The sequence below is a fragment of the Cornus florida genome, unplaced genomic scaffold, assembly GCF_030987335.1.
Source record: "Cornus florida cultivar Cherokee Brave unplaced genomic scaffold, ASM3098733v1 CherokeeBrave_3.0.0_Hap2_Chr04, whole genome shotgun sequence".
Classification (NCBI taxonomy): domain Eukaryota; kingdom Viridiplantae; phylum Streptophyta; class Magnoliopsida; order Cornales; family Cornaceae; genus Cornus; species Cornus florida.
The window spans coordinates 34191203-34335381 of NW_026775574.1; the positions used below are offsets into that span (position 1 = coordinate 34191203).

General features: G+C 37.8%; 2 protein-coding genes and 2 non-coding genes across 7 annotated transcripts; 1 reads left to right on the forward strand and 3 right to left on the reverse strand.

The window, feature by feature from the left end:
* Positions 1–4688: 4688 nt before the first annotated feature.
* On the reverse strand, positions 4689–87933 carry LOC132303133 (anaphase-promoting complex subunit 5). Of its 4 annotated transcripts, none has more exons than XM_059800253.1 (21): positions 87478–87910; positions 85079–85285; positions 84491–84650; positions 84215–84336; positions 68277–68526; positions 60577–60754; positions 60396–60474; positions 60202–60287; positions 53949–54081; positions 53779–53811; positions 51706–51954; positions 50530–50607; positions 50163–50425; positions 37898–37957; positions 37682–37749; positions 28466–28571; positions 28211–28352; positions 25759–25857; positions 25041–25305; positions 24043–24110; positions 4689–5054 (listed from the first exon to the last, which is right to left on the reverse strand). In XM_059800253.1, the coding sequence occupies exons 2-21, from the start codon at positions 85247–85249 to the stop codon at positions 4893–4895; spliced, it is 2772 nt and encodes a 923-aa protein (XP_059656236.1). In that variant the 5' UTR covers positions 85250–85285; positions 87478–87910; the 3' UTR covers positions 4689–4892. The 4 variants fall into 4 exon arrangements, with proteins under 4 accessions (XP_059656236.1, XP_059656233.1, XP_059656235.1 ...); XM_059800250.1 differs by lacking the exon at positions 4689–5054 and adding an exon at positions 13682–14010 and having other exon boundaries at positions 87478–87933; XM_059800252.1 differs by lacking the exon at positions 4689–5054 and adding an exon at positions 13682–14010 and having other exon boundaries at positions 85079–85295; positions 87478–87933.
* LOC132303135 (uncharacterized) lies at positions 32568–34312 on the forward strand. Its single transcript, XM_059800254.1, has 3 exons — positions 32568–33326; positions 33446–33564; positions 33671–34312. The coding sequence occupies exons 1-3, from the start codon at positions 32585–32587 to the stop codon at positions 34124–34126; spliced, it is 1317 nt and encodes a 438-aa protein (XP_059656237.1). The 5' UTR covers positions 32568–32584; the 3' UTR covers positions 34127–34312.
* Positions 87934–102362: 14429 nt separating the features above from the next.
* Positions 102363–102468, reverse strand: LOC132305867 (small nucleolar RNA R71). The gene has a single exon (XR_009481724.1). It is a non-coding gene; the product is annotated as a small nucleolar RNA R71 (small nucleolar RNA).
* Positions 102469–141846: 39378 nt separating this feature from the next.
* On the reverse strand, positions 141847–141953 carry LOC132305905 (small nucleolar RNA R71). Its single transcript, XR_009481742.1, has one exon. It is a non-coding gene; the product is annotated as a small nucleolar RNA R71 (small nucleolar RNA).
* Positions 141954–144179: the final 2226 nt, after the last annotated feature.

Below are 144179 nucleotides of genomic sequence, written 5' to 3' on the forward strand. Positions count from 1 at the left end.
TGATACATGCAATACCGGGGGTGAGATGCCTCTTCTAGGTTAGGCTGTCGTGCTACCTCGGGTAACTTAATATCCCCATGCTGGATCCACTTTCTAAGAATGACCTCCCCTTCCTTCACTGTGCATGGAAAAGGAGGAGGCACCTTGTCTGGATTTTTTTCACTCAAGGAGTACAGGCCGTCCCCATCCTCCTCTTGTTAGGGGGTGCGTCAGCGGCTGAAAACTGGGGCCTGCGCCTGCCTCTATTCTCCTCCTGCATGGCACCATGCATGCAGATGGCGAGATTGCTTGCCAGATTGCGAGATGCTTCTATCAAGTCTGCAAATGTGAGGAGCTTCAGATTAATAAGGTGAATCCGGTAGGATCCCTGTATTCCTTGTATACAAATCTTAGCGAGCGCCTCCTCTTCATGTGTCTCATAACATTCCATTGCCCGGTCATGAAATATATGAACATATGTGAGTAAGTCTTCACCAGGTTCTTGAACTTTTTTAGTTAAAGACAGAGTAGTCACTTTTTCTTCTGCTTAGAAGAACTTAGTATGAAACAACATAGCTAACTGATTCCATGTGGTAAGTGATCCGGACGCAGATTGGCGTACCACTTGTAAGCTTGGTCTGTGAGAGTTTTAGAGAACTCCCTAAGCCGCACAGTATGGTCATTCCCAAAGGTTCCCAAGGCCTCTATTAATCGTACCACATGTTCACGCGGGTTGCCCTTTCTCCCGTCGAACTTGCTAAATTTGGGGGCCACATACCCTGGGGGATAAGGGAGAAACGCAATGAACTGTGCGTAAGGTGGCTCAGGGGCAATTTCCTGGGTCAGCATACTCCTCTCATTCCATAGTAGCGTTTGTAGATCTGCCATGGTCACATAGGGCTACTGCCGAGTCAAGTCTTGTTGGTGTCCGAATTCCTCCAAGCTCCTATCCCTGCGACATGTCTCCCTCTGGCTGGTACTCGGCATGCCCAATCTCGCTAGTGCTGTGAGTGGGGTGTAAAGAAAGTTCGGCGAGCACGCGGTGGTGTGTCTTGTGGCCGTTTGCGTTGACTAATGGAACGTCTTTCTTCGACCGATGATGGGGGCGCATGCCGCATAGAACTGTCCGGGGTCACCTGCCTCCCAGTGCGTTCGTCAAAGAAATCACCGCTCGAACCTGTACCTCGTCGAGGTATTTCTCTGATAACAATCTCCCGAAGCAAGGTCACCACCTATTTCTGAGTGTCCTCAAGTTGCTCCATTCTGTATGACAATGCATTATAGGCCTCGACCAAGGTGTCAGGATAGATGATTCTTGTTCCGGGGAAGTACGACCCCGGCATACCCATAGATCATAGCCTTCACCAAGGGCGGGGCTAGTCTAGTAGGGTGGACTGATCTCTCGCACATTTGACATTTGTAAAGCGCTCCTCCCCAACAGAGTCGCCAAAATGTTGATAGTGGTTCGTGAGTAGGAAGAGGAGATCGTTCTATGTAAGCCAAGAAATCTGATATCAGTATCCAAGTGGAGATCCAAGCGATACAAGGGACTCTTTGCACAATAAAGATAAAGAAAAGGAAGGTCGACCTCGGTACCCAATAAACTCGAGCTCGACAATGTCTGGTGGTTAGGGTTCCTGTTCTCCCCTAAAGAGGCTGATTAATGTGCCTATTTATAGTGTTCATTCCCTCGGTCAATGTCTCTCAGTCCTTTGGTGAGCCCACTCTTACCCAAGGGTTCGAGGGTCTCCCCTCCAGACAGATGGGACATTGATGGATGGACTGCGGCGTTTTGCCGCCCGGTCCAAAGAGGTAACGACGCTCCTTAATTAATACAGGTCTTGTCAAATGTCTTTTGTAAATAATGCACTTTTTATCACTCATAGCTAGAGCTTAGATACCGAATGTCCTTTCCCCCTTGCATCGGCCTCGGACTGAGGCGGTACCTTGGATCTCAACTACCTGTCCATATGCCCTTAGATTCCCGAACCCAGCATAGGAATGAGCCTACTCCGAGGTTCTACCTTCTTGACCTCGCGAGGCCACATCCCGAGTCTATATTTCGAGGTCCCTTTATCCAAAAAGAGGGGAGCTCACAAAGCAAAAAGCTCGAGGTCGCTCTAGCAGGAAGCGACCTCAAAAAAGCAGGAAAGATGGTTGCTTCGGACAAGTCGAGTGAGTGTTAGCATGAGCGAGCGAGTGCGAGGTGTGATCACAAGGGAGTGTGAGGTGCTAGCGCGAAGGAATGTAAGGTGCTAGCGCGAGGGAGTGTGAGGTGCTAGCGAGAGCTCGAGGATACTTGGTCCTTTCAGGAGCACGTCAGATAAGTACTGGCCAGGTGTGATTATTTTCAGAGGTGGTGCCACTTGGACAGGTAGCGTGGTGCGATTATCAACATTTTGCCCCCCTGCTCGAGGTCGCGAGGAAGGAGCTTGAGCAAAAGACTGAGGGGAGCTCAATAGAAAAGTCAGCTTCATAAATGTGAGCTAACCTAGCTCCGCGTCTCGAGGTCCTTACGGTTAAAGAGAGCTCGAGAGAAAAAAAGCCCGAGGTTATGCCTGCAGGAAGTAACCTCGGAAAAGAGTGGAGGAGGGGCCCATCCGACTAGAGTGGGGCGCGTCCACAGGAGAGGAAGGGTAGTGACCCCTTTCTCGACCAGTGAGTTCAGTTATAGGACGAGTAGCTCGAGGATACTTGGTCTTTTCAGGAGCACACCAGATAAGTACTGGCCAGGTGTGCTTATTTTCAGAGATGGCGCCACTTGAACAGCTAGCGTGGCGCGATTATCAACATATATATACATATATGTATATGAACTCACTGTAATGATTGTTGGATCTATGGGCACGTTAAATGGCGGTCAGATAGTTGCTGGAGTCGACGACGAGGCGAGTGAGATCCATCACTGGTGCCAACGGCCACCAAATTCAGAAACCCAATTTTTCCCTCTAACCCACTCCCTCTTTACGATCTAATTCGACGACTGTCGATGTAGCGGTGATTGGGGTGGTTGTCTGTAATGGTGGTGGAATGAGGTAACACGGGTTTGGCAGTGGCGTTGGTGGCGAAGAGAGAGAGAGAGCAAGAGGAAGAGGGAAAAAAAAAAGTAGTGATGGGCTTTGTTGCTTTGGGTTATATACATGTGTATATATGTATACATACATGCATGGCCAGTGATGGTGGCCAGAGCGTTCTTCATCACCGATTACTTTTGTTTTGTCTATGGCCAATCTGATCTCGCGGCGTGATGATCATCGAACGGCTAGGAGATTTGGATCTGTCGATCGAGAATCGAACGGATGATGATGTCGACGAGAATCCATGGAGGTTCAATCTCGTGCCACCACGTGATGGGGAGTCCACCGGACCGACTTTGTGCCGTTGTCGTGCTTGGGGGTGATGGTGATCTGGTGGTTGTGCTGATTTTAGAATCGGGGATGAAGGAGAGGGTGGATTAATGGGTCAAAGGTCATTTTATAATTAAAAATTAATTGTTGACACTAATTAAAGGGCATTTAAGTCTTTTTATGGTCGGGAAAGGGTGTGCATGCAAGATTTTAAAACCTATCAATGTAAATAAGTAGGTTGATCGTTCGTTGAGTGGCGTTAACTGAAAGCTCAAGGGTGTAAATATAATTTACCCATTTATTTAAAAGTCACCCATCTTGCTTTTTGAGATGAGAAGTAATTAATTAAAATATTGTATTCAAGTTTTGTGCTCCCATTTGAAGTTGTTCCTGTTCTGTGCATGGAGTTGGATTGAATCATGGTGAGAATCTAGCTAGAAACACCATTATGAATTTTTTGTGCTCCCATTTGCAGGAGTTCTATACCAGTCATACTGTGGGCTCCAATAATAATATATTATATTTTACTTTACAGTGGACCCTACACTGCTGGTGGGGTGATCTTTTCTGTCCCTTGTGTACTGGATGCTGCACTTTAGTGAAAGCTTGTAGTTAGGTTATCGTTTGTCTTTAAAAGTTGTATTTAATCAAGGTGGTAAATCTATAAAACGCACATACTGTTGTTGAAGATAAATTAAAAGATATAATAATAGAAAAAAAAAATGAAGATATGGAGTTTTCTATAATTTGATACCAGAAGAACCAAATTTCTTTGAGTTGCAGGACAAGGAAAAGTAGAAATCAATGATAATAATAAATATAAATTTAAAAATAATGAAATAAATTTACGACAATACGATGATTTAAATGATGATAAATTATTACAGCTATTTGAAAAAGAAAGTGACGGAGAGAAACAAGTAAAATAGCAAAATAGTTGGGAAAAATAGGAGTTAAAAGTAAACAACAAAAAGGAAAATATAGTTATGAAAGATGAAGGAAGTAATACTCCTCATGGAGAAGGGAAACAAATAGATGATGAGAGTGAAAAGAGAGAAGAAAAAACGGCAAATATGAAGATGGTGCAAAACGAACTGGTAAAAGTAACAAATATGAATCACGTAACCATGACCGCAAGCCCGAATATGATTCAGGTATAAAATTGAATCTAGAGAGAGAGAGAGAGAGAGAGAGAGAGAGAAATCAAAAGACAAATAGGAGGAACTACTTTCATAATCGCCAGCCTACTAGTGAGGATTCTCCTTTTTGGGAAGCAAGGATCAAGTTGCAAAAAATTAGTCTGCTCAATATTGAGAATCAACCACTATAAGTGCAATGTGAAAAGTATGACAAGAGAAGGCAGACAATAAACCACTTTCTTATGCTAGACAGCTTATTTATAAACCTTAAGAACAATAAAGTCCTGTTTTCAAATTTTACAGACGATCGCAATAGTTTAACCATATTCTTCTAAATTCTTGATTATTCCAAGAATTTGATCCGTGTCTGAGTAAAGACAGCCTATTAGAATGACATTGTTTACATGAAAGTACATCTGCAGTTTCTTTACAACAAAGTGACTAAGGGATCTTCCTTTTCTTGAGGATTTTCAGTTGCTGTCACGTGCTGCTTGAACGAAGCTGCAGCTTCTTCCCTTTCCTCAAACCGCCCCAGCTTGTCAAATACAATGGCCATCAAGTAGAAAGCTTCAGCCACCATTTCATGATACTGTGCATCACAAGCATTGTCCTCTCACCAGGGATAAAAATGAAAATCGAAAGCAACAAACAAATATAAAACTGTAGCAATCATGTATTGACAAAATGTTTTTATAGAGAGATCAAGTTACTTCCACAGACTGCATAGACCATTTGTACAACTATTGACCAGTATCTACTAAAGGATATATCAATGAAGATGGAGAAACCATTTACCTCTGTGACGGGCATTAAACTATATTGTGGTTAGGTTCATTTTATTGAGTTTCAAAAATACCAACATCATTGTATTTCCATAAGAAAAGAGAAACAGAAAAAAAAGCCAGATATGTGGAAAAATACGAGTTAGTCTCCTCGATTAGTGGTAGGTTAGCACTAGAATTGTGTAAATATTTGTTTCTTAGAGTTTAGGGATTTGTGTAAATATTTGTTTCCTAGAGTTTAGGGATTTGATTGATAGACACTCAGGGATTCTTGATTATAGGGTTTTCAAAATTTAGTTGATTGATAGAGAATCAGGGAAACCTGATTATAGGGTTTTTAAAATTTAGTTAGTTACTGATTTTTCTCTCTTTAATTTCTTATATATAGCCCAACAGAGGCTCTTGTAAAAATATTAACAGATTCAATATAATTGAACTCATTTCACCACATGGTATCAGAGCCGTAAGGCTTGGATTTCCTGAAATTTTATTTTATTTTTTCTGTTCAGGCCTTCATAGCCAATTTTCTCTGTGACTTGCCTTTATCGCAGTCATTCTTTGGCAATTTCTTTTGCCAATTTTCGCATAACCCTTTTGTCCCGCCTTCACAGCCGATTGAGAATGTCAGAAACTACTGTTCAACCTTCCCAATCACACGAGGAAGAGCAGGTTCAACGCTCCACAAGTGAACTACAGAATATTCAACTGGCATACCAACTTAATGGAAGAAACTACTTGAAATGGTCTCAATTGGTTCGAACTTTTCTGAAAAGGAAAAGGGAAATTAAGTCACTTGCTGGGAACGGGACCAAAGAAAGGTGATGCAGGTTTCGAAGCGTGGGATGAGGAGGACTCAATGGTCATGTCCTGGTTGTGGAATTCCATGACACCCGAAATCATCGATACATGCATGTTCCTGCCAACTGTGAAGGCCATCTGGGACGCTCTCAACCAGACTTACTCCAAGCTTCGTGATGCGGCGCAAGTATACGAGATCAAGACAAAGACAGCGTCTACAAAATAGGGGAACAAGTCCGTGACTGAGTATGCCAATTTTCTGCAAAACTAGTGGCAAGAACTGGATTACTACCGGGTGATTGATTTGAAGTGCAGCGAATGCGTTGTAATTATCAAAAATTTCATTGAAAAAGATCGAGTTTATGATTTTCTCGCTGGCCTAAACTTTGAATTTGATTAAGTCAGAATTCAAATTTTGGGCAAGGAGGAGGTACCATCTCTTAATGAGGTGATTTCATTGATTCAATCTGAAGAGAGTCAGAGAGGAATCATGCTTGAACCTCAGTTGATTGACAGCTCAACAATCGTAGTCTCTGGTGACAACAAGCGGGGTTTCACTCTACCGCAAAATGCTGAACATGGAAAGGCGGAATTATCAAAGGGGGCAAACCGAGATAATCCCTGGTGTACATACTGTAAAAAGTCGTGACATACCAAGGATCGTTGCTAGAAATTACACGGGAAACCACCCACATCCAGCTGAGAATGGGGGAACAAAGGAGGACAGCAGCAACGATAACAAGGACAAGCCTATATGACCTCATAGGTGGGTCAGGACCAGGCAAAAGAATATAAAGGATTCGACGGTGAAGAAATAGAGAAGTTAAGAAACCTGCTGGGAACCTTGAGAAACCATCTTCTGGTGCTTGTTCTTTAGCCCTCTCAGGTGAGTCTTTATTCTCCCTTGGATTAAATATTTCTGATAAATTGTTTGTGGATTCATGGATCATAGACTCGGGAGCCATAGACCACATGACACATGCCTCAAACCAGTTCAGCACTTATACCTCATGTCCTAGCAATAGGAAAATCACTGTTGTTGATGGAACCACAACCACGGTTGCTGGTGTAGGAGATATCCATATCACCCCTAGTCTTGTTCTTAAAAATGTTCTACATGTTCCTGAATTGTCCGCTAACCTTGTGTCCATTCAAAAGCTTACTAGAGACTTACATTGTCATGTTACGTTTTATCCCTCTTACTGTGAATTTCAAGACAAGGATTCGGGGAGGAGGATTGGACGTGCTAAGGAAAAGGAAGGACTCTACTACCTTGAGACACCGAGCCTTCCAATTATGATCAGGACAAATTTATCCTCTTCGTTTCTCTCTTCTTCCAATAAAGATGTCATATGGTTGCATCATTTTCGTCTCGGACATCCTTCTTTTGCAATTTTAAAAATCATGTTTCCTTCTTTGTATAAGGGATTAAATATTGGGACATTTCATTGTGATATTTGTGAGTATGCAAAACACACTCGTGTAGCTTTTCCCATTAGCAATAAAAGAAGTTCCTCCCCTTTCTATTTAATTCACAGTGATATATGGGGACCCTCCACAGTCCCAAATGTTTCTGTTTCACGGTGGTTTGTGTACTTTATCGATGATTGCACTAGAGTCTCTTGGATATTTTTACTTAAAAACAAATCAGATGTGAGTAATATCTTTCTCAATTTCCATACAATGATCCGCAATCAGTTTGGTACCAAAATAAAGAGGTTTAAGTCTGATAATGCGAGGGATTACTTCAATCAAGTCTTGTCACCCTTCTTTCAAAAGGAAGGAATTATTCATGAGTCATCTTGCATTAATACTCCACAACAAAACGTAGCCGCCGAAAGGAAAAACGGTCATCTCCTAAACACTACTACAGCACTCTTGTTTCATCAAAATGTACCAAAACACTATTGGGGGAAGCAGTACTTACATCTGCCTACATCATAAACAGACTTCCTTCACGGGTTTTAGGGTCAAGAAGTTCAATGGAAGCCCTTTCTAAATTCTACCCCGACCTTAGTGCCACAAACAACCTTACCCCTAGGATATTTGGGTGCACTTCATTTGTTCATGTCCATAGCAACAATCGGGGTAAATTAGATACTAGAGCCATTAAGTCTGTGTTTGTAGGATACTCATCCACACAAAAAGGTTACAAATGTTTTCATCCTCCTACCAGGAAACTTTATATCTCAGCTGATGTCACATTTGCGGAAGGGAAACCGTATTTTATTAAACCTTATCTTTAGGGGGAGTCGTCTATCATGGAAGATAAGGATTTTTTCCAGCTCGCTTTACCGTCTTCGCTTTGTTCACCATCTCTCTTACCTGTATCAAACACTCAATCCAACTCAGTACCTAAGCCTGAATCTCCTGTTTTGTCACCTATGTCTCCTGTTGTGTCTCCTGTGAAGGATAATATGACTCTTGATCACGTACGATATGAGAAAGGGAAGGTGTACTCGAGGAAGCAAGGTCCAGCTCCTGATACGGTGCAGCCCAAACCTCTAACCCGACTCCTTAGAATGAGGTAACGGTATCTGAACCTACTCCACTTATAGAACACCAGTTCCCTGGACCTCAAATAACTGACCAAGATTTGCCCATAGCCGTGAGGAAAGGAAGTCGAGAGTGTACCAAACGACCATTATACCCTTTATCTCATTATGCATCCTTAAAGAAATTCTCACCAACCCATAGGAGTTTTCTCACGAGTCTAAATGAAATCTCTATTCCAAACACTTTATCTGAGGCATTATCCAATGAAGAATGGAGGAAAGCAATGAGAGTTGAGATGGACGCATTGGAAAAAAATGGGACGTGGTAAGTGGTTGATCTACCAAAAGAAAAGAAGGCAGTAGGGTGTAAGTGGGTTTTTACCTTGAAATATAAGGTTGATGGATCGTTAGAGCGCTACAAAGCAAGGCTAGTTGCTAAGGGGTACACTTAGACATATGGAGTTGATTACCAAGAGACCTTCGCTCCAGTTGGAAAAATAAACACTGTGAGGATCTAGTTGTCATTAGCAGCCAATTTTAATTGGGAATTACAGCAGTACGATATGAAGAACGCCTTTCTACATGGTGACCTGGAAGAAGAAATCGATATGAGCATCCTGCCAGGATTTGGAGGAGTTGAAGGGAACATGGTATGCAAGTTAAGGAAGGCCTTATACGGTTTAAAACAATCGCCCCGCCCCGTGCCTCGTTTAGGAGATTTACTAAGGTGCTGTTAGCTACAGGATATAAGCAGAGTTAGGGGGATCACACTCTTTTCATCAAACACTCAGTTTCAGGGAAAGTCGCGGCCTTGATAGTCTATGTGGACTACATAATTATGACTAGAAATGATGAGAAGGAGAAGCAAGCCTTGAAACAATGTTTGATCAAAAAATTTGAGATAAAAGATTTGGGGAGATTGAAGTATTTTCTAGGGATAGAAGTGGCTCATTCTAGACAAGGTATCTTCATCTCGCAGCAAAAGTATGTCATCGATCTTCTTAAGGAAACAGGAATGCTCGCAAGCAAACCAACTGCAACACCTATAGAGCCGAACCATAGACTTGGAGAGGCTATTGGAGATCAAGCAGTAGATAAAGAGATGTACCAGAGATTAGTTGGAAAACTCATTTATCTTGCCCACACCCGGCCGGACATAGCATATTTTGTTAGCGTCATCAGCCAATTCATGCATGACCCCAAGGAGATTCATTTTCAAGCTGCCTACCGTGTGCTTCATTACTTGAAAGCTAATCCTGGGAAGGGGATAATGTTCAAGAGAAACTCTGAGCTTGTCCTTGAAGCCTACACCGATGCAGATTACACAAGGTCCCCTATGCATCGGAGGTCTACTTCAGGTTATTGTACATTCCTTGGAGGCAATTTGGGAACATGGCGAAGCAAGAAGCAAAATGTTGTAGCCCGGTCAAGTGCAGAAGCCGAGTTTAGAGCAATGGCACAAGGTGTCTGTGAGTTGTTATGGCTGAAGATTATATTGGAAGACTTGAAGATTAAATGGAGTGGGCCAATGAGACTCTACTATGACAATAAATCAGCAATCAACATTGCACATAATCCAGTGCAACATGACCGAACTAAGCACATCGAGATAGACAGGCATTTTATCAAGGAAAAACTAGAAAGCGGATTAATTTGCACACTATACGTTCCCACGGGAGGTCAAATGGAAGATGTTCTTACAAAGGGGCTCAACCGTGTTATCTTCCAAGAAATTATTTCCGAGTTGGGAATGGTTGACACCTATTCACCAGCTTGAGGGGTAGTGTCGAAAAACACGAGTTAGTCTCCTTGATTAGTGGTAGGTTAACACTAGAATTCTGTAAATATTTGTTTCCTAGAGTTTAGGGATTTGTGTAAATATTTGTTTCCTATAGTTTAAGGGATTTGATTGATAGAGAATCAGGGATTCCTGATTATAGGGTTTTCAAAATTTAGTTAGTTGCTGATTTTTCTCTCTGTAATTTCATATATATAGCCCAACAGAGGTTCTTGTAAAAATATTAACAGATTCAATATAATTGAATTCATTTCACCACAAGATACTATCGACTTTTCTGCCCCTAATATATAACAAAAAACGATTGTTGCACTTTCCATGGATAAAGTATTTTATTCACTTAGAATCAAACTATAAAAGGAGATCTTTGGAGTTGATGCTTGTTTGGCATGGTTCAAAGTTCCTCAAACAATGGTACTTGGAATGTGCCACATTTTGGTTTGCAGATACAAACAAGCATGTAGTACGTGACATATCTAAGACATGGTTGGAAAGGAATGGAATTATAAAGATCGAACCAGGAACCTCTAAGTTATCATAAGTGAATTTTTTCTCTCTTTGGCACATTGGTTTATGTTAAGAGAGAGAGAGAGAGGGAGAATATATGAACATATGTTGAGTGAGTAATACAATAATACAATGGTGTTTATATAGGAGAAGCTACGGGAGTAGGTAAGTGGAGAACAAGTAAACCTTATACATGGTAATTCTATATATGGTAATAAGGGGGTAGGTGACAACTCATACAATACTAACTGTACACGTGTGTCAACTCATACAATGTTGTACAACGACAACTCATACAATACTGTACAACACTCCCCTTCAAGTTGGAGAGTAAATGTCAGTAACGCCCAGCTTGCTACATATGGAATCAATAGAGTTCTTGGAAAGCGCCTCAGTGAAGATGTCTATCAGTTGTTTACCAGAAGGAACAAAAGGTGCAACAATCTCATTCGAGTCAACTTTAGATCGAATGAAATGGAAATCGACTTCAATGTGTTTAGTCCTCTCATGGTATACTGGATTACTAGCAACATGAATAGCTGCTTGACTGTCATAATGGAGACGAATTAGGTACTGGACTGAAATCTCAAGTTCCTGTAAAAGAGTTTTCAACCAAATAAGTTCAAAGGCAATCTGTGCCATGGCACGATACTCTGCTTCAGCACTAGAATGAGCCACAACTGAATGTTTCTTACTCCTCCAAGTTACTAGATTTCCTCCTATGAAGGTGCAGTAACCCGTGGTGGACCGTCGATCAGAAGGAGAACCGGCCCAATCTGCATCTATGTATCCCTCAATCCGAAGATGTCCAGAAGATCGATAAAGCAGACCACGTCCCGGAGCACCCTTGAGATACTTCAAGATGCGTATAACTGCCTCCATGTGAGGTACCCGAGGACTAGTCATGAATTGGCTCACAACACTGACTGCATAGGAGATGTCTGGACGAATGATTGTGAGGTAAATAAGTTTACCTACAAGTCTCCGATACATCTCTGGATCATCGAGTGGGTCACCATCATCCATCTTAAGTTTTACATTAGTCTCTATGGGTGTAGCTACAGGTTTCGAACCAAGATATCCAGTATCCTGTAAGAGATCAAAATTATACTTCCGCTGAGAAAGACTAATGTCTTGCTTTGACCGAGCCACCTCAATTCCTAAAAAATTCCTAAGTTTGCCCAAATCCTTAGTAAGGAAGCTAGAACTCAAGTGATGGATTAGAACTTGTATCCCATCTTTGTCACTGCCGGTGATAACGATATCCTCTACATACACCACAAGAATCACAATACCACGTTTCATTTTTTTTTAAAAAAAAAGAGAATGGTCAGCTTGGCTTATGGTCATACCATAAGCTACCACTGCTTTACTGAACTTATCAAACGATGCATGAGGGGACTGTATGAGGCCATAGATAGACTTCTTGAGATGACACACACACTCCCCCTTATACTCAAACCCAGGTGGTTGAGTTATATAGACTGTCTCAGTAAGGTCATCATGTAAAAAAGCATTTTTAACATCAAGTTGATGAAGTGGCCAGTCTAGATTAGATGCAAAAGAGATTATCACACCAACACAATTCAGTTTGGCCACAGGAGATAATGTCTCAGTATAATCAAGGCCATAAGTCTAAGTGTAGCCTTTAGCAACAAGTCGAGCTTTGAGATGGTCAACGGTACCATCACGCTTTTGTTTAAAAGTAAAAACCTAACGATAACCAACAACCTGAGTATTAGCAGGCTTAAAAACAAGGTCCAAGTATGATTCAATTTTTAAGCATTTATTTCTTCTTCCATAGCTTTCCTTCACCTTGGATGAGAAAGTGCCTCCCCGTAGGATTTAGGAAGAGCAATAGAGGATAATGACAAAAAAAAAAAAAAAAAACGAAGCTTGAAAGGATGAGGACAATTTATTATACGATACAAAATTGGAGATAGGGTGATTGGTATAAGACCGTTTACCTTTCTGAACAGCAATAGGTTGATTAAGATCAGAGTTCGCAAAGATGGAAGAATCTCCAAGCGTTGAAGCGACTGGTGGAAGTGGCAAGGCTGGGTTTAGTACTTCAGTCATTGGAACATGATTAACTACTCTTTTTCGGCAACGAGCATTGACACGAAGAGCTGGTGGGATATCAGAATCAAAGACTGGAGTTGGAAGAACAGACTTTTGAAGAACAGAGTCCTCCAGACGACTGCCTTCTTGGGAATAATAAGGAACATCCTCAAAGAAAGTTACATCTGCACACAAAAATTGTTTACGAAGAGTTGGACTATAACATTTATATACCTTTTGAGTGCGAGAATAACCTAAGAAAATACATTTGTGAGTACGAGGATCAAGTTTGTCTCGTCCCGGACTTAGATTATGAACATAACAGACACACCCAAACACCTTTGGAGGAATGGAAAAAAAGGTTTTTGTCAGAAAACATCATTTGGAAGGGTGATTTTCCTTGAAGGACCCTAGAAGGCATGCGGTTTAAAAGATAAGCAGCAACCAGAACTGCATTGCCCAAAAATGTTTTGGAACATGCATTGGAATTATTAAGGCACGAGCAATAGCTAGGAGTGGGCCATTCTTCCGTTCAGCAACTCCATTTTGTTGCGGGGTATCAACACAAGATGTTTGATGGATAATGCCCCTCGACTCAAGAAACTTTTGAAAAACGTTTAAGTTTATATTCAAGGGCATTGTCAGTTCTAAGAACAAGTAATTTTGCATCAAGCTGATTTTGAATTTCAGCATAAAAGGATTGAAAAACAGATAATACTTGAGATCTATCATTAAGAATATAAACCTAAGTTAAACGTGAATAATCATCAATAAATAACACAAAATAACAAGCACCAAATAAACCAGTAGTACGAGCTGGTCCCCAAACATCCGAATGTACTAACTCAAAAGGTTTTAAACTTTTATTATCAAAGGACACTTAAAAATAGCCCAACGATGTTTACTAAGTTCGCAAGTAGTACAATTAAACTTAGAAGGGACCAAGGCTCGAAGACTAATTGAAGAGGGATATCCAAGGCGGCAATGCCACTGGTAAGCTAAAGAGGAGGTGGAATGTAGAGCTGTCAAAGCAGTAGTTGGCTGGAAGTAGTAAAGACCATCATTCCCAAACTCCCCACCAATCGTCTTCTTCGTGCTGAGATCCTGAAAGACACAACGGGAAGGAGAAAAAGTAACTAAGCAATTTAAATCTGATATGACTTTGCAAACTGACAATAAATTGAATGAAAATTAAGGGATATATAAAACTGATTAAAAAGTGAGACCTGAAGTACAGAAGGTACCAATTCCATGAACAGGTGATTTCGCACCATTCACTATAGTAACAACCGATGGTGAGAAAACATGAGAAATATCATACAGAAGAGATGGGTCACCTATCATGTGATCGGATGCCCTTGAATCAATGATCCAAGGTGTAGAAAATGAAGCATAAAGACGCGTATTACCTGAAGTAATGATAGTAGCGGTGGATGAGGGTTGATTTGCACGCTCACGCTTTACTAGAGAACCATATTCGGCTTTGGAGAGAACGACTTGTTCGTTCGCAGGAGTGGGAGTAGTTTCCTCCAAAATCGAAGCTTGATTAGCCCAAGCTAGCTTGCAATGAATAATAGCCCAGCAGAAGTCAACAGAGTGATTGTTTCGGCCACAATAAGTACACTTCTTGCTGTCGCGACCCCCTCTACCGCCACGTGTACCACGACCTGGGTTGGAAGGACCTCTGCCCTTTAGTCCTCCACGGAGAGTATTATGTCGCTTAGTAGGAACAACAAGAGCAGAGTGGTTGTCCTTCTCAATCACAGAGGCATGAATAGATGCTCTTCAAACTCGAGCAAAAGTCTCACTTGCTGTGGGTATCTCTTTGCCAGACAAAATTTGCGAGCTGATCGGAGCGAGTTCGGGTTTAAGTCCAGACAAAAATTTTGCCACCTGAAACTTATCCCCGTGCCGTTTTTGTTGTTCTATGTTTGTAGTCAATGGTTGGTAGACATTCAATTCTTCCCACATGCCCTTCAGTTCTAAGTAATAATCTTCAACAGAACGATCTCCCTACTGGAGATTAAAAATATCCCGATACAACTGATAAATAAGAGAAATCTTCTTCTCTGAAGAATACATGTCCCTGAGATTTTTCCAGATATCTTTGGCAGATTCTAAGAATGACACGTTGTTGAAGATCTTAGGCTCCAAGCTGTTCCATAACCAAGTCATAATTTGAGCATCTTCTTTCTCCCAAGCCTCAAAAATCTTTTCATCACTGGTAAGTTTGGTTGATTAAGATAGGATAGTTTTCCTCGAGCCCGTAAGAACACCTCTACGACTCGAGACCACTGAAGGTAGTTCGAGCCTTTTAGTTTGGTGCTGGTGATTGACCCAAGAAGATGGGATTCCTTAGTATTCATCACAAGAGCTGCCGAACAAATGAGATATAGTAGCGAGTAGGAGCCGAGATAAGAGAACCAAGATCTAGCCGAGATGAACCCGAGAGAAATTATCGAGGAGAGAGCCAAGGATCCGAGAGAGATTGCCGAGACGAGAACTGAGATCACTGAGGAGAGATTGCCGAGAAGAGATTGCTGAGAGAAAGCCAAGATAAAATAAAGATCGGAGAGTCTGAAAAAGACTAAAAAAAAAATTAAGAGCAATCGATTTTTGCTCTAATACCATGTTAAGAGAGAGAGAGAGAGAGAAAAAAAAAATATATGAAAACTTATATGTTATTTGAGTGAGTAATACAATAATACAATGGTGTTTATATAGGAGAAACTACAGAAGTAGGTGAGTGGAGAACAAGTAAACCCTAAACATGGTAATTCTATATATGGTAATGCGGGGTAGGTGACAACTCATACAATACTAACTGTACACGTGTGACAACTCATACAATACTAACTGTACACATTTGACAACTCATACAACATTCTACAACGACAACTCATACAATAATGTACAACAATTTTCTTTTCTCAAATCCATAGCTTAGATCATTCATTTAAGAACCAAAATCAAAACAACATTGTTTAGCCGGGCAAAACTCTCACTTCCTTCTCCACTCAACTTATTTCCAGAGTCTTGTGTTGTTTTTAAAGAGAAAGACGATTAGCTCGTTGGCCTCCACTTGCAGCCTCCGTGACTATTTCTTCTCTTTAAATCTTTTTACGTACTAGTTTCATCAATTGGAATTAACATAAGCAGGGAAAACAAAGAGAAACAAGGAAGACCTCCATGGTGTGGATATCTAAAATTTACAGAAATTTTCTCAGGAAGACGGACGGGATTCTCATGTCCGTGCAGTCCTCTCATCAACATCCCCAAAAAATAACACACAAACATGTTGTGTATACTATATACTAATAATTCATTCAGATTGATAAAAATATACTGATCGTGAAAAGTTTCCTATATAGCCCAATTTTTAATCCATATAATTTCAATTTAGTAAATTTCCTCCATTTAGTTTCTTAAAAAGGAAGTGCAAAAGAACTTTTAACAGAACTATGCCAATCAAAGCCCATAAGCCAGTACAATCCTCTGAACGACACTACAACAACAGACATCATTGAAAATTGCAACTCATATACAACACCAACTTCATCTTTTTCATCGATGTCGTAGTCATCTGAGATCATGAAGAAAACGTTTCAGTATGCAGTGGCGATTCTTCCAATGTTACAAGCCCCATCGCCAGCTAGCAGATTCCATATAAAATATGGATTAGGTGGGAGTGCGAAAAGGGAAGTCCAAGACAATGTTGTTTTAGGCTCTCTTTTAAGGAGTGACATGACGTTGCCATTAATTTGACAAAAAGGACACGTCAACTTAAAAAAAATTCAACTTACAATAACTTAAAGAATCTTAATCCATACAGATTACATTGTTGGAATAGTTGACATATTTTGAAATGTAAGAATGATTAGGTTTTGAAAATAAGATTTATGAAACACAAAATTGATAAAATGCACAGAATCTCTATTTACTTCTTAAAATTTCTTATATTTAGGTTTGACAGTTACTCATGTTAAGAGCATAGAACTAATTTCATATTAGTCAAAGTTGTTAATGTGTCAAGGCCCTTACCTCGTCTTCTCCCATCCATTAGTAGTTCCTATTTTTCAATGTGTCAAAGCGTCATGACTCATTCTTCTAAAACCATAGAAGACAACGAAGTTCTAACTCAGCGAAGAACATGCCACAAATCTCTCAAGGCTCAATCACATATCTAGGTGAACATAAGTTGAGACCATAAACACAAATTATGACCTAGGTATGATCTTTGGAAGGCTCAAAATAATGTTATAATCCTGTTTATCAAAATTGGGAGCTTTGATAAAGATGTTTTTAAAATGATTTTCAAAACAGCAAGCATCGATCAAATGGTCGATTGATCAAGATTTGAAATTCATAATCTCTCGATCGATGAGTCAATCGAGCGAAGCTTATCTAGCGGTCTCCATCGATCTAACCCTACAGGCACACTTTTAAGAAAAGCCTCGCTAATCAGAATTCTATAAGGATTTTTTACTCATCACACTATATGGGTCTCCTATATTGGCCATAAATTTGGGGTTATAGTCAGTCCAGGGTATCTCTCACAAGAGTTTTCAACTCCTTAAATACAATTGAGAGATTTTATATATATATATATATTCTTAGAGAGAGCTTTGAGAATCAATTTAGGGTTCTTCATAGGTTACCATATATGTGATTGAGAGAATCAAAGCAAGGAGCTGAATTGGATCAATCAGAACGTCAATCAAGTGGTTAGCAAAGAACAAATTGAACAAAAGTCACTAGTCATTGGACATAAGAAGTCCATGAACAAGCAGATTGCATGAGCGAATTTGTTGATGGATCAACAGCTGGAAGGATCAACGTTGAGTAGAGAGGGACTAGGTGATTAGACATAACATCTTTTTCACATAGTAGATTTCAATCTGCCTAGACCAGGTCCTGTGGTCGTTTTTCCCTTTTTAGGGTTCCGCACAAAAAATGTTGTCTCTGTTATATTTTGTATATTGCTTTATGACTTTATGTGATCACAATTGAGACACATAATCAACCAATTAACTGAATTATAAAGAAGGACTAACGGTAATTCAAAGATGCGCATTCCAACCTATTAGAGCCTTAAGTGATGGTCCCTATAGTTAACAATTGGTGTCAGAGTAGGTTGCTGAACATAGCGAGTTGATCTTAGGGAGCATTTTGGATATTAAAAATCTAAACTGATGATTATGTTTTCTTTGATAATTTATTGTATGATAGTAATTCTAGCTTATCTAATAGTTTTCATAGTGACTGTGAAAGGGAGATAAATTTGTTTAAAGATGATTATCTTATTTTTTATGCCTCTGATAATGAGTAGACTGATTCAAAATCTTGTTATAATTTTGATTATTATGAAGATGATATTTTTAGGCGTACTTTTATTGAGCTGCATAATGATTTTCTCAACCTAAAATGAAAAATTATGAATTGTTTGATAAATTAAAAGCAATGGAAGTTGAATCTCAAATATATATTTTAAAAATAGCTAATTCCAAATTCTAGTTGCTAAACTTAAGGAAGAGAAAAACATGTTACTTAGAAAATTAAAAACTTCAGAAAAAGAGGCTGCAAAGTTGAAGGAGCTTAATGAAATCTTAAAATTGAAAAACTAGAAAGTGATTTCACGAGAACAAATAATGTTGTAGGGACTAAACTAAATTTCACAGAATTCATTGAATAACCTTATAGAGATAGAATTGTTGATAAGGAATCTAGTGAAGCTAAAAAGTTAGATCCCCTAAAGCATATTTTGACTTGTTCAGAGTTGTTCCGCAAAAGGTCATATAAAATATAGGTGCTCAAACAGAAGAAAAGACCATAAAAAAGTAAAAGCATTAAAATTTCTGTCAAATGTGAAACTTGTTTAATAAAATGTCATAGATTTAGCAAAATATCACACTGATAATTGATTAGTGGATATATCAGATTATATTTTTAACTATGTATATTTATATATTTTGTATTTTCAACATCCTAGTCATTCTTGGTGATGAAGTCAGAAATGATTTAAGTTTATTCCAGTACCTGATGCTCTTGGAGAAAGTGCTGTTGGTGCTATAAATATCACTAATGCTTGTGTGGATGAGATTGGGGACTAAGGCAGATGATGGCCCCAAGGTTTCATTCCCTGAGGTGCCTAGCATCACAACGGACTATCACTGTGGTTGCTATGATTGAAGGAAGTGTTCCCCAAGTTTCTTATGGCGTTGGTCCAGAAAATGCTGCTCAATTGGATGATATCACTGAGAATGCTGTTTTATTGGATGGATCTCAGGCCTTCAAAGGGGCAGAGGAAAATGTTCCAATTTCTCAACCTCCTACTGCTATGGCAATTGAAGAAAGTGGTGATGTAATGAAAGTTGTAAAGCAATATTCTCCAGGTAAGAAAGCCAAAAAAAATATATATATGTTGTGGTCACTTCAGATAGGGTGACAAGGGGGAAAGTAGCTGTGCTAGTGGGGCTATCCCACTTTATTCCTCAGATAATAGGTTCTTGAAATGTGAGAGGTCTCAATAGTGCTTGAATGCAGGAGGTCATCCAGACTTGGACAAATTCTTCTAATCAGTCTCTTGTATATCTCATGAAACTAGAGTGAAATAGGTGAACTTTGTGAAACTTTCAAATAAAATTAAAGCCAGATGAAAGTGGATTGCTAATTTCCAATCTGATGGTGGGGGTAGAATTTGGTTGGGATGGAACTCCAATGTGTTAAATGTTACTGTTATCAAGGAAAATGCACAAAGGATGTTGCTGAAGGTAACATTTTTTGCTGCTAATCTGGTAGTGTTCCTTACCCGTGTCTATCCTGCTACAACAGTGGGTGATAGAAGGAACTTATGGCCAATTTAACTGACCATGGTCCTAATCCTAGGTCCTTGGTTAGCAATAAGAGATAGGAATGTTGTGAAGTTCTACCATGAAAAAGAAAGGGGGTTTGAGGATATCACAACTTGTTCTAGATGAATTTAATATGGTGCTTAACGCTGTTGGTCTTTGTGATCTCCCTGTTGGAAATGTTGATTGGGTTTGGTTAATAAACAGTTCATCAGGAGAAGGATACATCACAGACTAGACGGGTCTGATTAATGCTCCGTGGTTGACCATGTTTTCTGATTCCAAAGTTTTTTCTGACAGCAGCTTCTTTGTCTGACCATTATGGAATGATTATACATACTTTATTGGACTATGTGGAAGTCCCTAAACCATTTAGATTTCTTAAAATTTGATGTCTGCAGGCTGAAAAAGAAGGTGCTGTTGAGAGAACTTGGAGTGAGCATATCACTGGTAACCCAATTCCTTGTGTAATGAAAAAATTAAGGAAGAAATCAAGAAGTGGAACGCTCAAAAGGTTACCGTGATGTCACAGGCAGTTAGCTAGACAGCAGCTATGCTCTGTTTAGTTGCAGCTTCTTCATTATCCCTTAAATCTAGATTTAATTCAGTCTGAATTGGCGGCTAACTGTTTTTTTGAAGGTTGTCTTAAACAAGAGGAGATCCTTTGGGCTCAGAAGTCAAGGCTTAGTTTGTTAGAGGATAAGGATAGATGTTTCACATTTTTCCATAAGAAAGTGAAGCAAAGAAGAGGTTTCAATTCAATCAATGTTCTAGAAAATGCGAATAGTCTTAGTCTGCAGATGAGAAAACTGTGAGAGGATGGTTGGTGGACTGTTCTCACAAAGTGTAGAACCATGATACTCAATTGCACCCTCAGTTACTGGCCCCTAGATGTACTCTTGATGTTGGTAACTGTTAACAGAGATATGCTAGCCTAGAATCATGGGATTTGACTTACCATGTTAGCCGAGAATCAAAGGTAGATTGGAAGCACCGGTTAAAGTAGAGGAAACCAAGAGTGTTGTTATGTCCTTGAGCCCAGGTAAGGGTCCAGGGCCAGATGGTACCTGCAAAGTTCTACCAGAAGTATTGGAGGATAATTGGACCACATGTGATAACTGCAGTTCCATTTTTCTTGGAGAATCATGTCATGCCTTTGGGTCTAAATAGCACCTTCACAACTTTAGTCTTAAAGAGAGATTGAAGATAACTGATTACATACCAATTTCATTATCCAACACTTTGTAAGTGATTACTAAGATTATGGCCAACAGACTTGGGGCCTATTTGATAACGTTGTTCAGCGCTTAACACATAACACGGTAAGCGATTTATGAAAATAAGTGTGTTTGTCTACGATTTAGGCTACCACTTAAACTATTCCACACGGCTTAAAACAAGCCAAAATTTTAAGTGTCATGGAGGCCGCTAATCGCTTATCACATAACACGGTAAGTGATTTTAGGTTTTAAATATTTATTAATGTCAATTTTACCCCCAAATAATTTTGCATCTTCAGAGCTAGTCATGTTTAGTTTACTCCAATGTCTCAAAAGTTTCAACTAACATTGCTTATTTCTTCTCAAATAATGTGAATTCAAATAATTTAAACAAATATAAATAAAATAAACACTATATGGTTCACTTGAGTTTATAATCAACGCTCATGCAATGCAACCCCTCGCACCATTGTTATGATGTAAAACTACTATAAATAAAAATGTAACGATTTGGGCATGAATTCTAACCTCATTTTCATAAATATTTCATTTTCATAATTCATTCATTTCATATTATTTTATTTCAACTTATTACCAATTTTATTTACAAAATTTTATATTTGTGCTTGATTTACCTCTCAGTGGAGATTTACATAAAAGATTTTACATGTAATAGTTGGACGAGAACGCATTAGGTTTTGATCATCTCTTATACAAACAAACGTGGCAATATATCAATTATAGATTAAGCAGCTCAAATTAAAATAGTCGAGTGAAAATTGAATTGATATTGGCTTCCATCAAGATAACATAATTATTTCATGAATAGAATTATTTTCTACGTACCATCTTTACACGCATTTTATGTTTTGATTTTGATATTTTTATGATCTGACATTAATATTCATTGTCAAATTGATATATTACTTATTGGTGAAATACATAATTATATATATATATATAGTATCTTGTATAACAATATTATGTGTAGAAGATAATTGAGGGCAAAAATGTAACATGTACAACATTCAGATTTCAGCTCTTGCATTTAACAAACAATCTTAATGAATTCAGTACTTAAAAATTAGACAAAATCAAACAGGTTTTCAAATTAATACATTCAGCACTTAAAATTTCAGCACTTAAAATTCAGTACTTAACATTTTCAGTGCTTAATTTTCAGTTTTATCAAACAGCAACTTAGTGAGGTGCTTCATATTCTTGTTTTTCATGAGCAATCAGCATTCAGCAGAGGAAGGAAAATTCAGGACAACATGATTTAATCAAAAGCTTCAACCAAAAGAGAGGTAACTCCATCATGCTAAAGGTCGATCTAAAAGAGATCATGTAACTTGGGGATTTTTTTATTTTTATTTAACATTCTTCAATCTTATGGCTTTGGAGATCACTAGATTAGTTGGGTGAGGCAGTGTATCACACCAGTCAGATTCTCTGTGCTTGGTAACGGAGTTCTTTAGGGTTTCTTTACCAAAAGTTTGAATCACTAATCCAATTTTTTAGCTAAACTACTAAAATATATAAATGGTCAAGTTTCTTGAACCAAACTATAACCCTTTCTTACATGTGAATCTGTTAAAATTAAGAAAGCCATTTTTGGGCTTTTTACATGTGATACCTCCTTTGTTCAATGAATTATATAAGATATTTTCTTTTAGGACTTCTTAATTTTAGGTCAAGCTTGTCATTTAGATGGAAATACATTTTTTGTCATCTCAACATTCATATGGAGTAATGATCATTTAGTCCAGATGACCAATTTTGTGGCTGAAATTAAGGAAGAGATATTCAAGCTGAGAGAAGCAGCTTCGGCTTCCTCCTATTACGGATATATGCTTTCAGTTCCGTGTTTTTGTTGCATCCCTATTAGTCAGTGAGAAGGATTTGTTTATTGGGTTTTTGGATGGATAAGCAAAACTATGAATTTTTTAATTGAGAAGTTATTTAGGGGACTTCTGAATATTTTACCAAAACAGAAATTTTATGGATCCCTATTTTGAGGTTCTAGAATAGAAATTTACCATGTTATTGAATGTGCTCTACAACACACTAGGGTATTAGTGTTTTCTATCAATATATTTTTAAATAACTAAAGTAAGATAATTTTAATATATAAGTATTGGATATTGAACATATGCAAAAAACTTTAAAGTAAGCATGTCAGAAACGATTTATTGACTAAGGAAAGAAATTTTGATAAATTAATTTGAGAAGCGCATAACACTCGGACATCAATTTGAATCTTATTATGACCAGTAATTGTTTTCATGATATGGAACTTCTAGTTTTTAAAAAGAGAAGATATACAATCCCCTTAATGTCCAGTTCAATAATATGTTTGCAGTCATGGAATAGTACAAGATGTTCAGTCCTTATTTATGTCACTTTTGGAGTCATCCGTTCAAATTACAGCACCTAAATGGAGAAAGAAAGCATTAACAGAGGGCTACCAGCAGGTTGAGAATCCAAGAGAAGAAACTGACTGACTATAATGAGATTCGTCTTATAGAATGAGATTTGGGTCATGAGTTGGTAGGGATTTTGAAGAAATATGAGCTTCAAGTGAGCTATCAACAAGACTACAACAATCGTAAAGTTAATTAAGAGGAATGCTGGTCTTCATCAAATTACATCGATTGGTTCCACTGATATAACTGAAGCATAGTACGCAGAACTTTATTGTACTTGTCATTGCAGATTTTAAATACTAATTCAGAAATATTAGCTCTGATGATTCTCATACTCATGTATCGTGTGACAACATTCCTGAATTTGTTTGCATCAAAGAACAGGGAGGCAAGTCATTCCCTATCTACAGTATAACACCTCAATTTTAGCTAACAAAATAGTAGACATTCATACATTTAAAGTCACAGAAATATTAGCTCTGATAATTTTGGTATTGATAATATTCGTGCATCTTGCAACTACAGTCCCATATTTGTTTGGATTGGAGAAAATGGAGACAAGTCATTCCCCATACACAACCCAACACCCCATTTTCAGCTAACAAATCAGTAGACTACATTTAAAGTCAGAGATCAACTGACCTCAAGAACTTGAAGCTCTTCAGAAGCTTGCCTTAAAGGAGCCAGCACAATCTCAGGATCTGCAGGAACTGGATAGAAAATATCAAATATATTAGAAACTTAAATAAGGAGTGAATACAAGACTATAGTACTAATTGCTCATCATTTTGAGGCAGTCTGGGCTTTGGGAGGTGGTGGGGTTCAAGAGTCTATTCAAAATCATCTTGGGATTTACTACAAAAACACTTTTGAGAATGAACCAATCACAAGTTATATTAACTCTGGATGATCAAAAACTTATCAAGGAAAAACCAGCAAAAATCATATAGCAATCTTCAGATCATATTGCCTTTTGGATCTAGTCAACAACCAGCAAAAGGTTTGAAACTGGTATTGCATTGGTAATTATTAGAAGATTAAACTGTCAGCCTCTCATAAGTGGTTTCCTTGCCTCCTTATCTAAGGTGGCATTTGGTTCAAGATTCACAACATGCTGGCTATTATAGTTTCTCTCTAAAAACGATTGTGCATTAGTTTTTTTTTCTTAGTTGGTACTCACACACACATGCCTCCACTGAGGCTTGAACCCCGACCTCCCTTTGGGACGTAAGGGCCTAATACCACTAGGCTACTGGCCCATTGGTGATTGTGCATTACGTAACATGCTACAACTTATAAACAACATAAAGTCATAAATATATCAATTTAAAACAATACTAAGTGTGCAGAAATACTGATATAGCTAGGTTTATGAAAGTCTAATCACATCTGCAAATGTCAGCAATTAAACAGATATCCGGACTGGACATTTGAGGACCTAATGCAACAATATATATATACATACATATATATATATATAGTGTGATAGTACCGCAACAGTGTATAAGATCACAAAAGCCTGACATGTTCCACTTACACTTGGCATATTATTTATCATTATCAATGTACAATATTGCAACATCCATATTCATTCTGAGACGTGTGCTCAATGGAGGAAAAAAAAAAATTTATTAGATCACCTGAAAAGCTTGGGTCAGATAGGTAACATTTTGCTTCTGCAATGTAGGCCCGAGCACGAAGCTCCAAACCTCCATGACTAAGAATCATTGGGAAAGCACCATGTACAAGGGTTAAAGCCCGTTTTGCATGGTTTGATCCAAGTGAGAGCCACAACTCAGAAAGTGTTAGCATAGCCGAGGCTTTGAGAAGATCCAAGTTAAACGACTGGCAATATGAAAGGCTTGCTAATGCATAGGGAATTCCTAAAACAGCATTGCCCGACTTCTGATAACAACAAATAAGAGAAGTTTTAGCTTTGCAACATTTCAATTAAAAACCAAAAAGAAAAAAAGATAAACAAACAATCAGAAACAAATGTAGAGATACTGGCCAATAGCTTCATAATGTGAAGCATGGTGCATATGTTATTTAAGGGTCAAATGTTCTATTTGTTTCACAAACAGATTATGCAACAATTTAATCTACAAATACTTTATAGTAATTCAAACTATTAACTGGAGATCACATTTCATGAACACATATATATAATATATATTCTCATGTTGCTTTCAAGATTCACCCCTAGATTTTTCATTTTAGTTCATTGAGTATAATTTTCTGTAACAATATTAGATTCCACCTGCAATTGCAACCTACAGCAACACTACAGGTTGCCCACTGAGGAAACTAGCTGAAACACTCTAGCACAACATCCAATTCGATCTCTAATTATTTTACCTTGTGGATCTCAGCAAGTAAGAGAAGAACAGTAGCATTCTGAACCTGCAGATTGAATTTGTAGCACACGCAGAAGAGGGAGTGTGCGACAGCTGCTGCCTGCAAAGAACATCATGCATCAGAATGGCTAGAAAAACTTATACAACATAAAGAAACAAATCGTTTCTAATACCTCCCAACCAGAAATTATCACTTTAGAGAGCATTACTAATATAATCTCATCCATTATAATGCCAAACAGTTGAATTCTATCAAACAAAGCTACGGTTTTTATTTGCTAGTTATATAGAGACATACATATATATCATACAAATTGGATATATTGGTGTAAGAAGCCAAAGAAGACGGATAGCCCAAGGATTGTAAAGTACTCCCCAGTGAAAGTCTCACAAACAAACAGACTACTAGTCTTAGACTTATTAATTAATGGATTTAAATATAAGAAAACAATGAAAGGTCATCAAATATAAAGTGGAAAGAACTAAAAACTAATATATATATATATATATATATTATTTAGAGAGAGAAAAAAAAAAAAAAAAAGCAATGAAATTTTAATGATGACATAAATAAAGTATGGGAGGAAATGACAAATTATATTAGAATGTGGCAAAGGAAATTTTGGGGGAAACCAAAGGAAATAAATTTATAAAAAATGAAACATGGTGGTGGAGTGATGAACAACAAATATTACAATAAAATAGATAGAGTTTCAAAGATTGGCAAAAAAGTACGCAACAAGAAGATCTAGAAAAGTATTAAACATTAAAAACTGAAGCTAAGAAAATATAAGTAAAGCTAAAAAAAAAAAAAAAAAATTAAGTGCGACACCTATTAGATAAAAGTTTAGAGAGAGTAGGCTTAGGTGGTATGGACACATACATAGAAAACATATAGATGCACCGGTGAGAAGAGGAAGGTTAATTTGTATAGAGGGTAGGGTGCGGAGAGGGTGCCCGAAATTAACATGGGATGAAATCATTAGATATGATTTTTTTTTTTTTTTTTGATAAGTAATAATGAATTAAAAAAGGTGTTCAAAAGGGGAACACATCCCTTAAACAGTAGTGGAACTGGGGGCGAAGGCCCCAAAGAATCCAAAATAGTAATTAAATCATCAAAAGAGGAGCAAGAACTCCTCTTCACATAACTAAAGAGAGAACAAAAAATAAAAAGTTTCAGCGTCGCCGTAGATGACTCCTTCCCTTCGAACAGTCTACTGTTTCTCTCCTTCCAGATACACCACCAAACGCAATGTGGGACAATTCTCCAGTAATCGCGTACACCCCTACTCACACGACATCCTCTCCAAGCATAAATCAAATCCTTAGAAGAACGTGGCATTACCCAACACATGCCAAACAACCCAAGAATAAGATTCCAACAGTTGTGCGCCACGGGGCAATGCATTAGGAGATGATCAACTGACTCCCCGTCTTGCTTGCATAGGCAGCACCAATTAACAAAACAATTTCCCCTCTTCCTCAAATTATCAATCGTCAGTATCTTACCCTAATTTTAAAGAGTAAATTATTAAAGGATAGATGGCAAGTAATAGAATAGAATGGAAAAATAGAATTCATGTGGCCGACCCCATTCATATGGGATTAAGGCATGGATGATGACAATGATTCTTGTAATGAGTAATTAGCAGAAAATTATCACGTGGGAAATAGGTTATTATTATTATTACTGTAAATCTTACTTAATATACATATAATATATGGGTGTATAATTTATGAAAAAAAATTTATGGGTGTATAGTTATTAGAACATTTACAACCCTTCTTTACATCCGTTGTCATCCATTATCTCTCTTCTTTCTTCAAACTCTAATCATCCGAAACCTAAAAACACAATGAATTTTGAATTTCAACTATTCTGTGCCACATCAATTAAGAACTGCCCTCCTTAAGTTTGAGAAATATTTCTGTGATGTGTACTCACTCATAACCACTCTAGTGACCATGGTCTTTTACAAATTTGGACATAAACATGGCTGCCACTAACTGTAATATAGTTGATGAAGATAAAAGACAGCAAGAGTCACAAGGGCAATCAATTCAATAGCCGACAATGCCTAAATTCACGTATCCATGTCTCAACTAATGAACTCCATCTTGAAGAGGTTGCTTCCAGGTTTAAGTCGATACATAAAATCTCTTTCTAAACATATCAGTATATAACCTGTTATACAATCTAACACTTTATTCCCAATTGAAATAAATTCCTCAGTAATCTTTACAGGAAATTTATGCTACATTCATCAGCAGCAACACAAACAAAAGCAACATAAATGCACTTAAAAGTAACATGGGATACAGCATAACAAATAGCACTATTGGAGACTCACGCCTTTCAGAGTACGGTTGAGGATTGCTACTTTATCTTCATCAAGATGAAACAAGCAAGTTATATTTATGAAAAGAAAGGTAAATTGAAAATATTTGACCTGGCTAAACTGGTTTGCGGCAAGCAATGTCCGAGCATGGCGAAGGCTTGATTCTGTCTTCAGCTCCATGTCCACACCAGTTACAGGAGACGCCAAAACTCCAAGCTCATCACATAATTGTTGAGCTAGTTTCAGGTGCCCCCTGCAACATACTCAACATCATAGGAACGTGAAAGAAAGATGGTATGAACCAGTAAATATCAAGATTTCAACATGTACTCAAATAGACATCAAACATTGCAGGTAATAAGTTACCTATGCAAAGCACGTTCATGAAGCAACTGAAGTTTTAGTAGCAGGATTCGTGACTTTGAAATGGATAAGAACTTTTCTTCTGCCATTTTAAGAGCAGCAAAGGCTTCTAGAGAAAAAATAATACGAAATAAGGTCATCCAAAGTAAGTATGAATATGAATATGAGCTACTGTGGGATTTAGTGGGAAGAATTGTATTTTAAAGCTAAGGAACTCAAGAGGAAACATTGTGACAACAAAGCAACATAAATATGACGATATTTCTTACCATTGAGTTTAGCAGGAACAAGCAAAGAATGTTGAAGTTGAGAGTTTCTTTTGGTGTAAGTAGCTGATCAACATTTAATGGAAGAGAAACTAAAATCTGGGTTCATTTTGCTGGCCTTTTTCAAATTCTGGAAAATATAACTCTAAAATGGGTAATAGAAAAAGAACTTGTTATAACTTCTATTATTATAGGAAAAGTGAGCATGTAAACAAACAAGTACCATTCTTTTCCTTCTCCTTTCTTTTCTTCTTGGTTTGTAGGCTGAAAACAGAATATTTTCTGTTTACATCATAATTATACAGGAGTAAGTTTCTCATTATACCAATGCCTCTTTATTATTAATTTATAGATCATCATCATCATCACCATCATCCTTGCCTTTATCCTGTACAAACGAGGTCAGCCACATGGATTTTCTGTCTCCACTCTTTACTATCATAAGCCATATCTCCTACTAGATTAAATTTTTTAAAATATTTTTTATCACTTCATTCCATGTTTGTTTTGGTTGCCCTCTTTGTCTCTTGCATACTATACAAGTTAATCTTCCTCTCCTCACGGGTGCATCTAGAGGTTGGCGTTAAATATGCCCATACCACCTAATTCTACTCTCTCTTATTTTCTCACTAAAAGGCGCCGCATCTAATTTCTCCCTAATCCTTTGATTGTTAATCTTATCTTTCCTATTTACTCCTAACCATAGTTGTCAAAGGCGCCGGAGGCGCAAGGCGCCTCCAGGCGCCATCTCAGCGCCTCTAGAACCTTAAGGCGCATGGGTTGCAGAAGGCGAGCGCCTTTTCTCTACAGGCGCAAGGCTAAAGGCGATATAAAGGCGCGCCTGATGGAAGTTGTAATATTTTAACTTTTGTTTGTTTATTGACTTTATTGATTTGTTTTATTATTTTATTGTTTCTATTTTATTACTTTTATAACACATTGTTACCACATTAAAAAAACAAAAAACAAAAGAAGAACAAACACCAAAACAAAGTCGGAGACAGAGGTCACAGAGGCGACGACTTGGACAACAGTTACTCTCGGTCTCGGATCTGTCATCTGTGTCGGATCTGCTGGATCTACGCCGTCGGCGACACCGCGACTCTGCCGGTACGTTCTCTCTCTTCTTCTTCTCTCTCTTCTTCTTCTCTTCTTCTTCTCTCCTCTTCCTTCTCTTCTTCTTCTCTCCTTCTCTTCTCGGATCTGTGATCTGTCTCAATTTTTTTTTTTTTTTTTTTTTTTTTTTTTTTTTTTTTCTCTCGACCGACTGTAGAGTCGAGTTTGGCAGTTTTTTTTTTATTTATTATTATTATTATTTTTTTTCTCTATTTTTTTATTTTATTTTTTTTCTTGAGTAGCTATTAAGGTACAGAGAAGAATTATAAAACCATCAGGAATTCTATATGTATATATATAGTTCTGATTTATAAATTTCAAGGTTAACAAGGTGAATGAAATTATTTGATAACTAAATCGAACCATATCATAATTCATAGCACTGAAGTATCAAGTTAGTTGTTGGTATATAATTGACATAAACAAGAAAGTTGGAACTTTAAAGAGGGAAGTAGATTGGTTAAAGCTTTTTGTAAAGAACCTCATCATTCAATTACCCCAACAGATTGATTCTAACCTTTATTTTGGGCAAGTGACAATCATTTCATATGCCACTTTCTCAAAAGATCAAGAATTCAAAATGCGATTACCAATTACTCTGTTCAAAGAAACTTTTTACTTTTATAGATTAATTCATATATTAAGTTTTCTTTTATTTAGGAATTGATGACCAATTAAGATCACATGTTTTTTTTTTTTTTTTTTTTATGAAAAGAAATTGTTATATATGGATGGAATTGATGAAGGGGCCGGGGAGAGGAGAGTGGAGACTCTGGACTGTGACAAATTTATTATGTTGCTATTTTAATCTTAAAATAACAGTTGCTAAACTTGCTATTTTATTTTTTATTTTTTTTTGGATTGTTGTAGCCTGTATGTGACAGATAGAATGTAATTCTTTTTCTTGGTTACGGATACCCAAAAAAAAAAAATTTATTGAAATCAGAAGGTATTTAATTGATTTTCTTGTAACATTTGCAGAGGAATACAAAGCTTCTAATCTATACAGAATTTACATAACACCAAAATACCAAATACAGAGAGATAGACTGATAGAGAGAAGAAGTTGTCCAGTTAACAACTAACACCAAATTGAAGTCAAATTTATTAACATCAAACTTAAGTTACTTAACACTGAAATACTGAATCCATAAAAATTAGCTCCAAACCGATCTATCAGCTCTCTCCACGTAGAGAGTGACTGTGAGTCTGTGACGGATCTATTTCCCAATTTGAGCCAACACATTCTGCAGTTACTTTGCTTAATCACAATTGCAGCCAAATTGTATGCATGTATTTGTTCCATTGAATCATTCTAACATGTTAAAATGAAATAATTAGTGAAGTGTACTCTAAAGTCTAAATTATAAAAGACAATCGCAAATTGTAAATAGCAACTGTTTACTGTTATATTATTTTCATATAATATAATTAGGTTCTATTATTGAAAGTATGTTTAGTTGTTATAGTTATAGAATGAATCATGGTGCTTATAGTTATAGAAAATTAGATTGATTTGCAGCTTACATAATTTCTATTGAACTTGATTGTAGTTTGAACTTTAAAAGATGCCTAGTGAAGGTTCAAGAAAGGATCCGGCATGGAATTACTCACATTTGGAGAATCCGAAAGATACAAATGCCGTCACTTGTAACTTCTGTGCAAAAGTTACAAAAGGAGGTATTTATCGGGCTAAGCAACACTTAGCTGGAGGATATAGAAATGTGAGTGCATGCACAAGATGCCCATCTAGTGTTAGAGAAGAAATCAAAGAGTACATGAGTAAGAAAAAGGAAGAAAAAGAACAAATGAATTTGTTACCTAGTGATGAGATTAATTTCATTGATGGAGAGGATGAGGATGATGTCATGGAAGTTAGCAATCGGGGAAAAAGGGTAGCTAGTGCAGGCAGTGCTAGTGTCAATTCCTCAAAGATGCAAAAGCAAAAGGGACCGATTGATTTATATTTCACTCCCAGACCGGAAATTGTGGTACAAAAAAGAAAGGAAGGGGGAAAACAAACAGCCATTAATGATGCATGCAAGAAAGAGTTGAGAGGAAGAGCGTGTGCTGCTTTTGCAAGGTGGATGTATGATGCAGGAATTGCATTCAATGCTGTTAAGTATGATAGCTTTGCCGAGGTTGTTGAAGCAATTGGACAATATGGTCCTGGCATGAAACCACCTAGTTATCATGAGGTGAGAGTTCCTTTGCTTAGGAAGGAATTGGATAATACCAATGCTTTGATGAATGACCATAGGGAGGAGTGGTCAAAATTTGGATGCTCATTAATGGCAGATGGATGGACAGACAAGAGAGGGAGAACATTGCTTAATTTCCTAGTAAATAGTCCAAGGGGAACCATGTTTATTGAGTCGATAGATACTTCTTCTTTTTCAAAGGATGGTGACAAGATGTTTGACTTGCTTAATAAATTTGTGGATGGTGACAAGATGTTTGACTTACTTAATAAATTTGTGAACCGCATTGGAGTAGCAAATGTCATCCAAGTCGTCACAGATAGTGAGTCAAGCAATAAGTATGCCGGTAAGAATGTTCAATGTTTATAACTTTTAGAGTTTACATTCTTTACAAATATATAATTTAAATCAACTTTGATTTACTCATTCTCTTTATATCATTTTTTCTTTTTTCCGTTTGGTTTCAAATAGGGAGGATGTTAGAGAAAGAACACCCACATTTGTATTGGACCCCAAGTGCTGCTCATTGCTTAGACTTGATGTTGGAAGACATTGGGAAAATACCGTCCATCTCTAGAACAATGCAAAGGGCAGTGGAGTTGAATAGTTATATTTATATGCGACCAAAGTTGTTGAACATTATGAGGAACTTTACTCACAAAAAGGAGTTGCTTAGGCCTGCTAAGACTCGATTTGCTACATGTTTCATCACATTATCAAGTATTCACAAGCAAAAGAATAACTTGAGAAAGATGTTTACTTCAGAAGAATGGAATCGTAGTAAATGGGCGAAAGAGGAAGCCGGTAAAAGAGTTGCTTCTTATGTTTTGATGCCTTCCTTTTGGAACAACATTGTCTTTAGCCTCAAGGTTTCCGGTCCTCTTATTCCGGTTTTGAGATTAGTTGATGGCGAGAGAAAGCCTCCCATGGTATACATTTATGCGGCTATGGATAGGGCTAAAGAAGCCATTGCAAAATCATTTGGGGGAGTAGAAGATAAATACTCAGATATTTTTGAAATAATTGATAAGAGGTGGAATGTTCAACTTCATTGCCCTTTGCATGCAGCAGGTTATTATTTGAACCCAGAATACTTTTATTCAAATTCGAAAATTGAAGAAGATGAAGAGATTGCAAAGGGTTTGTATGCATGCATTGCAAGGTTAGTCCTGGATGTCAAAGACCAAGACAAAATTACTGAGGAGCTGTCCTTATATTCTAAAGCTGAGGGCCTCTTTGGTAATCCCTTTGCTATTAGACAGAGAAGTACACGAGGACCAGGTAAAGTGGTAAAGTATATTAAGTTAGTATAGCTAAGTGTTAAAATTATTTTGACAATAGAGTCGATAGAAAGATGAAGCTAAAGTTGCTAAACATCATTATTAATTTTTTTTTAATAGCTAATTGGTGGGAAGCTTATGGCAAGTCAACAAAACTTCTCCAAAAGTTTGCTATAAAGGTTTTAAGCCTTACTTGCAGCTCTTCTGGTTGTGAACGAAATTGGAGCGTGTTTGAGCATGTAAGTATATACTATTTAGTATTTACTAACTAGGTTTGTAATTTAATTGTTGAAAATTAAAATTTTAATTTTTTATACTTACTAGTTAAAGTTGAATTTATTGCAGCTTCATAACAAGAAAAGAAATAGGCTCGCTCAAACAACGTTGAATGATTTAGTGTTCATCAAATATAATAGAGCATTGAGGCGTCGATATAATATGCGTGACACTCTTGATCCCATTTTACTCGATGACATTGATGAGAGCAACGAGTGGTTGACGGGGAGGATGGATGATTCTGATGCAGAACATGATCTAGTCTATGAAGATGATTCCTTGACATGGGGTGATGTTGCTAATTTTGCTGGTATTGGAGAGGCAAGCAGGCCGCAACGGTCTACTAGATCAAAATCTAGTTCTAGTTCACGGTTACCAACAAAGGGAGCAGGAAGTTCTTCAGTTCGACTTGTGGATGAGGATGAGGATGATTCAGATGAGATAGAAGAGGATCCTGAGAATTATGAATCATTTAGTGACGATCAAAATGATGTTATGCTTATTGATGACGAGGATGATATTTAGATTCATTGGTGTTGTCTTCTTAGGAAGAATGATGTTTATGTTTGTTTTAGTTTTATCTTATACTTCTCCTTAGTTGACTTTTGCATCTTTATGTTAATATGTTTAATTATTCACTGTTTTGAACTCAAGTACTTGATTTACTTGGTTTTGGCATCTTTATGTTGAATATTTAACTTAAGTAATTCATTTAGTTGACTTTTACATCTTTCTATATACTATTGCATGATTTGCATCTTTAATACTTTATTGGGTGGGTTTTGTTTTTTTTTTTTTCCAACGTGCGCCTTGCTTCAGTCGGGCGCGCGCCTCGCCTTGCGCCTTGCGCCTCAGGCTCCAGGAGGCATTTGCGCTTTTATGCGCCTTGAGCCTTTAACAACTATGCTCCTAACATTCATCTTAACATCCACATTTCCCCTAAATGTATGCATTGTTCATATTTCTTTTTTATCGCCTGTTGAAGGATTTATATATTTAAGTTACACCCTCTCTAACAGCTTAAGCTTTTAGAGTAGATGGTAGTTAACATGGTATCAGAGCCAAAAGTCTCGAGTTCAAACCTCACCGTCACACTAATAAAAAATTGAAAAACACGTGTTGGACCAAAAGAAGGCCACACGTGAGGGGGCATGTTGAAGGATTTATATATTTAAGTTACACCCTCTCTAACAACTTAAGCTTTTAGAGTAGATGGTAGTTAAAATCGCCCAACATTCTGCTCCATATAAAATAGCCAGTCTTGTGACTGTTCTATATACTTTCCCATTTAATTTATTTGGCATTCATTTATCACATAATACCCCACCAGCATTCCTCCACTTTGTCCAACCAATTCCAATTCTACCACCTATATCATATTATCAATTTATAAATGAATGAGGCAAATCTAATCCCTCTGTTAGAGAAATACAGGGGATGTCAGAGGAAATTCACACAATTTGTCCTATCCCTAAACTTCATCTTAACAAAGGCATTTCTCTTTCAGTTTTATAACTAGTGTGATAAGATATGTATACAAGGGTGAATATCAACGCATTATCCAAAACCTTTATAGGTTTAGATGCACCTATTGAATTGAGTTGAGGAAATAACAAATACCAGTTCCCTCTCTAACCTAGTTTTATCTTCTTGTTCATTTTGAATGTTTTTATTTTTTTCAATATATACAATGGTATAAGACCATTTCATTAGGACATTTTCCATAAATGCCCTTCTGCTAGTTAAATGTTACTACCTCCGTCCCAAAACTCTTGTGTCTTTTGGGATTCCAATTCCTTGACATGCATTTTCTATTTTGAAATTTCCAACATGCCATTGTTAGTTGGAGAAGCTTTCCAAAGTTAAGGATATTTTGGGTAATATACAACCTTTTTAAATTCATGAATTTTTGGGACAGAGGGAATATAAATTTCCTTCATTTTGGGGGTGGAGACAAAATAAAAATGATAAATGAGCACCTCCATGCAATTCATGCTCATCTTGAGAAGGACTTTTAGATCTATTGTGGATGAGGACTACCTAATCAATCATATCTCAATAGTTTATTGTAAGGAAGATAAGGACAGATGGCAAGTCTTATCCTATATCTATAGAATTAGATGTGTGTATAACAGTATAAGTATAATAGTCAGCACTGTACTGTATTAAGGAAATCATGAATATTGGCTCCCCCCCCCATGGATGTAGGCCTTCAAGTCAGAACCATAAAGATACTGTATTTTTCTCCCATGTTCTTTCATTTCCAAGTTTTCTTTCAGTATTTATTACTCCCCAAGCATTCTCTACATGTTCTCTTATTCCCCTCTTCTTGGCTCTTAAATTCTTCTCTTTTATGTTAATCTTCTATAATCAATTCACAACAAATTTTATGCTGTTTGATATCCTGATGCAGCACTTCTTAACAACTACAAATAATGTTGTCTATAACCACTTATCTGAAGCGCAAAATGTACTGGTTGCTGTTGGAGAGATTTTCGCGGTAGAACAGAAGTATATGTTTCATAGAAGGAATGAGAATAGAGTAGAAGAAACCTATGTGAAAAGTTGGCAAGATGATCTCAACTTTTTTGTCAATTAATAAGTACTTCATATTAACTCCCAAAATCACAACAAATGGAATGGTTTACAATTAAAGAAAAAACAGAAACTCATAGAAATTGTAAAGGTCCATGCTTCCTAAAATAGTCCAACATTAAATAGTGACAAATCAACCCGTGACAAACAGAAACTCAATAATTTTATATTAAAAAATGTGATTTGTGTCATGCCCAAATCCCTAGTTTTGACTTAATGACCTCCGGTGTATCTTTTAGACAAAATTCGAGAGGCCACTCAACTATGAAGCATGGACACGGATACAACATGATACTCATACAACAAATTCTTAAAAAATATGATACAATTAGCCCAAAATTTATCCGTGTAATATAACTTCAAAGTCTCATCTTGTTTATCATAACAACATTGTAGCACAACATAAACAATCATTATTCAAATTTATCCATATATAAATATGTGTAGATATTGATTTTATACAATCTACATTTCCAAATAAATTTTGAACTTCTCTTAACAACTATACTTCAATATTATTCATTCAAAAGTTACATTTTAAAGTTCAAAACTTGTTAAATATGTGTTCCACAATATCTGAGAGGTATCAGACACGTGATTGAAGTATCAGATACGTTTAAGAAATAAAAATACAAATATATTAAAATTATGGATACGTTTTAAATTATCGCACACGTATCCATGCGTATTCGAGGAGTTTCGATATCCGATGTGCAGACAATGCAAGTACACCACTTAGAGAAGTAACCATACATTTTCACATGTTCTGACTTCTGACCTGCCAGATCCTTCAATTTTTTATTATTAATTTTTTTTTTTCCCCAAATAGATCCTTTAGTCTTAATAATCATAAATCAGAACATAATATCTTAAATCCATATTCATAGTTAGGGTAGGAATGAACTCAAGGATTCTAGTTCCTTAGTAGATTCTCAAACAAAAGCACGGTATAAATTTTTTTTTTCTTCAGCTCTTTTTCAAATGAAGGGCCTATCTGTAAATAAGCAATTTCACTTATCCAATGTCATTAAATGATTTCATTAAATATGAAAAAGAACAACATGAAACTATTAAAATTGTATAGCTTTTGGTTGTAGCTACTGAAGAGTGTGCTTGGCCCATTTTGAGCCATGAATATAAAATCTAAAACTTGTACAAAAACCATCTCAATTGTGAATTCAATGAAAATAAAGCAGCAAAAAACACTTTGCTCCTATCAATCCATTAGAACTGCCTATAATTTGATATTAATAGAGAATATCTTAATAGACAAAGAGCAAGAGGGTCATGATGACGGTGATGCTTCATGAAATTGAGAATTTAATTATTAGAACCCAACAGCAGCTAGAGAACTCTGAGATGGTTTAAGCAATTACTTTTTATAAAAACTCCAGGTGACAAACACATGTATAAAAAAATGCAGGAAAAATACAGTGCTCTAACAGAGAGAGACAAGATACTTTATATTCAAGCATTTAACCTGACCTTTGTATCCTTTAAAAACTGCTAAATGTTGGATAAGCTTGGCATATGCCAATGCAATGTCTGCAGAACTGTATAAGACAAGAAAAAAAAAAAAAAAAAAAGCCAATTCCAGGTTAAATAAGTTGCATACATGATGAGTCGTACAATAGAGGAAAATAAATATCATGGTTAAGCAGCAGAATAAGTAAAAGTCGTGATATTTTAGCTCACAATTACCTAGACGAGTCAGCAAAGCAAGTTGCATAAACCAGTGCATTTACTCGAGCAAGAGGGGCACTGAAGAAAGGGAAAATGAAGTAGAAAATGTCAATTAAACCAGAGAGACAAAACTGAATAAGCATTTTAAGACAATCAAGCAAATATGTCATGTAGCATTAGAAGTACAACTAGAGAACTCTGGAACACATTAAAGAGCTACTAGCAATGAAATAGGCATAGAAGTATCTCGTAAATAAGGAGGTAAAAGAGCAGAGCTAATTCGATGTTGAAGATGATTAAGCTTGCCTCAATCAAGTATCCTGGAGCTCAGCTAAACTTCCAGAGTTGTTGATTGAACTTAGCTCAAGAATGTCGTCAAGCTGATTGGATCAGTTGGGAATGGTTTGTTGGCTGGAGATAAAGGCAATGTGCTGCCATGGCACCAGTAGACATTTTTTATCAAATAACCCATGGTATTGACGACTTGTTGAGCACTTATAGGTTAGAACCACCAGCTATGAGTCAGTTTCTGAGCAACATGACTTATTTGTAGTATTAAAAATTCAATTGAAGAATTTGTACTAGGTTCCAAATAAACCGGCCATATGATGAACCAGAAGACTGTCTCCATCACTTCTCAGGAAAAGCTCAAAGTCAAAAAAGGCCATTGCATGTTCATATATTTACAGGTTTACCCTATTATACAAAATTGACTTTACCTCGTTTTTGAAGCAACTATGGCGTTATTTGAGATTCAATTAAGTTCTTAAACCAATAAGTTTTTAGTGTTTTCTCCATTAGAGCATTTGATAATCCATCTGTTATCTGTTGTTTGCGGATGATACTTTGGTATTTTGTGATGCCGATGTTTCCCAACTCAGATATTTGAGGTGCATTCTTGTTTGTTTCCAAGCGGTTTCTGGGCTAAAGATTAATGTTGGAAAGAGTATGCTTGTCCTGGTGGGGGATGTTCCAGATATTTCCTCCTTAGCTGTAGTTCTTGGGTGTGGGGTGGGTGCTTTTCCTCTTCCTTATTTGGGATTGCCTTTGGGGGTTTCCTCTAGGAGGGTGGGGAGCTGGGATCCAGTGATTAATAGGTATGAGAAGAGGTTGGCAGGATGGAAGAAACAATATTTGTCGAAGGGGGGGAAGGTCACTTTTATTAGGAGTACTCTCTCGTCCCTTCCCACTTACTTTTTATCTTTGTTTCAAATCCCATGCTCTGTCACTGAAAGGATTGAAAAAATTCAAAGGGACTTTCTATGGGGTTGGAAGGGGAGAGGAGAGTTAGCGTGTACAACTGTTATCTATTAGCTGTTGTTATCTATTAGCTGTTATCTATTAGCTGATGTTATCTATTAGCTGTTAATGTATTAGCTGTCAAATTAATTGTATAGTTGACTTACCTTGAATAGGTCTGTGTATTCTGTATAAATATCCTTGAGATATATGAAAGAAATACACCTTTTTTCAGCCATTTATCAATTTGGTATCAGAGCAAAAAGAAAGGAATTTCCACTGCTTTCTTTTCTTTTCTTTTCTATTTTAACCTTACTTCTAAAGACCTGCAACAGCCGTCAGCTATCTTCTTTGTGCTGTTGCTGCTTGTCTTCAATACCTCTTAGCCACGATCCATGGCAGCCAAAACAGCCACTGATTCTTCCTCTCTAACCGAAAATTCATCTGACAACAAGAAGTCCTCCACGATGACTATTCACGAAACTTCTTCTCCCATTCCTATTAAATTGGATGCTGCTAATTATCGTGTTTGGTCTCAGATTTTGGACATGCATATTGCTGGTAGTCAGAAAAAGGGGTATATCACATCGAGAAAGGCTGCACCTGTAGAGGATGATCCAAGCTATGATGAATGGGAGGCTGAAGATGCCCTAGTCAAGTCTTGGCTTATCAATTCCATGACGGTTAATCTGATGTCCCACTTTATGCAGTGTGGAACAGCCAGGGAGGTTTGGGATGCGGTAAAGAGAAGCTATGTTGATGTCTCTGATTCTTCTTAGGTTTATGAACTGATGAAGAAGTCCTTTCAATTGCGTCAGGATGGTCGGCCTCTTGTAGAGTACTACAATAAGCTGAACTCAATCTTCAAGGAACTTGATTATCGAAGACCAAATGATATGACGTGTGCAACTGATATTGAGAAACAGAGGAAGCATATTTCTGAGGCTCGGGTCTATATGTTTCTTGCAGGTTTGGATCACAGTTTGGATCAAGTTAGTAGTCGTGTTCTAGCTACCTCACCTTTACCAAGCCTCGAAGAAGCATATTCTCTAGTTCGTCGTGAAGCACAGAGACAGGTCACCATGGCAATAAAGAATCACTCCGAGGCCTCGGCTCTTGCTATCCAAAAGAGTTCCTGACCAGCTCCTCTTTCTACCGACTCTACTTCTCGTCTCTGCACTCACTGCAATAGTACGAGACATACGGTTGATGTTTGCTGGAAGAAACATGGTTATCCGGAGTGGTTCAAGCTTAAGCAAGCTGAGAAGAAGAACAAGAAATTTGCTCAGGTTGCTATCATCGAGACTTCTCCATCTTCTGCTTCTCATGTATCTCGAGTGTCTTCTCAAGGAGGTAATTCTGGTTTGGCTTTTATTTCTACTGCTTCTAACACTTGAGTTATTGATTCAAGGGCCACTGATCATATGACTAGTAACTCTTCCATACTTGACTCTCTAATACCTTCACCCGTTAAGTCTGTTCAGGTTGCTAACGGGACTCCTATGCCAATTACAGGGGCTGGGAAAGTCTCACTTTCTCCTACATTCTCCATGTCTTCAGTTTTACTTGCACCTAATCTCTCTAACAGCCTTCTTTCCATTAGCAAAATTACCAAAAATCTTAATTTTCTGTAACTTTTCATTCTACCCATTGTGTGTTTCAGGACAATCTTACGAAGATGACGATTGGCATTGGTAAGGAGAGAGGAGGTCTTTACTACTCAGAGAAGGGGGTAAGGGAGTTAAAATCTGAACCTAGCCGTGGTTTTCAAGTAAAGAGAGAGTCTGACAGAGAGAAGATATTTTTATGGCATTGTCGTTTGGGCCATCCATCTTTCTCTTATTTAGAACGTTTATTTCCTAAGTTATTTGCAATATTTCTGCTTCTAGTTTAGGGTGTGAACAATGCATTTATGCTAAAAACCATCATGTTCCTTTTGAAGTGAGTTTCAATAAAAGTCCTATTCCTTTTTCATGTGTTTACACAGATGTGTGGGGTCCTTTTTCTACTCCTTCTGCTTCGGGCCATAAATACTTTGTATCTTTTATTGATGAATGTACTAGAGTGAGTTGGGTTTATTTGCTAAAATCTAAGAGTGATGTTATACATGTTATTCCTCAGTTTTACGAAATGATTGTCACCCAATTTCATACTCAGGTTCAGGTTTTCCATTCTGACAACGGTGGTGAGTATGTGAATCAGTCTCTTACTGATTTCTTCAAACAACATAGCATCCTCCCCAGACAACGTGCGCCTACACGCCACAACAAAACGGCATAGCAGAGCGTAAGAATCGTCATCTCTTAGAGGTGGCTCGTACCTTATGCTTTACTATGAATGTTCCTAAGCATTTCTGGGCCGAGGCTGTCATGACTGCTGTTTTTCTTATCAACCGAATGCCTTCTCGTATAATTAAATATCAAACTCCATTGAGAATGCTATCCCGATTTCACTCTATTCCTTCTACACTTAATCTTTGTCTTAAGGTTTTTGGTTGTGTGTGTTATGTTCATATACATTCTCTTCATAGGGATAAGCTTGACCCTCGTGCTCTTAAGTGTGTCTTCCTTGGTTACTCTAGTTCACAAAAGGGCTATAAATGTTTTCATCCTCCTACAAGTAAATACTATGTGTCTAGGTAAGGAGGAGGATTCATCTGGGGGAGATTAGTAGTAAGGAAGAGGAACAGTTATAGCTGGAAAAAAAGAGGTTGTGGATTTCAGGTAAGGAGGAGGATTCAGCTGTTATGAAAAAAGGAGAACCTTTAGATACTCTTGATCATGTGGAGACTGAGTTCGATGAAAAAATAGGTGAAAGACCAGCCCACTAGTTCAAAGAAGTATATGTGAGAAGGTACAAGGATGCCACTGTCATGCCGACTCCTTCTAACTCTAGTACCCCTCTTGATGATATTACCATGCCATCGGATGAATCTTCTAGGATTAACTCTGAGGTACATGTTTCTTCTCCTTTAACTTCAACTTCAGATATTAATTCTAACCTTGTAACTTCTGTGGAGACTGCTGCCTTGAATCCACAGGTTGGTGATCAGGGTAGGAGGTATCTTTTTCGTGATCGTAAAGAACCTGATAGGTTGGGTTTCTCCAAATTTTCTTCTAATGTTGTCTATCCTATCTCTGATTTTGTTTCCTATCATCGTCTGTCTAAGACTCACCTAGCTTTTGCCCTTCAGTTGTCTTCTGTGTCTGTTCCTAGTCATTTTCAGGATGCGCTTGGAGATCCTAAGTGGAAGGCTGCTATGGTAGAAAGAAATAAAGGCTCTCCAGAAAAACTCTACTTGGGAGTTGGTCGAATTGCCTCAGGAAAAGAAGACAGTGGGATGTAGGTGGGTGTTTATAGTGAAGTGTAAGTCAGATGGGACAGTTGAGAGGTACAAGGCTAGACTAGTTGCCAAGGGATAAACTCAGACTTATGGGATTGATTATCAAGAGACCTTCGCTCCTGTGGCCAAGATGAACACTGTTCGAGTTATACTCTCTCTCGCAGTTAATTTGGACTGGCCATTACAACACTTTGATGTGAAGAATGCCTTCCTTCATGGTGATTTGATAGAGGAGGTGTATATGGATCCTCCCCCGGGGTTTACACCTGAAGGAGGTAAGGTATGCAAGCTAAAGAAGGCTTTATACGGGTTGAAACAATCACCAAGAGCATGGTTTGGCAGGTTGAGCTACTCAATGAAGAAGTATGGTTTTAAGCAAGCTTTGGCAGATCACACTCTCTTCTATAAGAGCAATGGTGATGATATTACTTTGCTTATCGTTTATGTGGATGACATGATTGTTATAGGTAACAACACCAATGAGATAGAGAAGCTTTAGAGCTATTTGGCCAAGGAATTTGAAATGAAGGACTTGGGGGTTCTGAAATACTTTCTGGGCATTGAAGTGTCTCAGTCCAAGCAGGGACTTTTTCTCTCTCAACGAAAGCATACATTAGATCTCTTGGCTAAAACTAGTAACTCTGTGTGTGTTCCTATAGGCACTCCTATTGAAGTAAATCATGGCTTAGCTATCTATCCTGATTATATTCCGACAAACAAGGATAGATATCAGAGACTAGTGGGGAAGTTGATCTATCTGACTCACACTAGGCCTGACTTGTCGTATGCAGTTAGTGTTGTGAGTCAATTCATGCACAATCCGAGTGACCGACACATGAATGCAGTGAATCGTATTTTGGCTTATCTAAAGTCCTCTCCAAGTAAAGGTATTATGCTCTCCAAGCATGGACACCTAGACATTGTGGGTTATACAGATTTTGATTTTGCGGGAGCCAAGTTGGATAAGAAGTCTACTTCAGGGTATGTGTCATTCGTTGGAGGCAATTTGGTGACCTAGAGGAGTTAGAAACAGAATGTGGCATCGTTGTCTAGTGCAGAAGCTGAATACCGTGCTCTTCATCATGCAATTACGGAGCTTACATGGTTGAAGATTCTCTCAAGTGAGCTTGGGTTTGGTCCAAAGAAACCTATATTGATTTTTTGTGATAATACGGCATTTATTGATATTGCTAATAATCCAGTGCAACACTATTGAACTAAGCATATTGAACTTGACCGAAACTACATCAAGGATAACCTGGATTCTGGTGTGATAGAGGTTCCTTACATTTAAAGTGTGAACCAGCTGGCTGATATGATGACTCATGGTGTTACTAGTGGCTCGTTTCATACATCACTATCCAAGTTGGGCATGTGCGATATCTATACACCAACTTGAGGGGGAGAGTTAGCGTGTACAGCTGTTATCTATTAGCTGTTGTTATCAATTAGCTGATGTTATCTATCTATTAGCTGTTAATGTATTAGCTGTCAAATTAATTGTATAGTTGACTTACCTTGAATAAGTCTATGTATTCTGTATAAATATCCTTGAGATATATGAAAGAAATACAACTGTTTTCAGCCATTTATCAATTAGGAGTTCAAGTATCATCTTGTTAACTGGGAGCAAATTTGCAAGCCCTTGAAGTTAGGCGGTTTAGGCATCCGAAAGTTGGTTCCTTTTAATAGAGCTCTATTGGGAAAGTGGTTATGGAGATTCGGTAGGGAATGACATCGCTAGTGGAGAAGGGTTGTCTCATTTCGTTTTGGGGAGGAGAGCGGTGGCTAGTCCTCCCGTCCAGTCTCTATTGCGGGAGGCGGCGTGTGGAAATTCATTCGAAGGGTTGGGATGTCTTTTCCTCACACAGATTCAAGGTTCGTGATGGTAGGCATGTCCGCTTTGGGGAGGATTTATGGTGTGGAAATCAGTTGTTGTCTTATTCCTTTCCTAGACTTTATAGTATTGCCGAAAATAAGCATGCTTACGTAGCTGACTGTTATCGGCTTGGTAGCAGTGTGGTTACGTGGGATGTGCGTTTTAGGCGTTCTTTTCAGGATTGGGAGATGGAAGAGGCATGTGTTTTTTTGGATTTGTTGTATCAGCAGAAGGATGTTAGTAGAGGTAGTGATGACATTTGTGGGTCCCTTCCACCCATGGTAGAATTGGTGTTCGGTCCATGTTCTTATATCTTTCCAATTTCGTTGGTCATGATTTCCCATGGAAGACTATTTGGTGTTCTAAGGCTCCACTTAGAGTCGCATTCTTTGTTTGGACTGCCGCCTGGGGCAAGATTTTGACGTTGGATAATTTGAGAAAGAGAGGTAACACTATTGTTAATTGGTGTTGTCTATGTCAAACAGACGATGAGTCTATAGATCACATTCTTATGCACTGTCCTATGGCGTACGATTGTTGGAATCTCATCTTCGGCTTTTTTGGTGTTCATTAGATAATGCCTCAGTCCTCCATAGAACTGATTAACGTGTGGAGAAGATGCCCAGTGAAAGGTCACGCTTGTGACTATTGGAGGATAGTTCCACACTGTGTTTGGTGGTGTATATGGAGAGAGAGGAATAGTAGAAATTTTGAAGGAAAGGAATCATCTTTGGCGAATTTGAAAATTCATATTCTTCGTTCTATTTTCTGTTATGTGAGAGGAAGCGCTTGCTCCTCGACAGATGACTTAGTTGATCTTTTGGACTCTATTGGTCCTTAGGTTCAATTTTCGCTTTTTGTATTAGGGACGCGTTCCCCTTTTGAGTGCTCTTCTAATCGATTTTTACTTATCAAAAAAAAAAAAAAAAAATCACTCAAAAAAGGGTCTCAATTTTAAACTAGAGAGACTCAGATTATCACTAAATGTTGAATGCAGTTAGTGAAAGATGATTTTATAAACTAATTCAAAAATTACTAATTTAACCTAGAATTTTTTGTTCTAAGAATTCAACACTCCAAACCATCAAGACTACCAATTCAATAGTAAAATTTCTCAGTACTTTATCTTCAATTTCTCAAATAGCAATGTTGCCGAACAAAGTCAACCGTGGTGTCTGTTAGAATGTTATATATATATAAGTGTTGGGTCATTATGTAATTACAGAAAGTTGACAGGGCCCTTGTGTTATTAAGTAAGACTTATAATCATTATATAAGCCTGCATAGGCTTATTAGGTCTGTTATGTTGAATATACAAGATACAATCTCTCTCTCTCTCTCATATGATTATGAACATGGTATCAGAGCGCTGCGATCATGGGCGTGAGAGTCTGTAATTGGGTTGTTATTGTATGAGATCGGCATTGCGATTGTGGTGTTGGTGGTCTTGGAAGTTCCTTGTTCGTCGTCAGATTTGAAGATCGTTCACCGTCGTCGTCAGATTTGAAGATCGTTCACCGTCGTCGTCAGATCTACAACCTCGGTCGTCGTCTTCAGCTTGTTCACCGTCGTCGTCAGCTTGGTCATCATTGTATTTGCCTTGTTCGTCGTCACCAGCAGCTCCTCTTTGTTCTTCAGCGATCCTGCCGACATCGATAATCTCGATTTGCAAAGGTGAGGATCATCCTTTTGATTCGACGACATCTACAGTCTCAGTTTGCGATCGCTGCTTATTGATTCGACCGTTGATTGTGAGTGGGTTGCCGTCGTCTCCGCTGCGTTGTTCACCGGCGTCTGTGAAGGTGTGAAGAAGAAGACCCATGTTCGGCTACACGGATATAGCTATTCCAACCCTGGTTTACTAAACCTGGGATAGCTCAGATCCGGCCTAGTTGACCAGATCCGGTCCGTTTGACCAGATCCAGCCCGTTTGACCAGATCCGGCCCGTTTTCAAGTCCGGCCCGTTTTCCAGGTCTGACCAGAATACAGATTCTGCTATTTTTTTTCTTTCTTCTCTGTTTTGCTGGATTCAACATGGCATCCAATTCAAATTTGCTTTCTCCCACAAACAGTCTTCATTCTCCCATGACTTCAGTTAAACTCAATGGGAAGAATTACATACTGTGAGCTAAATCTATTGCCATTTTTCTCAAAGGCAAAGGTCTTGGTACTCATCTGACTAAAGAGAAACTCAAGGCAACTGATGTTTCTTTTGATGCATGGGAAAAGGAAGATGCGTAGATCTTCTCTATGATGATAAACAGCATTGAACCCCAAATTAGTTCAACGTTACTTTATTTGGATACTGCCAAGGAGATATGGGACAGATTGCAGCAATTGTATTCTGGGACAGGTAATATCACTCGTGTCTATGAACTCTGTAACAGTACTTCAATCTTGAACAAGGTACTCAAAGTATAGAAGAGTATTATTCCAAAGTTATGGGAGTCTGTGAAGAGCTGAATATGTATTAACCCATTACTGCTGATGTTCACAGTATGCAACAACAACGTGCGGACTTTAATGTTGTCCGTTTTCTTACTGGTTTATCATCGGCATATGAGCCTTTTCGTGCACAGATTATGGGCAGTCCAATACTTCCCTCTCTTGCTGAGGTGTTTTCTCGCCTTCAGCGTGCTACACTAGCAAGTGATACATCAAATTTGAATGTTGCACAGAGTAGTGAGCGTTCAGCATTGGTAGTTTCAAAGGGTGAACATAATGCTTACCGTGGAGGTTGTGGGGGACGTTCCACACGTGGTGGTCGTGATTCACGAGGAGGACGTGGCCGTGGCAGGGAATTAAGAAAATGTACTCATTGTGGTCTTTCTAATCATACTATGAACTTTTGTTGGGACCTTCATGAGAAACCATCTAGTTATGCAAATCAAGTTTCCTCTTCTCCGAATGATGTTGCTTCTGGATCTCACAACGTGGCTGAATCAGATACGGTCCCTATTCCACGGGATGAGTATACTCAGTTTTTGTCTTATAAGCAAGCATCTAATTCATCTTCCACAGCTACCTTTGCCCAGTCAGGTACTGCACACACATGTCTATTGTCTTCCACTCGCAATCCTTGGATCATAGACACTGGAGCATCTGATCATATAACCGGATGTTCTTCTCTTCTATCTAATTTTCATTCTGTACCTTCTTCTCAAGGAGTTACTCTTGCTAATGGTTCATCCACTCAGGTTTCAGGTTTGGGGATGACTCAACTTAGTGATTCATTGTCTCTCTCGTCCGTTTTACATGTTCCGCAGTCTCCCTTTAATTTAATGTCTATCAGTAAGCTTACTAAATCTCTCCAGTGCTCTGATACCATGTTCATAATCATATGAGAGAGGGAGAGAGATTGTATCTTGTATATTCAACATAACAGACCTAATAAGCCTATGCAGGCTTATATAATGATTACAAGTCTTACTTAATAACACAAGGGTCCTATCAATGCCTTAAAAAGGCCCTATATGGATTGAAACAATCTCCACGGGCTTGGTTTGGGAAATTCTCTGAGGTGGCATTAAAATTTGGTCTTAACAGATGTCAGACCGACCATTCGGTGTTTCACCAACGCACTAAAGCTGGCTTTATATTTCTTGTGGTGTATGTAGATGATATTGTGATCACAAGTGATGATTCTAAAAGCATTGCTAAGTTGAAGTTGTTTCTGCAATATCGATTCCACACTAAAGACTTGGGTAAACTTAGGTATTTCTTGGGTATTGAAGTTGCTAGATCCAAGAAGGGTATAAGTTTATCCCAACGGAAATATGTGTTGGACTTATTAGAAGAAACAGGTATGTTGGGTGGTCGTCTGGTTGATGCTCCTATGGATTCAAATACAAAACTTGTGTCTGATGAGGGTGATCTATTTAATGACCCGGGCAGATTTCGTCGCCTTGTTAGGAAATTAATTTATCTCACTATCACTCGACCTGACATTTCATATGCAGTCAGTGTTGTAAGTCAGTTCATGGGAGTCCCTAGAATGCCACATTGGATTGCTGTTCTTCGGATTATCCGATATCTCAAGCAAGCTCCAGGTTTAGGGTTAGTATATAAATCAAATGGTCATCTCAGGGTGGAATGTTTTACAGATGCTGACTGGGCTGGTTCTCCTTCAGATAGGAGATCTACTACAGAATACTGCACATTTGTAGGAGGAAATCTTGTTACATGGCGAAGTAAAAAGCAAACGGTGGTAGCTCGATCTAGTGCTGAAGCTGAGTATAGGGCAATGGCTCATATCACTAGTGAGTTGACATGGATACAACATTTTCTAAAAGAACTTGGGTTGACAGTTGAAGCTCCTACTCCATTGTTCTGTGATAATCAAGCAGTAGTTCACATTGCATCAAATCCTGTGTTTAATGAGAGGACCAAACATATTGAAGTTGATTGTCACTTCATTCGAGAAAAACTATTAAGTGGGAGCATCTCTACTCCATTTGTGAAGTCTGAAGATCAATTAACTGATATGTTTACCAAAGCATTGGATCATAACCGGTTAAGAACAATCTGTTCCAAACTGGGATTATTTGATATATATTCTCCAGCTTGAGGGGGAGTGTTAGAATGTTATATATATATAAGTGTTGGGTCATTATGTAATTACAGAAAGTTAATAGGGCCCTTGTGTTATTAAGTAAGACTTGTAATCATTATATAAGCCTGCATAGGCTTATTAGGTCTGTTATGTTGAATATACAAGATACAATCTCTCTCTCTCTCTCATATGATTATGAACAGTGTCAATCGAGTTCATTTCACTTTATAAATGAACTTTAAAAAAAACACTCGTGTTACGCTTAAATACATCAAAAACAAGCTTAAACAGACAAACACAAGCCAAGAATGTTTTTATCCCTTTCACCCTTCCTTGCTAGTACAAAGTTAGTTTCTAAAAGAATATTTCAATAGACATTTGTAGCTCAGTCGTGGCTATGGAGCTAGAAATTTACTCTAGTGGGGGAGGCTTTGAACAATAATAAAATAATATAATTTAAACAAAATAGTAAATAAAAAAATCTTAAATATATTTGTTGATATTTCCATTCGATAAATTTAAAATTGTCAACTTTTTAATACATGCCTGCTTTGAAAATTTCATTACTAATCCACTAATTTAAAGACATACTCCCTCCGTCCCAAAATATATGTCCATCTTTCCTTTTTGGGATGTTTCAAAATATATGTCCCTTTCCAAAAGTAGATGTAATTTTTTTCATCACATTCCCAAACTACCCCTTTCCATTTACTTGTTTTAGTTGTTTAGCACCTTACAAGGTTAAAAATGGAATTTCACTCATTGTCAACTCCACTTCAATAAAAAGTTGGAATCCCAATACATCCCAACTATTTTGGGACGGAGGGAGTATATTGTTAATTTATGTAAGTTTTCAGAACTCGAGGATAATTTTAAAAAATATATACAATTTTTTACAGCGACTTTTTTAAAGGGGACACTTATTTTGGAACATCCCAAAATGGAAAGAGGGACAACTATTTTGGGACGGTGTGAATGAAATTCTATTATCAATATGGCAAGCGATGAGTGTTGGCAAACACTGGAAACTGAAATCATATATATATAACTCACAGTTGGACCTTTGGAAAAATTTCACTGCATCTAATCTTACTAAGTTGACCAAGCATCCACAACTTAAGATGCGTCACCCCTAAATCTAGTTTGGATATCCAGATTACTCACTGTATCAATAGGAAAGTTTGTAAAGGAATAAATCACGAGGTCCACAAATGTTAAGCCAACTTAACATAAAACAAGTATTATTCACATGGCATTATCAAAGATCACCTGCCATATAGCTCCCACGCTGTGGCACGAACCAAGTATGAGGAACCCACCAGTTGCAATATAGACCCAGGGATAGATGTAGGTTGTGCACAGAAATGTGAAGCATCAGAATTGCTTCCAGATCCATTTTCTTGAGAGAAAACTAATGAACCCATTGGCTTTTCCAAATTCTTAAGCCATGCAGTACTGAAAGCACCATCAGTTGTCATTAATGAACTTTCAGCGCCAAATTCACAAATTAGATGAGAAATGAATCTCAATTCCTACAACATTCATAGTAAGAAAAAAATGTTAACAATAAACAGTCATATGTATCAAAATCTGTCTAGAATGCTCTCAAAGAGTAGCTCTATAATTTGATATTTACCTTACAAACATTAGCTGGACATGTTTTAAGGTTCATGAAAGCTTTGGGACCAAATGATAGCAAGGGCCGCTGGACATGCTGCAATTGGTGATACAAATCATACAACAATCCCAATTCCTTTAGTAACAATATTAAGGAGGATAAAAGGAAGAAAATCTCACACTTCACACTCACCAGCACCATATGAGGGATGAACATTACAAAAGAAATAAAAATGATCAATATTACATAAGAAATATGAAATCTCTCACAAATGAAACCACTTTCAGTTAATTCAATACAGCCTACGTGTAAATCACTCCTGCAGTGAACTTTTTTTAAGTTAACCACCAAGGGTTGTAGCCTAGTGGTAACTCCTCTACCTCCCAAAGTGGAAGGTGATGATTCAAGTCCCCAGAGGGGCAAATGGGTGTGTGAGATTCTTTCCAAGGAAAAAGTAAAGAAATTTTAAGTTAAGAACCAATCAAAAGAAGATGGAGAAAAAGAAAGATATATACTATTTTTGGTATTGAAGAAAACTGTCCCTCCAATATGACAAGTGTTTAAGGATTTAAATATTAAAGTTCCACCCTCTCTAACAGCTTAAGCTTTTGGAGTAAATGGTTGTTAACATGGTAACAGAGCCAAAGGTCTCGAGTTCAAACCTCACCGTCGCCCTGATAATTAAAACTGTAAAACTGAAACACATGTTGGACCAAAAGAAGGCTACACGTGAGGGAGTGTGTTGAAGGATTTAAATATTAAAGTTACACCCTCTCTAACAGCTTAAGCTTTTGGAGTAGATGGTTGTTAACAATAAGTAATAGGCATAAGAACATTCACACAAACAAGTAGAAATCATAAAAACAGTCAAATATGATTAAAACTTTCAAATGGATATTATATCCCAAAATTTGAGCTTTGACACAAAGTTTCAGGTTAAATTTACCATATCCATGACAAATTCAATAGCTTGAAGAATTCATATTCACATAATGATAATTTAGACAAATGAGTAGTATGATTTACTAATGCTGCTATTATAACTAAGCTGAATTGAGAGAACATAACACAAGTCCAATCTTCACCAGGAGAAATGTAAAACTGATCACACACCACCCTAAGGACTCCAGGGAAGAAGCAAAGAAGTTTACAAAGAGAAAAGTTCAAAAAGAATAAATTAATTCAAATTCTTACCATTAAATCAAATTTAGCCATGGCAAGATGATTGGATGCCACCAACCGCTTTAACTTCAAACTCTCTGCTCTTTTTAAGGACCTTTTTAATAGCACAAATAATTGTTGCTGAATGGACAGTGAAGTTCCTATACATGTCGCACTTGAATATGACGATCCAAGAATTCCCATTGTGTTTGAGATACCAACTTCAGATAACAAGTTGCAGATGGCTGCTAAAGTGTATGCAAGGCAAGTATCATCATTGTGCTGTACATTTAAAGAAGAACAAAACATCAGGCCTACTGCATGGATAGGTGGGTGTGTTTTTTTTTTTTTTTTTTTTTTGTGGGGGTGGGGGGGAAAGGTTACTGTAATATAGACCAAAACACAATTTTCAGCTCAGTCTTCAATCTATTATCACAGCTTCAATGCCAATTACAAATCCTCTGATGAAGTGAGGCAACAATATAAACCAAAACACAACTTTAGTTCAGGGAATACGTGACGCTTTTTCTTAACATAGCAGACATGGTAAAACTGATTTATTTGGTTGAAAATGTTTGAAGTGTTGAATTTAGGGAAACCACAAGCCAACAACACTTTTGAAAGAAGATCTTGGTAAGGATTTAAGTTCAAACCATCTTGTCATACAGATGTTGTCAAGGTATGTGATGACTTTAATAGGCAATTTATGTCTAAGTTATGAACTTTTGTGGGTGATAATGTGGTTACTTGGATGAGTAAAAAGCAAGATATGGTAATGTGGTCAGATAACCTTATAGATAATTTATGTCTGGTTTATGTCCTTCTGCTCGTGTAAATTTGGTTACTTGGAGGAGTAAGAAGCAAAAAGGGATAGTGGGGTCGAATGCAGGGGCAAAGAAAGGTAATGGCTCGTGCAACATGTGAGATGTTTGATAAGTAGACATTTGTCAGAAAGCACCCAAGGGAGTGAATTTATGAACACAGGATGAACGCACCAAGAATTATACCAAAACTATACCCTCATATCCCCCAAAGACAACAAAAGACACGTCTCATGTGAGATATTATTAAAGAAGATGGTGTTTTTTAGTGGCAAGCCCATGAACATGTTTTGTGATAATACTACACACTGCAGGTTTCAGTATTCTATGAATATCAGACAATTGAGGTTGTCTGTTATTTTGTCAGATGTATAGTTATGAAGAAGCATATGACAACTTCCAATGAAGTCATGTAGTGAAAAGAGCTCTTCACTAAAGCCTTGAACAAGACTCAGTTTTCAAATCTTTATAACTTAAGACGTAACAGAAACATATGCTATAACAGGAGGGGGTGCATTAAGAGAATTATATGTAAGGAGTTGTATTTGTAGAATATTAGTAATGATATACAATTATAGAAGCCATCCTATCTTAGGGTCTATCACTCATTCTCCGCATTCTATCTTCTCTCTGTGGCAGCCATTACAAAATGTTAGATACGCAAAAAGAGCCCCTTCAACTCAATTGCAAGCACCAAAGTGATATTAGACAAATAAACCCCTTTAGCATCAGGGATGTATTTGTTTCTGACCATTCCTCATCTATAAGTTACCCAGCCTTTTCAAAAACCCGTTCCAATAATCTAGAGAGCATATCATCACTCCACGGATGAAAATTTTCCTCCACCAGTAGTCACTCATAGCATTGTCGTATTATATCTTTTTTGGGACTCAATTACATTTTAAGACAGCCAGTTACCACTTCCCCACCTTGCACACACAGCATTGGAAAGATCAATTTAGCCCCCATTTTATTGATGATTGACTCGAAACAGATGGGCTTACTTCAAGGCATCTCTTGGCTATAAGTATAAATTATAATGCTATGTCTGTGCTCATAACAAACCTTTGCGGGACCTTTTCTATCTAAACGTATCATTTGGCAGAAAATCAACATGATACAAAAAGGAGCAAAAAGAATTAGTTTTTTTTTTTTTTTCTTTCTTTCTTTCTTTAAAGGTAAAAAGCACAAGTTTGACACACAAAAGAATGACAATGTGAAGTGAAGAATACAATTTCACTGGGAAAAAAATCACAGAAACGGAGAGCACAATTTAAAACCATACCTGTTGAGAAACCTGGACTGCTTCAGTTAAAACCTGAAAATTATCAAGATAAAAAATACATTGTAATAAGAACAGAAATAGACAGTGAAATTGGCAGAGATCTTAGCAAAGCAAAAGAAAAGTGAAGAGGAGCAGGTATGGTAGAGGGTGCAATCTTTCCACATGCTTACCTCCAAAGCTTGCTTAGAGTGCCCAAAATGAAAATGCATTATCCCTAGACATAATAAAGCAATTTCGTATCTTCCGAAGCTATTGCAGCAGGAAGAAGAATGGGGCACAAACTCAAATCCTTCAGTCCCTGCACTTTAGTACCAATATTTACAAGATCAGCTCATCTGTTTAAAAAATAAAAAATTCTTTCATAACATTCATCACTCACAGGGAGCAAGAAAAGCAGTCGGATGCCAATAACAAATTTACAAATAAATTATAGGGTAAGTGTAAATGACACATCACAAGAATCATATGTTCATTTGATCCCAAAAAAAAATTCAAAACACTTGAGATCCTGGTTTTCAACAAGATTGAAGTTTACAAGAAATATAATAGACCATATATAGGTGGTGTTAGAATGTGTATGGGTGTATTTTCTTATTTAAGGGCATGTTTGTCATTTTGTTGTAATATAAAATAGTTATATATTGTTGGAAATCATATCTACAGATTGACTCGATGATTGTGGCAGATTTATTGGGTCTTCATTATAGGCTTATGTTTAGGCTTTTGTTTAGGGATTTGATTTTTATTCTCGATTTGATTTTTATTCTCTTTCCATATTTGTAATTTTCCACTTATATATAATGATAGTCAGGCTCTCAAATTGAGTACGCCAATTTTACCAAATCACTTTTTGGTATCAGAGCCTCAAACCTACGCCTCTCCTCTCTCCCTCTTTCACCGCGTTTTTCCTCTTTCTCTCTCTATCACGTCACAGCCCCTTCCCTCTTTCTTTTCATCGCAGACTCTCTCTCTTCTTCAGGCCGCTGTTGTGACAGTCCTAGGGGGAGCCAATCTACTCTATGTTCGACCCTGTAGGGGTATTCCCTTAGTGTTTTTCATGCACTAAGGGTCGGTCAGAAGACGTGTTTTGCAGGGATATTCGGCAGCGTTTTTCGGATCGAACCGCCGTGTCTCCGGCTTCTTGGTTTGATCAAAATCAGGTTTATTCCTCCATTATTTGAAATTATTGGTGATATGTTGAATTACTCTATTTAATATTATGGCTAATTCAAGTAATAATAAAGAAACTCTCTCTTCAGCGCAACACACACCGGCTCAACGACTTACTAGTGTGTTGTTGAATGGCCGTAATTTTGCATCCTGATCTCGTTCCCTCCGCCTTTATGTTGGTGGAAAAGGCAAATCACGGTGGCTTTTGGGTACTTAAAAGATGCCAGATATTAAAGATCCCAAATATGCTAAATAGGATATGGATAATTGCACCATTTTAGGATGGATGTTTAATTCTATGGAGGAACGAATTTATAATATATTCATGTTTTATGACTCTGTTCATGACTTGTGGACTGCTTTGAATCAAATATATGCTCATTCTAGGAATGATGCTCGTATTTTTGAGTTATACCAGGATATTGCTAAAGCCTCGCTAGAAGACCTAAATTTGTCTGTAACTGATTACTTTAGGTATTTGAGATCTCGTTGGGAGGAACTGGCTCACTATGAACCTCTTAAGTGAATTTCCTCCCGAGGCAGCCTCTCTTCTTGTCAAACGTCTTGACCGCCAGCAAGCCTATCAATTTTTTATTTCATTGCGCCCAGAATTTGAACCACTTAAGCCTCAAATCTTGAATGCATCACCAATGCCAACCCTATTGGAAGCCTTTGCTATTGTTGATGGTGAAGAATGCAGGCATCGTTTAATTCAGCCCTCACTTGTTCCTCCACCAGTGTTTAAGCCTATTGGAGATAGTATGGCTTTTGTAGCCAACTCTGGATCACGTACGACTGGAGGTCAGATTATTTGTCACCATTGTGGAGGGGTTAGACATGTTAAGGCTTGCTGCTTGAAACTTCATCCTGAACTAAAGCAGAAATTTGCTCAGAACCGTTCATTTGGAACTGATTCTTCTCGTACTGCTGCTGTTGCAGAGACTCCTACTACTACTGGTGGACCTACTGTATTTCCTGGACTGAGCCAACTACAATCCCAAATTGGGCAGATCCAGGACCAGCTTGGCTTCCGTGCTCCTCCAGCTACTCCTACTGCCACTATTGCTACAGGTACTCCTACTGCATTTCATGTTAAGGCCAAACAGCCTACTTGGGTTCTAGATTCTGGGGCCAATGATCACATGACTAGTGAGTTATCAATTTTTTCTTCCAATGTCATACCTGTTACCCAATCTGTGTGTTTTGCGGATGGCTCTAAATCTTACATTCACTGTAAGGGTGATGTGTATCTGTCTCCTGATATTACTCTTTCATCTGTCTTTCATGTACCTAAATTTGCCTTTAACCTTTTATCTGTTAGTCGGCTTGCAAAAAAACCTTCAATGTGCAATTATATTCTTACTAGATCATTGTCTTTTGCCTGACCTTCGTTTGAAGAGGATTTTTGGCAGGGGTTATGAGCATGATGGGCTTTACTACTTTGGGGAACCTCCAGGAATGGGTCGTCAAGCTTCTATCCTACCTGCTTCTAGTGCTTATGATGTTTCTTTTCGCACTTTTAGTCTATGGCATGCCCGTTTGGGGCATGTAAACTTTCAATATCTATGTTTGTTGTTTCCTTCGTTAAATAAAGCATGTAAGGACCACAAGTTTCAATGTGAAGTTCGTAAGCTTTCTAAACATACTAGAACTAGCTATATTTATCATATGAGTCATGCTCCTAGTATGTTTGATCTTATCCACTCTGATGTTTGGACTTTGGGACCCTTCCCCAGTCACTGCTTTCTCTAGGCATCGATATTATGTGACATTTATTGATGATTATTCTCGTTGTACTTGGGTTTATTTATTGAAAAAGAAATTTGAAGTGCTTCTTTTATTTACCCAGTTTCTTCAAATGATTAAAACCTAATATAACACTGTTGTCCGTAATATTCGTTCTGATAATGGGCGTAAATATGTTTCGAACAAGTTCTAGACTGAACTTAATAAAAAGGGGATTTTACATCAACTCACTTACCCCTACACTCCTAAACAAAATGCCGTGGCTAAAAGCAAAAACCGCCATCTTATGTTCGTGGTCCGATGTCTTTCGAGTGGTATGCATGTGCCTAAATTCTATTGGCACATGGCTGTTCTTACAGCTGCTTTTCTGATTAATCGTACTCCCAGTCGAGTGTTAGGTGGTAAGGCCCCACTTTAGATTCTCCAGCCTGATTATACCTTGTTTCACCTTCTGCCTCGTGTTTTCGGCTGTACTTGTTTTGTTCATAACTGTAGTCCTTCTCGTCATAAACTTGATGATAAATCTATTAGGTGTATTTTCTTGGGGTATTTTGCTATGTCAAAGGGCTATCGTTGTTATGATCATGTGGCCAAACATATGTACCATTCTGCTGATGTGACATTTCATGAAACTGTTCCCTTTTATAGTACTAATTCTGTGGTACAGGATTCTCTCTCTTGTGGTCTGGAGAAGAAGATCTCTCCTATTGCCCGTCCTGTTCCTATATTTGAAGATCACGCTGTCTTGGAATCTCCTTCTCCACCCATGTGGGGTTCCCCTCCGCCTTTGCAAGTCTACTCTCATCGCCATCGCACTCAACCTCCCCTACCAAAATCATCTTTCGAACCGGGTCTAGGTAACTCTCCTTCTCCCGTGGCTCCTACCATTCACGAGCATACATCCCGTTATCCTACCCGTGTTCATCACCCTCCTAATTGGTATGGTTTCTCTAGTAGCACTAACAACTTTCCCAATATGTCTCCTATGATGGTCTTTTAAGTGCATATATATCCTTCTTGGGCAAGATTGTGTCCGTTTCTATTCCTCGATCAGTGTCAGAGGCCCTCTAGGATCCCAATTGGATGTTTGTTATGACAGCAGAAATGGATGCTTTAGAGTGTAATAATACATAGGAACTTGTTGCTTTACTTGCTGGGGAGAAAACAGTTGGCTGCAAATGGGTCTTTAATGTGAAGTACTTGGCTGATGGTTCTATTAATCGATATAAGGCTTGGTTGGTGGCGAAAGGCTTCACTCAAATTCCGGGCAAAGACTTTGGTGCTACCTTTGCTCCTATGGCAAAGTTGACATCTGTGCAGCTGCTTGTCTCCTTGGCTGCTGCCTATTCTTGGCCTATGCATCAGTTAGATGTCAAGAATGCATTTCTTAATGGAGACTTACTTGAGACTATATATATGGATCCACCGCCTGGATTTCGGGCTGAGGGGGAGTATGCTGGGAAAGTATGTCGGTTGCTTTAGTCTCTTTATGGTCTGAAGCAATCTCCTAGAGCATGGTTCATTCGTTTTAGTGATGTTGTTCTATCCATGGGCTTTGTGCGCTGCCACTCAGACCATACTTGCTTTATTCGACGTCGCTATGATGGTCGCTGCATCATGTTATTAGTATATATGGATGATATCATTATCACAGGTGATGATGCTTCAGGGATTGCTCAGGCGAAACTTCATCTTCAAAAGTCCTTTGATGTGAAGGACTTGGGTCCCCTTCGATATTTTCTTAGAATTGAGGTTGCTAGATCCCGTCGTGGAATTTCCTTATCTCAAAGGAAATATGTTTTGGATCTTCTTCAAGATATTGGCATGCTTGGGTGTTGACCCGCTTCCACATCCGTGTATCAATGTTTGGTAGGTCGTCTTATCTACTTGACTAACACAAGGCCCAATTGACCTTTGTTGTTAGTGTGGTTAGTCAATTTATGCATGCCCCTCGCTCAGCTCATATGGATGCAGTCTACCATATTTTGAGGTATCGTAAGTCGTGCCTTGGCCTTGGTCTATTCTATGACTCAGGAAATCAGTTCGGACTCTCATGCTTTACTGATGTAGACTATGCTGGATGTAAGACAGATAGACGGTCTACCTCTGGCTTCTGTATTTTCTATGGTAATCATCTCATATCATGGAAGAGTAAGAAGCAAGTTGTTGTCTCCAGATCTTCTGCTGAAGCTGAGTACCGATCTATGGCTCAAGGTACTTGTGAGCTCCTTTGGCTTCAATCAATTTTGGAATAGTCGGGTCTTGTAGAGAAAGGTTCTTCAAGGTTGTTTTGTGACAATAAATCAACCATCATGCTTGCTTCTGATTCTGTGTTACATGAAAGGTCGAAACATATTGAGGTAGACATTCACTTCATTCGAGAGAAGGTTCAATCAAGTATCATTAATCCTATTTTTGTTCCCCCTTCAGAACAAAATGCATATGTGTTCACACAAAGTCTGTTAGGCCTTCTCTTCTTCACTCTTCCATAGTCAAGCTGGGCTTGGTCAACATATTTGCTCCAGCTTGAGGGGGAGTGTTGGAAATCATATCTATAGATTGACTCGATGATTGTGGCAGATTTATTAGGTCTTCATTATAGGCTTATATGTTTAGGCTTTTGTTTAGGGATTTGATTTTTATTCTCAATTTGATTTTTGTTCTCTTTCCATATTTGTAATTTTCCACTTGTATATAATGATAGTCAGGCTCTCAAATTGAGTACGCCAATTTTACCAAATCACTTTCTATATATATATATATATATATAATAGTGAGAGATGTAGCGATACTCTCTCAATTTTTCTCCCAAAAACACTGCTCTCCTTCACTTTGAATCACAATCTCAATATGGTAGGTGTTATCACCATGAAATCTTCGTCATCATTATTGTTGGCTTTTATCGTCATCATCGTGTGGTTGCCGCTGAGCATAATTGATTCATTGTCAAGTCATGTCCAGATCTGTTGTGTAATGATCATTGACATTGTCTTCGTGTATTAATTGACATCATTAAGTAGTGGTCAACGTCATTGTGGCGGTCGTCGTTGTAGCATGTGGCTGTCTCACTGTTGAGGGAGATTGGAGAATGTTGTTTTTGGCTAGGATTTCAAACGACATACAAAGTACAGGAAGAGGCTCGACCCAATTTTCTTATCCACCAATAAACAGAAATTTTTCAAGCATGTTTGACACTTAATGGATAATTTTGGAACCTGTTATCAAAGGATGATTTAGAAACAGTTCTTAGTTTTGTCAAGTATATTAAAATTTTGATGTTTGTGCTTGTAGAATACAAGTAGTTGACTGTAAAATATCATGGTTCAGAAGCAGGGAAACTGTGGTGCAGGCCCCAAGTCTTTGCTAAAAGCCAAATTGAGCTATCTCAATTAAATTATTATGAACATTATTTGTAACTTATAAATGTATTAAAGTAATAACTTGACTACTGCAGCATAACTTCCAAAATCAGCACTTAATAAAATTCAATAAATATTTGACATTCACCTGTAATCAAAATAACGGTGGAGATTCTCTAAAGCAGCAGGATAATCGTCATGATAGAGGTTGTTCAAGTAACGCAAGAAGTGAACCTGCTTTGTAGAGCATCACAAAGAAAAGAAGAAATATTCTTACAGCAAGTGAAACCATTTCCAATGGAAAATAACAAATGAACAACCTGAATAAGAAAATTGACGTACACGATGCAGCTCTGGTGCCATTTTTAAAAGCTGCTTTAAGATATACTCAAAAGCATTTAAAGGAACTGAGCTGCCATGCCTACCACAAGAGATTCCTTGATTTAAAAGATACTGAAATGTTTCTACCAAGTAAATAAGATCAGGTTCAATGTAGAAAAAAATTAAATAACAAGACGGTTACTTTTCAATTGCATCGGCTTTCTCAATCAAGTATCCTTGTATCTGCCAGTTTGTACATAGGAAAAATCCTCCAGGGTGATCCAAGCCTCTCAATGCATCAGTTGGAGGGTTTGCAATTGCACTAACACCTCTAGGTTTGTCACTCTGAGTGAGTTTCTGGCCAGCGGAAACCTCAATATCTGCATGCATAACAATATCTAAAAATTTTAATCGCCTCACCACTTAGGACATCCAGAAAAGCACAGAATCAAACCCCTTAATACTGAAAACATTAATATAACCAAGTAGTCTAACTTAAGCAGGGTGCTTGAAGGTGAAGGAAATAACGTTTTGGCCGACCTCAATGTATTACACTAAAGGAAATAACAAACAAATGCCACAATTGCTGGGTAGCCCCAGAATAGTAGATAAAAGCAGAAGCAATTTTTTAATTAAATAAAAATAATTTTTCTGAGCGGAACAGGGTCTCAATCAGATTTAACAAAATTAGTTTAACCATGATCGTCTCAATTGGCTTTAACGAAATCAGTTTAACCATGATTACCATAGAAGATTAGAATTAACCAAACTCGTAGATAGTTGTCTGCCACCGGTCTCTAATTAATTGCTGGATCGGAATCCACAGACCTTTGATACAGTATCGACCTTTGATACAGTATCGACCTTTGATACAGTATCGACCATGGTACCTTCCAGATCTTCATTCCTATCTCCTGGAAAATCTTGAGTAGTTGAAAGTGTGGGCTTCAGATCTTCTTCTGAATTCTGGAACTATGAATGTTATGCCTACTGAACTAACAACTACCTCCCCTTTATATAGAGGTAGAGTTTTAATTGAATACTCTCCTTAATCTACAGTAATTCATTTTAGATCTACTACTCATATTCCAAGTTGAACTAGAAATGGAATCTGATAGGCTTATCCACGACTTTAATAGAATTTTAATACACCGCTGACTCTTTAGCCAACTAGAATACCTTCTATTTAATTATTTCTAATTCCACTAAATGAAAATAATTGCACTTAAGGATATGAATAATTATAATCTAACCCCTACTGTTACTTAATACCATAAATCAACTATTAGCATATATTATAGCCACAATTTATGGAATGACTTACCGTATTAGCAGAGATTTGATTATGCTATAGAATATGCCATAGTCTATGTTGTGATTTGATTTAGATTTGATTTAATTTCCTTTCTTGTAATATGAGCATATACTCTTTTTATTTATAAATACTAACCAAAAGGCCAGTGACCTAGCGGTACCAAGCCCCTACTTCTCAAAGAGAGGTCAGGGGTTCAAGCCTCCATAGAGGCATGTGTGTGTGAGTACCCAACTAGGGGAAAAAAAATTATAAATACTAGAGCTGTGAATGAGTGATTTATCTCATTCAAGCCTTTACACTATTCTCTCAATTTTCTTCTTTTCATATTTCTACTTCAACCCCTCCATGATAATATTTATTTGGATAAATATCTCCATCAGTCGAATATACCATTTATACATATTTGGTAACCTAGAACTCTCATGTTTAATCACATATCTTTAATAACAATTAAATATAACTGATTAGGTTCTTGTGATCAAACTATTCTAGCCAAATACTTTACCACATGGATTTCATTTTGATAAAATATGATCAGTAGTGAATATATTAATTATTTACCCGAAGAACTTAAGTTGTCCGATCCGTAGATCACTCCAACTATATCAATTGTAAATAATTAATACAACCTCAGTCAATATATTTCTCAAGACCTAGAGTTAACATACATAAGTTGATAAGGAAAACTGCTCATGATGGCGCAAATAATTTTCTACTTATTGTCAACCCATTCAGTGATCTATGCACGCCAACTCGATTGGTTCTGGATCACCCCATCCAAATGACTGAGACAAGTCACTCCACTTAGTATTTCAACTGAGGGTCCGAGTTAGAAACCAACGATTATACTCACGAAATAGAATGTCCAATTCTATTCGATAGATACCAATAAATTCATATCTCCTGCACACATACCTCAACCGCCTGTGTACATGAATTTATTCTATCATAATTGAAGGACCATGTAGATCAAGACGCTTAATCTACTCAATACATAGTCATCAATATTATATGGAGATGAAGAAAACATATTTCATTAAAAATACGTCATAATATATTCAATGGCTTTGCAGGGCTTACATAAACCCTAACAACAATATATCTATGGCTGTAAACAAATCACTAGGTAGCTTACAGTACAAACTTTATTATATATATTCACCTAATATTTTTCTTCACAAGACAAATAAGCAAAAAGAACTATATTGGTCACTCACCATCATCATCATCATCCTTGCCTTTATTCCATGTAAATGGAGTCGGCCACATGAATTCTATTGTTCCATGTTTTTCTATTACAAGTGATGTCTCATATTATATTTACTTCATCCCATGTTAGTTTTGATCCGTCTCTTTGTCTCTTACCTTCTACGCAAACTAATCTCCCTTTCTTACCACTAAACCTTCAAGGTCTACAGTAATATGTCCAAACCAAAATGCATGTTTTCTCCTATATTATCAAAAAAGAAGTTTTGGGTTTTGGCTTACTCAAACCGAGAGCCAAGAGCTATATTTATATACAAGAATAGGGTACAAAAAAGGGAAACCAAATCAAAGAAAAATAGGAAAGATGCCAAAATCTACGTGATCCCGTGATTATGGGGATCTTATCTGCGTGATCCCATGATTATGGAGATCTTACATAAAACATCTAATAAAAGGCTAAAAACAGCTAATAAAAATAATAATAATAATAAAGATATTTCAACACTCCCCCTCAAGCTAGAGTGAAGATATCAATCAAGCCTAGCTTGGTAATCGAGGAATGAAGTAAAGATGGACCAACAGATTTGGTGAACACATCGGCCAACTGATTAGAGGAATGAACAAAGCACAACTTGATAATTTCTAAATGAACCTTCTCTTTGATAAAATGAATGTCCACCTCTATATGTTTAGTCCTCTCATGAAGAACAAAATTTGAAGCAAGCACGATGGCTGACTTATTATCACAAAACAAGTCTAAGGACTGTTTTTCACTTAGCCCTAGCTCCTTCAAGAAAGATTAAAGCCAGAGAATCTCACAAGTACCCTGAGCCATGGCACAATACTCAGCCTCTGCTAAAGATCTCGAAACTATAGGTTGCTTCTTACTTTTCCAGGATATAAGATGATCTCCATAAAAAGTAGAGAAGCCAAATGTGGAACGCCTGTCAGTCTTAGACCCAGCATAGTTTGCATCACTGAAACAAGATAGCCCAACTTACCTGTTAAAATAATAGAATAATCCAAGTCCAGTACACGACTTAAGATATCGAAGAATATGATATACCGCATCCATATGAGTTGTACGAGGAGCATGTATAAACTCGCTCACAATACTAACCACAAAAGCCAAATCAAGACGAGTGTTGGTAAGATAAATCAATCTTCCTACCAAGTGTTGATACTGCGAGGGATCAGAAAGAAGATCTCCAAACTCAACCGAGATCTTCAAATTAGGATCCATAGGAGTGGAAGCAGGTTTACACCCAAGCATACCAGTGTCTCGAAGAAGATCCAAGACATACTTAGATCTAGCAACCTCAATTCCCAAGAAATATCTGAGCTGCCCAAGATCTTTCACATTAAAAGCTTTAGGCAATTGAAGCTTTACTTGAGCAATCCCAGGGATGTTATTGCCAGTAATGATGACATCATCAACATAGACAAGAAGAATGATACATCGACCAGTGGAGGAACGTGGATAAAACATGTATGGTCAGAATGGCATCTAACAAACTACATTAATAGAATTACATCACTAAAACGACTGAACTGGGAGATTGTTTTAACCCATACAAAGACTTCCGCAATCGACAAACTTTTCTAGCATACTCCCCCTCAGCCCGAAAACCGGGTGGAGGATCCATGTAAATAATCTCAAGAAGATCACAATTAAAGAAAGCATTCTTCACATCAAGCTGATAAAGAGGCCAAATGTGAGAGGCAGCCAGGGAGACAAGCAAACGAACTCAGGTTAATTTAGCCACTAGAGCGAAGGTATCATTAAAGTCTTTACCAGGAGTCTGAGTAAACCCTTTGGCCACCAAACGGGCCTTATACCGATAAATAAAGCCATCAGCCAGATATTTACCACCGAGGAAAAAAGGTATCAAGTTTGCCTAGAAAGGCTCGATAAGAGCTGGAAAGACTATCATAAGAGATATATTGCGAAATAGGATGATCAATACTGCAAGCGAATCCAAATCTAGCAAGGGATTTGCGGTCCCGAGTGGGATACCGAGGCTTAGGAACTGGGTCAGGGAATTGTAAAGGAGAGAGAGGAGATGTACCTAAACCTATATTTGAGGAGGATGAAGGCATTTGAGGTGGAGCACGAGGGCAGCGAAAATAGACCTACAAAGGGGGTGAGGAAACCACAAGAGAAAACTCTTCATGCAAAATAGGAAGAGGACGAGCAAGAGGAGAAGCCTCTTGATCGGGAGTAGAAGTTTCCTACAAGATAGTGTTACAACCATAAAAAGGGGTATGCTCATGAAAGGCGACATCAAGAGAGTGATACATGTGTTTGTCTACAGGATCATAGCACCGGTAACTTTTTGACATGGAAGAGTATCCTAAAAAGATACATTTAATGGCCTTGTCATCAAGTTTAGTACAAGAAGGGCAACGATTCTGAACAAAACATATACATCCAAACACTCGAGGCATGATGGAAAAAAGAGTAATATCAGGCATAGGAGAGGTGTTTATGATCTGAGTTCTAAGGGCATAAGATCATAAACCCATCAAAAACTGGTAGGTATGCTCGCGGTCCAGCCTCTTGACCAAAAGAGTTGCAGCTTCTTCAGTGAAATCAGAGAGAGGTTCATATTGTGCTAATTCTTCCCACGGAGGTACCCAAAATACTCTGATACTGACAGCTTGAGTGTCTCTTGAGATGCATGAGCAATCTCCTGATAAAGTTCAAAGATACAAGCATCATTGCAGGAGTGAGCATACGTCTTGTTAAAGGCTTGCCACAGACGAAAAACGAAAGTGCGAAGCATGAACATATTATAGATACACTCCTCCATTGAGTTGAAGATCCAACCCAAAATGGTGCATCTGTCCATGTCCCATGCAATATACTTAGTACCCGTCTTTTATGGTTCCTTGACTAGGCCCAAAAGCCAACCTGTTTTCCCTTTCCCTCTAATATAGAGTTGAAGAGAACGGGGCCAAGATACGAAGTTGCGCCCATTTAAGAGCACACTAGTAACCTGCTGTGCCAAAGATAAAGTATGTTGGACCGAGGATTAATTGTCCTTTTGGCTACTAGAATCACTCATAGTACCAAAATAAGGCTAGTCCACATGTCAAAGAAGGAGGAAAGAGAAAAACAAGGCCGGAAAAATCGGTATTTTCCTCCAAATATGCTGTCGAACAAACATCAGCAACCCACAAAGGAAAAAAAATAAAAGAACCTTTAGGTCATAAAAAACCTAAGGGAATTCTCCTAAAAAAGGAGTAAAAACACAAAGGGTTACCCCTCTGCTATGTGCACAAGCCCTGTTGGGGTTGCCGCGCCAAGAGAGAGAGAGAGAGGGGTCTGGCACAAGGGCAGGGAGGAGATGGAGGTGCGCCGGAGGTGAGGGAAAGAGGAGAGAGGGGGGAGATAAGGTGGCGGAGTTGGGGAGGCGAAGGTTTTTGTTTTTTGCTCTGATACCAAAAATAAGAAATTTTGGGGTTTGGCTTACTCAAACTGAGAGCCAAAGCTATATTTATATACAACAATAGGGTACAAAAAAAGGAAACCAAATCAAAGAAAAACAGGAAAGATGCCAAAATTTACGTGATCCCATGATTATGGGGATCTTAAATACGTGATCTAATGATTATAGGGATCTTATCTACGTGATCCCATGATTATGGGGGATCTTACATAAAACACCTAATAAAAGGCTAAAAACAGCTAATAAAAATAAAATAATAATAATAATAATAATAAAGATATTTCAACAATCACTAATAAGAGTCCTTCCTAAGTTTTTTCGCACACGTTGATTATACACCCCATCTCTTCAAACAGCATTCTCATTTCAGCTAAATAAACGCTTAGTTCTTATTTCTTTTTTAATGCACAACATTCCCATCCATATAAGATAGTTGGCCTACTAATTGTCATATAAAATTTTCCTTTTGAATGTATTTGATAATTGTTCATCATTTTACGTAAAACATCACTAGCATGTTTCTATTTGTCCACCCTACTCCAATCCTACTAACTACATAATCATCTATCTCCTTGTCTTTTTGTAGAATTTATCCTAAATATCAAAAATGGTTATTTGAGTAATCTTTTGGTCTTGATATGTTATATTTATATTGTCATTTTTTGATACTTAATTAAATTTACATTCCGTGTATTTTGCTTTAATTTTACTAATTCTCAAGCCTTAAGCTTCTAGTGTATTTCTCTATATTCTTAAATTTATTGCTAGAGCTTCTTTAGAAGCATCTAATAACATTATGTCATTGGCAAACAACATGCACCATGGATTAATCCTTGCATTTCCATTTTCATTATCCTAAATATCAAAAATGGTTATTTTCATTATCCATTTTCAATTCAAGAGTTGGCTTTGGACTGTGCTCTGAAATTTAAAGTGAAATCTACAAGGAGAAAGTTTTATAGGATGATTTTCACTGCAACTTTATACTGCTTATGGAAGGAGAGGAATGCCAGATTGCATAATGAATTATATACTTCTCCAAATGATTTAGCTAAGTGTATTTTGTGGGAAACTTTGGAAATCTTGGGGGGGTTTGTCTCCAAGATGTTATTTCTGTTTTTCACCAGGATGTGGTTAGTTGAGAGCTTGCCTTGTTGGCTAGTGTTTTTTCTTGTTTGGTGTGGGGTATGCCCCATGCATCCTTTGTAATATAATGTTTATATTTATGAAAAAATTTCTCCATTTAGGCAAAAAAAAAATGGTTATTTGAGTAATCTTTTGGTCTTGATATGTTATATTTATATTGTCATTTTTTGATACTTAATTAAATTTACATTCCATGTATTCTGCTTTAATTTTACTAATTCTCAAGCCTTAAGCTTCTAGTGTATTTCTCTATATTCTTAAATTTATTGCTACAGCTTCCTTAGAAGCATCTAATAACATTATGTCATTGGCAAACAACATGCAGCATGGATTAATCCTTGCATGTCCATTTTCATTTCATCTAGCACTATAGTAAATAGATACAGGCTTAGTACTGGAAACGTAGTACTCCATATCAGTTGAGTATTTGCGACCCGGCGGAGTCCCAGTCCGATGATCACCGATATATCAGCGGGAATCAGAATCACACGATACTCCACCGAGACCCTAGAGAATCAGCCGAGTCTCATCTGAGTCCCTAAACAATCAACCGAGTCTCAGCCAAGGAGTTGACTAACTCAGCATACCTAATGGTGTGTGACGTTGAGAAAATTTTATGAAAATGATATCTCATTATATTACGTTACGCCCAATACGGCCCCAAATCTATTACACCACGGATGCGGACGGCGGCTGGTTCCACGACTTCAAACCATGATTGGACATTACAACATCTATATACACATGCACATTAAAAAATGTTGTCATGTAACTACACCATACCGTCAATAAGTCCAAAAAGTACTTTTGGTGCATGATTATGAAATGGAACTCCTCCACTGGCCTTTTTGTTCGCTTCAATTTCTTCCGTAACTTTCTCAAAAACAAAATTCTCCAAATCCATGTTTTCATATTCTGATAATGCTTCTAGATCATTGGTAGCATCATCTGAACAAGGCAACTCATAAGGAGGAAGATTTGAGAGGGCTTCTTTACAATACATCCCTATATTTGATAAAAGATGACACACGCCCTGCATTTATAAAAAAAAATATAAATAAATAAAATATATATATAGATATATATATATATAAATTATTGTCAAATCATTTTTTACTTGCACATGGAATTTAATTTAACAAGTATAAATTCTGAGAAACCAATAGGCAACGTTTAAAGGATGGGTACAATGAAAAAAAAAAAAAAAAAAGAAAGAAAAAACAAGCATTTGTACGCAGAACATCATCCTACACTAAGAAAAAAGCAAAACAGGACTTTCACAAGGAATATGACAAAAACAGACAAGTTTATAATGTGTCCCCCTTTCAAATTCAAAGTTAATACAATTCTATTTAACAGCTACAAAATCTAACAGAAGATAAGCTATGCCCATGGAACCGCACTACATTTGCAAGAAATTCAGCATATGAATTACCAGGATCAACCCTACCTGGAAAAAATTATAATAAGGAATCTGTTAACTAAGACAACCAACAAGGACGAAATCTACTTGTGCATCAAACCACCTAAATTACCTTTAGGTTGAGGAGATACCATCTAAGTGAAACGACAAGAAGTACGGCCAAGAATCTTTACTTCTCAAGGTGAACAGCAAGATAGGTAAATTTAGAGATAGAAATTAAAAAAATACAAATAAAAATAAAGTTCAAGTTATTGGCTGGATAAATTTCAATGCTTTCGTGGAATTAGATAACAAAAAGTTAGAATCGTAATCTCTACGGTGTTGTTTGATAAAACAGAAAATTAAGTACTGAAAATTTAAGAGCTGAGACTATCCTTTGTACCCAGTGTAAGTCCCATTAACGTTGGATGCCAATAGAGAAGACTGGAGACAGTTTGACATTATAAGTGAATATCCAATCTTTTACCATTGCACCAAGCAATACCTTCTTTTATGGCCCTTCTTTGTAATCTAAACCACTTCATACTTAAGCCTTTATGAAACACCCTACAAACTTAAAAATAAAAGTACTCCACAGAAAAATAAGAGTTTAGTAGAAAGGATATATAAGGTTTTGAATAACTCTCTCTCAGTTAAAAGGAGATTCTAGGGTTTGGGGTTTTCCTGAGTAGGTTACGTGGAGAAGACGGTGCTTCTCATTGAGGAGGGTAATTCCTCCTCCACGCAGTCTCCAGGGGCGGTCTCATCTCCTCGGCAAGGTTCGCCTCCACGTCAATCTTCACGTAGTTTTTTCATGAAAACAAAACAGAGACATCTTTCATTAATTTAACTTACCATGAAGGCTTCAAGCCCAAGGAGAAAGTGGTGATAGAGGATGCAGATGTTGAAGACGATATTGCCCAATGGAAGAACTCTATTATTATGTAACAGCCCGAATTTCAAGAACCCGGAGCGTTAGTGAGTAACCGTAAACCCCACCCGATATTGAGTCCGAAATGCGGAAGCGAAAACAAAAGAAGAGGTCACTAAAGGTAACTAACACCTCTAGGACAACAAGAGTCTCATAAGAAGTCTCAGAAAAACTCGAAGACAAAAGCGGAAGCTAAGGTCAAAACGAACAAAATACTAATGATAAGGGTAAAATTGTCATTTTACCCAAAGCATCGGAACATTTGACTCTAAACAAGTCAAATTAAGTGATCTCAATCCAAACTAAACAATTTGAGACATCCAAAGAGGTCCTAAGACTCAAAAGTCAAGGTTTCCCAAAAGTACCCGTCCCGGTCAAGTGATATCCCGACACTGTCCGCTAAAACAAGTATATCTCCCAGTAGGTTTGGAATCTGAATATGGGATTGGTACCATTGGAAAGCTAACTCAAAATCCTTGAGTCTAGACTCAAGAATGACCTAATTTGGATCTGGAGTTATGACTGTTGCAAGATCGCGTGAAAAATCTATCCAACACATGAACAGTAATGCCACATTCTGCCCAAACACTAAAAGTAGGCTCTTGGAAAGGTTTCCCAAGATCTAAATTGAATATGCGGTGTTCAAATACACCCAAATGACCCTAGAATGTCCCGGAGTGGTGGTTTGGTTGTAAAACAAAAAAAAAAAAAAAAATGGATGAATAGTAACCGTGACCAAAATTTCAAAAGAGAAAACCCAACACATAGCCATAGATCCTCAACATGTTTCTAAGGCATGCTAAAAAAAAAAAAAAGCATATAAACACGTCTACATAACATTACGTCATAAAAACCATACATCCCAACACCAAGTGCTAACCAACTCCACTATCCAAACTCTCTATGCAAAGAGAGAAACTCATCTCACAAAATGACCATCAAGGTCTCCGAAACATAGGGTCAACAAGCCTTTCCCAAAACTAGCTCTTACCCAATGTGGAACCTCTACATCCGCACAAAGGCAAAACAACAAATGTAATGGGTAGTTCCAACACTAACTATCACAAGACATCTACAAGAAAGACATATCCCAAGATGCCAACGAGTCCGATGGAGACTCTATAGGATTCTATCATAATCCTAACACACCACCCCAAGTCTCCAATGACAAGGGAGAGTAATTAATTGCACCAATGCAATTAATCACACGAAACCACACACATATCAAACCATAGCTCACAAGAGCTGCTCGAAACAAACTCAAGAACCCTGGGTCAACACACCTCTCAAGTCCCAAAACCATCACTCCAAGAAGACAAGTCACAAGGACCTCGCCGTTGAGGCTCACAAAAACAAATCTTTCATTCCCTAAAGAAGAACCCAAGTCAATCCTGACTCACCGTCCCATGATGTGAGAAACAAAACCTCAAATGATGTCATCGCATCAAGGTCACCACAAAGCCCAAAAGATGATACCAACACCTCAAACACACCAACGACCATGTTATGAAGCTATGAAAGAAAATGAGATGAAACAGTGCCTCCATGGCCCACGTCTCATTCCACCAAGCAAATACTACAACCTTACGCTCACAAGAGCCTCACTCACATCAACCATTACCCCAAGGTCTCAAAACCACAAGACCGATGAAACAAACCAAAAAGGATCCCATCGCGGAGACCTAGCAAAACAAACCCCTCCTATCCAAGGAAGAAATCCTAAATGACAACGCATCCAAGGATACTATGGACTCCAAGAGACAATGCCCTAGCATCTATCTCACCCAACCAAGCATGGATAATGCAGAAGGTCAAAACAAAATACGAAATAAACATTTAGTCACCAAGATTACATACGTCACATAGTAAAATCTCAAGATAAACATTTCACGAAACCACATCTCATGTTGTCACTACCACCATTTTAAGTACATAGTATACATTCCTTTCTACACACAGGCATACCAAACATTTAGCATACAACATGGCAACAAGACCACATACTTATACAAGTATTAAACAATCCACATAAAACATGTTTTGTCACATAGCAAGTATGTAAAAATCAAAACAAGTCACAAGTAATAACAAGTATGCTCACCACATAGCACAAAGCCAACATAAACACTTAACACACAATCATGCTCAACAATCTGCACACACTATAAGGCATGATGTATATAACATGTAACGACTGAAACTACCAACTAGCATACTTGTGCAAAAGGCAACTCAAGATCCTAAGTACTCAATCAACTTGCATTTAACTAAGCTACGCACATTCATGCTAAACACATAGCATACATACAAACATAGCAACTAGCATGCTCAAAAATAAATGTGTACTTAACAATGCATAAAAATCGGAATGAGAAGCTCATTGTCTCTCTAACACCCTACTAGCCATCTAAGTCCCAAAAACGATTAGTGACGAGAAGAGATGATCAATCACTTCCAAGCACTTGTGACCACATGCAACTCATCTAATGAATGCATAAAACGAAACACATAATAAGATACAATGGCATACATGTCATATAGAGATGCTCTTAAACACATAAACACTTGAGCACATAAATGCTATGAAGATATGAAACATGAAGGAAACCCAAAACCCGTCGTCCATGGTTTTCGAACCCGGACGCTATGATACCACGCTGTGATGCACCAGATTATGGGATTCTGGGCGTCACATATTAGCTATGTTATGGCTTAAAAAACCATATTATCACCCGGGATGGTTTCTTTGTGGCTAAGTTCGACTCTAAAGAGGCGGTCAATAGGGCTTTGCAGAGGGTGCACACTTTTGAAGGAAGGCCAGTTATCATGAAGAAGTGGAACCATAATGTGAACCTGAAGAAGGATCTGCTTGAGTCGATGTCGATTTGGATCAAGATACATGGTTTGCCGTTTCACTACATAAATAAAATGACATCGAAGGTATGCTCAAACTTCTCTAAACCTATTTTCTTAGATGATGTGGCCGCAAATAGGGGTCAATTTGTGCGTGTAATGGTGGAAGTAGGTATCAAGGATGCTCTTCCCAGTGATATAATTATTTGTGTGCATGGGGAGGACTGTATGGTGGACATCGACTTTGAAGCCTGTTGTATGCAATATATGTAATAAGGCAGATCATGTGTCTGATAAATGTCCTCAACGAGCACTAGGTGACCAAAAATCAGAAACAGAAGGGCAAGGGAGTTGATAAATGGGTTGTGAAAATGACGGGGAAGTTTGTAGAGGAGGAACAGGCTCAGCAAACTCAGAATGTTACAATTGTTCATGTTAGCATATATGATAGCCACGATTTATGGAATGACTTACCATATTAGCAAAGATTTGATTATGCCATAGAATATGCTATGATTTGATTTAGATTTGATTTAGTTTCCTTTCTTGTAATTTGATAATGTACTCTTTATATCTATAAATACTAGAGTCGTGAATGAGTGATTTATCTCATTCAAGCCTTTAAACAATTCTCTCATTTCTCTGCTTTTTATATTTCAACTTGGTATCAGAGCCAACACATTTTCACACCTTTCAGTAGCCTTGCTACTTGTGCGACAACCACCTTAGGTTGTTTGTGATATCATGTGACGTTGCCTACACATGTTTTTCCATGTTGTTGTTTTGTGATCGAAAACAAGTATTTTTAAGTTTTACAATTTATTTTTTACTCTTCTAGGGTTGGGTAAATTGGGATAGTTGGTCTCCAACACCTAGAAGGCCTTGGGAAAAAAAATTTGTCTACAAAGAGGTTCCGGATATTAAGAAGGAGGTTGTCTGGCTATATATAAGCGGGAAGCACTCCTTAAAAAAAAGTATGTATTTGGATTTTTTGGGAATGGTCTGAGGAGACATTGTTATTAGTTAAGGTCTAAGGAGACCCTTTAATTTATTAATAGAATTTGTGATGTTTTTGGAGTTTTTTATTATCGTGTGATAGATTATGGCAGATTTAGGGTCCTCGAATGTTAATTCTCTTGGCTCAAGTTCTGTGGGTGGTGGTGCCATTTTTCCCACCAACTCATCAGAAAATCCAGGACTTCAAATCACCACAGTGAAGTTGGATGGCTCCAACTATTTGATTTGGGCACAATCTGTCAAGATGTTCATTGGTGGCAAAGGCAAGATTGGCTATATTACTGGTTCTGAGAAAGAGCCAGCTGAGTCAGAGAAGGCATATCCACAATGGTTTGCAAATAACGCTATGGTTATGTCTTGGCTAGTCAATTCAATGCAACCAAACATAGCCGTTGGCTATATGTTTACGAAGACTGCTAAGGATATTTGGGATTCAATTCAACGCACTTATTCTCCGAGGCAGAATAATGCACGGATTTTCCAGTTGGGGCGAGATATCACCAGGAATTCTCAAGGTGACTTGACATTTTCAGGTTACATCGCCAAGTTTCATGCTATTTGGGAAGAGATGTCATATTATGATTCCTTCCACTCTTGGAAGGATCTAGATGATGCAGTTTTATATGCAGGGATTGTGGAGAAGAATCGATTGTTTCAGTTTCTTGTCGGGTTGAACGACAAATTTAAGTATACTCGTGTTCATTTATTGGGCTTATCTTCATTCCCTACTCTTGAGGATGCATACTCCTATGTGTTGTCACGTGAGAGCCATCGACCTCATCCATTAGGTGTTGCTTCTGTTGATCGTTCCGCTATCGCAGTTCAGTTCCCAACCTTTCAGGAACTGCACCATCCTAGTCAGTTCATAGCGTCCTCCTCTGGGACAACAACGTGGACGGTGTGACCATTGCGAAAAAATTGGTCACATCAAATCTCGTTGTTATGCTCTACATGGACGCCCATAGCAACATAAACAACAGCCTCGATCCTCTGCACATTCTGTTACACAACTAGTCTCGTTGTCAACTCCTGACAACTCTGCCTCTACATCTTCTGCCACATTTACCTTGACTCAAGCTGATTTGAACAAATTCAAACAATTCTTCAACCAAAGGGAGGCATCATCTCAGCCAACCTCCACTTATGCCCACTCAGGTACTATTGCGTCTGCACATAGTGTATCTACATCTTCGACACCATGGATCATTGATTCTGGTGCTTCAGACAATATGACTGGTATGTCCTCATTCTTCCAATCTTATAGTATCTGCTCTGGCTATCGCAAGGTACGCCTTGCGGATAGCTCTCCATCTTCTATTGCTGGGAGGGGACATATCAGTTACTCCTTTATTAACTTTGTCAAATACACTTCATGTTCCACAATTGACTACAAATCTTATTTTTGTTAGTAGCATTACCAAACAATTAAATTGTAGTGTAGTTCTTTCCCTCTCATTGTATTTTTCAGGATCTGGTGTCGAAACGGACGATTGGAAGTGGACGTGAAGCCGTGAAGTGGATGGTTTATACCTGTTGGATGCTCCTTTGTTACCTCAAGCATATTCAACTTCATTTTCTAATTTTGTTTCATCTAATAAAGCCCAACTTATGCGTTGGCACATGCGTTTAGGATATATTTCTTTCGGTTATTTAAAACATTTATTTCCTTCTTTATTTTGTAACGTGGCAGTGTCAAATTTATCCTATGAGACACATCACATAGCTAAACATGTTCGTTCCAATTATCTTGCTAGTAGTAATAAATCTACTTTAACACCTTTTGATCTTGTACATTTAGATGTGTGGGGTCCTTGCCCAGTTACTTCTAGTCTTGGATTTCGTATTTCGTATTTCGTGTTGTTCATTGATGATGATGAGTCGTGTTACATGGGTTTATCTTATGAAAACCAAAAATGAGGTGTACACTATTTTTAAAAAATTTATGACAATGGTTCAGACTCAATATGGTCATACCATTAAAAAATTGATATCTGACCAGGGTACGGAGTACACTCATAGGGAGGTACAGTGGTTATGTACAAAATCTGGGATTGAGCATCAGATGGCTAATGTTAAAACCCCTCAACAGAATGGCCGTTCTGAGAGAAAGAATCGCCACATCCTTGACTTAGCCAGAGCAATTTGCATTGGCATTAATGTTCCCCAGTCATTTCGGGGAGATGCAGTTCTTATAGCGTTTACATCATTAATAGGACTCCTTCTAGGGTTCTTAATTTTGCAACTCCACTCTCAATCTTACATCCCAATTCATCTATTTTTTTTATTCCTCCGCGAATCTTCGGGTGTGTGTGCTTTGTTCAGCAGTTGGGGCAGACTCATACAAAGCTTGACCCCAAGGCTTTGAAAAGTGTGTTTTTGGGCCATTCTCACTCTTAAAAAGGTTATAGGTGTTACCATCCTCCCAGTCGTCGGTGGTTTATATCCATGGATGTTTCTTTCTTTAAGGATACACCATACTATAGTGGTTCAATTCGTTCTCAAAGCGAATGGTTCCCATTGAATATAATTGATGATCACCTTCTTCCGTACAAGCTTCTACTCCCACGATCGACTGCCATGTTCCTTCGGCACCAGCTCCGCCTTCTCAAGCTATTGTTTCGCTTGATGATCGCCCCATTGCTCTTCGAAAGGGTAAACGTTCTAGTACATACCCTATTTCTAATTTTGTTTCTGATTGTGCTCTCTCACCCTCCTGTCGGAGTTTTATTGTTTTTGTTGCCTCGATTCCTCTTCCCAGATGCACTATCACAACCTCAATGGCGCGATGCTATGACTTGAGAAAAATCAGACTTGGGACATGTTCTGCTTCCTATTGGACGAAAGGATGTGGGTTGTCGTTAGGTGTTTACAGTTAAGCATAATCCAGATGGGTCAGTTGTTTGTTACAAGGCCCGGTTGGTTGCCAAGGGTTATGCTCAGACTTATGCCATATATTATTAGGAGACTTTTGCCCTGTTGCCAAGATGAATACCATCCGTGTATTATTTTTCGTTGCTACGATTCGATCTTGGCCTCTATTTCAGTTAAATGTCAAGAATGCCTTTCTCAATGGTGATTTGCAAGAGAAGGTGTACATGGTACCCAATGGTGATTTGCAGGAGGAGGTGTACATGGTACCTCCTCCGGGCTTTCGTTGTCCTGCTCATTCTGGTATGGTCTGTCGTCTGTCATCTACGTCGTTCTCTATAAAGCAGTCTCCTCAAGCTTGGTCTAGTCGCTTTGGCACTGCCATGCTCAAGTTTGGTTTCCATCAGAGTGCAGCTGATCATACCTTGTTTTTACGTTATTCAGGCAGTAAGACAGTTGCTCTCATTGTCTATGTCGATGATATTGTTCTTACCAAAGATGAAACTACCGGAATTACTGAGGTTAAAAACTATCTTGGCCGTCAGTTTGAGATTAAGGATCTTGGTCCCCTATGGTACTTCTTGGGCATTGAGATGGCTCGCTCCAAGGCTGGCATTTTCATATCCCAACGCAAGTATGTTCTTCACTTGCTCTCTGCTTCTAGTCAGCTTGGCGCTCGTCCTGCTAATACTTCAATTGAGCAGAATCATCGGTTGGCTGATTCTGAGGGGGAGTTGTTGTCAGATGTTGGTCAGTATTAATGACTTGTGGGGAAGTTCATCTATTTATCCATGACTTGACTTGACATTGCTTATGTTGTGAGTGTCGTAAGTCAATTCATGCACTCTCCTCGTACCCCTCACCTTTTTCTTTTTCTTTTTTGATAAGTAAATATATATTAACAAAAACGCTCAAAGGGGAGCGAACCCTTAACAAAGCTAACAAAAGACGCAAAAAGCGCCATTACAACGATAAGTTGTCAACAAAATCCAACAAACTGTCCACGGATGGACAATTCCTCCCATTAACCTAAGAAAAGAGCGAATGCAAAACATACGACTTAATAACCCACGTCGGCGCCTCCTTTCCCTCGAAAGATCTCCTGTTCTGCTCTAGCCATACCCCCCACCAAACACAAAGAGGTGCAACCCTCCAAGCTTTCCTAATCCAACTACCCATTGATCTCCCTCTTCAAGCCTCTAACATGTCCACCGTGTTCCTTGACACCACCCACTCAACCCCAAACACATTCAAAACCATACTCCAAACATCCGCTGCCACTTTGCAATGCAACAAGAGATGGTTAACCGATTCACCTGCCATCTTACACATATAACACCAATTAAGTGTTATTCGGCCTCTTCTTCTAAGATTATCGATAGTAAGAATGCTGCCAAGTACCGCTGTCCATGTGAAAAACGTCACCTTCAGTGGAGCTGACGTCCTCTGTACAGCCTTCCAAGGGAGCCCATTGCTTAACGAATCCGTAAGACTTTGGTAAAACAACCTGACCTCAAACACCCCTCTAGAACCCCCCATCCACACCATCTCATCCCTTCCTTCCCCTCCACCCCTTGACTATATATTAATCCCATTAAAGCTAAAAATTCCAGCAGCTCCCAATCATTAAAGTTTTTACGAAAGCGCACATCCCAACTAGCTCTCCCATTCTCTAACCGAAAATAATCTGCAACCACAGCAAACTTATCCTCAACCATCCTGAAAAGCCGAGGGAACATACGAGCCAACACCACATCCCCACACCATACATCCTTCCAAAACCTCACATGCTGCCCATTCCCAACTCTAAACTGTATCCACTTAGAAAACTCGTCCCAACCCTGCCTAATTCCTTTCCAAGAACCCACACCTGCTGATAAAGACACACCTCTAGACATCCAACCTCCCTCCGCTTCCCCAAAACGACAAGCAATAATACGTCTCCAGAGCACAGACCTTTCACACCCAAATCTCCATAACCATTTCCCTAACAAAGCTTTATTAAACATATCCAACCTTTGAATTCCCAACCCTCCTCTTTTCATAAGAGTGCAAACTTTCTCCCATTTCACCAGATGGTACTTAACCTTCTCCCCTAATCCCCCCAACAAAAAGCTCCCCTGAATCTTGTTCAGCCTACTAACCACAATCTTGGAATCGGAAACAGAGACATGAAATATGTAGGAAGATTAGAGAGGGTACTTTTCAATAATGTGAGTTTACCCCCTTTTGACAAATATTGCTTCTTCCACCCGGATAACTTCGTACCCCTCACCTTGATGTAGCGATTCGGATCCTTCGCTACTTAAAAGGGTGTCCGGGCCATGGTATTTTGCTTTCCAATCATGGTCACTTACGTGTTGAAGCTTGGACAGATGTTGATTATGCAGGATCAGTTTCAGATAGGAGGTCAACTTCGGGTTATTGTACCACTATTGGTGGTAACTTGGTTACTTGGCGCGGTAAGAAGCAAGATGTTGTCTCTCGATCTAGTGTAGAGGCAGAGTATAGGGCTATGGCTCTTGGGGTATGTGAGTTGCTATGGCTGAAAACCTTGATGACAGACTTGTGCCTTCCAGTGTTACTTCCATTCTCACTCTACTATGACAAGTCTGCCATTAGCATTGCAGCAAATCCCGTTCAGCATGACAAGACTAAGCATATAGAAGTGGACCGTCACTTCATTCGAGAGAAGATCATCTCTAGTCAAATTTGCACTCCATTTTTCACAAGCTCTCAGCAGCTTGCAAACATTCTTACAAAGGGCGTTAGCAAGATTGTGTTTGAAAATGCATTATCCAAGTTGGGGCGTTTCAAATATCCACGCACCAACTTGAGAGGGAGTGTTAGCATATATGATAGTCACGATTTATGGAATGACTTACCATATTAGCAAAAATTTAATTATGCATATGTTATATAATATGCATAATTAAATTTTATAATATGCATATGTTATGACTTACCATATTAATAGAGATTTGATTATGTTATATAATATGCCATAGAATCTGCTATAGAATATGCCATAGAATATGCCATAGAATATGCCATAGAATATGCTGTGATTTGATTTAGATTTGATATAGTTTCCTTTCTTGTAATATGAGAATGTGCTCTTTATATCTATAAATACTAGAGCCGAGAATGAGTGATTTATCTCATTCAAGCCTTTACACAACTCTCTCATTTCTCTTCTTTTTATATTTCTGCTGTTCATAACGCCATAGGTGATACTAATGGCATTGGTACTTCCAATCAGTTTGAGGCCCTGGGCGATTTGAATAATGAAGGTGAAGAGAAGAGTGAAGACATTTCTCACCATTCTCAGGCCCTTGTGGTAGTTAATAATACAAATGGTGATTGGGTAGATGGGCATGTTGATGTTGATGAGGCTGATGATTATGTTGCTGGTCTAGATGATGATACTACTAGTCAAGTAGTGAATATCAAAGGGGATGTTGCTAAGGCCCCCTACTGAAGATAATGATGCTGCTATTGGAAATGTGAATGGGGGTGAGTCCCTTATGGCTGGTTCACAGGAGGATGGTGGTTCTGATATGGACACAGAAGGAATGGTGTCGGCTCAATTTGTGGATCGGTTGGTGGAGAAGAAAAGCAGAAATTAAAAACAGCCTCCTCCTTTAACAGATGGGGTCACTAGATCTACAGGAGCTATTCCACCTACTTCTTCCTTGTCTTAATGCTAGCTGTAAGGAATGTCAGAGGCCTCAATAGGCCTTCTATGCAGAAAGAGGTGAAACACTGGCTTTCCGAGAATAGATTTTCCCTTATTATTCTGGTTGAAACAAGAAAAAAGGAAGTGAGGGTTCCTAAAATTCAGAAAAAGGTCTGTCCTAGGTGGCAATGGTTGACAAAATATAGAAGTCATCAACTAGGAAAGATATGGGTTGCTTGGAATAGCTTGATTCTGGATGTATCACTGATACATGAATGCAGTCAAGCTATGTTACTGAAGGTTCGGTTCATTGAAGCAGGTTTGACAGTTTTTGTTTCTGCAGTTTATGCTGCAAATACTGTGAGGGAAAGACGAGGGCTTTGGAACTTTCTGAAGGTTCACTCTGGTTTGGTCAATGGTCCTTGGGTGGCAGTGGGAGATTGGAACTTGGTAAGGTACCATAGTGAGAAGCAAGGAGGTTTGGCAGTACCACAAGGTGTCCTTGATGAATTTAATGGCACCCTGAGAAACCTAAATTTAAGTGATCTTCCAATGCACAATGGAGAATGGTCTTGGACTAATAAGCAATGTGCAAAGAGAAGAATTATTGCTAGATTGGACAGGGCAGTGGCAAAGAAACAGTGATTTGATGGTTTTTCAGATAATAAGCTGTATCTAACTGCTTCTTCTTTATCTGACCACTTTGGTTTAGCTGTGAAATGGAATGCCTCCTGTGCTACTGGACCAAAACCTTTTAAATTCTTAAAAAAAATTGGTGCTTCCAGGAGGAGGTGGATGAAATCGTTTCTAATGCTTGGAAAGATCCAAGTGCATGTCAGCACAATCCATCAGCTGATGCAGAAACTTAGACGGGTTAAGGCTGAAGTTAAGAAATGGAATAAGAATAAAGGTTTAATTTCAGAGCAGCTGCATAATGCCAAAGAGGAGATGTTGCATGCTCAGGTGGAACTGTTAAAAGCTCCTTTTGACCAAGAGATTATAAGTAAAGAGAAGGAGAGTGTGTGTTGAGTCCAACATTTAACTGATTTAGAGGAGATTTTATGGGCTCAAAATCAAGGATAAGATGGTTCTCTGAGGGAGACAGATGCACTTCATATTTTCACACTTCATATATTCACAATACAGTGAAGCAGAGAATATCTTATAGTGCCATAACCCAGTTTGAAAAATAAGGATGGCTCTGTATCTGATGATCCAGCTGTTATGAAAGCTTGGATGGTGGAGCATTTTCAGAAAATTTATGCTTCTGTGGAATCTGTTGCAACTGTTGGGCAGCCCAGAAAGGTCCTCTCTGTTTTAGAGGCTAATAGTTTGGAGATTAATATTACAGTAGAGAAGATTGAACAGGTAGTCAGAAGATTTCATCCAGACAGGGCTCCTGGACCAGACGGTTTCCCGGCCAGATTCTTCCAAAAATATCGGAGTGTGGTGGGGGCAGGATGTTATTAATGCTGTGCTCCACTTCTTCAATTCTGTCAATTTGCCTAAGGGAGTAAATTCCACCTTCCTCACTTTGATCTCTAAGGATCATCATGGTGATGAGATTAATAAGAACATACCTATATCTTTGTGCAATTTTCTTTACAAAGTAATTGCTAAAATTATGGCTAATAGGTTGAGTGTGGTGCTTCCCTCTTTGGTGGGATTAGAACAGTCTGCATTTGTGAAAAAAAAGAAAGATTCATGATAACATCTTACTGGTATTAGATTTAATTAGGGGTTCTGGTTGGAAGAGAAGGGATCCATCCATGGCTCTTAAAGTGAGCTTGCAGAAGGCTTATGATTCTGCTGATTGGGGCAACATCAAAAAATTATTGATTGCTTATGGTTTTGGCTCAACATGGATTCACTGAATTATGAAGTGCATCTCCAATCCTTCTTTTTCCTTGACTGTTTAATGGTGTTCCTATAAGGTTATTTCTCTTCACAAAGGGGCTTAAGATAGGGTTGTCTTGTGCCTCCATTACTGTTCTCCTTGATTACTGAGCACTTTTCTGGGTTGGTAATGGAAAAGATTGAGTCGGATCAGCTTCAATGTCTCAGTTCGGTGCCTAGGGCAGGCTTGAAGATATCTCATGTCTTTTATGCACATGATTTGATGATTGTGGTCAAGGCCAGTATTTCTTCTGCTAAAGCTCTTGAGGAGGTATTTAAATTTTTCTCAGCAATGTCCGGCCTGCATGTGAATAAAGACAAGAGTTCCATAATTTTTCCCGAGGCTGTGAGGAGGAGGAAGAGAATCATGGAGATGTTACAATTTGTTAATACTGAATTCCCCAGTTCAGTATTTAGGTGTGCCCCTTTCTGATAAGAAGTTACAGACAGCAGATTTCAAGAAGTTGTTTGATAAGGTGAATGTTAAATTGATGCACTGGAATTCAATGAATCTTTCTAGTGCAGGTAGGCTGGAACTCCTTAAAACAGTGTTATATTCCTCTTTGTACTATCGGATTTTTGGTTTTAAAATCCCTTGGGAAGCTCAATTGTGGTTGGAAAGAAAATTCAAGCATTTTCTGTGGAGTGGCCCAGTGGGAAAACTGAGATAAGGAAGATGGCTTAACTAAGATGGAAAAATGTGATATTACCTTTTGTAGAGGGTGGCTTCAACATCAGGAAAATTGCTGACCTGGATACTGCAGCTAAATTATCTTTATGCTGGGATTTATTGCAGCAGAAGGATAAAGTTTGGGTGTCCTGGTTTAGAATGAGATATTTGCACAATTGCTCTTTTTGGAATGTGATTCCTAAAGTAACCGACTCCGCAGTTTGGAAACAGATCGTGGAGGTTAGGGATCTGATGATGCATCACTGCATCTATAAGACTGTGGGGATAAATTTTCCCTTCTTCTAGATCCTTGGTGTGATGGTATGTTTCTTGTGCAGAGATTTGGTGATCATCAAGCTAGCCTTAGCTCTATTATTGTGAATGGACAGTGGTGTTTTGATGATCGTTTTCCAAGTGGCCAGGCGGCTGTTGCTACAATTTCTATTAGGGATGAACCTGATGTCATCAGTTGGAATCATGGTCTTTTCAGTTTGAAATCATCTTGGAATGTTTGTCGTGTGCATAGTCAGATCCTGAGATGGACAAAGCTGTGTAAGAATTTCTGTGGACCTAGAGTGTCTGTGGCGGTGACTTTGATTTTACAAAATAGAAATCTGTCATATGTGCATCTGCAAAGAAGGGGTTTAGTGCTCACTTCAATCTTTCACAATTGTTTTGGGGCTGTGGATGACAACAATCATCTATTTTGTACCTGTTCATTGACTGTTGCTGTGTGGAAAGAGGTGCTGAGTAGAGTTACCATTGTGGCTGGGGATTTTGAGAGTATAGATGCTTTGACCAACTGGTTTCTCCTGCAGACTAGGATTGATTCTATGAGATCAAAGGCGTTGTGCTCTGTATTCGCTAATCCTGTTTGGACAATTTGGTCTCGCAGAAATGCAGCCCTTCATCAAGGTTGTCAAGCAAGTTCTGAGGCTACTGCTACCATTATATGGGAGGTGCTTTTCGCAATGAAGTGCTCTCTAGAGGACTTATTACTTATTTTTCATTAGTACATGGTAATCTGTTCTAGTTGGTGGTGGTTTGGCCTATACTGGAAACGGGCTTTCTCTTTGGGTTTGCTTTGTAATTAAGGGGTATGCCCCTTATATTTTGTGTAAACTTTCCTTTCTTCTTTTATAAAATCATCCCATTCAGAAATATAAATATATATATATATATATATATATATATATATATATATATATATATAAGGCTTTGCAACAAGCCATACTGTGGAACCTTGGGAGAAATTTAAGGATGTGATTCTTCTTTCTTTACAGTACAAAAGGAGCATGAATCAAACAAACCTATTAATGTAACAAACCAATAAAAAAAACATATCAAGAAAAATGATGATTGTCTACTAAACATTAATGAGAAAACAATATGGAAAATAGAATACCTCAAATGATAAAAGATTGAAGGCAAGCAAGCAACGGCGAACAAATATTCCTAGGTTGCTAGTGGGATCCAAAATGATCTGGTCGTCATCTACAAAACTTGAATCAGGGCCCCCAAGGATGCCTAATCAAAATTGCATCAAAACAAATTCTAGTTGGATTCAATGGAAAAAAAAGTAAGATGACTAATAATGATAAAATAAATTATGAGAAAGAAAAATAACAAGAAATATAGAAGGAGAAAATATCACCAATTGAAGATAATATAATTAACTCACCTCGCAAATCACTGAAAAAGTTAAACAGGTCATCAGGAGATGATAATGATGATAGCCTACTAGATAAATGTTCGCTTAACCAACGATTTAATAAGCCGCAAATTTCCCTCAATTGAATAATAAGTACATCCAGTTTAGGCTCCAAAATATCATCACAGCACTAACAAACAGCAATGCCAAAACTTGACTTTAGTATTATTGCATAGAATAAAAATAAACAATCAATTCAATTCAACATAAACCAAGTAATTAATAGAAATAATTTATTTTATCATTAGTTGCAACATTGTTTGAAAATAAAAAATGTTTAGTATGGGCAATAAAAAATGTTCACTTTGCATCCACATTCCAACAAGCATATTTACAAGCAGTTGGCATGTTTCTCTAGTATTCAAAAATTTGGATTTCCTTTCATCTTTTTCCCACATTTCTAGCAAATGAAGCTTAACATTTTGTAATCAACAGTGATTGTAAAATAAAGGCGAATCAAAAGAAAATACGTAACCTTTTGTTTGGTTGCTGAGAAAATGGATAAAAACATATTTGTGTATATAAATTTGGAAGCGTGAGACAGAGATTGAAGCTAACCTTTGTGAGTGCCAACAAGAACAAGCCGAGACGATTGTGCTGAGAAACTGATGAAAAGGGGAACGGCACCGAAATTTGAGCGGGAGGCGCGTAGATCTGTAAAAGGATGCAGACTGAAACTTTGTGTGGTGTTATGGCAAAAGCACCCGGCGGCTTCAAAATTCCCGCCATTGAATCACTGATCTTCTCCTTTCCTCAGTAGCTGCGCTGCAAGTTGCTACTATATATATATATAATTGCAGAAAAACATTTTTGTGTAGAGCAAGACAACCTTTAAAATGGTCACGTGAGCACCATGTGCAATAGCTTTTATATTTAAAGACAAAAGTGCCCCTTCTCATGTATCTCATTCCCACTCTCACCCATCTTAATCCAGAATACGGGACCCATGTATTTATTATTTATGAGCTTGGATCCTCGGGCCACTCCACAGAAAATGCCCTCATATGGCAAGAATTAAGAATTTGACAAGAATTTACTCAATAGCACTCAAAACATGCATTTGGATGAAAAATATAGCACATGGAACACATTCATCTCATTTAAGGACATTTTGGACAATTTCTGAAAAATTCTAACACTTAGCTTAAAAAATGAAATATTTAGAGAATTTGGAGTTATTGCTTTCACATGCATTGTAGACGAGAGTTCTCACAAGAATCATGCATTGAAATAAACAACAAATGAAGGAATCTAAATTCAACTTCACATTTCACAATTTAAAGATCAAATCTCCATTTCAAGTTTTGAAAACCATCAAACTTATACAAGAATGAAACTTCCAACTTTTCAGAAATTATTCACCTAAAATGCTCCATAAACATGAGCATATATCAAATTAAGATCACAACATCTCAAAAAGTTCCACTTTAGAATACTTGCATGCTTATTGACATTGACACTTCATTTTCAAGCTTAGAAACACAAGTTTTCAACTTCAAGTTACAACTCATGCATTGAACAATCCATAACAATCATCTATGCCAATTCAAAATTTGAAGCCTTAGACAATGGATAAGAACTTGGTGAACATGTTCACAAATTTGACAGTTTAAGAGTGAACATCAAAACAATTTCAACTTATAACTCAACACCAAAACAATTTCCAAAACAAAACAATATCCAATGATTTATAACTCAATATCAAATATTCATCATGTATTTCAACTTCGTTTAACAACACAACTTCCATTTCAATTTCAATCATCACAATTCCAAATTCGAATTTTTAGAAATTGTATTTCACAAAGATCCCATCAATGTCAAAAATGAAGTGAAGATCAAGAAACTCTAAAAGAAACACATAGGCATGCTTGGAATTGGAAAGTTTACAAGGGTATCAATTTCAAGACCCGAAAGCCTAGATGTCATCTACAATTTTCAACATTGGATTCAACATAGTTTTCCACAATTCTCATATCTCAATTCCATGCAACACTCACAAAACAATTCCTAAAATTTAATTAGAAAATGGGAACTAAACCTCACGAGCATGTGTATCTTCACATATTCACAACCTTTTCAAGTTTTTCAAAAATTCAACTCATTTCAACTCAACTCAATTTTGAAGTTCAAAGAACATTCATACATCAAGACATAGGCTCACAGAATTTTTCGAAAGAATTTCCAACCTTTTTTTTTTTTTTTTTGTCAAAATCACAACCCTTCTGAGAATTTTCAGAAATTAATCTATATTTTCAAGTCACACACTTGTTTTAAAATTCTCTTTCCATAGCCCCTCCAATTTTTTCAATCATTTATGGTCAAAATCCAAACAAAAAGTCAACACAAACTCCACATAGTCACAACCCTTTACACTTGCAAGTCACAGGTCATATAGAGTTCACATTTACAGATATCAAAACAATTTCAAAGCTTCTAGATACAATCACAGATATATGTATATTTTTGCCAAAATTCCCAAAAAAATTTCAGTCCCTTACACAAAAATTCAACACACATGGGATTGAAAACACATTCACAGCTCTAACAAGTTGCACAATCAAAGAGAAATATATGCATAATCAAAATCATCTCACAGTTCAATTATAGTCCAGAATTTTTACAGTAACTCAAGTCAATTCATCATCAACCTCAATCTCAAAAAAAATTCAATCTCAATTCACCCTTCACAGAATTTTTTTTTAAACCATCCTCCATTACAGCCCCTACTCCATTACAGCCCCTACTCCATTAGAACCCATCCTCCATTCTCAACATTACAAATTAAACATTCACAATTTTCATTCTCACAAAACAGATTATATATAGAACAATCAAGATTTTTATTTCAAAATTTCCAACTAAATTTTCAACAATCCATTTTCAATTTTCAATTTTCAGTTTTCAACAACAATATATGTATATATGGAGGCATAAAGAGAGGAGGGAGTTCTTACCCGAGAGATGAGAGAAGAGGAGCGAAGGAGGGATGAGACCCGGGAGAGGATTTCGGCCAACAAGTGGCCGGAGAAGACGGCTTGAAGGTTGCAGAGGTGGCCGGCGGCGAGAGGACAACCGCGTTCTCCTTGGCCGAGAATCGGCCGGAGAAGGCGAAGCCGAGAGAAGAAGAGAGAGATCGAGAGCAAAGGGCCGAGATTTGGCCTGAGATATCGCCGGAAAAGCGCGCGTCAGAGGAGGCTCGCCGGAGAGAGGGGGGGCTTCGGTGATGGTGCAGTGATGCGGTAGTGCGGCCTCGGTGGGAAACAGAGAGATAGAGAGGCGAGAGAGAGATATATGGAGGCTATGGTTTCAGGTGAGGGAGATGGAGGTGGAACGAGAGCGAGAGTGAGAGTGAGAGTGAGAGAGAGAGAGAAAAAAAAAAAAAAAAAGGAAAGAAAAGAGAGGGAAGGGAAAGAGGGAAGAATAAGAAGAAAATAGGGTTTTAGAAAGGTTTAGGTAGCTGAAGAGTTGGACTTCAAACGGCCGAGGGAAAGTGGGCCTAAGAATTTAAATGGTTAAGTCTCGTAATCGATCGGCCGAGGGAAAGTGGGCCTAAGAATTTAAATGGATCGTTACTCATGTCGTACCTGAGCATGGCTTGGAATTTGGTGCAGTCACGATCGATCGCTAAGAGTTGTGATCGGTACTAAGAATTTACGAACGATTGAGAAGAGGAATGGTTTCAGGTACGATTGATCGCATAGGGGTACGATCGATCGCACAGGGTTGCGATCGATCATGATGAATCACCAACGGAGATACCTATAGCATGTTTTCGGGCAAAATGAAGCTCTGCAGATCATGATCGATCGTGATAAATTACAATCAATCGTAATTCAAGCTATCAGGGCAGAAAATGCTAAAAATGCCTGAAAACTGAAATGAAGCACTTTGGAACCTATCTAGACAACGCAAGAAGGTAAACAAAAGAAGAAATGGGGAAGGAATAAAGTTTGAAAACTCTATAAAGCTAGTGTTTAATGTCTCTAGCAAGACGTTGGCCTACTTCCTAGCCCGGATAAAAAACTTTAACAACCGATGTCCTCAACATGGGGTGGAAATGCCCTTAAATCCCACCCAACAAACTATTCCTTAGGGGACTTGTTGGATTTGAAACAATGAAGTTTGGTGGATTTCCATCAAGCCCCAAAGGAGGACACTTAGGCTTCTTTGCATTGTTAAGCTTCAATTTTAAAGTAGAATCATTGGAATGAGAAACACTTGACTTTGATGAATCAATAATGGGTGGGGTTTCAACCACTTTCTCAACAACATTATCTTGTTCATGCTTGTCCATGGAGTTTGGGGTAGGATTAAAGATGTTCAATTCGACTTTCATGTGCCCAAAAGAGAGTTTCATAACCTCGGACCTACAATTGATTGTTGCATTGGCAGTGGCCAACCAAGGATAACGGGGACGTGACTCTTAGGGTTAGGTGCCGGTTCCGTGTCAATGACTACGAAATCGACCAAAAAGTAGAACTTATCAACCTTGATTAGAACGTCCTCAATAACCCCACGCGGTTTCTTGATAGACCAGTCGGCAAGTTGCAAAACAACCGACGTGGGTTTCAATTCTCCCAAACCTAAATGAAGATACACCGAGTAAGGGAGAAGATTAACTCTCGCTTCTAGGTCCAAGAGAGCCCTATTGATTTCAAAATCACCAATGGTGCATGAAGTAGTCGGAGACCCGGGGTCTTTGAACTTTGGAAGTTTGTTATGTTGAAGAATGGAGCTCACTTGCTTGGTGAGTAAGACTTTTTTAGGTGTTTGGCTTTTGGACTTCCTTTTTTGGGTGCACAAGTCCTTCAAGAACTTGGCATAGGCAGGAATTTGACAAATTGCATCAAGAAGAGGAAGATTAACTTTCACTTGCCGAAATACTTCCATCATTTCATAAATTTTGCCCTCTTGTTTCCCAAAAGGTGAAGAATTTTTCAAAGCTTATGGAAACGGAGCCTTTGGCTCACAGGGCTTCTCCGAATTAGTAGGTGATGATGATGGTGATGGTTGATCCTTAATGTGATCATTTGAGTCTAGTGAAGTAGAAATATGATTTGGAATAGGATGGGGGCAACCACTTGGTTGCACCAGTTCATTAACTTCACTAGGTACTTCCACTTTGTTGTCAACTTCTCTCCCACTTCTTAAAGTGGTGATGGCATTCACTTGTTCATGTGGAGGAAATCCTGATGTGGGAGTTGTTTCCACCATGTATTAAGGTTTAGGCTCGGGGTGAATAGGCAATTTACCTTTCTCTTTTGCATTCAAAGAATTAGCTATTTACCCAATTTGGGTTTCTAGCTTCGATATTGATTTAGAGTGGGAATGAAGCAATTGAGTATTGACCTCTAAACTACCCAAAGCCGCCAAAACTTTGTCCTCAAAAGCGGAGTTCCTAGGAGGAGCTTGAAAGTAAGATTGAGAGTTGGATGCTTGAGGATTGAAAGGTTGGTTCACATTGAAATAAGGGTAGGAAAGACAGTATCCTTGAGGATTTGCATTTTGAAGGTGATGGGGCACATACTTTCCTTGGGGACTTAGACCTTGAGGAGGGTTTGCACCGGCTCCTTGATTCCTCCAAGAAAAGTTAGGATGTTCCCTCTATCCCGGATTATAAGTGTTAGAATAGGGGTTGTTCCCCGGACGAACAAATGTGGCATTCACTTGCTCACTTTGAAAAACATGTCCAATGGGAAAATTAGAAATAGTGTGAGTCAAGTTAGAGCATGTCATGCACATTTCTTGATGAGAATGAGGAGAGGAAGATGCTTGATTTGCAGAGTTTTAATTCAATAAGAATTGATCAAACCTTTGCGTTAGAGTTTTAACCTCAGCGGCAATTTCATTTGAACTCTCTACTTGGCACAAGTTCGAGTTCTTCTTCCCTCCAACATTGGAATTTCGGGCTAACCGAGAGGATAGCGACCTATGCATTGAATTCTTACTCATTTTTTTCAAATAGGCACCAAATGTCATCCTCATGCTTTTTAAAATAAGTGCCTCCACATGAAACATCCACCATACCTTTTGGGTATCGGATAAGCTCTCATAGAAGCATTGAACTAGTTGCCACTTGGGAAGGTCATGATGCGGACACTTTCATAGCAAGTCGTTTGATAAGTACTCAAATGTGATACATTTTAGCACCTAAGCTAGGGTATTTTAGTCCATTCATCTATCTTACTTTCCCATTTTAGTTCTAATTTGTGTTTTTGTCTATTTCAGGTTAATAAGGTTCAAATAGGCTAAAAATAGCCTATTAGTTCTTTTTTGGAGTTAAGAAGAAAATTCAGAAAAAGTCAAAAAGACTGTACTGGTCAACCTTCGATCGATCGAAGGAGTTCTCGATCGATCGAAATGAAGGCGGTGCCAGCTCAATGGATAAGGTCATCAGTTGTCAAAATATCTTTGCTACGCCATCTTCGATCGATCGATCGAAACTAGCTTCAATCCATCGAAGCCAGTTTTGATCGATCGAAACTACTGCTGGCAGTGAGCTGTTTAATTCCCGATCGCACCCGAACTCCACCAACTTTTGTAGCTGCGAGATTGCACCAATCAAAGGCCTATTTTCTGACTTGTTGCCTACTCAAAGAGGCTTGTATTTAAATAAAATTGAACCAATCGTATAGGGTTCCACCACTAGTTGTTCCAAGTTTTGAATATGGCTTTTAGATAATTTTCTCTTTCTAGATTAGGGTTTTTAGAGACCAAAGCAAGAGGAAGAAGATGATGCCTACATTGAAGAAAGCCCTTAAGGGTTGGATGACAACAACCATGAGTGGCTAATCCTTCTTTTGGGTCTAGAAATAGCCCCTAGGCTTACCTCCTAAACTTTAGTACTTTGTAATTTTTGGGGATTTTAGTTGTAATTGATGTTTTGATCTATGATTATATAGATCTTGTGTTTTTACATGATTTGTATGGATTGATTCTTCTAATTGATCTTTTATTTCTATACATATGTCTATGTATGCTAGAATAAATGGTCATATGCTTACACTAGATTTTATGAGTTTAATGCATGTCTATGTGTGTTGTAATTGTAAATTTAGTGATGATCAAGGCATGGTGCTTAATTGACTACTCTTGTGTTTTGTTTGATGAATTATGTTTATTTCTTGATGGATTGTGCTACCTCCTTAGTTTAATTTGTTTAATTTCCTTGTCATTAGTATACTTGTAGTGTAGTTATGTAATGATCCGGTCATTTTCCTTCCTTTCTTTTTTCTCAGATTTTCATGGATATTTTTTTTTCGTTGATCTTTTCTTTTCTGAGTTCGGTTTCTTGTCACTTAATGTCGTTTCGAGTGCTCTGGAATGATTTCCGAGACTCTTTCCTTTGGATTGACAACTTCCTTTGAGGACTGCCTCATTTCTACATTTTCATTTTTTCGATACTATTTACTTTTCGACCTTTTCCCTATTTAGTCTTTTCCCGATTTGTCACTTTGTTAGCATAACCTCACTTTTGTATTCAGAGTTGGTTTTTGACTTCACATATCTTCATTATAAGTGGTTTCCACGAAATACATATCTTTACTTTTGTAGAAAAGTACTCTGATTGCTCCCAATGTCCATAGGGGCATGGATGAATAGTTCTTCAGAAACTTTTTCTTTTCTTGGGGTATTTTTCGTAAATATCTTTTAAAGATATTTTATTTCATGGGTTTCTAAGAAAATATTTTTGGAAGATATTTTCATTCTGGGTCATTAGTGCAGCTATCACTTTTTGGAGGGACCATTGTGCAATTAATGAAAGTTATTGCAAAATGCCTTGTTTTGAGCTTGGATCCTCGTACAGGATTCATTTTCACTTTTCGTTGAGTCGTGTACTCATAGAATTCCCTTCTGGTCATTTTTTCCCAGTTTCAGGGTTTCTGGCCCCAGTTACCGCCGAACTTGTTTGGGGCATATCTCTCTGCTCGGGACTCGATTTTTTACGCCGTTTCTTCCGTTGTTCATCTTTTCTCATTTCGGTTCTTTTACATCAAAGAAGTTTTGCCGTTTGAGCACATCTACACGAATTCCACTTTTCCGGACCCGGCGGGGCCCGTTTGGGGCACTTTTTGAGATTTTCTATAAATAGGGGGTCTTAGAAAGCAAAATCAGATTTTTTCTCTCTTTCTTTCCTCTCTCTTGGCCAGATTCCATGGCAGCCATGGCTGCCACCTTCTCTCTCCTCTTTTGAGCTTCTTCTCCTTAGTGAAACGCCGTAGTGCCTTAGTGTTTTATGTTTGCCTTGGCGAGGCCTTCGATTCCACCAATTGTAATATTGTTTTGGCCATTTCTTGAGTTCGTGTTTGAAATCAAGTTGTGATTTTGATGGGGCTTCCTTGGGGTTGATGCGACCCGAGCGTGTGCATAAAATAATGCACAACACTTTAGGTTTAGAAATAATGTCAAGTGGGCATCATATTTTAAAATTTATAAAACCACTAAACACTTATACTATGTAGTATGAAGCGAGTAGGGATCGAACCCAAGGGATTAAACACGTGTTGGGATTAAACTTGATTTTAGTGCTAATGAGATTGCACAAGAAAGAGAGAGAGATAGAGAGAAAGAAAAAGATTTTTGGTGAAGTGACTAAACTAGAGTTAAATCAAAAGCATGGAAATAGAAATGACAATGCAAGTAAATTAAATTAAATTAAACTAAAAATTAAAGAGATATGAAGAGAGTCTTAGGGTTAGGATTCACCACTAAGTTCATGCAATTAACCATATGCTTTCAATTAATGGGGAATTCATTAATGTAATTATAGATGTGGTCACATTATCATCACAAATCACAATTGTAAGCATAGATTATCAACATCAAGAATGAATTGTTTACCTAATGACAATTAAACTAAAGTGTAGAACCCATTTAAGACTACGTCATAACCCACCATACACATTCACAAATGTATCCGATAAAAGCACACATCAATCAAGAGGATAATACTAATTGTAATTAGAAGTATGGATTAACATAATCAAGCACAAATTGCCTACTTTACTACAATTACCTAATGACAATAAGCTAATTTGTAGAACAACCCATCAAGATTAAGCCTTTATCCATCAAATTAATTTACAATTGTACCAACTAAGTCTCATGCTATGGCCATCACTAAACACAACTAAAATAAGTATCTAGTGTAGAGTATAATTCTAAATCAATCACACATAGACATGCAATTTTCATATAGAATCAATAGAAGAATTAATTTTCAAACATCTAATGAAGAATAAAATCCCTAATTAATCATATATAGACATACAATCAACTTGGAGATTTTAATAGAAGAATTAATCAATACAAGCCCTAATTTGTCAAATCAAGCATGTATATATAAATAAATCACAAGGCCAAATATTTAATTACAACTTAATAATTCCCCAAGAAAAGAAAAATAAAGGTTTAGGTTACATGAACTTAGGGCTCATCCAAGCCCTAAGTGAAGAACTAGCTCATGGAGAAGATGATCATGGTGTCAAGAAGCTCCATCTCCATCTTTTGGCTCCTTCTTCTTCTTCCTTCAATTGTAAACAAAACCTCTGTAAAAATGTTCTTCAAACCCTAGCTTTTCCTTTTTCCCCAGAGAGAACGTAATATCACGGTACAGAAAATAATAAAACTTAATAAGAAAACTTAATAATAAAATAATAAAACTCTCTCCTAAATAAATAAAAACTAACCCTAAACTAATGGCTCACTGGGCCTTAAGTAATAACCCTATTAAAGCCCAATAGTTCACAAAATAAGCCCAAACAATAAGAAAAATCTGTAATGTTGCCAAGTCCTGGGGGATCGATCCCCCACCCTGGGGGATTGATCCCCCAGAGTTGGAAATTTCCTTTAAGCCCTATTTAGCTCCATTTTGGCTCCGAGCTCATTGGTTTGCCTCTTCATCTTTGGGAACATCATCAAAGGCCTGAGATTGACCGCTTTTGAAGAACAAACACACTATACGAGCAATAGGCTGCGATCTTCTTTTTGTCATTTTTTGAGCTTTTTCTGAATATCTTTGCTTGACTCCAAAAAGGCTTTAGTGAACCAAAATTAGCTCATTTTAACTTTATTACCCTGAAATACACATAAACATAAATTAGGACTAAAACATGAAATTAAGATTGATGCAAAGACTGAAATACCCTAGCTTAGGTGCTGAAATGTGCAACATTTAAGCAGTTATCAGGGGTTCTTGTTCACCGTGTTGTCCCCGACGAAACCTCGAAGTATCGTCGCATTCGGAGCGGTTTCATTTTGGTGGCTTTTGAGATTTTCATCTCAAATTGAGGTAGGGGTGTTTTAGGATTATGTATGTGTTGTATTAAGTGTTTTCCATGATTATACAACTTGTTTGCATCCCTTGTATGAAATCTAGAAAATTAGTAATATTTTTTTATTTGTATAAGATTTAAATTACAAGGATGTATATAACTTAAAATTGAATTGTGGCATGATGATAAATTATGTTTTGATATGTTTGTTAACATATATTAAATTGGAATTATTTGAAAAAGAATTGCACTTTTTATTTAATAATTATCTTTGGTGAAAGTTTAATTTCTCATGGACGTACCTTGCGTGAAATTAACTTGTGATATGTTTTTAAATTAAGTCTTGACATGTCCTTTAACATACTTTAATTTGAGAGTGTTTGGATGAGTTTGAAAATCTAGAGATTTTAATTAAAATCTATTTAATGGTTCCATTGGCTTAATTAAGTTTTTAACTTGATATTGGTGATGACTAGGACTTGTATACTAGCATATATTAATTTGGGACCATTTTATGTTGTTTTAGAATTTAGGGATTTAATTATTATGATTTAATTAAATTCCACCTTATTGTTTCAATGATCTAATTAAGTATATGTAATGACCATGTTATATTGTTTAACATGTATTAATTATGGATCATTTGGTTGAGATTTGAAACTTAGAGAAATTAATTAGTTTGTTTAATTAATTTCCGTTCTATCGCGTTAATGATTTAATCATGTGTTTGATATTGGTGGTATGTTTGAAGCATGATTTTAGACTTGTAATGGATTTATGAGTTTATGATTTCAATATTGAATTATATTGTTATAGCGTGTAACGAATCGCACTCTGAAGATTCGACATTTGTCATCCTATAGTAGTTGTTGATTTAGAGCATGTATTGTGTGGTTTCAACCTACTTGTGCATGAAGGTAGTTTCGTGTACTATTTAATACTTATATAAGTTGTCAACTTATTTATTTTGGAGTCACTTGGGACATTGTTACAGAGATATGGCTAGAGTTTGGCTCTAGTAAGGGAGATAGAGAGCTCCCTACAATATAGTGTGCACTAGGGTGGTCTTCCCAGCGGGTAAATGCCCGGAATAACCATTGAGGTCTTGACATAATTCCGAGTGTGATGTCCAAGTCTTCCACAATTTGATTTCGCATTCACTTCCAAGTTAACAATCATGCTTAATTGTGACTTGTAATTTTAGTTATTGGCGATTTAATGTTGTTAAGTACATTATACTTTAAATGTTCAAATGTAGCTTATGAATAATCCTATAGATTCATTTGGAACATAGACGTTAGGTGGCATGACCCACTTTTGTCATTTTCGCATTTTATATTTTAAGTCGATAACTTTGAGAATCTATGTCTTGATGTGTTGTAGTAGAAATTCTAATTATACTAAATTGTTATATTTAATTGTTATCGCATTTCAGATTTCAAGTTGATAACCTCTAGAATCTATATCTTGTTGCTTTGTATAGCATGCACTTATGTTGTTTGAATTATATGAATGATGTGATTTATGCTAGAAATGATTTAAGGTAGCTTAGGATACTCCCTGAGTCTCACTTTTGACATAGGCGCTAGGAGGCATGAACCATATGTATTGATTTATATCAATTTAATGAATAGTAAAATGTTAGGTCTTTGCATGCTCATCTCCTATAAGTAACTTTATGTTACTCACCCACGTAGTGGGGACATTTTTCAGGTACAAGAATCAAAGTTGAGATTCTCATTATGCTTGGATGGTTTGTGGACTTGAAGATTTCCATTTTTGTAAAGGTTGGCTTGAAATGCCATTTGTAGCATTATTTGTCAAATGTGTATATTTGATTTTAAACTTGTAATGTGTGCCTAAGCACACTTTTTGATTCTTATTTTATGTATATGACATGAGGCCAAGGGCCAAACTTCTTTTGAAATTACATATATGTCATGAATGTTAAATCTCGTCTTTAATGAGGATATATGAAAAATTATGCGTTTTAGTATGCTATTTTGCACCGGAGCGTGCATTGTGTATGAAATTCATCCATTAGCATTCATTAATCATGTATGAAGTGTGGCCAAGGGCCAAACAGTATTTTGAATCCATTTCATAATTTTGAGTTCCAAGTTTTCATTATAAGCTTCATTTTTGTCATTTTGGTCGTCGGGGGGTCGTATTTTGCATCGGCAGTATTTTTAAGCCATGGATCATTGTAGCACATCCTATTAGGTAAGTTATGTTTGCATGCATGATCGTTTTCAAGAAAAAATTCTTCTTTGGTGAAATGAGCCTCCTATAGACTCATTGCATCTTTATTGCATAATCTGGTTTAGGGGCATTTTGGGTTTTTCTTCAAGAAATAAATTCCGGTCTTAACATGGTCACTTAGAAAGCATGATTTTAAGGGGGGGTTTTTATTTGTGTTTTTTCATAAAATGTCGTCTTGGTACCGGAAATCGCTCGCGAGTTCAGCTTTCAGTTTTGCATTTTAGCAGCTTTTTAACCCTCATGACCTGATTTCATGGAGGGGCATTTTAGGCATTCTATAGCGAGTTTTTTTTCATTTTATTCTGCATTTTCAATAGAAAACTCGATTTTGAGGGGGGTTTCTTCTTTGTGTTTTTCCAGAAAAAGTCATCTTGGCCCTCAAAAACCCATTTTTTCCCCAAAAACCTTGCTGCTAGGTTTTTGCTGACTTTTAGTTCAAGTGTGCGAACGGTAGATTTCTCGTAACCGGTTATATGACTTGGGGCAGTGTTGTGGTCTTGATTTTTTGCCTTCTAACCGGTTAGGAAGGCCTTGTAACCGGTTAGATGTTCTTGGGTTGGCTCCTTTTGACCTTTTTGCCCTTTCTTCTTCCGTTAGTCATATCTTCTTCATCTGGATTCAGAATCAAGTGATTCTTGAGTCTAAGTTCATTAATTTTTCGTTGTCTTTCCATTGGTGTGCTCAGTAGCACTCACTTTCATATTAGAAATGAAATTGTTGCCCCTAGGTCCCTTTTTGTCTGTTTTTGAAACGCCGCTTCCGCATTTATTTCCTTTGGGTTTAGTGACCTCATTGAGGGTCACATTGGTGTCTTAGAGGCGCGTTGTATCTTTAGAGACCGTTGTTTTATCTTTTGCTTCCATATTTCGGATTCGTCATCAGGTCATCTATTGGTCATCATTGACGCACCGAGTTTATAAAACTTGGGCCGTCATGTGATACCCATCGAATCCGAGACACGGGTTAATCAGACCCAAGCCCAAACCCAAGGGAATATCAAACAATTAATATTTGAAAAAATGAACACGAAATACAAAATTGAATTAAGAAATAAAAATTGAATAAGTTGGAAGAAGTACTAATTATAAAATCCTCAAAAGTTATTATTGTTAAAACCAATAATCCATAACCTCCATTTATTTAATAACTCGGGAATCCATCTAGTGGACCCCTAATAAAATCCCAAACTGAAATGGTAAAAACTGAAACAAGTCCAAAACTAAATATAGAAAGAAACCCTACGTAATCGGAGGAATGAGTATCTGTATCTGCTCTGCACGTCCAAGCTCTAACTCTGGAACTGACGAACATCTAGAAAAATAAGAGAATGGGTCAGGCCCACATGCAAGTCCTATCCTACTACGATTCATACAGAAACCCGATACGCAAATACATCTTAGATAGCTCAACAATATCTAAAGTAGTCCATATATGTATAATAACACACTATAGGACGCTCACTAGTCCAATAGGTCTGTCTCAGCCTGAGTAGAGATGCCATGCAAATCGCACATAATGTGGTCATGTGTACTAAACCTACCAAGGAACAACACCTCTGTCCAGTTATCCATCCTAGGTGATATACGCACCCTAACCATGGTCCTGAAACTTAAGCTCATACCATGGTACCATAATGATAAATATATAAGGTCCGTATACTCCTAATACAAAATATCATCCATCTGGTATAGTGGCTTGATATGTGTATAACAATCCATCCATAACCAAAGTAGGTCATTCAATTCTTTGTTGATATGACACAAATATGAATAGGACTTAACCTCTATGGTTAATCCATACCTCAATCCAGATTAGATAGGACTTAATGTTTGAACTAATCTATACCTAGTATGCCACCATCCCATACAGGTGCATACAATCCTCCAGCTAACATAGTTGACAAAACAATAATAAATACTTCATCAACCATACTCTAAAATAAGCATAAATACGTCTAATATGTGTATGACCAAATTATGTATCCAATATAATATTTAGAAATCCTATTCCAGTCCATTATATTGATAAAGTAAGACTAAACATTTAACTCCTCCAAACAGTACCATAATTGATGCAATATACAGTAGATTTAAACATCAATTAATCCCATCTAAGCATACTTATTTTTCCAGATAAACAATAATATGCTTATAACATAGCTGAGACATGATTAACAATTTTAAATTATGCAAAGAAACAAAATTACTAAATATCAGTAAGCAACTTAAGTTAATTGTCCAACCTTCCATATAGCAGTTTACTGTTTAACCTTAGGTTGTTTCATGCTTCAACCTATTAATGTTAGCATGCTTCCCAATAGTTTTTACATATTTGAAACAATTATATAAACCATCCACAGCCACTGCAACCACCCAGAAAACTCCCTACAGGCCAAACCGAACCCAAAACCACAAAAAACCAAAAAAAAAAAGAGGGAGCCGCCTCCCAAAACAAGGGAGCCACCTCTCCCCTTAGTGGAGCAAACTTTACCCTAGTGGGAGCCAGCTCTACCCCTTGTAGAGCCGGTTCCACCCCCTTGTGGAGCCGGCTCTCTCATCCCTAGAGCCGGCTTCCTCTTTTGGTGAGCCGTTTCTCTCCCTCTAAGAGCCGTAATACCTAACCTGTTCATCTTTTTTGCCTCCGGCGAAGTTCAGAGCCCCTGTATTGCTTTTATTACTTGTTACAAGGTTCAAATCTCAGTCCTAGATTTATCCTAAACCATTGATATACAACCATAACATGTATTGAACACAACTTTTGAAAACAACGGCAGCAGAATTTCAGTTAGAAATTTTAAGCAACTTAAACAGATTAATTCAGTGAAATTAAATATTGTTTAAACATGCATAAAAGATGTGTTTTAGCATTAGTTTAATCCCTGGAGCCTACCTAGGCATGCATAGAACACAGTTTTAAAGGAAAGAGTAGAACAGAGACTTGCCTTCAGTTTCAGTTTTGAAACTCTAAACCACCGTCTTTGAGTTTTTCGCCAACGTCCTAGACTGCCGTTCTACACCTCCGGTGCTCTTGGTTTAACCTAAAAGCAACCCCGTTCCTTCCTCCTTGAACCTCTCTGTTAATCTCTCAAATTCACTCCCTGTTTCTCTCTGTCTCTTAATACGTGAACAGGATTTATTTGTAACCCTAGGCAGACGTATCATATTGTATTTATAGGCTTCACTTAAAACAAAACCTAATTCTAATTCTACTCCAACTATAAGTCGGCTACAACGTGAATCATAAAAGAAAAATAAAACCCTAATTTGCAATTAACACCTTTAACTTATTCAAATAATTAAACAATTGCAATAATTCAATTAAAGAAAAAGAAGAAAAAAAAATAAAAAACACAATTAAATAAAACAATTAATCAATTAATTCAAATAATTAACACAAATAAATAATTAAACAAATAAAAATGCACTTAAATAATTTATTAAAATACCAGGACTATCTTTTTAAAATTAGGGGTATTACACGTCACAAGTTGCTTTAAATTCCTAGATAGGTAAACTGTCCATTCTTGTTGTTTGATGATCCATGCTTATGAGTGCAAGTAGTACATTTCTCTAGATTTTAGTGTGTGTATTAATTTTGGTTTCATTGAATGGTTAATGACTTAATTTGATAGGTTGTGCTATTTACTAGATTGATTAGACAATGTATGCTTATTTTGCCATCCATGCTTAGTATTTCGAATAATGGCACACACACTTGATTTATAACATGAAATCCCCCTAAATTGGCAAATGCTAAATGTTTAGTGAGGTGAAACTTAGTGGTGAACTCTATGCCCCAAGATTTCTCTCTCATTCTCTATACCCTAATCTATAGATTGGTTTTAATTTTCATGTTTTTAATCGAATCATTAGCTTAATTCAACTAACCAAACTTCTCTTTGATTATTTGACCTACTAACCCGAATTCGATTCCTTTGTACCTTGAAAATCCCTTGGGATGATCTCTTTTCACTCATAATACATAGTATAGTGTTAAGTGGTTTTTATAAATTCTAAATTTGGTGGCCACTCATACACTTACAATTTTTATATCATTTTGAGCACAAGGTCATGGACAAACCATGTTTTTGGCACCGTTGCCAGGAATTAGCAACGCCGTATTAGGAATTGAATAAGAATTAATACTCTTTTGATCCTTGTTTTATTTTATTTTGTTTTGTTTTCTCACTTTGTTACTTTTAATTGACTAGGTACTTGGAGCAAAGAGAAGCAAGCAAAGGATTCTCAAAGCAAAGCTCAAAGCAAGCAAGCAAAACAAAAAAAGCATAAGAAATAAAATAAAAAATTGCAAAAATAAAGCAAAAAGCTTAAAAATTTCTTGAAGTTGCTTAAGGACCTTTGTGAGCATTTCTAAACTCCTTTTGCTTAGTTTAAATCATTGACCAGTGTGGAGGCAATTTTATTTTATTGTTGATCATTAGCCCGTGTGGAGGCAACTTAATTTCTTGCATTGTTGAAAAGCATGGGAGTACAGATCAATGTATGTGGAGGAGTATTATTGATTGATTTGTGTTATGGAGGAGAAGTATTTGCTATTTGTTTTGTGTTTGTTGTTTGTGTTGACTTGTATTGTGCATGCATGGTTATAGGTCTTTAAATCCTCCTCTTGTTCCTTTGAATCTTAATCTTGAGTCAATTGTGCGCAATCCAAAGGGTAGGGGTAATTCGAGTGAATCCATTGCATCAATGGATGATCATATTGAAGACCTTGGTCATATAGACCAACAAGGCATACTCCATCCCCATGTGCAACAACATGATAATGTGCATGTTCCTTAAGGTATGCCTAGACCTTTTGCTCCTCAACCACAAGGCCAAGTTCTACTTGGAATGCTAAGGCCATTCTTTGTGCCACCTCCACCTCCACCTCCCATTGTTCAAGCTAATAATGGAGCTTATATAGAGCTACCAATTGCAACTCCTCTTATAGCTTTAAAGGATCACTATGTGCCTAATGAATATAATGCACCCACATGCATTCGTCTTCTTCCATTTAGAGCTCATCATTATGAAATTAAGTCACAAACCATACAAACGCTTCCCAACTTTTATGGGCTAACCAATGAAGAACCTTATAAGCAGTTGGATGAGTTTCTTGAAGTTTGTTCCACAATAATGTATACGGACATGCCCGAAGAAGTTTTAAGGTTGAAACTCTTCCCAATTACCCTAAAAGACAAAGCAACATATGGTTTGATAATTTGAGACCTCTTTCCATAACTTCTTAGGTGGAAATGCAACAAGAGTTTTTGAGGAAGTATTATCCCATTTCCAAAACCAATGCCATGCATACTTCAATTCATGAGTTTTCACAAGGGGATGGGGAGATGTTATATGAGGCATGGGAACAATTGAATGACTTGCTTAGGAAATGTCCTCATCATGACATTCCTAAGTGGTAAATCGTCCAATGTTTCTATGAAAGTTTGTCAGACACCCATAAAGGCATGGTTGATACCTCAATAGGAGGGTCCTATTTGGATAAGCATGAGGATGATGTGTGGAGATTGTATGAAAGCATGAGTGAAAACTCAATGGATCAATCATTGTCCTCTAGAAATGGTAGGAATGTAAATGTTGGAGGGAGAAAGAATTTAAGCTTATATTAAGTGGAAAATTCTAGTGACATAGTTGTCGAGGCAAAGTCTTTAACTCAAAGGTTTGATTAATTTCTGATCAATCAAAATTCGGCTCATCAAGTGTCCTCTTCCCTTTATCATCATCATTCTAGTGAGTCTTGCATAACATGTTCAAGTGTGCTACATACTACTTCCAATTGTCCCTATGGACATGTGCATAATGAGCATCATGAATAAGTCAATGTCGCATTTGTGTATCAAAAGAATAACCCTTATGGCAATCATTACAATCCCGAGTGTAGAAATCACCCCAATTTCTCTTGGAAAAGTAAAGGGGAAGGTTCAAATCCTCCCCAAGGTGGTTTTTAAAGGAAGTATGTTCTACCCCACTTACAAGGCTAAAATTCTCAAGGCTACCGTTTGCCTTATCAAGTTCCCAATGTGAACCAATTTGCAAATTCTTAAGGTCCCAATCAACCATCTTATTCTCAAAGTCTTCTTAGAAGTCCCGTTTTTGAGAAAAAAGTTCGTACTTTGGAGACCAATACTCAATTGCTTCATTCTTACTCACAATCAATTGCCAGGCTAGAAACCCAAGTAGGGCAAATAGCTAGCATATTGAATGCCAGAGAAAAAGGAAAAATGCCTCTTAATCCCGCACCTGAGCAACAATTCGTAGTGGAGACAAATTCCTCAACGGAAGGTCCTTCATTTGAGCAAGTTAATGCAGTGACCACTTTGAGAAGTGGAAGGGTGATTGATAACCAAGTTGATGTTTCTAATGAAGAGAGTGAACCGGTGCAACCTAGTCCCGTTTCACATCCTATTCCTCCTTTATTTAGTAAAAAGGATCCCATTGTTGAGAATTCATCATCAAATGTTTTTGAAAAATCTTTTGAGCCAAAGGCTCCATTTCCGGATGCTTTGAAAGCGTCCACATCTTTTGAAAGGCAACAAGGTCAGGTGAATGAAATAATTGATATGTTTCGGCAAGTTAAATAAATCTTCCTCTTTTAGATGCAATTAGACAAATTCTGGCGTATGCAAAATTTTTAAAAGATTTGTGCACTCTAAAGAGAAAGAACAAGAGCCAAGCACCAAGAAAGTTGTCTTTACCGAGCAAGTTAGCTCAATTTTGCCACAGAACACTCTACCTAAGTTCAAAGACCCCGGTTCACCCACTACATCTTGCACCATAGGTGACCATGTCATTAATCGGGCTCTTTTGGGTTGAGGGGCAAGCGTGAATCTTCTTCCATACTCGGTATATGTCCAATTGGGTTTGGGCGATTTAAAGCCAACGTCAGTAGTTTTGCAACTAGCCGACTGATCTATCAAAAAGCCTCGGGGTATAATTGAAGATGTCTTGATAAAAATTGATAAATTCTTCTTCCCGGTCAATTTCGTGGTCATTGAAACGAAGCCGGTTGCCAATCCAAAGAGTCAAATCCCGGTTATCCTTGGCCGTCCTTTCTTGGCTACCGCCAATGCCAACATTAATTGTAGGATGGGGATAATGAAGATTTCTTTTGGCCATATGAAGGTGAAGTTGAACATATTCAATCCAACCCCTAATTCAATGGACAAACATGAAAAGATTCTTGTTGTGAAAAAAAGTTTTGAAAGCAAAGTTGAAAAAAATGAGTTATTTTCTTGTGTTAAAAAAATCAAAAGTTTTGCCTTCTAATGAATCTTCAAAAGATGTCGTTTTTGAATTCTAATGTTGAAAAGGCATGGAAGCCCAAGAGTTTATTTGATCAAAAGCTGTCTAGCATACTTGAATCAAATACAACAATTTCCTTAGGGAATGATTTGTTGGGTGGGGTTCAAAGTTCATTTCACCCCATTGAGAAGGGGATATCTAACAAGATTTTTGATCCGGGCTAAAAGAGCCTATCGTCTTGCTAGAGACGCTAAGCACTAGTACTTCATAGGTTTTCCAACCCTATTCCTCTCTCATTTCTTTTTGTTATCTTCTGTGTCGTCTAGATATGTTTTGAGTTTATCATTCGAGTTTCCGGGCAGTTTTAAGCATTTCCTGCACTTTAAGTGTAATACCCCTAATTTTAAAAGGATAGTCCTGGTATTTATTTTATTGTTTCTAATGCATTTTTACTTGTTGACGTGCATATGTGTTAATTTTATTGCTTTAATTGTGGTTTATTATTTACTTGTTTTCTTTGTTGGGGTTTTTGTTGTGAGTTTAATTGAATTTACTTATTTAAATTGTTCTATTTTAGTTAGTGTAATTATAGTAATTATTTGGTTGTTTTAATTAACTTAATTATATGGTTGTTTTAATTGATTTAAGTTTAACTGATGAATTGTTTAAATGTATTTATTTTATTAAATATAATTATTTTCTAAACTTAACGTGACTGTAGGGTTGTTTGCATGTATGGTATATACATAAGTAGCCGGCATTGATATTATAAACTAGTTGGGTTTTACGGGCCGAGTTTCAGTTTAGGGTTTAGGTCGACTTAGATTTAAGGTGGCCTATAAATACATGTAGGGTTTCAGTTTAGGGTTTGAGAACCCAATTCACGGCATACAGAAAACAAAGCGACGTGTAGAGGAATCTAGGAGAGAACAGAGAGGGGAAAACAAAAAGGGGTTACCGGAAAAGTTTAGAAGGAAGACGTTGAGATTTTTGGAACCGAATCTCACAGGCAAATTCTAATACTAACTCTACCTCTTTGGCCTGTGTTCTTTGCATCCCTAATTAAATTCCAGGATGAAATAAATTTAATTTAATTTGTTTTAACTTGGTTTGCATGGTTATTTGGTTTTTAAAACAGTATGTGTTTTCTTTATCTGTAACTTGTTCGTTTTTAAACGGTTTTGCATAACTCTTATTCTAATGATAATTGATTAATGTCTAATGAGTTTAAATAGTTCTGGAAGATGTTTCTGTGCATTGTTAATACAATCCCAGGTGAAAGTAAACCGTTAAATTAATTTTTGGTTGCATAGAAATTGTTCAACATCGTGTGTGTTACCGATTGGGTTTTTTGGCTTGTTTTAAATCTGTTCGGAAAAATTCTTGTTTCGATTAGTTCTGATTAATGAACAATGAATTTAATTAACTTTGGAACACTTTAGGACTAAGTTTTAATGAATAATAAACTTGGGTTGAGGAATACAGTTGCCGGATATCGCCAGAATTGGAAACGAAGACGCACAGGGGAAGAGCCTGCTCTAATTAGAGTAGAGCGGGCTCAGTAAAAGGGTAGAGCAGGCTCTACCTTAGGTAGAGCCGGCTCCATCATGGGGGAGCCGGCTCTACCTTGTTGTGGAGGCGGCTCCACCTTTTGCGGAGCCGGCTCCTTTGATTTTTGCTTCCAGTTTTAAGTTTTTGCAAGACCTGGGCTACGAGGATTGAATTCTTGACATTCTAGGATGAAAATAGAGTGTTTCAAAAGGTATTCAGAAGGGTCTAAACTTGTGTTAAATTTTCAGAAGGCCCGGTAATTCATAATCTTCCATAAGAAGCTAAAAGAATGAACAACCAGAAACTCTTAGGAAAGAGATCAATATTACTGTGATGCGGATAATTCAAGTTGCTTGTTTTAAAATTAGCATTTGAACTAGGAATTTTAAGTTTAAATCATATGACAGTGGTATAGGATTAAGCATCACAATTAATATAATGTCGGTTATGCTTAACAGGAAATTAGTTGATGTTTACAAGTCATTATGTATAATCAACTAACCGGATGATATGGAGTAGTTTAAACGAGCATGTTAATTTTGATATTGATATTAGTATGCTGATAGGGGATTAAAGAATGGATTACACTTATTATCTGCGTTCTTAAACTATTAGAGAATCATGTGTTATTCATATATGACAAGCTTGCAATTTATATATTCTTGTTGTACTTGTTATAGATGTGTGGATATTGATATTTATAATATCATCTGTATTATTAACAGTTGGATGGATTGGTTGATATTGATTTTATCTCATTATTTGTATTATCGACATTGGATGGATGGTTTGTATGCACCGGTATGGGACGGTGACATACTAGGGGGATTAGCTCAAAAACACTAAGTCCTACCTACTTTGGATTAAGGGATGGATTAACTACAAAAGTTAAGTTCTACCTGTATTTTGTGTCAGATCACTAAATAGTTGAGTGACACTTTTAGTTTGGAACGGATTTTAAATATATTTTTATGGTGCCACGATATGAGCCTGAGTCTCAAAGTCGTTGGCTAGGGAGCATATATACATTGGGATGCATAGCTGGCTATGATGGTTGGATGTGTACCCTACTAGGTTTAGGTAGTCATGCCCACCTCAGGTGCGTTTTGCATGGTGCCTACTAGTCAGGTTGAGACGGGCCTGTAGTCCAGTGAGAGTCCTGTAGTGTGATTATATATATATGTATCTACGGACTATTTAGTTATTGTTGGATTGATTAGGATGTACATGCGTATCGGGTCTCTGCTTGGGTAGTAGTAGTATAGAACTTGCTAGTGGGCCTGACCCACTTATTATTTTTCAGGTATTGGATGTTTGAGGTCTTAGAGCTTGTTCGAGCTGAGCAGAGACGATCTTTTATTCTACCGATGATGTAGGACTTCTTTCCAGATATTCGTTTTGGGCTTTTATCTTCAGTTATTTATTTTCGTTCGGTTTGGATTTTTATTAGGGGTCCACTGGTGAGGGATTCCCGAGTTGTAAACTTATGAAGTTTGGATTGTCAGAGTTTAAATATTTATATTTGAGGATTTTTGATTTAGTATTCCTTCAGCTTATTATTATATCTTAAATTCATTTTGTATTCTGTGTTCAATTAAATATTAATTGTTTGATATCCTTCAGATCTGTGCTCGGACTTGATCACCCGTGGCTCTAGAATCGAGGGGTATCACATTAAGTGTCATCTTCAATCGATTAAAGACCCTCTTCGATCGATATAGTGCCCTATTTTACCTAGAAAATAGTTCTAGGGATCTCACATTTTCGATCGATCGAGGTACTTTCGATCAATTGAAGTTCTTAAATCAAACTTTTCATCTTCCAGTTAATCAATTAAAGCTATTTTGATCGATCGAGACATCTTTCGATCGATCGAACTGATAAGTGCTCAAATGTGATGCATTTTAGCATCTAAGTTAGGGTATTTTAGTCCATTCATCTATCTTATTTTCATGTTGCAGTTCTAATTTATGTTTTTGTCCATTTTTGGTTAATAAGGTTTAAACAGGCTAAAAAAAGCCTATTTGCTCAGCTTTGGAGTTAAGAAGAAAATCTAGAAAAAGTCAGAAAAATTGCACTGTTTAAGCTTCGATTGATCAAAGGAAGCCAGGATCGATCGAGATGAAGGTGGTGCCAGCTCAATGGATAAGGTCGCTAGCTGAATATCTTTGCCACGTCAGCTTCGATCGATCGAAGTAAGTGTTCAATTGATCGAAGCCCCGTTGGATCGATCGAACCCATTGCTGGCAGTAAGCTGTCTAATTCCTGAGCGCGCTCGAACCCTACCAAGTCTTGTAGCTACGAGATTGCACCAATCAAAGTCCTTATTTTGACTTGTTGCCTACTCAAAGTAGCTTGTATTTAAATTAAATGAACCAATTTGTATAAGGTTCCAACAATTTTAGTTCCAAGAATTGTTTTTAGCTATTAGATATTTTCTCTCTCTAGAATTAGGGTTTTTGAAGCAAAGCAAAGGGGAAGAAGATGGTGCCTACATTGAAGATAGCCCTTGAGGGTTGGATGACAACTACCATAAGTGGCTGGATCCTCTTTTTGGGGCTAGAGATAGCCCCTAGGCTTGCCTCCTAAACCCTAGTTGTTTGTAATTTTTGGGGATTTTAGTTATAATTTATGTTTTGACCATAAATATATATAGATCTTGAATTTCTACATGATTTGTATGGATCAATTCTTCCAATTCATCTTTTATTTCTATCCATATGTCTATGTATGCTAGAATGAATGGTCATGTGCTTACACTAGGTTTTATAAGTTTAATGCATGTCTATGTGTGCTGAAATTATAAATCTAGTGATGGTCAATGCATGGTGCTTAATGATCACTCTTGTAGTTTATTTGTTGGATTATTCTTATTTCTTGATGGATTGTGCTACCTCATTAGCTTAATTAGTTTAATTTCGATTTCATTAGTGTAGTTGCTTTAAATTCCTAAATAGGTAGACAATCCATTCTTGTTGTTTGATGATCCATGCTTATCAGTGCAAGTGGTACATTTCTCTAGATTTTTGTGTGTGGTATTAATTGTGGTTTCATTGAATGGTTATGGCTTGATTTGATAGGTTATGCAACTCACTAGATTAATTAGACAATTTATGCTTATTTGCCAACCATGCTTAGTTTTCAATTAATCACACACACACATTTGGTTTACAACTTGAAATCCCCCTAAATTGATAAATGCCAAGTGTTTAGTGAGGTGAAGCTTAGTGGTGAACTCTAAGCCCCAAGAATTCTCTCTCATTCTCTAATCCTTAATCTCTAGATTGCTTTTAATTTGCATGTTTTAATTGAACCATTAGCTTAATTCAACCAACCAAACCCCTATTTGATCATTCGACCTACTAATCCAATATTGATTCTGTAGTATCTTGCAAGTCCCTTGGGACGATCCCTACTCGCTCTTGCTACGTTAGTAGTAGTAGTGGTAGTGGTTTTTATAAATTCAAACTTGACCACAACACGCAATTTGGTGTGTTAAGCGACAAGCGCGACCAAGTTTTGGCGTTGTTGCCGGGGATTAGCAACGCATTACTAGGAATTGATTAGGAATTAGTACTCCTTTGATCCTTGTTTTACTTTATTTTTATTTTGTTTTCTTATTGTGTTTACTCTTGATTTGCTAGGAATTGGAGCCAAGAGAAGCAAAGCAAAGCAAAGGAACCTCAAGACAAAGCAAAGCAAGTAAAACATAAAAACAAAAATAAAAAAAAATTGTAAAAGCAAAGCAAAGCTTAAAAAAAAAAATTATTGAAGTTGCTTAAGGACCCTTTGTAAGCTAATCTAACTCCTCTTGCTTTGTGTAAATCATCGGCCCGTGTGGAGGAATTTTACTTTCTTGTATTGTTGGAAAGCATAGGAGTATGGGATCATTGTATTTGGAGGCTTGTTGTTGATTGATTTGTGTTGTGGAGGAAAAATATTTGCTACTTGTTTTGTTTGTTGTTTGTGTTGATTTGCATTGTGCATGCATGGTCGTAGGTCTTTAAACCATCCTCTTGTTCCATTAAATCTTAATCTTGAATCGATTGTTCATAATCCAAGGGGTAGGGGTAATTCAAGTGAATCCACTGCATCAATGGATGACCATGTTGAAGACCTTGGTCATGTAAACCAACAAGGTGTGCTTCACCCTAATGTGCAACAATAACAAGATAATGTGCAAGTTCCTTTGGCTATGCCTAGACCTTTTGCTCCTCAATCACAAGGCCAAATTCCAATTGCAATACCAATGCCATACCATGCACCACCACCTCCACCTCCTAATGTCTAAGCCAATAATGGGGCTTATGTAGAGCCACCAATTGTGAATCCTCATATGGCTTTGAACGATCATTACGTGCCTAATGAATACAATGCACCAACACGCATTCGTTTTCCTCCATTTAGAGCACATCATTATGAAATCAAGCCACAAACCATTCAAATGCTTCCCAATTTCTTTGGGTTAACTAATGAAGAACCATATAAGCATTTGGATGAATTTCTTGAAGTTTGTTCCACCGTTAAGTATACGGACATGCCGGAAGAAGTTTTGAGGTTGAAACTTTTTCCTTTCACCCTAAAAGATAAGGCAAAATATTGGTCTAACAATTTAAGACCTCTTTCTATAACCTACTGGGCAGAAATGCAATAAGAGTTCTTGAGAAAGTATTATCCCGTTTCTAAAACCAATTCAATGCGAACTTCAATTCGTGAATTTTCACAAGGGGATGGGGAAATGTTGCACGAGGCATGGGAACAGTTGAATGATTTGCTTAGGAAATGTGCTCATCACGATATCCCTAAGTGGTAAATAGTTCAACACTTTTATGAAAGTTTGTCGGAGACCCATAAAGGCATGGTTGATGCCTCAATGGGGGGTTCATATTTAGATAAACATGAAGATGATGTGTGGCGTTTATATGAAAGCATGAGTGAAAACTTAATGCACCGATCCTTGTCTTTTAAAAAAGGTAGAAATGTAGGAGGAAGGAAGAATTCAAGCTTATATCAAGTGGACAATTCTAATGATATAATTTCCGAGGTGAAGTCCTTAACTCAAAGATATGATCAATTTTTTATCAATCAAAATTCGGCCATCAAGTTTCTTCTTCCCCTCATCATTATCATTCCAATGAATCATGTGATAAGCGTCGAATATTGCATATTCAAGCACCCTTAATTGCATAGCTTAGTCCACTTTTATGTTAATAATGTGTACTTTATAGATATTTTTGTGTTTTTGTCTATTTTCAGGTGTATTCTCCAAAAAGAAATAAAAAGAAGGCTTTAAGGGCTTTTAAAGATCAAATCCATTTCGGGCTTCTATATCTTCGGCTAGTCAAGAAAAAAGGTTCCAATGGACCTATGGAAACTCTCAGCAATGCATATGGATGAAGAAGGACTCAATGGTCTAAGCCCGAAGAAATGCAATATAGTTGCATTTGGGCCAAGAAAAGTGCTTTGCGTTCGGACGTCAATTCTCGCGTTTGGACGCCGGGCGCTGCAGCTGCACAAATGGCACTCCTCACGCTTGTGCAAGGAAATATCATGGCACTCCGCGTCCGAAAGCCAGTTCATGCGTCCAGACATATTAGGGAATATAGGTTACGGTTGGGGACTTTTGTAACCCTATTTTCTTGGTTTTTAAATAGAGATATAGGGGGGAAAACAAGGGGGATGGTATTATTGAATATTATATTGATCTTGGAAAAGAGAGGAGAGGAAAATATTAGGGTTTTTGCGCTGAGTTTTGAATAGAGGCTGCTGCAACCATAGGGTTGGAGTTCTCTTCTTCCTCATACCTTATAACTGCTGCCATGAAGAACTAACTCCCTTCCTAGGGAGTTGATGAAGCCCTTCCAAGTAAATATGCCTTGAATGTATTTTGTTTTGGGGAATAATGTATGTATATGACAAGTTGTATAATCTAGAGATTACACTTTGATGCATTTGTGTTTCATTCCATATATAATCTTGATTGAGACTCTTATCTTATCTTAGAAATTGTTTCTTTATGATTATGCTACTCACATCTTTATAGTGAGAATGGAGATGAGATTATACAATGGTTTTTAATGGCATGTTATGTGAAGATTTTGATAATCAATGACTTAGGGATGCCTTTGATGGATTATGGCTTAGTTTTTAACTTCCTGTGCACCTACCATATATATTAAGAAATTTGATAGTCCATAGCTTAGGAAATGTGTTTTAACTTACACCGTAGTTTAGGTAGAGGAAACATGACAACCTTTGATGGATTATATGAAATTCTTGAAGATAATGTAGTAATCATGCATTTCTACATATTATGGTTGCATATAAAGCTAGTTCCCCAAGTTAATTGCAATTGAGCATGTTTATGAGGTTTTTGGTGGATTCAATTCCCTAGCCTTCTCTTCATAAGTTTTATCTCATTTAAATTAATTTTATTTCCTATTTTTATGAAATTTCAATTCATAGCTTAAAGTGACAAACCAATCAAACTATCATCTCTTTTATCAAACTTGAAGTAATTTTACAACTTTGGTTGCTATAAACTAGCAATCCTTATGGCCTTATAATAGCCCTATTCTACATTGACTTGTGCTATTGCAAGTGGTGATTTTAATTAGTAACAAATTACTCGCACTAATTTTTGGCGCCGTTGCCGGGGATTGAATACAGTTTTGTAACCAAAGGTTAAAAATTACCTTTTATTTGATTTTGTATATATTCTATTTTTGTGTTTTTTGGGTGTTTTTGTGTTATTAGGAATTCAAGACCTACCAAGTGAAGATTGAAAATTTGAAGTCTTAAGGACTTCGGGTAAGTGTTTGATATTTTAGTTTTGCATTCTCTTTATTTTATTTATTTATTTATTTTTTTGTGTGTTGTATATATTTTGTGTGATTTTTTTTTTTTTTTTAATGTATCTAAGCAAATGGCTGAATTAGTCCTAAATGGAGGGTAATTATCTTGCGACTCATTTTTACACACCATATGAGTTATGTGCATTTTGCTCTAGCCATACACATCATAAAAGAGATTGTTCTCCATTGGGACAATTTTCAGATTTTTACCTAGAGCAACCAAATATAGATGTCTTTGAACCGGGAAATGATTCATACTTCAATAATTATGACCCGGGTTGGGGAGATCATCAAAACTTTTTGTGGCATGATATGGGAAATTCAGCCCCACAATCTCATTGGCAACATTTTCAGTCAAATTTTCAGCCAAATGATCATTATTTCTAGCCTTCTTCTCATTTTTCGCCGTCTCAATTTGATGAGCTAATGGCTAAAAACAATCAAATGTTGGCTGCCTTTTTTGGCATGTAATCCATAATAGAGTCCGTCAATCAAGTGGTACCTTCTAATTTCCAATCTAATGCTAGGATAGATGTTTAAATAGCCCAAATTGAACAAATGGTTAATGCTCTAAATCATGAAGAGGAAGAAGAATTTCTAATTGAATTTGTAGACAATCCAAAAGAAAATTCTATGAATGATGAGATTACTCCTAGTAGCTCTCATCATGAGAATGATCAAGTTGTTGCCATATATGAAAATGAAGAAACTGTGGTTCAAAATGAGGAAAATAATGATGAAAAGATTGTCTCCCCTATTCCAAAACAGCCCCTAAATAATCCATTGCTTGATACACCTCCTTCAATGGAGGATCCTCTAAAAGCTTGCTTGGCTCTTTTAATTGTGAGGATTTTGATGTTGACAAATCTATTTGGGGGGTAAATTCTTTGCTTGATATTCCTCACTCTCCTCATTGGGCAGCATCAAATGTATCTCTCTCTTGGGAGCTTGCATCTTCTCCCATTCCCTCACTTGAGTTATCTCAAAATTTTGAGGTTGAACCACTGGATAAGTGAGAAGGATGTTGAAAGTTTGAAAGATATTTTTCCGGACATTCCTGCGCTAAATATGATCCTTCACAAGCCTTTGCTTGATATGCCCTCACTTGATCCACCTTCCCATAATCCAAAGTTCTCAAATGAGGAAGAAGAGTGGGTTGAGGTCTTTCCTTTACCTCTTCTCATTTTTTTTTATCTTCAAGCTCTATTTCCTCCACTTTTAAAGGAACTTTCTTATTTGGGGAAGCATGACTTTTTAGAGAGACATGGCATAGGGTAAACCTTACCTTGAGATTCGTTGTTAGATTTTTTTTGTTCAGCTTTTGATTTTTTTTTTTTATTAATTTTTTGATACTTTGATTTTGTTAGACATTTTAGATTTGATTTCATGCATTTGTGAATATGCTTAGTTTGGTTCCTTTGGCACATTTTCAGTTTGTTTTGGTTTTGTGTGCTTATGCTTTTATTTTTGTGTGCTAGTATTGTGATTGATAGGTTCTTAGGTCTAAGTTTGGGGGATGACATTTTGGCATCTCTTCACGGAATTGTATGCGGCCGCATTGCCGGCGTTACCCACTCACTTGGTATTATTGTTCCTTTTACTCCATATGTGCTTTATTTTTATATCTTTGTCTTCACACATTGAGGATAATGTATCATTTAAGTTTGGGGGTATTGGGATGTAACCAGTCATATGCATATTATCATTGCCACGATGTGGTTCTTTTAAAAAAGTAAAAAATATATATATATAAAAAATAAAAGATAAAAAATAGAATTTTTTATTTTTTTATTTTTAAAAAAAAGAAAATTTTGTATGTTTAGGCAAATGAATTATGGTTTTGTTGGAACTAAGTTTGGGGGGGGGGGGGTTTATGTGATTAATACAACTTGTATGCTTATATATAATATCAAGGAATGATTAAAAGTTGCTAGCATGATTGTTCAAATGAAAAAAGGTCCATTGCATGATTTAAATGTTTTATTTTGGAGTCTTTCATCTCTAAGTGACTTCACAATGCACATTGAGCACACCGAAAATTGCATCCCCTTCCTTGTGGTCTTATTTAATTGGCTCCCTGAATTAGTAAGTCGGATGAATGAAATGGTCCTTGGCATTGAAAAAAAAAAAGGAAAAAAAAAATTGAAAAAAAAAATGCATAAAACTGCATTTTTTCAACATGTTAACTGATTAAAAAGGAAGACAATGAAAGAATGTAAGATGTATGATTAGTTTGAGTTCGTAGCCTAACCATCCCAAGTCATTATGCCCTTAGGAGTGTTTTTACACTTAACACCCTAGAACCATCTGGTTTGAGAGTTGTTGGCTCAATGCTCGTTACATTGGGTGATTAGAAAGCTTAAGGAACTTAGATATTGTACATGGTCATGCATAAAAATAAATAAAAATAAACCAAGTAGCACAAAATGTATTCAAATAAATTCATGCCTTGGATTATTATTTCGAAAGATGAATTAAGGATGTGGAAGACATTGTATGATCCATAAAAGGGTTAAAAGTGCATTATAAAAGAAAATAAAATTTCGGTTCACTTCTAAGGAACTTGAGATGAAATTCTATTATAAATGAGATATCAAAGATCATGTATGTGGACTATTTTGTTGATGCATGAATGCTGGGAATTGAATATTGTTTTGAGATGTCATTGTATGTATACTTGTTATAGTCTTCATGATAGAGTCTTTCTATTGTTTCAGTTTATACTAGAATGAGCCTTGTTGCTTAATGTTTGTGGGTATCATTTCTGGTAAACCCTCACGAGACTTCACTCATCCTCTAGGGATACCTAGGGGTTTAAAAGGCTTATTGCATATGCTAAATGCAATCGTCACTCCCACGAAAGAGGAGAAATATTGACAGTTCATTGAATGTTTCATTTTAGTTTTGCTAAGGGACTAGCAAAATGTAAGTTTGGGGGTGTGATAAATGCCGAATATTGCATATTCAAGCGTCCTTAATTGCATAACTTAGTCCACTTTTATCTTAATAATGTGTACTTTATAGATGTTTTTGTATTTTTGTTTATTTTCAGGTGTGTTCTCCAAAAAGAAATAAAAAGAAAGCTTTAAGGGCTTTTGAAGATCAAATGCATTTCGGGTTTCAACATCTAGGGCTAGTCAAGAAAAGTGGTTCCAATGGACCTATGGAAACTCTCAACAATGCATATGGATGAAGAAGGACTCAATGGTCCAAGCCAGAAGAAATGTAATACAGGTGCATTTGGGCTAAGGAAAGTGCTTTATGTCCGGACGCCAATTCTCGCATCCGGATGCCGGGCGCTGTAGCTGCACAAATGGCACTCCTCACATGCGCGCAAGGAAGTATCATGGTACTCCTCGTCCGGACGCCAGTTGTAACGACCTTGGATTTTAAAAAATCTAGTGTGTCCTGTGATTACTCGAAACGGATCCAAAATGCAGAAACAAAATAAAAACAAGTCTTTGGGGATATACGTCATCCTTAAGACACCAATGTAACCTTTCATGAAGTTATGAAACTCAGAGAAATAACCTGTAGCTAAAATGAAAAGGTCAAATGGTACCATACAGTACCAATGACGCATAAAAAGGCATGATCTAGTTCAAACTAGACCATGTACACCATTAAATGGCTTAAACAAGATCAATAAGGTCCTGTGGGAACAAACAAACGGGGTGAACCTATCTAGGCAACCAACTAAGCAAAAGCCACAAGGCAGCTTCATTTCGGTTGGCTGAAATGAAGCTTCGGTCGACCGAAATGGGGCAAGAAAGGGGAATTCATTTCAGTCAGCCAAAATGATGAACCGGTCGACCGGTTGTGGCTCAAAATGGAAGTTGGCTCCTGAAAATTGATTTTATATTGTTCAATTGGCCACCGGTCGGCCGAAATGATGGTTCGATCAACCGAAATAGCTCGAATTTCTGCAGAAGGTTATGCAAAACCAGAAAATGCAAAAGGCTTCTCAAGCCTCTTTTGAATCCCCCATAGCATAATTAATTTAAACTAAATGCTTTTGTGTGATGATGTAAGCATGCACACAAGTGTAATATGATATGTTAAACGCGTTACAATACCTTGTGGCCTCCTTACATTTCATTTATTCCAAATCACATGTCAATCCTCCAAAGTTAACAAAATTACATTTTAAAGGTGAAACTTGAAATTTAATACACACACTTAACTTTAATGTTTGTGGCCCTTGGTCTCATGTCATACATATCAAATGTGTACAAAAAAGAGTGCTTAGGCACTCATTACATATCCGGAATTGAAAATGACATGTTAAACCAAACATTACATTACAATTTCAAATGAGAAGCTAAACATGCTAACACTTGCATGTTGACAAAAATACATCAAATCACTTCAAAATATACAAGGTGACCTCGGGATGATATGCATCCCAAACCAAGGTATCCATACCTGAAAAATAACCTAATAACTTAGGGTGAGTAAACAAGTTACTCATAGGGAGAAGTGCATACGTATACCCTAAAGTTTCAAATGCCATGCAAGTTCAACATAGATCATCATAAGGGATCATTCCTCCTAGTGTTTATGTTCCAAGGTGAACTAAGGGATCATCTCAAACTACTTATGCAGTTGAAATGAACTACGGTATACAAGTATATATGCTCAAGTATACAAAATAATGTTGAAACATGATATACGACATATAAACATACATTTACAAGTGTACTAAGTCATGTTACACAAAATAAGCAATATCAAAACATACATACATACACAAGTACGCGATCAACATGGAAACACTCGTAAATCAAGTGTACAAGCACAAGTATACTAAGCTAAATGAAACAAGCACAAGACAAGTATACACGGTACAAATATATTAGGCTATCTCTGAGCTACATCATCAATATACAAGTATACATGCTAGGTACACTAAACAATATGAAGCTAAATAATCAATATAAGCAAGTATACGTCCACAAGTACACAAATCAATATTGAAACGGAATGCAATATAAATATATACATATTCACAAGTATACTACATGTAATTTTAAACACACAAAATGAGTATACAAGTTCAGTATACAATTTAAGGTTTACACAAACGAAGCAAGTATAAAAGTTCAAGTATACTAACTAACATTTAAATATGCAAGGCAAGTACTAATTCATAAGCTACAAGTAATCCATGATTAACTACTTGGAATTTAATGCGAAATCAAATAATGGAAAGACTAGGATACTTGATCACAGACCAAGTAAGTTATTCTGGGCAATTACGACCCACAAGGTACTACCTAGTACGTGCGTGTATAAGTTATTCTAGGCAATTACGACCCACAAGGTACTACCTAGTGCGCGCGTGCATAAGTTATTCTGGGCAATTACAACCCATAAGGTACTACCTATTGCGCACTCCATATGACTAAGGAAGCTCTTGTCTCTGTACTAGAGCCAAACTCTAGCCATCACATGTACATTTTCCTTATAAGCCTTCCAAAATCAAAAAAGTTTAAAACTTATACAAAATCAAATAATGCCTAAGAATCATTTTCCATGCATAAGTAAGGTTGAATCCACATAAATCATGTCCTAGAATTCAAGTCTATATGGCATACAACATGTCAAGTCCTCAATATGCAATTTATACACCAAGTAAGAATATTTTACAACAATTGAGCGAATTTACCATCCTAAGTCACAAGTACTAAATAAGCTACAATTTAGTAACTAGCTTTTAAGGTAAGCAATTGTAATATTCTAAACAAGTTATATACCTACGCAAGATATATTTAAACAAGCATTGCAATACAATGATATCATATATCATGGTAAGTCCAATTACCATTTTAAGAGGCCATAAGTACTAATTCTATAACAAGTTAGTAGCATACTCACAAGATAGTTAAATGTACTACATTTTTGGAGATTATCACCTAAACATGAAATATCGCTAAAATCAAATAACTTATTAAATGAAACAATTTACCTACGGCAAGATATACATGCTCTCAAGGCTTTGAATTATCTAATAAGCTATACAATGCCTATATACAATAATTCCTTAAGCTACTAAATACATGATATCTCTACACACTATTTACATATAAGCTAAGCATGCCTTTAAATCATGAATTTAGTTACACAATATATATATAGACTACAATTTGGCTAGCTTTACATATATATACACCAAACATGATTTTAAAACACTAAACCCTAAGTTATTTCAAGGATTTACAATCTATATACAAGACTATGGTTTAGTAAGCATGTAAACAATATATATTAAGCTCCAAAAACATTAAAACACTAAGGAAATAAACATACAACAACCTAAACTCACTTTGAGATGAAATCTTAAATCCCACCGAAATGGAACCACTCCAAATCCTACGAAACTTCGGGGTTTTGTCGGGGAAAACAAGGTGAACATTAAACCCTAAAGAGGTTACACCAAAATCCAAACTTGGCTTCAAACCTGAACTCGAAAAATGGCCAAAATGATATTCCAATCAGTTGGAATCGAAGGCCTCGTCAAGGCCGACATTAAAGCCTAAGGCATCACCAGAAAAATCCAAGAAGAAAGAGACCAAAAAGGGAAAAGAAAGGTGAAAGCCCCTTAGGCTGCCTTGGCTGCCGGCCAAGAGAGGGAGAAGATGATATAAAATATCCCACGCACCCCTTATTTATAAAAAAACTAAAAAAGTGCCCCGAACAGGTCCCGCTAGGCCCAAAAGTGGAATTTGAGCAGACGCGCTCAAACAGCAAAACACCATGAACTAAAAAAGAACCAAAATGAGAAAAAAAATGAACAACAAAAGAAATAGAGTTAAAAACTGAGTCCTGAGCAGAGATATATGCCCCAAACAAGTTTGAGGGCAATCGGGGTCAAAAACCCAAAAACTGGGGAGATCGATCACAAGACAATTCTAAGAGTACACGACTTGACAAAATGTGAAAATGAATCCCATACAAGGATCCAAGTCCTAAGGAGACACTTTTCAATTAACTTTCATTAATTGCACAAAGGCCCCTACAAAAAAAGATAACTGCTCAAGTGACCCAAATGAAAATATCTTCCAAAAGATATTTTCTTAAAAACCCCCAAATCAAAATATCTTGAAAAGATATTTATGAAAAACACCACAAGAAACGAAAAAGTTTCTGAAGAATCTTTTCATCTACGCCCCTGCGGGAAAAAGAAACAACCGGCAAGCTTTTCTCCAAAAGTAAATGTGATGTTTCCAATTTTTGGCATTCTCTATTTTTCTGGGATTTTCTATTTTTGCAAGGGTATCTCCGTCTTTTCTCGTTCTGCGTGTCGGATACTGTGGAGTGTGCCGGGTGTGTCATAGGGTTGGTTGGGGCATTCCATTGAGTTCAGGACCCTTGGAAATGTATCGGTTGTCATTTCGGCATTTTTTTCATTTTCCAGACCGGAAAGTCCTGCGTGGGATCCGTTATCAGAATTGTCGTGTATGGAGGTTATGGTTGGGTTCATTTGCATCACATGGATTTTATTTAATGTGTTTTATGTGGTTCTGAATTGATTTGTGCATATATATGTGTATTTGTGGTTAAAATCGAAGAGAGAAGAAAATAAAATTTATATTTAAAAGATGGGACCCACAAGGTTTTTTTTTTTAAAGGCCAAGAGGCCAAATTTTGGCGTTATTTCCTTATTCTTTTTCTCTCTCTACGCATCTCCCCCCCTCTCCTTCTCTTTTTCATTTCTTTTTCCTTCAAGCGTTAACTCTTGATTTCCCTCAAATCGTTGAGAGATTTTTGATGTCGTTTACGGCAAATTGAAGAGAACGACGAGATCTAAGATTTGATTGGAGCCAAGCCCCGTTTGGTGCACCTTGGAATTTCGAATTCTAGGGCTTGGATTTGGGGAAAATTGGGGGTTTTGCTTCCTTTTGATGTAGGGATGTCTAATCTACAATCTCTTTAACCCTAGTGACTCATTTCTCCATAATTTGTTGTATAACATGCTTAATTGTGACTATTACATGAGAATTTGTTGTGATGTTACGTGTATGAAATGTGTTTTTGTGTTAAATTCATGTTTAGATGGTATACATAATTGATTTGTTGAAGGAACATGGCAAGGACATGCTTAAATGATTATGTTCTTAATCTAAAGGTATAATTGTTTAAAATTGTATTAATTGTGAGCATGAGATATTATGTATAAATTTCCTTATTAAGCATGCAAGTTCGTTAAAGTAGAATTACATATTTTATAACATATTCCACGCATAAACATCAGGAAAGAAATGGGAATATGGTTTTGAAAAAAATGAAATGGGATTTTGGGGAAGAAGTTTTGAAAGAGTTTGCGAAAAATCCGACTGCCTAGGGGTTGCCTAGGGACTGTGGCATTAGGGGGACCTAGAGGGGACTAGGGAGACCGCCCTAGCATGGTTGAGTTACCTGGGTCCAAATGATGCTATGGAGTTTCCATGGGTCAGGGACAGTTAGCCAATCATTATCTCGTGCCGCCATGTAGTTGCCATGGGACGGGTTTCACTAACGTTTTGGAAATGATGACGGAAATGGTTTTGGAAATGGGGAGCGACATTATACGACATTGCATCCCATTTAATGGTATTTGTATTCATTATTGGGTTTGTTGGTTTTGCTATGTGGTTTTATTCTTCCTGGATATAGTATGATCCTGATTCCTTATTTCTATTCTTTGGTTGGATTCACGGGGTCTCAAGAGGTGTGTCTTAGGCACCACCTACTGAGCCATAGTGCTTACCCCTTTATTATCATTTTTTCAGGTCATGGCAAGGAAGTGGCGGATGATAATCCACCACAAGCTTGAAAAGGGATAGAGTTTCCATATTTTTGCTACTTTTTTTGTACCTTAGCCCATTCTTTTGTAAAGCAGTAACCTAGGGATGTATTCAATTTGCAATGTAACTAGAACCTCATAATAATACTTGATGTAACCTTGTTGTGATGAATGGGAATTGAGGATGTATTTTGTAGTAAACCATTGATGTTTTTACCTATGTGACGTTGTATATTTTGCCATGAATTTGGGATTATGTGTGCAACAGGTTTAGTAGAGGTTCGGCTCACTACACGCCCAGCTTGTGGAGATTTCAAGCTGCAGATAACAACTATCCCAGGGCTTGCCGGCCGGCTGACAAGGAGTACCAACCGACCGAGAGAGCCATTTGAGGTCATTCTAGAGAGTTCTATTGTGAGAGGCCTTGTTTCAATCGGCTGAACCTCACCATCAGCCGACCAAAACCCAGGTTCGACCGACTGAACCCTTCCACCAGTCGACTGATACTTTTATTGTAGCAAAGTCCAGAGAGCTTGTATTTTGCACCATCGTTTCAGCCAGCCGACCATGTAGGTCAGCCGACAGAACCTGCCCTGCCAACCGGCAGACCAAAGGCCTTCAGTCTGCTGACCCTCTCTCTTTGACCTGCTTACTTGTCCATTTTGTAAAGTTATGCTTTGTAGGATATCTGGGGCCTTGAATTGACTAGTGTGACTGTTATGGATATAGGAAATGAACGGTATTGACTTAGTTAACCTCGGGTTTGGGTAAGAACCCGGTTAACGGTTCGGGTCATTACAAAGTTGGTATCAGAGTGCCATGGTTCGAAAACCATTAGGACGATGGGTAGAGGCCAACCTGGGTTGCATGAGAAGGCATTTGCATTGACTATGTGCTAAGGTATTGAATTATTTGCAAAGGCATGCCTAACTACTACTTGCTTTCATGCTTATGTACATATATATTTATGTTGATGTACTTGTTGTATCTTTTCAGATGCTAAGTGTTTGTATTGCATCACTTTTTGAGTCGTCCACGGTTGGACCTTAGTGTCATCATATTGAATCGTTTTCTCATTTTATAGCATGATGCCACCACGAAAGGAACCAAGGGGAGTTGGCCTTAGGCCGACAAGGGGTGATGTTGGTGAGAGTTCTATTTCCAATCCAGCAGAGCAGGTTGATGAGGATATACTTTTTAGGGACTTGATTCCTCTGAGAGGTGTCTCCACTAGGAGGGATGATGTTGTGAACTCATTGAAGAGGGTGAAGGTTCGGTTAAACTATCACTGAACTGTTTATTGCAGAATGCCTTGAGGGCTACAATTACTACTCTTCTGTAACCAGTAGTTCAAGTTGTGGAGACGCCAGCACAGAAATGTCTCAAGTTGATTGCCGGGTTTTCTAAGTTGATGCTAGTGATGTTTAAGGGTGGTGCGGATCCAATGGAAGCGGATGACTACATAGACCAAGTGGAAACCCACTTGACTTCTATGGATGTGACGGATGTTCACTTGAAAATCATCTTGGCTACCTATAAGTTTTCTAAGGACGCCAAGCTTTGGTGGAAGTTGGTCATCAATTAACATAAGGTTGAAGAGATGAGTTGGGAGATGTCTAAAGAGCTATTTTATGAGAAGTATTTTTCGATTACCAAGAGATGGGAGTTAAGGGAACAGTTTAATGGCCTTATCCAAGGCAATATGTTAGTGACAGAATACGAGAACAATTTCACTTTTCTTTCTCGCTTTGCTCTAGAGATAGTGAGGAATGAAGTTAACAAGATAAGGAAGTTTGTTTCTGGTCTTCATTATCAAATGAGGCCATTGATCATGGCATAGTACTTTAAGTTTTATTCGGAGGCTGTGGAAAGAGCATTGACGCTAGAGGCGGAAGCTAAAGATAGAAATGCAGGAAGGGAACAGTGGAAGCAAAAGAGAAATGCAGGACCATCTTCAAAAGGGCAGTCATAGAAGAGGAACAGAGTTAGTTCATCTCAGTCCCAGGGATAGCAGTTCGCACAGTCCACTCCTACTACCCCTATGCCAGCAAGGTCTGCTAGGAGTGGCGTAGTCTGCTATTGCTACAATCAGCCGGGTCACTATAAGTCAGAGTGTCTATAGACATCGGTTAATTCTGGGGTTTGCTTTGGTTGTGGTCAGCAGGGTCATAGGGTGAAAGATTGTTCGAATCGAGGAGTAGGCATAAGTAGTGGCAGAGGGTCACAGTAAAGACCATCACAGTCGGCTACAGCTCAGTCAAGTTTCAGACCGCCGCCACCACCACAGCCTGCCATGTCTTCGCAGGGTTCACGACCAGTTAGGAGGGATACTCCTACTATGTCAGCGCAGCAGTTAGGTGTTCAGATCGGCAGTTCTCAAGCATAGGTACCACAGGGGCATGTCTATATAGTTATTCAGGCCGATACGTCATCTAGTCCATCAGTTCTTCGAGGTATCTTCCCAGTGTTTGGTTTTTGGGCCCGTGTTTTGTTTGATTTTAGTGTATCCCATTCCTTCATATCATCATCATTTGCACTTGCATCTGGGTTAGAGGTCAATTTCATAGATTGGATGTTATGTGTTGATACGCCAGTTGGGGTTTTAGTGTTCTTGAGCAGAGTTATGTAGGATTGTTCTATTGTGATTGCCGGGCGGACTTTTGTGTTTGACCTTATCCTCTTTGAGATGACTAGCTTTGATGTCATTCTCGGGATAGATTGGTTAGGTTCATTTCATGTTATGATCGACTGTTTCAGAGGTAGAGTCACAATTTGTACTCCTGAGGGAGACTGTTTCTTTTTTATGGGAGATCGGAGTGATTCCCATACTCCATCGTTGTACGGGGTTCGTGGACGAGGTCATGGTGATTACTTCTTGGCTAGTCTTTTAGCCGAAGAAGATGATGTTGTGAAAGAGGTTTATCCGGCAGTTGTTTATGATTTCTTGGATGTTTTTCTAGAGGACTTGACAGAGTTGCCTCCACATCGAGAGGTGGAGTTTATTATTAATTTGATGCCCAATATCGTGCTAATTTCTATGTCACCGTATCATATGGCACCAGTGGATTTAGAAGAATTGAAGAAACAACTCGATGATTTGAGGATGAAAGGTTTCATCCGACCGAGTGTGTCACCGTGGGGCGTACCGGTTTTGTTTGCTAAGAAGAAAGATGGTTCTTTGAGGCTATGCATTGATTACTGGAAGTTGAATCATGCCACCATCAAGAACAAGTATCCTTTGTCAAGGATAAACGATTTGTTTGATCAGTTGAAGGGAGCCAGTTATTTTTCGAAGATGTACTTGAGGTCAGGCTACTATCAGTTACGGGTTAGGGATGAGGATATCCTAAAGACTGTTTTTCGTACTCGGTATGGACATTATGAGTTTCTTATTATGCCCTTTGGCTTGACTAATGTGCCATCGGCATTCATAGACTTAATGAACCGTGTCTTTCACGATTACTTGGACAAGTTTGTGGTAGTTTTTGTGGATGGCATTCTTGTGTATTCACGATCTCAGGAGGAGTATGAGATCCATTTGAGCATAGTGTTACAGATTTTACGGGAACACCGCTTGTATGCCAAATATGAGAAGTGTGAGTTTTGGCTACAAGAGGTGAAGTTTTTAGGACATGTTGTCTTGAAAGGTAGAGTATCAGTGGATCCATTAAATATATAAGCAGTTTTGAATTGAGAGCCTCCCAAGAAAGTTTTTGAGATCCGCAATTTTCTTTGCCTAGCGGGTTATTATCGTAGATTTGTGAAGGATTTTTCCGTTTAGCAGTGCCTATGACTCGCTTGACCTGAAAGGGATTCAAGTTTGTGTGGAATGAAGCCTGTGAGTCATCATTTCAAGAATTAAAGACAAGGTTGACTACGAATCTAGTATTGGTGATACTTGAGCGTGGCTTCGGTTAGGTGATTTATTGTGATGCTTCGCGTGACGGTTTGGGTTGTGTGCTGATGCAGGGTGATAGAGCAGTGGCTTATGGGTCACGACAGTTGAAGACTCATGAGTACAACTACCCTACTCATAATCTGGAATTAGTGACAGTTGTTTTTGCCTTGAGGGGTTGGAGACACTATTTGTATTGTGAGAGATTCAAGGTGTTCTCGGATCACAAGTGTCTCAAGTACCTTTTCTCCCAAAAGGACTTGAACAACAGACAGAGATGATGGATTTAGTTCTTGGAGGACTACAACTTTGATTTGCAGTATCATCCGGGTAAGGCAAATGTGGTAGCTGACGCCTTAAGCCGAAAATCTCGTGGGACTTTGGCTAAGTTAGCCATTCGGAAGCGGAAGATGCTTGAGGATCTGACAGAGATGGGATTGTATTTTTTGATAAGGATGTTTGCAGTGAGTCGGCATTCTTGTTTAATCTTGTGGCTTAGCCTACTCTTGTTATACGAGTGATTGAGTCATAGAGACAAGATCTAGATTTGGATGCCATTCACACTTTGATCTCCAGTGGTGAGACAGTGAAAGATTAGACCTTGCATGCGGATGGAGGTCTACAGTTTAGGGGCTTATTTGTAGTTCTGACAGTTTGTCGTGAGGACGTCTTACGGGAGTTTCACATTTCCCACTTTGCAGTTTAAGGAGACAATATTGGTGGAATGGAATGAAGAAAGATGTTGCACAGTTTGTGGCTAAGTGCCTTACCTATCAGCAGGTGAAGGCCGAGCATTAGAGACCAGTAGGTTTATTGTAACCATTGCCTGTAGCGCAATGGAAATGGGAGCAGATTGCTATGGATTTTGTGATAGGTCTTCCAAAGTCCTAGAGGGGAAACGAAGCCATATGGGTCATTATTGACAGATTGACCAAGACTGCTTACTTTCTGCCTATTAAGGCAATAGATGACACAGAAGCACTTGGTGTACTGTATGTGAAAGAAATTATGAGGTTTCATGGAGTTCCAGTAGCCATTGTTTCAGATAGGGATGCCAAGTTCACTTTGAAGTCCTGGGAAGCACTTCAAGCAGCGTTTGGCTCAGCGTTACACCTTAGTATGACATTCCATCCATAGACGGATGGCCAGTTGGAGCGTACCATCCAAATTTTAGAGGATATGCTTTAGGCCTGTGTACTTAATTTGGGAGGTAGTTGGGAGGATCACCATCCACTTATTAAATTTGCCTACAACAACAGTTATTAAGCGAGCATTGAGATGGCTCCATTTGAGGCGTTGTATGGTAGACCTTGTAAGTCTCCTATTTGTTAGACTGAGGTGGGCGAGACAACCGCCTTAGGACCCGACATTGTACTCGAGACTACTGAAAAGATTAAACTGATCAGACAAAGATTACTCACAGTTCAAAGTCGATAGAAGAGCTATGTGGATAAGCAGAGACGACCGCTATCTTTTGAGATGGGAGATCATGTTTTTCTACAGGTTTCTCTACGGAAGGGTTTGTTGAGGTTCGGGAAGAGTGGCAAGTTATTGCCATGATTCATTGGACCTTTTGAGATTCTGGAACGCGTGGGGGAGGTGGCCTATAGACTTGTATTGCCACCACAATTGGACAGGGTCCATTATGTTTTTCATGTGTTGATGTTACGGAAGTATGAGCCGGATCCGTCTCACATTTTGTGTTGGGTTGATGTGGATATTGATGAGGATGTCTCCTACGAAGAAGGACCAGTTCAGATCCTTGACACGCGGCAGAAAGTGTTAAGGGACAATAGGATACCGCTAGTGAAGGTTCTTTGGAGATAACAAGGAGTCGAGGAGGCTACTTGGGTACTTGAATAGGAGGTTCACTCCAAGTATCTAGCATTGTTCTCTCCCACAGGTATGATTTTGGGGACGAAATCCTTTTAAGTTGGGAAGATTGTGATATTTCTAATTTTTGGCATTTTCCAATTTTTTGGGATTTTCTATTTTTGCAAGGGTATCTCCGTCTTTTCTCGTTCTGTATGTCGAACACCGTGGAGTGTTCCGGGTGTGTCATAGGGTTAGTTGGGGCATTCCATTGAGTTTAGGACTCTTAGAAATGTATCGGTTGACATTTCGACATTTTTTCACTTTCTGGACTGGAAAGTCCCGCATGGGACCCGCTACCAGAATTATCATGTATGGAGGTTATGGTTAGGTTCATTTGCATCACATGCATTTTATTTAATGTGTTTTATATGGTTGTGAATTGATATGTGCATATATATATATATGTGTATTTGTGGTTAAAATCAAAGAGAGAAGAATAAAAAATTTCTATTTAAAAGGTGGGACCCACAAGGATTTTTTTTAAGGCCAAGAGACCAAATTTTGGCCTCATTTCCTTATTCTTTTTCTCTCTCTATGCATCTCCCCATCTCTCCTTCTCTTTTTTATTTTTTTTTCCTTCAAGCTTTAACTCTTAATTTCCCTCGAACCATTAAGAGATTTTTTATGCTGTTTGCGGCAAATTGAAGAGCACGACGAGATTTACGATTTGATCGGAGCCAAGCCCGTTTGGTGCACCTTGGAATTTTGAATTATAGGGCTTGGATTTGGAGAAAATTGGGGTTTTTGCTTCCTTTTGATGTGGGGATGTCTAATCTACAATCTCTTTAACCCTAGTGACTCATTTCTCCATAATTTGTTGTATAACATGCTTAATTATGACTATTGCATGAGAATTTGTTGTGATGTTACATATGAAATGTGTTTTTGTGTGAAATTCATGTTTAGATGGTATACATTATTCATTTGTTGAAGGAATATGGCAAGGACATGCTTAAATGATTATATTCTTAATCTAAATGTATAATTGTTGAAAATTGTATTAATTGTGAGCATGAGATATTGTGTATAAATTTCCTTATTAAGCATGCAAGTTCATTAAAGTAGAATTGTATATATTATGACATATTCCACACATAAGCATCGAGAAATAAATGGGAATATGGTTTTGATTTTGGGGAAGAAGTTTTGAAAGAGTTTATAAAAAACCCGGCCGCCTAGGGGTTGGCCAGGGACCGTGGCATTAAGGGGACCTAGAGGGGACTAGGGAGACCGCCCTAGCGTGGTTGAGTTACCTCGGCCCAAATGACGCTATGGAGTTGCCATGGGTCAAGGACAGTTAGCCAATCCTCCTTTCATGCCTCAATGGAGTTGCCATGCGACGGGTTTCACTAACGTTTTGGAAATGATGACGGAAATGGTTTTGGAAATGGGGAGCAACATTGCACGACATTGCATCCCATTTCAGGACATTTGTATTCATTATTGGGTTTATTGGTTTTGCTATGTGGTTTCTATTCTCCCTGGAAATAGCATGATCCCAATTCCTTATTTCTATTCTTTGTTTAGATTCACGGTGTCTCAAGAGGTGTGTCTTAGGCACCACCTAATGAGCCATAGTGCTCACCCTTTTATTATCATTTTTTCAGGTCACGGTAAGGAAGTGGAGGATGATAATCCACCACAAGCCTGAAAAGGGATAGAGTTTCCATATTTTTGCTACTTTTTTTGTACCTTAGCCCATTCTTTTGTAAAGCTGTAACCTAGGGATGTATTCAATTTGTAATGTAACTAGAACCTAATAGTAATACTTAATGTATATTTGGGATTATGTGAGCATGTTGTGATGAATGGGAATTGAGGATGTATTTTATAGTAAACCATTGATGTTTATACCTATGTGACATTGTATATTTTGCTGTGAATTTGGGATTGTGTGTGCAACAGGTTTAGTAGAGATTCGGCTCACTACTAGCCCAGCTTGTGGAGATTTCAAGCTACAGATAGCAACTATCCCAAGGCCTGCCAGTCGACTAACAAGGAGTACCAGCCGACCGACAGAGCCATCCGAGGTCATTCAAGAGAGTTCCATTATGAGAGGCCTTGTTTCGGTTGGCTGAACCTCACCTTTAGCTGACCGAAACAGCAGGTTCGGCAGACCAAACCCTTCCATTAGTCGACCGATACTCCTATTATAGCGAAGTCCTGAGAGCTTGTATTTTGTACCATCGTTTCAGCCAGCCGACCATGTAGGTCAGTCGATCGAACTTGCCCTGCCAGCCAGCCGACCAAGGGCCATCAATCGGCTGACCCTCTCCCTTTGACCTGCTCACTTGTCCATTTTGTAAAGTTGTGCTTTGTAGGGTATCTGGGGCCCTGAATTAACTTGTGTGACTATTATGGACATAAGAAATGGACGGTATTGACTTAATTGACCTCGGTTCTGGGTAAGAACCCAGTTAACGGTTCGGACCCATAGGTTTGGGTCGTTACAGTAAAGCTACGCATTTCAAGGAAACCAACAAGAATGAAAGCACGTGAAGTCAAAAATCAACTCCGACTACGAAGAGTGAGGTTATGTGAAAGGAAATATCAATGAAAAGAATTAGTCTATAAAAATGGGGAAAAAGGAAATGAAGGAAAATAACCGGGTCATTACACCTGTTCCCGCGTTCGGATGCCAACCTACGTGTAGTAAAAACATATTTCACTCTCTCTCTTTTGGTTAAGTGATTCCCTTGTATTAGGGAATATAGGTTACGGCTGGGGGACTTTTATAACCCTATTTTCTTGGTTTTTAAATAAAGATGTAGGGGGAAAACAAGGGGGATGGTATTATTGAATATTATATTGATCTTGGAAAAGAAAGGAGAGGAAAAGATTAGGGTTTTTGTGCTCAGTTTTCAATGGAGGCTACTGCAACCATGGGGCTGGAGTTCTCTTCTTCCTCATACCTTGTAGCTGCTGCCAGAACTAACTCCCTTCCTAGGGAGTTGATGAAGCCCTTCCAAGTAAACATGTCTTGAATGTATTTTGATTTGGGGAATACTATATTTATATGACAAGTTGTATAATCTAGAGATTACACTTCAATGTATTTGTGTTTCTTTCCATATATAATCTTGATTGAGACTCTTATCTTGTCTTAGAAATTGTTTCTTCATGATTATGCTACTCACATCTTTATAGTGAGAATGAAGATGAGATTATACAATGGTTTTTAATGGCATGTTGTGTGAAGATTTTGATAGTCCATGGCTTACGAATGCCTTTGATAGATTATGGCTTAGTTTTTGACTTCACGTGCACCTACCATATATATTAAGAAATTTGATAGTCCATAGCTTAGAAAACATGTTTTAATCTACACCCTAGTTTAGGTATAAAAAGCATGCCAACCTTTGATGGATTATACTTAATTCTTAATTATATGAAATTCTTGAAGATAATGTAGTAATAATGCAGTTCTACATATTATGGTTGTATACAATATTAGTTCCCCAAGTTAGTTGCAATTGAGCATATTTACGAGGTTTGTGGTGGATTCAATTCCCTATCCTTCTCTTCATAAGTTTTATCCCATTTAAATTCATTTTATTTCCTATTTTTATGAAATTTCAATTCATAGCTTAAAGTGACAAACCAGTCAAACTATCATCTCTTTTATCAAATTTGAAGTAATTTTACAACTTTGGTTGCCATAAACTAGCAATCCTTGTGGTTCAACAAACCCTTATAATAGCCCTATTCTACATTGACTTGTACTATTGCAAGTGGTGATTTTAATTGGTAACAAATTAGTCGCATCATTATGCATGACTTGTTCAAGTGTGTTGCATACTTCCAATTGTTTCCATGGACATGTGCACAATGAGCACCATGAATAAGTAAATTTAATATTTGTGAATCAAAGGAATAATCCCTATGGAAGTCATTATAATCCCGGGTGGAGGAACCATCCCAATTTCTCTTGGAAAAGCCAAGGGGAAGGCTTAAACCCTCCCCAAGGTGGTTTCCAAGGGAAATATGTTCCATCCCACATGCAAAACCAAAATTCTCCAAGTTATCGTTCATCCTATCAAGCACCCAATGGAAATCAATTTTCAAATTCTCATTTTCCAAATCAACCATCGTACTCTCAAAGTTATTCTAGAAGTCCTGCATTTGAAGAGAAATTTTTATCTGCCTTTGGTACTTTGGAGGCGTATACTCTATTGCTTCATTCTCACTCACAATCAATTGCCAAGCTAGAAACCTAAGTAGGGGAAATAGCTTGCACTTTGAATGTGAGGGAGAAAGGAAAAATGCCTTTTAATCCCCCACTGAAGCAATAATTTGTTGTAGAGACCACTTCCCCTTTGAAAGGTCCTACACTTGAACATGTAAATGCGGTGACCACTTTAAGAAGTGGAAGGGTAATTGACAACCAAGCTGGTATTTCCAATGAAGAGAGTGAACCAGTGCAACCTAGTGTTGACACCCGTCCCGTTTCACATTCTATTCCTCATTCATTAAGTGTAAAGGACCCCATTGTTGAAACTTCTTCACAAAAAGTTTTTGAAAATGTGTTTGAAAAATCTTTTTAGTCGAAGGCTTTCGGATGCCTTAAAAGCATCCGCATCTTTTTAAAAGCAACAAGGTAAAGTTACTGAGATTATTGATATGTTTAGACAAGTTAAAATCAATCTCCCTCTCTTGGATGCAATTCGAAAAATTTTGGCTTATGTCAAGTTCTTGAAAGATCTATACATTCTAAAGAGGAAAAACAAAAGCCAAGCACCTAGGAAGGTTGTTCTTACCAAGTAAGTGAGCTCTATCTTGCAACACAACATTCTTCCTAAATTCAAGGACCCCAGTTCACCCACCACATCATGCACTATAGGTGACCATCTTATCAATCGGGTTATTTTGGATTTAGGAGCGAGCGTAAATCTTCTTCCCTATTCAGTATATGTCCAATTAGGCTTGGGTGATTTGAAACCGACGTCTGTAGTTTTGTAAATAGTTGACCAATCCATTAAGAAGCCTCGGGGTATCATTGAAGATGTTTTGATTAAGCTTGACAAGTTCTTCTTCCCGGTTGATTTCATTGTCATTGACACGGAACCGATTCCCAATCCTAAGAGCTAAGTACCCATTATCCTTGGCCGTCCCTTCTTGGCTACCGCTAATGCCAACATTAATTGTAATGACCCGGTCTTTTTTTTCCTTTCTTTTTTCAGTAATTTCTTTTTTTCGTATTTTTCCCGTTATTCATTTTTCATTGCATAACCTCACTTTTGTGCACAGATTTGATTCCGACTTTGCATGCATCCATAATATTTAAATTCCAAGATAATTATATTTTTATCTTCATAGAAAATACGTTCTAGTTGCTTACTTTTTCGTTAAGGGTATGGATAAATAGTTTCTTGGAAACATTCTTGATTTTTTGGGGTTTTAGTGTAATTATGTAAAGTAATTATTTTTCATCTTAGGGACCTTTTTTCAATTTAATTTGGAAGATATTTTGGAAAAGGACCTTTTTGTAATTTTTGAAAAGTGTGACAAGTGTCACACTCTCATGGAGCCATTTGTTGGCGTTGGGGTGGAGTTACTTGGGAGCATAATCTTGTGACGTGGAGGGTGGAGATTCACCCACTTGTTAGCTTAGGATAGGTGCACTTGTTGGCTTAGATGGTTGACAAGTGTAGGAGTGGGATTACGTCTTAAAATGAGCAAAGGATTGGTGACAAGTGTAGGCTCCAAATTTAGTCTTGCATTAGTGTGTGTGTGAGAGAGGTAGTGTAAGAGCACATAGTGAGTGGAGGAATACTAAATCCTTCACTCACCACATTCATTTCACCTTTCTCACCCCTATTACTCTCAAAACCCTAACCTAGCCACCATTGAAGAAAAGCTTGGCTAAGAGCTTATTACTTTATTTTGGCCTCCTTCCACTCACCTTAGACTTTAAACCTTCGTAAGTAAAAGTTTCCTCTCACTCTCCTCTACAAAACCCTAGTTAAGTTTCCCATTTTAAGCTTGGTTGTTTTGGATTATAGAGATTCAATTCTCTATTGAGGTATGGGTGGTAGTATGTTTATACTTTAAGTATTTTATGTTCCTTTGGGTTTTAATATATATTGTGTACATGCTTTTAGTATTGTAGTCTTGCATATTATAGGAAATCCTCACAATTGACTTTGGGTTTGTTGATTTAAGCATGTATGATATGTATTTATCTTGTGTAGAATTATTAAGGTTATATACAATTCCTATTGACTTGAATTGCTATATTTATTGTGGTGATAATTCTATAATCTTGTTAATGATTATTTTAGAAGCCTATTACTACAATTTTATAATCTAATATATAAAGCTTATTGTTGTGGTGTGATTTAAATTAATAAGTTAATGGTATTATATTATACATTATATCATGATGAGAACTTGTCAATTGTTATGCCATTCTAGACTTGGAACCCTAAGACATGGTTTGTGTGGTTTCAAATTACTTGTGCATGGAAGGTGGTTTACATACCTTAATTGTTGTATATAAGTTTTGAACTTAATCATAATTTTGGATTCTCTTGGGTTGCAAATTATATGGCTAGAGTTTGACTCTAGTGCGGGATAGTGCGGGAGGTACGAGTTCTCCCCATTTTTAGTGCGCATTAGGTTGGTATTCCCAGCGGGTTAGTGCCCGGAATAACCATTTAGGTTTTAGTTTACTCCGGGATTTGATGTCCAAGTTTTCCACTATTTGGTCTCGTATTCAATTCCAAGTTGACAACCAATGCTTAATTGTGACTTGAAATTTTGGTTATTGGTGATTTGATGTTGTTAAGTACATTGATATTGATATTATGTTATGATAGAATCATTTAAGTTAGTTTAAGATGATCCCTTAGAACACCTTGAATAAAATGAGAATGGAATGACATGCAAGTGAGAATACAAGTAAGAATGAGAATGGGAATGAAATGCCCATTCTTATTTGGGTGCAAATATAAAACACGCAATAATGGAATGATAATAAATATTGTATTTTTAGTTGGACCAATTTAAAATCTAGAATGGAAAGAATTTCAAATTGAATTCTCCAAAATACCCTGTTACTAACAAATAAATTTAATTAACAGAATAACATTCTTTTATAATTTTTTTAAAAAGAAATTGCAGTGGTGGTAGATGGTGGTGGAGGTAGATAGCAGTAATGGCGTAGGTTGTGGTGTTAGAACACAGAGGCGGTGGTGGCAGAGGAAGATAATGGTGTTGGAGGAAGGTAGTGGCAGTGGTAGTGGTGGTGGTGGAAGTACTGGTGGAAGGCGTCCATGGTGTAAGTGATGATGGTGGAAGGCAGTGACAGTTAATTCGCCGCTGGCACCAACTTACAAGGAGCGGGTGGCTCAGGGAATCAATTAGGGGATCGCTGAATCCCTACAGGAATTGATACGTAGGCAGGTGGCAGGGATACAGGTTCCAGCACTGGCACAAGCACTGATAGGCAATGAGACAATGGAGTACTTTGTGTGACTACAGAGAGTTAAGATTGATCCATTTGCAGGGAGTTTAGATCCGCTAGTCTCAGAGGCTTGGTTGGACCTTATGGTTCTCAAGTTGGACAATATGGCAGTACCCACAAACAGATTGAGGATTTCTTTGACTGCCTCTATGTTCATAGGAGATGCAGATATCTGGTGGAGGTCTATGACCAATATCCACAATGTTTAGTTGATGACATGGAATGAGTTTAGAGATTTGTTCTTCGAGCATTTCTTTCCTAGGGCTATGAGGCAAAAGATAAGGATATAGTTCACAAGTCTTTATCAGGGCACTATGAGTGTCATTGAGTACGAGACATGATTTACTTCTTTTTCTCGTTATGCCGAGGATATGGTGGTGATAGATGAGGCCAGGGCAATAAAGTTTCAGGATAGACTATATCTTAACATCAGGCCACGGGTCTCAATTCTTGATTTGAGGACCTACACAGAGGTGGTCTAGAGGGTTAAGCTAGCTGAGGTAGAGGAATAGGATCAGTTACGGATCAGGGGTTCACATAAGTAGCCTCACGGAGACACTTCGTTATCTTTCGGGAGTTAGTGGAAGAAGGTCAGGGCAGGGAACGGTACGCATTCACAGGGGACACCATTGCAGATTCGTTCTGCACCTACAGTCTCCGTATCTTCAGGATCAGCTCGGGGTGTGCTTTGTTACCATTGTCAGTAGCTGGGGCACATTAAGCCTCGCTGCCCACAGGTTCGACCACAGGCCAGTCATACATCCGTTTTTATAAGAGCAGGGCAGGGAGCTTACTTCTATTATAGGCAACCAGGTTATCTCAAGAAAGATTGTCCAAAGTTATTGAATAAGTCGCATAGTGGCACATATTCACAGATGGTACCAGTACAGTCTGCAGTGGTTCAGTCCGATTTCAGAGTTCCTCAGACACCACAGCTAGTGGCGCCAGATGGCACTTATCCAGCTAGGGGCTCTACACCTACTGCTTCTACACATCAGTCAGGATATCATGGCAGTTCACAGTAGGGCTCAGGGGCTCAAGGATGAGTCTACGCTCTTCCATAGACGGATGCTTCCGCAGGCATTTCTTCAGTTCTAGGTATCTTTCCAGTTTTCAGTTCTTGGGCACAAGTTTTTGTTGACACGGGTGTATCATATTCTTTCATTTCTGCATCATTTGCATATTTATTGGGTCTGGAGGTCACACTTCGGGATAGTCTTCTCTATGTTGACACGCCAGTTGGGGTCCAGTATCCTTGGATCGTGTTTATCGGGGTTGTACTATTAATATAGCTGGGCAGACCTTAGAGTTCAATTTCATTGTTCTTGACATGATGAGCTTTGACGTCATCCTCAGGATAGATTAGTTATCATTTTTTCAAGCTACGATTGATTACTTCCGTGGGAGGGTGTCTATTTACACTCCCATGGGAGATTGTTTCCATTTTGTTGGAGATCAGAGCGATTCCCACCTGGCGATGGTTTTCAGCATTGGTGACTGGAGCCGCCACAGATCCTACTTGGCTAGTTTGCTAATTGACGAGGATAACAGTTTGGGCCGTGTTCTTTCGACAGTTGTTGAGGATTTTATTGATGTCTTTCCAGAGGAACTGACAGAGTTACCTCTTTTAAGGGAAGTTATTTTCGCCATTGATGTCATTCCCGGTATAACACCCATCTCTGTGGCACCGTACCGTATGGCATCGACAGAGCTTGATGAGCTGAAGGGTCTGTTGGATGATTTGAAAGCCAAGGGCTTTATTCGTCCTAGTGCTTCACCATGGGGAGCATCGGTTCTTTTTACGAAAAAGAAGGATGGGTCTTTGAGGCTTTGCATCGATTATCGTAAGTTGAATCACGCTACGATCAAGAACAAGTATCTTTTGCCTAGGATTAATGACTTGTTTGATCAATTGAAGGGAGCAACATGCTTCTCAAAGATTGATTTGAGGTCGGGTTACTATCAGTTGAGGGTTAAGGATGAGGATATATCCAAGATTGCTTTTCATACACGGTATGGCCTTTATGAGTTTCTGGTGATGCCATTTGGTTTGACCAGTGCTCCAGTAGCTTTCATAGATTTGATGAACCGTGTATTTAGTGACTATCTTGACAGATTTGTGGTGGTGTTCGTTGATGACATTCTCGTGTACTCAACTTCATGGGAAGAGCATGAGTATCACTTGAGAACAGTTTTGCAGATTCCTAGGGATAACCAATTGTATGCCAAGTTCGAGAAGTGCAAATTTTGGCTACCGGAGGTGAAGTTCCTTGGACATGTCGTGTCAGGGGGCAGTGTTGCAGTGGATCCATCAAAGATTGAGTCTATGATGGATTAGGAGCATCTGAAGACAGTGTTTGAGGTTAAGAGCTTTCTTGGCTTAGCCGGCTACTACAGGAGATTTGTTCGGGATTTCTCTCATCTAGTGGCACCTACGACTCTACTTACTCGCAAAGGAGTCAAGTTCATATGGAATGAGGCTTGTAATTTTGCTTTTTAGGAGTTGAAGGTTAGGTTGACATCAGCTCCAGTCTTGATCATACCTGAGCGTGGTTTGGGTTACGTAATCTATTGTGATGCTTCACGAGAAGGTTTAGGGTGTGTTCTGATGCAGATTGAATGGGTGGTAGCTTAGGGGTCTCGACAGTTAAAGACTCATGAGTTGAACTATCCGACACATGATTTGGAATTGGTAGGAGTTATCTTTACCCTGAAAGGGTGGAGACATTATTTGTACGGGGAGAAATTCAAGATTTTCTCTGATCACAAGAGTCTCAAATATCTCTTCTCTAAGAAGGATTTGAATGTGAGACAGCACAGATGGGTCGAATTCATGGAGGATTATGACTTTGAGTCGCAGTATCATCTGGGTAAGGCCAATGTGGTGGTCGATGCATTGAGTAGGAAGTCACAGAGTACTCTTGCTAGCATTTTCGTCCACAGATGGAAGATGCTAGAAGAACTTGCAGATTTTTGTTTACAGTCATATAAGGATGTTTCACCGGCTACCTTGTTTAGCCTTGTGGCTCAACCGGCTCTAGTTAGCAGCGTTATTAAGGTACAACAGGAGGATGGGGAGATGAAGTCCATCCACGTTCGGATTTCAGGCGGCGAGATGCAGAGGATTGGACCTTGCATTCAGACAGTGGTCTCAGGTACAGAGGGAAGATGTTTGTTCCTTTATCTTGTCATGACGTTGTTCTTCGGGATTTTCACCATTCTTGACCCACAATTTATCCTGGTGGTACGGAGATGTATCACAATTTGCGGAGACAGTTTTGGTGGAAAGGTATGAAACGGGATATTTCCCAGTTCGTGGCTAAATGCCTTACTTGTCAGCAAGTGAATGCAGAGCATCAGAGACTGGCAAGTTTATTGCAACCACTACTAATGGCAGAGTGGAAGTGGGAGCACATCACTATGGATTTCCTGATGGGACTTCTGAGATCCAAGGTAGGGAATGATGTCGTTTGGCTCATTGTTGACAGATTGACTAAGACGGCTCACTTTTTGCCTATCATAGTGACAGATGACGCAGAGGGACTTAGTGGGTTGTATGTGAGGCAGATTGTCAGGCTTTACGGGGTTCCAGTATCCATTGTTTTGGATAGGGATCCCAGATTCACGTCTCACTTTTGGCAGAGTTTTCAGGAGGCTCTTTATACGGGGCTTCATTTCAACACAACATTCCATCCTCAGACTAATGGTCAGTCGGAGTGTACCATTTAGATATTGGAGGATATGCTACGGGCTTGTATTTTGGATTTTGGGGGTAGTTGGGAAGACTAATTACCTTTGGTTGAGTTTGCCTAAAACAACAGTTACCAGATCGGTATTGGTATGGCACCTTTTGAGGCGTTGTATGGCAGACCTTGCAGATCTCTAGTTTCTTGGACCGAGGTAGGTGATGCAATCGCCTTAGGTCCTGATATTGTCCTTGAGAATACAGAGAAGATTAAGTTGATTCGGCAGCGGTTGGCTACAGCTCAGAGCAAGTAAAAAAGTTATGTTGACAGGGAAGAGGATGATGAGCGCTGAAAAGTGCGCATTTAAACCCCTTAAGCTTAAGTGTTATAGGACCTTTATCTATCGTATTTTCCCGCTTTAGATTGATTTCATATTATTTCCATTTTCAGATACTTATCTCCAAAATAAGCTAACTCAGCCAAATAAGAGCAGAAATGAAACAATTCTGGGATGAATCAAAGAAAGGAGCAAAGTAGAGCAAAAGGAAGTAAAGGGTGGAATTTCAGCAACTTCAATCGATCTTAAGAAAAGTTCGATCGATCAAACTTTCATCGATCTCAGCACTTTAAGATGGATCTAAGCCATGTTTGTCCCTATTCAAAGATCTCAAAGTTTGATCGATCCAACTTGATTATTTGATCGATCGAACTTTTTTGTCCTGATCCACATGCTAGATCTTATCCAGCTGTACCACCCTACCAACCACTTTTGTCCTTTTTCCAAAAATATCTTCAAAATATCTCAGATTTGTTTTTATCCAAAAAGGCGCCGCCATAGAGGATCGATCCAACTTCAATTTGATATGTCTCAGCCATGTTCGATCGATCTCACCACAAGTTCGATTGATCGAACTTCTCAAATCCCGAGAAAATCTAAATTCCAGCTCATTAAAAGTTATCTCTATCCAATCAAGCTCATTTGGGGTGATATTTGACCTACCTATATAAGGAATATGAGCCACTTTTGAGATATACTTTTAGAGGAGAGACTTTTGATACTTGAGAGGCACAATTTTCATATCTAAGTAAGGAAGAAGAGGAGAGGAGGAGGCTAAAGACACAAGCTTGAAGTTCTTCCATTAACCAAGAAGATGAGCAATCTCTACCATGGAGTTAGCCCTTGAGGGTTGGAGGACACCATCTATGAGTGGCTAGACATCCTCTTGGGGTTAGAGTTAGCCCTAAGCATGCTTTCTACATCTTGATTTATGTATTTTTGAGGGGATTTGTATTGTGATACATGTTTTGACACTTTTATATATATAGATCTTGTTTATTCAATGATTTATATGGTTTAATGCTTCCAATTGATCATTTCATTCTATCCATATGTCTATGTATGCTAGAATAGATGTTCATGTGTTTGTCTCGATTTCTTGTGTTATTGATGCATGTCTATAGATTGTCAAGACATAGTGCTTAATGGAATGTTCTGGTGGTTTATTTGATGGTTCATACTCATTTCTTGATGGATTGTACCTCTCCCTTAGTTTAATTAGTTTAATTTCATGTCATTAGCTTAATTGTAGTGTAGTTGTAGTTTAGATATTAAATGGGAGGACAATCTATGCTTGTTGTTTGGTGTTCCATACTTATGAAAGCAAGTAACATATATCTCTAACCTTGTGATGTGTTTGGTTGTGAGCTTAAAAAAAGGATTAATGGCTTAATTTGATATGTTGTGCTATCCACCATGTTGCTTAGACAATATATGCTTAATTTGTCATCCATGCTTGTTGAAATAACCATACACACACACACACTTTGTTGCAATATATGTTTTTCCCCCTCATTAATCATTCATTAAGGGTGTAGAAAAGCTATGCTTAGTGGTGATCTCTAAGCCCCAAGATCTCTCTCTTATTTTCTTTCCATTACATTTAATTGCCTACTTTAGTTTAAATTACATCTTAGTGTAATTCAACCACCAACCAATCTTTTGATCATTCGACCTACTAACCCCAATCTTGATTCCTCAACCTAGTATGACCTACTAATCTCTTGGGACGATCCCTACTCGCCCTAGCTATAATTTTAGTGAAAGGTAGTAGTGGCAATTTCTAAATGTAAAACTTGGCCACATTCATTATAGCTCTGCACCATTATCTTTTGGTATCACAAACTGTTGGGGTTCGGGAGTGACGACCCGGGCCACACCAAGTTTTTGGCGCCGTTGCCGGGGATTGATTGAAGGCAACGTCGTATTTGTGGAATCAATTAAGAATTAGTACTCTTTTGATCGTGTCTTTACTTTGCTTTTTATTTTTCTTTTAATTACTCATTGTGTTTGTTCTTATTTGACTAGGAGTATTGAGCTAGGAAGCAAGCAAAGGAGCTAAGCAAAAGAAGGAAAAAGCTAAAAATCTAAAAATTTGCAAAGCTAAAATTGGAGTTGAAGTGCTAAAGGACCTTTGTGAGTTTTTCCTTCCTTAACCCTTAGTTAAATCGTCAGCCCGCGTGGAGGCTTGTATTTCAATTCTTAGATAAATGGTGAGCCCACATGGAGGCAATTTACTTTTCTTGCATATTGTTGATAGCATGGGAGTATTGGAACATTGTATATGGAGGAAGTTTGTTGATTGTTGATTTGTTATAAAGGTGAAGTGTTTATCATTATTGCTTGTTGTGTTGCATTGTGCATGCATGGTCGTAGATCATTGAGACCCACTCTTTTCCCTCTAAATTTTCATCTTGAATCCGTTGTTCGAAACCCTAGGGGAAGAGGTAGTTCTAGTCAATCCATTTCATCAATGGAAGGACATAATGAGGACCATTTGGAGGACCTTGGTCACATAGACCAACAAGGTATCCTCCACCCCAATGTGCATCATGATTACATGCAAGTTCCATTAGGCATGCCGAGGCCATTTGTTCATCCACCACAATAACAAGGCCAAGTTCCATTGGGAATGCCAAGGCCAATCTATGCTCCACCACCTCCCATCATTCAAGGCAATCAAGGTGCCCATGTTGCACCTCCAATTGCTAATCCTCCCTTTGCTTTAAGAGATCACTATGTGCCTAATGAATACTATGCACCCACATGTATTCAATTACCACCATTTAGAGCACACCACTATGAGATCAAACCACAAACCATTCAAATTCTTCCTATCTATCATGGACTTCCAAGTGAAGAACCTTACAAGCATTTGGATGAGTTTCTTGAAGTATATTCCACCGTGAGATACACGGACATGCCGGAAGAGGTCTTAAGGCTTAAACTTTTTCCATTCACCCTTAAAGACAAGGCAAAATATTGGTTTAACAATCTTAGACCATTTTTCAATAACTTCTTGGGTAGAAATGCAACAAGTGTTCTTAAAGAAGTACTATTCAGTTTCTAAGACCAATGTCATGAGAACCTTAATTTGAGAGTTTTCCTATGGGGATGGGGAAACGTTCCATGAGGCATGGGAAAGATTCAATGACTTACTTAGGAAGTGTCCACATCATGACATGCCCAAATGGCAATTAGTTCAATATTTCTTTGAGAGCTTATCGGACAATCACAAGGGCATGGTTGATGTTTCCATGGGTGGCTCTTACATTGATAGGCATGAGGATGACGTCTGGCGTCTTTATGAGAGCATGAGTAAGAATTATTTGCATCAAACTTTATCTTCTAAGAATGGTAGGAATTCAAGTGGAAGGAAAAATGTTGGCTTACATCAAGTCGACCATTCCAATGAAATAGCCGCCGAGATGAAATCCTTATCTCAAATATTTGATCAATTCTTAATTAACCAAAACTCGGCAAATCAAGTATCTTCCATCCCTAACCATTCCCATCATGTATCCAATGAGACATGTATGACTTGTTCAAGTGTTTTACATTCTACTTCCAATTGTCCCCATGGACATGTGTAAAATGAGCATCATGAACAAGTCAATGCAACTTTTGTTAATCAAGGGAACAATCCTTATGGCAATCATTATAATCCTAGTTGGAGGAATCACCCAAATTTCTCTTGGAAAAACTAAGGGGAAGGCTCAAACCCTCCCTAAGGTGGTTTCCAAGGGAAATATGTTCCACCTCCGATGCAAAGCCAAGGTTCCCAAGGATATAGACCATTTCAATCACAAGGAAACCAATTCTCAAATTCTCATTTTCCTAATCAACCGTCATATTCTCAAGGAAATGCTAGGAGTCCCGCTTTTGAAGAGAAAGTTTTGACCGCTCTAGGCACTCTAGAGGCTAACACTCAATTGCTTCAGTCTCATTCTCAATCCATTGCTAAGCTAGAAACCTAAGTAGGGCAAATAACTAGTACTTTGAATGCTAGAGAGAAAGGGAAAATGCCTTTAAATGCCCCACAAAAGCAACAATGTGTTGTGGAGACTCATTCCTCATCGGCAGGTCACACAACAGAGCATGTCAATGCGGTGACAACCTTGAGAAGTGGGAAGATTGTGGACAACTGTAATACCCCTAATTTCAAAAGGATAGTCCCGGTATTTAATTTATTCTTTTAATTGAATTTTAAATTATTTAATTATTTATTTGACATACTTGTTACTTATTTAAATTGGTGTTTAAGTTTCATGGCGTGTTTAAATGTCTTATTACTTGAATTGCTCGCATTATTTGTAATTAGTAAATTTATTATGACTTGTTTTATTTAATTGCTGTAGTTAATTCTTTATTTTTGTTTAAGTGGCTTAATTTAGTTGTGTTATTTGAATTAATTTAATTGAATATAATAGTTTAATTATTTCAAGTTAATTGTTAATTGTCTTGATTTAATTTTATTTAATTAGGGTTTTATTTTTAGAAGTTACGTTTGTAGCCGACGTAGGTTTTTAACTAAGTATCTTTGGGCCGATTAGGATTCAGCTTGGGGCTTGGAGTTAATTTAGGGTTTGGTATAACTCTATAAATATATAGGTTACCTCTATTTAGGGTTTTAGGAAAAGAAAATAAACATGTATATGTCTGTGGAGGCAGAGGAGGAACGGAGGAATTTTTCAGTAGGAATTGCCGGGAACCTTCGAAGACGGCGTAAAGATTTTGAACAAAAGTCTCAAAGGCAAGTTCTATCCTTACTCTCTCCCTTAGGCTTCGTGTTCTTTGCATTTTTAAATAGTTTTAGTGTTAACTGAATCAATTAAAAACATTCTCTGTTCGTGCTTAAACTAAAACTTGTCAGAATGTTTTATGCTTTGTAAAACTGTTAAAAACATAATATTTGCTTACATAAATCCCTGTTTAAAGCTATGTATTTAATGTTAACTGAACTTAAGCATGGATTGGGAGTGTACTGGGATTGGGTTACAGCCTCTCGAAGTCATGGCGTGAGGTAGCAGAGGTGTAAAACGGAGACAGAAGGCGAAGAGACGAGGCAGAGAAGGGGAGAGCCGGCTCCCTTTGATGGGAAGCGGGTCCTAAGGGTGTGGGAGCCGGCTCCAAGGGCAAAAGAGCCGGTTCCACATTTGTTTGGAGTAGGCTCTTGCTCCAGTTTTTTTTTTTTTTTTTTTTTTTTTTTTTTTTTCGTTTTCTGCTAGTTTTTGCATGCAGTGATGTTTTCTAGAGTTTTCAGATGTGTTTAGGACTAGATGTGGAAGGTCTAATTGAAGCATATGGTTGAATTAAGGCTCCAGATGTAGTGTTAATTAATCTAATTACTTGGACAATAGAGGAAATAATCAGATAAATACATTGTGTTTAGTTTTGGAAACTAGTAAAG

Excerpts from the sequence above, each read along its gene's own strand:
- LOC132303135 (XM_059800254.1), top strand. The coding sequence starts at position 32,585 with ATGTTGGAAGACATTGGGAAAATACCGTCCATCTCTAGAACAATGCAA. Across the intron at positions 33,327-33,445 it reads GAGAAGTACACGAGGACCAG|CTAATTGGTGGGAAGCTTAT; the intron begins GTAAAGTGGTAA and ends TTTTTTTAATAG. Across the intron at positions 33,565-33,670 it reads ATTGGAGCGTGTTTGAGCAT|CTTCATAACAAGAAAAGAAA; the intron begins GTAAGTATATAC and ends AATTTATTGCAG.
- LOC132303133 (XM_059800250.1), bottom strand. The coding sequence starts at position 85,249 with ATGGCGGGAATTTTGAAGCCGCCGGGTGCTTTTGCCATAACACCACAC. Across the intron at positions 28,572-37,681 it reads AGTTTTTAAAGGATACAAAG|AAGCCTTTGCTGCTCTTAAA; the intron begins GTCAGGTTAAAT and ends TTTTTTCTCTAG. Across the intron at positions 24,111-25,040 it reads ATCTGACCCAAGCTTTTCAG|TTCCTGCAGATCCTGAGATT; the intron begins GTGATCTAATAA and ends TTTTCTATCCAG.